The sequence below is a fragment of the Neolamprologus multifasciatus genome, chromosome 15, assembly GCF_963576455.1.
Source record: "Neolamprologus multifasciatus chromosome 15, fNeoMul1.2, whole genome shotgun sequence".
NCBI lineage: Eukaryota > Metazoa > Chordata > Actinopteri > Cichliformes > Cichlidae > Neolamprologus > Neolamprologus multifasciatus.
In genome coordinates this window covers 9,781,199-9,891,744 of record NC_140453.1, presented here as the reverse complement: position 1 = coordinate 9,891,744, position 110,546 = coordinate 9,781,199, and the positions used below count along the sequence as shown (strand labels likewise).

At 40.0% G+C, this 110,546-nt stretch overlaps 2 protein-coding genes across 3 annotated transcripts in view; one reads left to right on the top strand and one right to left on the bottom strand.

Annotated features, from left to right (window-relative positions):
- Positions 1-14,660: 14,660 nt before the first annotated feature.
- LOC146501569 (steroid hormone receptor ERR2-like) lies at positions 14,661-90,301 on the bottom strand. Of its 2 annotated transcripts, XM_085133153.1 has the most exons (8): positions 89,334-90,301; positions 86,120-86,263; positions 46,558-46,973; positions 41,816-41,932; positions 32,533-32,643; positions 32,050-32,211; positions 21,086-21,355; positions 14,661-18,361 (listed from the first exon to the last, which is right to left on the bottom strand). In XM_085133153.1, exons 3-8 carry the CDS (start codon positions 46,958-46,960, stop codon positions 18,117-18,119), a joined length of 1,308 nt encoding a protein of 435 aa, XP_084989279.1. In that variant the 5' UTR covers positions 46,961-46,973; positions 86,120-86,263; positions 89,334-90,301; the 3' UTR covers positions 14,661-18,116. The 2 variants fall into 2 exon arrangements, with proteins under 2 accessions (XP_084989279.1, XP_084989278.1); XM_085133152.1 differs by lacking the exons at positions 86,120-86,263; positions 89,334-90,301 and adding an exon at positions 55,631-57,070.
- A 17,787-nt stretch (positions 90,302-108,088) lies between these two features.
- LOC146501568 (transforming growth factor beta-3 proprotein-like) overlaps positions 108,089-110,546 on the top strand; it is an 11,413-nt gene continuing 8,955 nt past the window's right edge. Inside the window, exon 1 of the mRNA XM_085133420.1 lies at positions 108,089-109,116. Within this exon, the coding sequence (XP_084989546.1) occupies positions 108,771-109,116 (346 nt within the window). The 5' untranslated portion in view covers positions 108,089-108,770. The remainder of the gene's footprint in view (positions 109,117-110,546) is intronic.

The window sequence follows — 110,546 nt, the reverse complement described above, 5'->3', positions numbered from 1 at the left end:
TAATGATTATATATTATCTGTATCAGTGTTGCCCATCAGTAATCAAAAGGTCTTTAGTCAAAGCATCTGTTTTAATTGTTGATATCTACCTAATCAAGCATTTGTACCATAATAGAGAAACAAGTTATTCTTATGGATGCAAAACACTCAATTAAATACATAAATAAATAAATGAAAGGCGTCTGCTTTGTTTCTGATCACTTGCTGAGTTTTCATGCCATCTCGGAACACATACTTTCGTTGCTGTTTGTTCTATTACCACAAGAGGGAGACATTTACAAGCACATTCCAGCGTCGTCGTCGTCTCACCCCTCTCAAAAAACAAACAAACAAACAAAACAAAATAACATACAAAAGTCCAAACAAATTATTATTATTATCATCATTATTATTATTATTACTGGAAAAAATTGAGCACTTAACGATTTTGGACTGAAAGGACACACAATGCAAATTGTAAAAGCCATCACTAATTAGAAATATAAACCAACAAGAAGTATTCACAGAAATGTTTTATTACATTGTACTGAGTAAAAAATTCTATATGAGATGATATGAAAATACTTTTTTTTATTATCAATATTATTCTGCAATGTGAGTTCCATCCATCCATCCATCCATCCATCTACCCGTGTGTGTGTCCACAGACTGTATGTACAGCCTATGAGTGTTTTCATATAGTTCCGTAAGTTTTATCCATTGACTGAGAAACCAACTGTGGGAGTTCAGGCTGTGTTTGAAGTGGGTTTAGCAGCGTACAGGATGAGATCTGTGGTGGGTAAAGGACCAGTGACTTTAGGTTGCCCTTGAGGTCTGATACACATAAGAGTATTTTTTTCTTAAGATCACCAGTAAATCTGTATTAATTTTGACCAGAACCACTTAAAAATAATCGTTAAAGCGGATTAATCAAGCTGGTCCTGTTTAATGTCTCCCGTTAATTAGTTTGTCAGCAGTGTTTTAATATCGCCTAATGACTTCATATTTCACTGATGACATTCAAGGGGTGTTAAAAGAGGGGAAATGGCCCATTCAGGATTCAGTTCTTTCACTTAAGACGCCCTCGATGAATAAGACAAGGTCACGGAGGCCTAGCCTTTAGGGAGAGATACATTATCAGGGGATGGGGGTGGGAGAAATCCCATAGAGGAAGTTCTCTCCCCTCTAAAACAGCATGACGGGCACAATGTGATACAGTTCTGTCTTAGTACAATACACCGCACAGAGGATTCATGATAGAGCTTAGGGCAGCCACACTGTATTGGATGGCAGAATAACCCCACAGTACACAATAATGGTGACACTAGGGACCAATGCTTTTGGATAGGAGAAACGTTTGACGCTTATTGTCATATATATTTTTATGGTGCGTTGAAAGCTGGGTTGAAACTATATCATTTAAATATTTATCGACTCTTAGACATGTAAAGAAAAACACCAGTGAAGAAGTTAGCCCCTTTTCGATCTTCATCAGCAGTTTAGAAAGCTTTCTAAGCAAGAACAAAGAAATCAGAAATCGTAAAGTTGTAGCTCACAGTATTGAGGACACGGCATTTTCTCTGAGATGAAAATCCTATGTTAAACAAAATGCTCAATGGAGGCTAATGGATCCCAAACAAGTCCATGCACTGCTTCCAAAATGCTTTGTTTGACAAATCAATTTTCCCATAACCCGGTGAGGAGAAAAGTGATGTGGATTGATCGCCCCCCCTGACTTTGTTTCCAGAATATTGTTTGATGGCTGGATAGATTAATTGGTATGACATTTGAAAGCCTTCTCTTGACTGTCAGCATCCGAGCCTCGATATGCCGATCGAACCTCTGTCTAATTGTCTCCTCTATAATACCTCAATTCACAAATTAGAGATGTTGCCTCTATAAACTATTCCCCGTGTAAGGCCCAAACAACATCACACTGCTCAATCAAACACTGGTTTGAATAGGAGCGATGCTGTGGACTGATAAGATAGAGTGCATTAAAGGGCATCACCTAAACCGCTGTGCCAGCACATCTTTCCCTCGGCACGGAAGATCCGAAATATACAAGTCAGATCCCAGCAGCAAGTTAACAGACTCTGGACTCAACAGTCTGTCAAAGCTCACACTATCTGAATCTTTATTAATATCCTCATTTAAATTAGGACTATTAAAGGACAGAATAAAAGGGTAAATCATGTACATCACTGACCTTGTAGTGTAAGCATGTAGTTCTCTGATTTGCTTTGTAAGTGCATGGCTATGTTTTTGTGAGGTAAAAGTCAGAATTTTAAGCTTTACAGCTGACCCATGTACATTCATATGACACTAAAGTAATTAAGTAATAAATAAACCAAGGGTGTCAAACTCTTAAGAAGTTTAACTACATGCTGAATCCTTCACATGTCTTAGTAAAAGAAATAATAAGTGCAATTTGAACAGCATCTCTCAGTTTTTCTACATGATAAAGAAATGCTGCTGGACTTAATGGAAGAAATCTGTCAGCACAACTATTTGGGCTTTGAAAATTACAGTCAAATTTTCTGGTAGCTCATTGAGCAGACTGTCCTGTGATTGTTAAAGAAAGTTTTTGCAATTTTTTTATTTGCTTGATTCATTTTGTTTTCTTTTTACAGAGAACTCACTATAAAACTTAAATTGTATTGGAGATAGTTATTTAAATGTTTGTCTATTACTTAGATACTGTGGTGTAGTATGAATGGGCTGTAGAGCTCATGAAAATACAGAAAAAAAATCAAAAGTCTATGCCTTCCTTTACATTTTCCAAAGCAGTACGTGGGTCTTATTAGAGTTTTTTGTGGGCCAATTCTGGGCTCCGGATGAATAGTTTGACAGCCCTGATATAAACAAATAAATGACCAAAAAGTTCCTGCTTTTTCACTATTTACTGTTGAAATCTGTTTTGTTTTGTTTTGTAAAGAATGTTTTCTGTAATTTTACACATTTATTTATTTGCGCTTCCAAATTTCTTTCATTTACAACAGTAGAGATCTTGTAGAAAAACTAAGATGTACCATTGAAATTGTACTTCTTATTCTTATATTACGTTATCTCAGGGAGTTGAATGTCTGTAGAGTGACAGAAAGGGAAGTTTTATTGGTCTGGCCCACTTAAGATCAAATAGGTTGCACGTGGCCCATGATGTAAAGTGAGTTTGACTTTCCTGGTGTAAATAATGAAACTGCGTTTGATGAATTCCAGTTGTCCACTGTCCCATTGTCCCACTGTCATTATGGTATTAATGGTTAGAAGATAGTTGTTTTTCATGTGAAAATGTTAAATTAAACATCAGATAATATGGTTTTTGTGCAATGTTTTGTTGCTTTTACAGTGTGGAAGTAAAGACGAAAATATACACTATATAGTGGTTTTTGGGGGGGGGCTTACACTGACTTTTGGGATGTTATGAAGTGTTTTTGGATTTCACAAAACAGTGTGATTGTCTGTTCAGCTGTGTTGCATACTCTGCTACATGTGCTGCAGGGGCCACTCAGTTGATCCATTTCTTAATGATCCCAAGCAACAAAAAAAAAAAATTTATGCCCAAAATGTTGACGTTAAGTAATTTGATTACATAAGAATGTTATAAGTACAATGGTGTACAATGTAAAATACTGAATCTGGCCAAATGCAGGTTACTTGATTGGCAGTTGTACATGCAGTCTTTACCATTTTCCTGATACATTTTCCTTAATGATTAATTATGTGAATAAGTAAACCTTTAAATGTAAACATTTCAATTGCATTTAATTCAGAAATATTGCTTCATGTTTATCAGTGCCAAGACTATATTTTTTAGTGCATCTGCAGATGCTTATATAGTTGTGATAGGCTAATATCAGCAGATAATAATGTGCTGGCCTGACTTTAGTATACAGTTCATAATAATGGCAATTTTTACAGTAATACTGACTTATACTAATTAACAAGGCATTATAACAGCATCATTTACATTAGTTACCGCATATACAGCAATTAAAGTTAGAAGCACAAAGTCTGAATGAGTTATTTTCCAATCTCTGATACTTTTGTGAGACTGTGCCTCCCCCTCCAGAGCTGCAGCCATCAAAGCTACCGCAGAACAGCGGTCCTCCCAAAAAAAAAAAAAGGAGACAGGCTGGTTTACAGTCCTAAAAGCACCAATAGTCTGTTAGTTCTCTGAAGGAAAGCAACATGTTTCATTAAATCAGATCTGTCATTGGTGGGATGCCTGCCCATGACATTTTATCACCTTTTATTTATCATTCAGAATGACTAATTGTCCGACTTGACTCCAATTTTATGGGCTGGGCTCCTCACAGAGCAAGCTGCTCAGACGCCCTCCTCCCTTCAGCAGCTTGCTCCTCCCTATCACCCCAACACACCCACTTGCCTTTGAAAAAGTGTAATTGAATGAGTTTACGTCGTCAAATTGATTAATCATATTAATTTGTACTTATTAGTGGGATGGTTGAAAGCGATGACAATTAGATTAATGAAATTAGTTAATTCTTCCTACCCACGCCACACTCCCAACTATGAAGAAAGGGGGGAATAAGGCATACAAAGGGAGACTGTTATGACAAAATTGGCAATCAAGATTTGGCTGCTAATTGAATGTCTGGTTTTTTATTAATGATGAGCTTTATAAGAAGACCTTGAGAAGAGAATATTAATTGATTAATCAAAGTCCTCCAAATTATGCGGGGAGTATACAAAGCCGAGGTCTGACGAAGCCCCCACCACCACCATCACCGCCACGTTACATTTAGAAGAATGTCCTGTTAGTTTCACTGGAACATAGACCTGTTTGATAAACTGTTCACTGACGTCTGAATTTCTAGCTGCTGCTTACATTTGTTCATGTAATTTACTTTTAATCTATTTGCTTAAATAATTCAAAGTGATTAAAACCTGATTTTGCATCCATATTAAGCTTATATTTTCCATCATCAGCCCACTGGTTTAAAGACAGAAGTCTTTATTTTTAAATTGCAATACAAGGGAAACCTCCCCACACTTTACTGTAAAGCATTACAGTTGCCTGATCACAGATCATTTGCAGGGAGCCACATGTCCCAGCAGGACCGCAGCCAGACATTCATCATACCTGTTTGCCTGTGCTGGAAAAACAAAATATATGTAAATATAAGTAAATGGAGTGTGAGATCCCTCAAGCCGATAGAGTGCTTTGAATTTCATTAAGCAACAAGCTGTCCGCCTGTTATAAACGATACCGGTGAAAAAGAAGTGATTGTTGGATATGATAAAGGTGAAATGCAATAGTTTATGCCACCATGAATCTGATTGTAACGCTCACACTATTAGAAAAGCTGATAAGAGCATTTATGACTATTTGCTTTGTGTCAAAAAGGGAAGTGGGCTGTTTGATTAATACAAGCAGCTGGCTGCTTCCAGGTCCTGCAAGAATGCGTTGTTGCATATAACTTACAGAGGCAGTAATGGGCTGGTTTATATACTAAAATGTGACCTGCCACACATGTGAGATAAGCAGAATTATGACTAGCACATTGTGCATTTACAAAGTGCTATGCTTGATATGCATTCTGTATAAATGTGGGTGAGTAATGTCTTTGTTTTCACTAAAGAAATATGTGCTTAAATGACAAGATGCTATCTGCTAATGTGGTCTGTATAAAAGCGCAGGAATGGTTGCTTTTTACATTTAAAAAACATATAAATCTTGCTCACACTTATGCAGCCAGAATGGATTGCACCAAGTTTTCAGCCATTCAATCAACATATTGGGGCACTTAGCTTTAGCTTATATCCTCAGCGTGTTCCTTTATATGGAGGGAATACTTGATAGTAAAGGAGGCTGTGTGAATTCATAATTGAATTAATAAAGTTTGTGTAGCTTAGCAGACCCTCACTGGAGGTTTATCGGCTCACATAACACACCCACACACACACACATTATTTCCTAGATACTTAATTACAGTCTGGCTTAAAATTGTACAAAAAGATGAATAGTTCCTTTAAAGGGCTCAGATCTGTTATTAAGTCTAATGTTGTTCAAACAGAAAGACAATAAATCTACATAGCTGAGAATCTGAACCTGAGGACACATCAGCATTTTTATTTGATCCCTTGTTCATCCTCAGTGGTAGCAGGACATAATCTACCAATCGACCACTCAAATATCTGCAGATTTCATGATCCTGATGTCCCACTGAGAAGATCTAAAATCTGTCCTGAAAGTACAGACGACAGCCATCAATGCTAGACTTGATCAAATGCTACTGCACTAGTCAGAGGCCATCAGTGGTCAAGGCACCCTCGTTGGCAGGATCTATTGTCTCTGTTTACACAGTCCATCCTCTTTAAACTGTGTTATCGATCTTGGCCTAGGTCATGGGTTTGGCATCAGGGTAGCGAGGAGGTGGAGAGGTTGGATGGAGGAAGGGTGTACGTGGGAGAGTAAGGACAGAGAAGGGAAGAAGAGAATAAGGACACAGAGGAAGACGCTTCCCCAGGGTGTTTCTTGTGCCAATTTTCTCTTATTTAGCATTTGACCCTGGTCTTGGCTTTACAACTCAATGCAACAGCCTGATGTTCAGCATATAGTCAATGCCTGCCAATACTTTGAATGAAGACTTGCCACTGCTTGCAACAAAACCTTAAAAGTACTTTAAAACAAAAAAATGTTTTTCATCTGAGGCTGGAGGTGTGGGGATGTCTTTTCTTCCCAGGTCAATATTTGAGCGAAGGTGATGAAATTCAGCCATTCTTATTTTTCACAATAAGGCAGGGGTTTTGCATCTACAAATGTGTTATTTAGTCACAAGATTTTATTGGTGAGGTCTGTTGCTGTTTTACTCCACACTCCAGTCCATTAGCAGCATTGCTGCCAGAGCAGGGCCAATAAACCATCTGGCCAGGCTCCTGAAAGAGATAGCAGCATCTTAATGGAGTGAAAAGGTAAAAGCAATTAATGTCACATTAGCACATCACTAATAAGGCCTGACCCTCAGTATGCTGCAGAGGCAATAATTGGTTTGTTCACAGTGGGCCTAACAACAGTGTTGAAGCTGATGCTGAGTCTTGAAAAAGAATTCCACAAACCAATCACTTTCAGCACACTTGATGGACTGGTTCTTATATAGAGCTTTGGTACTTGTTAACACTTTATAATACAACCCATGACTAAGGCTGTGATTCCCCTGTAAAAACATGGAATTCTAATGCATTTTATTTGAAATTACAATGTAATTATATTTACAGACAAATACTTAAAGCTAGGCACACTAGAATATGGGGGTTACAAGTCGGGTTGTTACACGAAACAAATAAATAGTAGTAATACTAATGTTAAGAACTGCATCTGTAATTTTAAGTACTGCATAATTTCCTGGTAAATAAGTGGAAAGACAGATAACATTTCCTCATCTTATACTGTAAGCATGCTTTGCTTTCTGGGGTGAGGGCCATATTATGAAATATTATGAAAATTGTAAAAAGGCAAGCTTAATCCACTCCATAATATAACCCGTTGTCCAAAAAGTACAGTGTACTTACAATGTAGGATGGGGAAATATTGTTTGTTTTTCAACTAAATTACTAGGAAATTTGTTACGCCGTACCTAAAATTACACTCAATATAACTGGTGTCTCCTTTCCTGTAAAATAACTGGAGGTAAGGCTATGGCACACCATAATATGGTGTATTTGTGATGTAAGATTTTAAAATATTGTTTGTTTTTCCAGTAAATTGCCAGGGAAAAATGTAGCTCTTACTTACACATTACTTAAACTTAATTCATAGTATAATTATTTCTTTATTGCCTGGCTTGTTACCCACGTGTTCTAGTGTACCTACCTAATGTATTTGTATATAAATACAATTATGTTGTAAAATCAAATAAAATGTGCCAATATTTCATTTAATTACAGGGGGATTACACCCTTCTTTGGCCATTTTTCAAACTGTTACCTTCTACTCGAGCTTTCAAAGCACGCTATACAACATGCCTCATTCACACCAGGACTTTTTCCTATTTCCAGGTCTTATCTATCTAAAATTCAGAAGCAACTCAGGGTTCAGCATCTTGCCCAAGTTCACTTTGGCATGCAGACTGGAGTACCCAGGGATCAAAACCCCAACCATATGATTAGTAGATGTCGTAGTGGACCTCCCAAGCCACAGCCAACAATGTACTGGCGCTGATATTTACAATATGAACAGCAGAGTTTTTGGTTACGCAATGGCCTGTCTGACTTCTAATGAGTATAAATGTCTCATGGAGTTTTATCTTGGGTTTAACTAAAATAGATGTAGGTCCTGTGGTTGTCTGTTTGTTGTGCCACAACAGTATATCGCCATATAAGTTTCATGCAGAAACAATGTGCAGAAACAAAATTGTGAAATTTACAACAGACACTGGTCTGTCCTCTTTAACAAGCTGTGTATAACAAACTATAATCCACCGCATTGTTGCCATGACCTCCCTCACTTTCAGCTCCTGCCTTTGAACTGTAATTCAGACTTCACGCGGTGGCGGCAGCCGGCCTCATCTCTAGAGCTTTCCCCAAACAAAACATGTCCTTTCTGGCTTGAATGGGATTGGGAGGGTTTAAGATTTGGCTTAATTGTTGTCTTTTCCGGTGTTTAATTATAAAAACACCAAAGCACTGTCATTGCTTACGTCTAATTCCACCATGTTCCGCTAATTATGCTGTGTTAATGTAGGCTTTTCTGTTACAGCGTCACACTCATTAACTTAGCGGTGACACTGCCCTTAATTGGATAAGAGGCCATTTAACTCACTTCTCTTTGATTAAAACGATCGCCTGCTTTGAAACATCAACCCAGAGAGCATGAAACAGCAGCTTCCCTCGTAAAAGACTTTAAAAAGTTTGACATCTGTCAAATCTCTGAATATAACTCCTCATTAGAAAATGCTTTCACTGGAATTGCACATACCTGCAAAGTAAAATGGCCCCGTGCATGGGGTGTCACTTGCTGCAGAGCATGTGATTGTTGCAGATCCAACCACTGCTCACAGGTTTAATAAGGATCAGTCTAGAAAGAGAAGCTCTGCAAACCTCCAAAATGTCAGACACTGCGGTATCATCACTCACAGCAAATGGGCTTCTTCCTCCAATTTCCACCTTTGTTTCTTTTTTGTTGTGATCCCCTGGGATCTTGTGCACAGCAGTAATGCTCTGAACTGTCCTGATGTAGAATATAAGACAAGAGGAGCAACAAGCTGATCTGGATTTCTTCTCTTGGAGCAGTTTTAGAAGCACACCAAATGCATGTAGAATTCAACATACGTTACTTTAACATTAACTGACAACAAGTCAGCTTTCTGCTGCTGGCTGCCATGTTTAAGCAGCTCACAGTTAATATCAAGCAGACCTCCATTTAACTTTAGGCCCGGTAAAGACAAAAAGCAGGATGAGAGCGGCGTTGCTTTCCAATCTTCCGTACCCCTGTTCCCATACCCACACATGCCCTCAATTACCCTATGTGCACCGCATGTGCAACATCATTAATAAGATCCACTAATAATGGTGGCGAGCTCCATTGGCCGTGAGTGAGATTTGACTAATTACTGTAATTGTATTGGAGTCATGCTCATTAAATATGAAAATTGTGTTCTGTGAAATGAATGGGGTTTCATGATCACTCTTGTATGGACAGGCGAGAAATAAATTAGAGAACCGGTTCCCGCTGCACAATTAACCACAGTGCAGACAGCTACCTGCCACACCCCCCGGTCTGGTAATAGAATGTGTATGTGAGACTGTGTGCAATGCGTGGATATTTACCATTACTTGTTGCTAAGATTCTTTTTTATACATGCTATATGCATGACCTGCTTCCTTATGAAACGAGGAGACGTTAATAATTCACAGAGCATATAATTGCAATTATAATGTTTTTCTCAGAGACGTTTCTCAGCTGGATGATAATTTATGTTTTGTTTGTCATTTGATTTGATATTAGCTTTTATCAAGTGCATTCGCTTTTCTGGTATAATTATGCTATATAAATGTTAAACATGACACCTCCACAGAATAATTTGCTGTGTGGGTAAAAAATATTATGCTGTAATTATGCTCTCAACACATGGAGACCATTATCACCAACTAAGCAGGTATTTTGTGTCCATTTTGAAACACATAGACACATATACCTTGAGAAAAGTAAAAATACGCCCCCCCCCCTCCCAAATAAATAAATAAATAACTAATTAAAAAATAAATAAATAAATGAATTCGAAATTCTTATAAGGTGTTCTGGGTGCATAAATACTAAAAAACAAGTCATGTTGCTAAGTGCTTGCCAGGCAAAATTATTGTATCAGAATATATCATGGCTAACTGAGGTTTTGTGGATATAAATTAGATGTTACAGCAGTGACAGAAAATGCTAGGATGCTATTATTAGGTGCTGCAGGGAAATAATGCTAAAAACAGGTCATTTTAGTCAGTTTGTTAGGTGGTTGCTGGCCAACATGGCAAAATCATAGCATCTGCTATAGATAAGAATCTGCAAGGGACTACGATGTAGAAAAGGAAATACAATGTTAAAGTTTGAAAAAGATTTTTCCTTTTGCCTGTCACCTTTTCATATGGAAAGTAGGATGTTGTCGATGCTTGTAATGTAGATGTGTTACATTTATGGAGGCCATGATAGTGTAGCCATAATGTACTTAACATTGCTTGTGTGAATAGCATATTCGTATTAATCTGCCCTGCACTTTGTTCTTTCAGTACAAAAACAAAACAAAGAAACAAAAACACCTTTGCAGCTGAAACATTCTAATCTTTGGATGACAAATGAGATTTTACAGTTTATGAAATAATTACTAATAAACTTCCTTTAATAAGCACATTATATAGAAAATGCAAAGACATTTAAAACAGAATCTGGGTGATTTAGGAGAGCTCCCCACACTCAACATGAGCTGGTACAACAACCATCTCCATGCAAACTGCAGCCACTGCCCCTGCTTCTTAATACCAATCAGGTTATCTTGTGTGACGCATCATTTCATGCATCTAAAATATATCAACAGTGATTAAACACTGATTGAGGATATGCTTAATCGGTGTTGGAGTTATGTGTGGGTGCTCTTTCCTTTCAGTTGTCCCCTAAAAATTAGAGAACCTGAACCAAACTTTTTTTTTTTTTTTTTTAAATCACAGATGTTGTAATATTTATTGGCTGGCCAAGATCAACATGTGCACAAGCATAAACTGCTAAATTCCATCTTACATCAGAAACGTACGACCCATGAGCAATTAGTGAACAACTTCCACTCTGAGCACAACAGCCCTCTCTTCTCCTCACAAAACAGACTGTGCTGGTGACTCTTTACAGTAACTTTATTTCTTTCCACCATCTCTTGGGATTTAAACGGCTGTCAGAACTCCAGATCCTAGATGACGGTACCTGGGAGTGGCTACGTCCCCAGGGAGTGGAGAATTTTTTTCACCCCCCTTGTTTCTGCGCGCTCAAGCTGCTTGAGAAATCTTGCAATGCAAATGTGGTGCTTACCTTTACCGCCCAGTAACAAAACTGTGTTACAGTTAGAGGCTTCTGTGAAAGCCCTGATTTTGTCTGAGGAGATATAGAGGTGAGGAGCGGCAGGTAAACAAAGCATAATGTGGAGGTCAAATGCTAATGAGAGCTCCATTTGTTACATCTGGCTCTCCCCAAAGGCAAAGCAACAACGTCAGAGGCACCAGGACATAATAAATCATCCAAATAAATAATAAACTTCAGAGAAGATTCAGAGAAGACATCATTGTGGCTCATGGAATGAATTCACAGCCAAGTCCTGATTTCTCTCATGTGGCCTTATTTAAATTGTCCCATTTTAAGCTGCATGTACTTGAGACAGCATGATGCTTACAGGTCCATTTTCAGGCCTAACACCCTACCATATAATTTCCATCTGCTCACTGGTTAATAGGGTAAGACCAGCGAGAACCGCATTATGAATTGTAACTCGCTTTAGCAGCGATAGAGGCCGTGAGAATTGAACAGATGCAGTGCCATGCGGGGCTTGCAGCTGTTGCGAGGCCTTAGAAAACCCACAGCTGTCCCCCTCTCTGTCTGAGTCCTTAAGTAAAAGGAGACTGCAAGACAGATGTGACTGATGAGGCGATGAAAAATCCAAAGAACAGGTGGAGTAACACAGGTAGTACAGTGCACTTGTATAATGTGCATCTAATTCTTTCTGTCTACACTCTCGTCTTTCCTTCATGTCAATCAGTTACTGTGGCTACCCATAGATGGCGCTCAACTCATTTTGAAAAGCACCGGCCTTCCTCAGGGCTGTCCATCACAAAGTGCCACAGACTGCATGGTGTTGGGGATGAGCTGCAGAGAAAGGCACCCTTACCTGTCCTTGAGCTAGGCGAGTGAGCGGGGGGTGGATAAAAAAGAGTAGATTCAGCATGTATGTACAATGTAGCCAGGAGCCATAAATCATGACCTTCTTCAATTTACACAGGGAGCATATTGATGGTTTCCTATCTCCTTCACTCACTTTCACCCAGTTACATTGTCTAAGACAACACCGCTCTGAGTAACTGTGACTGACACTTTACAGCCTATTCTCAGTGGACTCTCACCTCAGTCGATGAATAATCTTCATGAGGCAAAGGAAGGAGTCCGGCTGCCCAGCCGTGGAGCTGAAGCATTTGTCGGTGGTACACGGTTGCACTAAGAGTGTGATTAAAGATTTAATAAAAGACCTAAGCAACAAGACTGGTTGATAAACAGACTACAGTGCGATATTGTCAGTGCCCCTTGGTAAGTACAGACCGCCCTAACAACTTGTGGTGACTTAAGGTGAATAAAACAGGGTTTGCAGGATGGAAAGTCACTGTAAGGACCGTGGGCCATGGCCTAATTCCCTTCTATATGATAGGGGAAAAAAAAGAAGATCTGCAAGTTCATAATACACATTTCCTGTAGCTTCTTTTACTTTGCTTGCAGTTTTTTTTATCAGTCAAACGTCGGCGAGGAACACCTTCACATAAAACTTCTACACATAAAAAAGTCTGCTGATATACAGTATAGACCAAGCCTCAAGTTAATACACAGTTATGATTTGCAGCAATAATATGGAGTGGCGAGTGCAGCTTATGCCAGCATAATAAATAAAAAATGAAAAAGTGACAAGCCCATTTATCTGTTTAATTCAGTCTTCTGTTGAGACATCTTTTCGCTGGACATCATAGCTGATTTTGTTTAGAGGAATGCTTTGTGGCAGGCTGATTAAACACAGACTTACCCCCACTCCACTCCACCCCACCCCCACCCCGACTCCCATATTGGCTGAAGTTGAAAGCCCAGTAAATGAAATGACTTCCACAGGATTGCACCACAAAGGAAGAGAGTGCGTCAGATGTGCATTCAGCCGGCGTTGTAGCCAACGCAAGGTCAAAAGGGACGGCGTGCAGACAGTTAACCAACTGACAGTCGGGGGCAGGAGGATGCCGTTACACCCCGAGGCACCGTCTTGCTAAATATCCAAGTGCGCATAGACACATACACACGTGTAGACACTCAACTGGTCTTCCAGGCGCTGCACATAAACTACCAGTTTTATTGCTTTACAACTTGCCTAAGGACTAATCATTTTGTGTGCATCTGTGTGTAAGTTTGATGCGAATTTCATCTTATATCTAGTGCAGGTTAAGCATAGGCTGCAATTATATTGTTAGTAGGTTGTGCAAATAAAAATGTATATACTGTGATAGTGCGACAAAACTCATTGTTGCTCATTTTGTAGATGTGGTTGCATCCTCGCTTTAACAAAGGATGTTACTGTTGCACCCAGAGAGGCAACTTTGTTGCTTTGTTATAGAAGACATATGAAAACTTTATAAAGTGCCGGGTGACAATTTGCAAAAAAAAAAGAAACAAAGAAAGTTATAAACCACGATAAGCTTACATTATCAGTAAAAAACACTGAAGACCAAAACTAAGCATAGCTATCCAATAAAAATCCTGTGCAGCTGTTACATAAACCATGTGATTTTATTGTCACTGTACATTCAGTGCACTGTTTGATTTGACTCACTCCAAAAAAAAAAGAAAAGAAAAAAGGCATATATTTACACATGGATACAGTAGGCATGAACACAACAAACGAAACACAAGAAAATGCCACACAATACTGTCCAGTGAAACCCAGCTGTAGTTGCTTCTAACTTCTAACCAATCTCTTCCCTTTGTCTTCCCAGGACTGTGCGTGCATAGTTAGCCTGTCCTTTCCCAAGCATAAGTGTATAATTAAAATGAACCAAAGCTCCCTTTTATCTTGATTCATATATTACAAATGCTAACATATTGCTTTTGAGAAGGGGAGGGTTAAACCTCTTGGGTAATCACATGTCTGTGGTACATACACCTAGCAGGGTCCTTTATACACCGTGGACCAGAACGGCCAGGGAGGTTCCTCCATGTTTTATGTAAATCTCGTCATCTCAGCGTGCGCGGAGTTAAGGTAAAGTCCGCAAATGGAACAGCGAATAAGCAGCTTTCTCCTCCGAGGAATGTGTTCCCCAACCGCCGTAAGTTCATCTACATTTTTTTAATACCCAGCCAGTGATGTCACTTTATTTCTGTGCCACAGATTCCCAAGAGGAACCCATGGCCCGCTTCCAAACCCAGTGTAATTTTCAAAAAATATGAATTGAGGTATAGGGTCTAGACGACTTTACTCGCTACATGTCCTGCTGTGCCGATAACCAAAATCGATGGTAACGCAGTGTGTGTGTGTGTGTGTGTGTGTGTTTCAGCATTGAGATACACAAAGACACAGAAGAAAAAAAACAGAAAATAAGACAATATCTCACCAAAGACTTACTTAAATAATTACCCATTGACTCAATACAGTGACTTGTATTATACAGGTTTTCAGTGGGCTCTAAATTTTGTTGCTAATCCAACATGAAAAACTCCCTAAATTGGCAAATCAACGGATCATAGTTATAGTAACGAACAGCAGTCGTAGTATAGTGAATTATGCACATAATACATTTGTACAGCATGTCCACAATGTAAACAAAGAACAAATAAATGTCAGTCTGATGCTCCACAACACAAGGAACATAGGGTGGCCATATTTGCCTTGCATAGCCCAGTGATCGCTCTGTTATGAAACTATTACAGAGACTCGTGAAATTGTCTTTGTAAAGGTTTAGACAAACCCTTCCCACCATCAACCAAAGTAAAATGTCTCTCGTCCCCAAGGTAGAGCCAAAGCAGAAATTTAATTGCTCCATTTCTACTGAGAATTTCAGCTTAGGAGACAATTAGAGTTAATTGGATGTAGTCGAACCGTTTTAGAAGTCTGGAAATAAATTAAGCATTTTCTTTTATTTTCTTATATTAATTTGGGAGAAGGGGGGTGGAAGTTGGGAAACAATTAATCTGCTATCAAGTCTTCAAAGAGCATGGAGGAGGTGTGTAAATGAACTCTGATCAGGAGGGAGGGTCAGTTTTCCTGTTTTGGTCGAGCTGGATTGCAGCCATTTTCAGAAACACTCTCCTCAAATTAGTACAAAAAAATAGAAAAAGAAAAAAAAAATCCTTTCACTTTTTAGACTTGTTTTACCTCAGAGTGAGACTTCACAGAACTAATGATCGATCAATGCCTCTATTGAGCGAACAAAAGAAGATAAAAGATTTCCAGCATGTTTTGTTGTTAGGTTTAGAGGATACAGAGCAGAAAGGGTATGCTCACCATTAACATCTGTATTTATGTGGAAACAGCAGTCATGTCTGCCTAATACTGCAGCTTTCATAACGTGTATTAAAAAGACAATGATGCTTTGGCTTGCTACTGTACAGAGGTGATGAATCCCTCATTTCAGCCGGGGACAGAAAAGCTGGTTAACAAGTGAGGAAGTGCATCGTGGGAATTGTATTCTCTAATGTATATGGTTATAATTATCTATGCATTACATTACAGTGAATCAGGAGTGTTCCTGTGGGAATCGTCAATAGTTACTGGCAGCTTGGCTTTATGCTTTATAATTGTTTGGGCAGAAGCTAATGGCACTTGACACTTTAAAGACTACTTTAAGTGTTCACGAGGGACAATATGTGTCTTACTAAAACCCTAAGAGCAGCTGTTTCATTTATTATTAGTATACTGTTTTGATCATATGGTAACATGTTCCATCTAACCTGCTCAGGTCATCAGGACAGGAAATAATATGTTCATAACTCTACCACTTTTATCCTAATTGAGTAATTTGGCAACTGGTTTATCACTGATAGATATTATGCTCCAAAAGACTACCATCACTTTTGGAATATACATATTTATTAACTTAGTCTGTACTCCTTAATGGGAGTATGTTTGTACACAGTGCCTGTCTGAATATTAGCACCTTTATTAAAAATGAGCTAAAGACCAATAAAACTACAAAACATCCGAAAGCTGCATCTGGTGGTCAGTGAGATATATAATTTTCCACTATTGTTGCTAAGAATGAACTCGGAAAGCCTTTCAGGTTGTTCTCAGACAAACAAGTGTCATTATTGTGATTCGGATGAAAAGAGAAATTAAGGCGAAAGAAAAGTGAGGAAAGTAAGGATCATAATGTTTCCTGACACTAGAAAATTTGGGTATAATTTTGCATGTTGCATATAAACCTTCCTTCATCCCATTTGCAATATGATCTTATGCTACAACCACAAATTGCTGTCTACAAAGAGTGTTTTTTTTAAATCAATTATCCTGATAAAAAGTCATGTAAAGCGTCATTTTCTTAGTTTAAAGCTCCTACATTCCTACATCAAAGCACATGATGACACTTCAGTTGGAAAAAAAGACTTCCCAACAAACCAACTGGAACATTATGACAAGCATGTGAACGCACAAATTAGTAATATTAATTGACCGTAGCCTTTATATCGACACAGATTATGTTAAATTAAATAGCAAATAATAAACCCCCCCCCCCCAAGGATGTTAAAAACTGTTCATACTTTACAGACATATTCAGCTATGGGCTATCAATATAATGACACTTGTTGTGTTGAGAACAAACTAAAACAAAGGTGGGCAGAGTTTCACAAGAAAAGGCAAAGCCTGTACAAAATATCACAATCTAGCGCACCATCGTCAACAAAAAGCTTTCGAAACAAACTGAATGATATTGTATAGTTGCTGAGGTCTTCATATTAGGGGTGTCGGTTTGCATTAAAGGGCGTATTACATTGCATTCATTGTGTTTAACTTCATTCTTAAATATAGCTTATCGTTATCACGTGCAGGTTTCACAGTACGTTTAGTTGCCAATAGATGTGCATGAGGACAAAGAGAAGCGAGGGACAAGTTTAGCCTCTAAAAGCAAAAAGGACCGACAGAGTGAGCTGATACAATACTCATTATTACCACATTATTCATAGCTGCTCAGTGCAAACTCTCAGTGAACTCTGATCACCAGCCAACCACCGTCCTTCTGCAAGCACCAAGTTGACCGAACCACTGAGCTGATGAAGCTTCTACGAGGTAAATATAGAATGAAGAAATGGAGAATCTTAGTGTAACAAGTACCACTGTCTTCGATGGTCAATACAAGAATATGTCTAACAGTTCTCCCTCCCCCAACCCCACATGTCCAGTGCAATTTCACACAATATACAGTACACATATTATATGCAGACCAGTTAGAGACTATTGCTTTAACAGCTTGCGATGAGAAAACGTGAGAGAAGGAAATAAAAACATGTGGCTACGTGGCTGTACAGTTCTTGAGGACATTTATATTATCACATTTCCATTTTGAGATGAAAATAAGATAAGAAACAAATTCACAGAACCTTCAGGTGATATAGAGCAACGGGTCTCTGGTTATAACAAGACCTCGGCTGCCTGATTTCTGTACACAACATCTTTATATACATAATCGTGATCCCCTGTCAATCAGACTGATAATTGCCCACCTTTTAAAACTATTTCAAGTCCCTTTTACCTTTAAGTTTAGTTTTGTTTAAAAGTGTTAAAATGACTCCAAGCTTCATCCTTCCACTGTCAGTTGGCACCACCTTTATTTATTGATTTATTTTTTTTAATGGGCTGTCCCTCGCCTCGGATTGGGTGATGCAGCTGCACGTCAAACACCCGGCCCGGGTGTCAAGCCTTGGCTTCCAGCATCTCGAGGAATAGTTTGTGCATGGGGACTTTGCCCTGCATTTTGATGCTGTAGAAGTGCTGAACGGCCTTGGTGGCAGTCTGACGGAGCAGAGGCAGGGTCATGAGCAGCTTGCCTGCCCGCCGGGGGTCCTCTGGGTGCTGGGAACCCTCAAAATCCTGCAGGGCCTCATGTAGAGAATCCTGGAGCCTTTGGACAGCCTCGATATTCTCTATGTGCATGGAGTCTGGAGCGAGAAGAAGAAAGTCGGAATGACAAAAATGCTTAAGACAAATCAGATGTTTCATATCTACATTGACAACAACTGCATGTTTTGCAGCTGCATCATCTGGTTTTAAACTCAGTAGCTTGTATATGCAAACGTGCAATTTTGCTTCTTAGTGCTTAATGACGCTCCTTAAATAAATGACTATGCATGGCTGGGAGTCTCGGGAGACATAGGAAGAGAGGGAAGTACAGTAGGTATATATAAATATACAGCAGGAGAGGGAAAAAAAGATTCATTTCTTTTGGTATCATGGACCACATACATCCCCCCTGCTAATGAATTCAGATGGCTGCATTACTAGGATATCATTCAGCTGAATGATGGTGGCAGATGGGCTTCATTTCCATAAGAAAGAGCAGTTGGCCCCCTTATGTATAGGCTCTAAAATAAAACCAGTTGAGACTTATTAAAAACTGCTCTCTACGTATAAGTCTACATGTTGGAGGAAAAAAAAAGAGAGGAAAGAAAAAAACAGGCTTGTCCTCCGAAGGACGAGCTGACAGCGAGCCTTTTAATGGACAAGCACTGGTTTGCTTTCAGCCAATTTCACTGCACTGACATACTGTGTCAGGTCTAATCTGTGTATGCATCATATCCACAATTCATTAACTCACAGATAAAGCCGTGCACGACGCAAATGCGAATTCAATACAGTATTATAATCAAATCTCACAGACTGAGATAAACTCGTCCTACCCTGGTAGTAATACGGAGTAGCGCTAAAGAGAAGGCAAACACGGCTGCTGATTGAAGTGTAAGTGAATGAGATCAGCTCCGCTATGTGTCATGAAAGTTGTGGCGTGAAGTAAGACCGTGTATGAACATGTAAATGAGGCAGAAAAAAGGGAAAGTACAAGGCTAATTATGTTCCTAACTGACTGATTAAGTCTCTTTTACCAGTCGCCTTCTGTGTAAATTGCATTTCTATCTTGGGAAATTAACTAGGCTATGTGGACCGCACATGTGTTCCAGCACTCTTCATTTGAAACCTTCATGTTAATGCTGATCTGATCCTCATTAGGCTGCACGATCATGTGTGCGCGCGCGCTCAGATGTGAGAAAGATAGTGGAAAATAAGCAATATGTTTTTAAATGGGTGCACGCGTAAAGCATGAGTGTGTGTGCGTGTGTTTGTGTGTGTTTAAGGAGGCTGGGGCTGGGGGAGGAATGCAAAACTAACTTTGAAGAAACAATTTCCATGTAATCCGTCAGCAGCCTGGCGTCAATCCCGTCGATACTTTGCTAATTACAAAATCAATGGCCATGAATTTCCACAGCTGTCACACCCAGAGGACCACTGGAGCCGAAGCTCACCGAGACTGTGTTCAAACGAGCCGAAGTTGCCCCCTCGCCCTTCCAGAGCAACCCCTCTGAACCCTAGCCTTCCTCTCTCTCTCACACGTCTTCCTTATACCTTTACCTCCCTGTCTTTCCATCCCCTCCCCTCCTATTTATCCCCAACTTTCCCATGGAGTGTTTGTCATCAGGAGACTAAAGCTCTGGGCTCAGCATTTTTCATTTTTTTCAGTCAGGCAGGAGAAAAGACTCCTAACAGGCATTGATTAGCGGGGGACAGGCCCAGCCTCATGAAAAGCAAACTGTCAATACGGGCGCAGCATCTTCACACTGGAACAAACGAGGCCCGTCGCTCCCCGACGCTCATTCCACTCCACTTAACACATTTTATTGACAGCCCCTGTTTTTCTAATGAAATGCTAAATATATCTCCCTCGGCTGTGGCGCGCTGGCAGCTACTGTTATGGAGATGGAGAGAATGAGAGCGCAATGTGACAGTCACACACACACACACGTGCACATGTATCTGCACACAAATTAAAATATAGGTACACACACAGACACTGACACAAAGTTAAATTAAAAAAAAAAATCTTGATCTTGACCTTTATGTCCTCTCTTATCGGGGATCTTTCATTGTGGGGGTGATGGTGCCACAAGATACCGATAACCACTCGACATTTTTTATCCCCGTGTTTTATTTCTTTGTTTGTTTAATTAAATGCCAACTGCCAGGCTTTACTTGAGATTTTATATAAAGATGTACCTTCCTGTCTATGTCATTACTGCGGAGAAAATAAAGGCTATTTGGCAAAAGTGACTAATCGGTTTTCGATTACTTGATTACAGTACTTTCATTTACTTTAATTTTATTTCTTTAGCGATAAATCACAGTCGCCTCAAGGTGCTTTATGTCTGAAGGAAAAGAGCCTCCAGAGAAAACCACAACAATCAGATGATCCCTGTAAAGCAGTTGGCGACAGTGGGAAAGAAAAACTCACTTTTAACAGGAAGAAACCTCTGGCAGAGCCAGGCTCGGGGAGGGGCAGCCATCTGCCGTGACAGGGTAGTAGTCAACGCAAGTATGCCACTGAGCCACTACTATCTCTGGGAGTTTTAAATAGATGATTTTTGGAAAACTTAAACTCTCTGGAAGCCAAATACAATAAACAGAACTCGGTTTAGGATGTAATCCCATCATTTTGACTTGCATTCAGCAACACAATCCTGCTCTGCCTACTTATTGATGCACTATAAAGTTTATGAAGATCCAAACCCACTACTCATCCAACGTTTCTATGAATTTGAGCCTACAATATTTGTGCTGTTCACAAATTCATAGATTAGGATTGTGAATTTAAGTCTAACAGGTGAATGGAAGATTACCTGAGTTAGAGAGTGCAATGGCTTTGAGCGTAACAAACTCCTCCTTCTCCATGCGCAGCTTCTTGTAGCGTCGGACCAATGGCAAGATGGCAACATGAAGGTCCAGTAGGCCTGAGATCCTCGCCTGCTCCTCATCTACCACGTAGTCCTCCGCATACATTATCTCATCCTCGCAGGGCAGTGAGCGAAACACAATGCTCAGCACCAGGATCTCCATCCAGGCACTCTGCAATAGACTCATCTGGTCTGCCAGCGAGAGTGTGGAAAAGCCTGCAGGAGTATAAAGAAAAGATATGTCACATTTGAACATTTTCTAGGTACTGCTGAGCCCTCACACAGAACAACCATGTGACATAGTAAGAGGGCAGCCTATTAACCCCCCTGCTCAATTGTTGCCTTTTTCAGTCCTCTGTGTGCTTTATGGGCTATGTACAATTGCTGCACAATCCTCAAAGAAGTCCGACTTGAAACAGAGACCGACTGCTGTATGCAGTGGCTTTCAGGGAGCACTATAAATCAGTCAGGAGCAGAGGCCTTTGAAACATGAGCCAGGGCTGCCTCAGCCATCAACTCAGTCCTTCTGCAACCCACTGCATAAGCACATGAGACCCTGCTTAGTGAGGACAAATCCAGACTTAACACTGATTATATCGTATCATTGTCAGAGTAAGGACGGGTGAATAGACATTCACTTCTTCTTTACAACAACTTCAAAGTTAATTCTGTCATTTAAAACAGACTAAATTAATGTACTGAAATTCCAACTGAGGAAATAGGAAGGAGAAAAAAAGAAGATCATGTGGATTTATAATTAGACTTCACCATTTTATAGTTTTCGCATTTTCTAAGAGACTTTTGTGGGATTCTTCCATCCTTTTCATAAAAGGGTAAAGAAAAACCTTTCAAACAGCATTCAAAACACTTCTGAATCAAAAAAAACCCTTCTGTTTGCATCAAAAAGACCATCTGATAATTTTTTTCTTTTAAAGGAAGCAAGTGAAAGTACCTTTTATCTATAGTATAAGATATAGCCTACAGGTTTATAATACTTATATAAATAAAACATTTACTACAACAAGAAACTCTAATAGTACATGCCCATGTCACGGTACTTTCTGACCCGTTTTTGCTGTTGGCCATTAAATTAAAATGATCAATGCTTTATAAATTGTAGCCCCATAAATGCACAAATTGGGTCATTTCAGCCCACTGCCAGGTGGTTGCTATGCAACATGATGATAATATATCATGTGTAATTCCACTTTTGTGGATATAAAGGAGATGTTAATGTTGGGAATTGAAAACAATAGGAGGATTTCATGAGGTATTGTGGATTGTTGTACATTCAAGGCTAAAAAGGTCATTTTAGTCATTTGTAATATGGTTCTCATGGAACCTGAAGGTATCATAACATATTATACATAACTTAAGTTTTGTGGATGTGTTATTGTTGTATAACTAAAACTATAAAATCCTTTTATAAGTTGCTGCAGCTTCAGAAATGCTAATATCAAGTCATTTTAACCTGTTGTTAGCTGGTTGCTAGGCAATATGATGACATCAGAATATCTGATATAGATAACAACCTTCAGGTGTATCAGATGAGCCTGCGTACCAAGTTTGGTAGCAAAAACATATGGACAGACATACACAGATTTGCGTATCATAGTAAAATGTCTTTTTTCCTGTGCATGCACAATCATTCCCTGTATATGAACATGGTGTCTCACTCTAATCCTGTTCCTGCCTATCACATTGTTCATATTCTTTGTTGGCATCAACTTTCAACTCACCCTTTCTGGCTGTGGACTCTGAACTGGTATTTATTGGTTAGTTCATTCACAGGAATTTTGAGCCATCATGATTAAGAAACTGGATCTGTTCTGTAGCTGTGGTGTAGTTCTCCCAACAACATTTACCATCATGTATCACAAGTGTATTAATGTGCTGATTTTCAGTGTGTGAGAATTTGTTTAGAGTTTTGCAACAGGAGAAATCAGGTCCGTATATATACTGAATAACATAATCACTGGGATTGGGATGGAATTATGAAGGGGAATGCTTTAAATGCAGCAATGTTAAGATCCCAAAAAAAAAGCACACATGCAGGCTTCTTCCTGTGTTGTTCAACCTTTTGAACGTGGTGTGGCAATTCATCCAAATCTCGAGGTCGACCCATCAACTTTCACCTCTAACATTCACACACACACCACATCAAATACTTGAAAGGACCTCAATGGCCACAATACCTTTCACTACTCTATGGTGAATAGGAAGGTGATTGGGGGATATTGACCAGGGCCTTGAACTCACCACGCTGCTTACTTAAATCTTGAAACTTGTATGGATCGGAATCGGACAGGTTGACTTAAAAGGGGTCCTCCCGATGTTTCTTATCAAGCAAATAGAGGAACGGCGGGAAGCGAGAGAATGAAGCAGAGAGAAAAGAGTGCTGGGGGTGTCATTGATTAGTAGATTGTAATCAGTCCACCAAATGCGAAAGGGTATCGATCCAAGCCTCAGATCTGACAAACAGACATTTGATGGAGGACATCCGGTACATGTTTAGTGGGGGGAAGAGAGGACCACAGGATCACTGAATGTAGATATCAATGCTGTGTCAGGAATTCATGAGTTTACTCCAGATTCCCCAAAGACACTTCTGCAAGAGAAATGAAAGGCCTAAATTTGGTGATACTTATTTAGAATAGTGAGGCAGGACAAAATAAGTCTGACAGTTAGAAAAAAGTAGCATAGTTACATACAGAAACAATTGGTTTAAATAACTGTAAAGCAAGAACACTTCAGGCTAAAAATCATGCTTATTAGCTCCATTTAATGTAGCATACCTTTAATATACTGCCTCAACATAAAACCACCAATTGTGCAGAATGCCCTCCCTTTGTGATGCCAAAAGCTTGCTTATCATGGGTATCCTGTAGTGTCAGGTATCAGGACATTGGCAACAAATGCTTTGAGTCTTGAGAGCTGCTGGGAGTGGCCTTCGTGAACCTTGGCTCTTTTTCCATGTGGGACAGATGCTCAACTGGACTTTGTAGTCCAGATAAAGTTTTGAGCTCTTTGTAAAATTCCTCCAGCTGCTCCTGTGCAATTTTGGAACTTGTGACATGTCAAAGTAACATCTGCATGGAGGCCAGGACTAAAGGTTTTCCCAGCAGAACATTGCACTGTGCTTTTCATTTTGTGACTCATTGGTGAAGACATGCATACATTTCTCTTATTTTCCCCCAGCACTCCTGGCCCCCTTTTTCTTTTCTCTGTTTTTAAACACTCAATTTACTGAAGCAATTTAGTGACTTCCTGGTTTCCCTGGGGTTAGCCTGGAGGTGGAAGTGCGTCGCCTGGAGGTGGCTGAGTTAAGTGTCACTGTGGAGGGTGAATCCCCCTGATGAAATATCAATATTTCACCCTAGTGATTTGATGCTGTTTGACCAAACATGACACAATACTGAGCAAACCAGGCGATGTCAGCATCTCTGTGTTTGCAGTCTCTCTGCATGGAGATGAAGAACATGAACAGCGACGCTGTTCTGCTAAACTACAGGGTTTTAGAGTATTTATGGTTTACTTGTTAGCTGAATAAATCAAAATCCTTAACTTTACATCCTATAGGCTTTATCGTTATGCGTCTTCATAGTGTAGTGACATTTGCTTCACAAACAAAAGGTTGCTGGTTCCATTCCAGTTGAGACAGAAATCCCCTTTAGGGTTGCATCAGGAACAAAAAGCTCAATTAAACATGGGGAGCTATCAGCTGTGGTGACCCTTGTGAACAAAGAAGCACCCGAAAGTAAGTTTAGGTAAAATTATTTTAAACTTAAAGTGATTTCTTTAAATGATTTTAAAGAAATCTAGACTATTGGAAAATGCCTAAAAGACACTTTGAATAAAAAAAATTTCAGTGCAAGAGTGCAAATTACTACTTATAGGGCTCAATGAAGCCTAATTTTTGGAGGTTACAGTTCACTTTACTTCAATTCAATTTTATTTATATAGTGGAAAAAAACAACGACCATCATCTCAAGGCGCTTTATGTAGGACGACCCTACAATAATTAATCAAAAACCCAACAATCAGATAAAGTGCTATGAGCAAGCTCTTGGCGACAGTGGGAAAGAAAAAAAAACCCTTTTAACAAGAAGAAACCTCCGACAGATCCAGGGTCAGGGAGAGGCAGCCGTCTGTCATGACTGTTTGGGGGTGAGGGGAGGGCGACACGACAAAAGATATTATTAATCTCTGGCTCTTTTCCAAAGCATAAGTAATAATTAAATGCAGAGTGGTGTATAAACACATAGTAAGTAAAAAAAAAGTGAGTGAAGAAGAAACAGCAGCCTACAGCATAACTATGGGAGGATATAGGGTCACCTGATCCACCTCTAACAAATGCTTTATCAAAAAGGAAAATTATGACACTAATCTATACAATCTAATCTAATCTATAGCATAGAGGGTCGCTGGAAAAAAAACTGTAAAAAAAAAAGTATTTAAGACTGAATACATGTAAATAAATGCCTAAAACTCAGAAGTTACTGCTAACTCTTTTAAGCTAAGTTTTGCTAACGAGGTCTTTTACCTCTTCACTCTGTGCATTATTGCCAAAATTAGGAACACCCTGTCTCAGATACTAGAAGAACTAGTCCAAACATTTTTCATTTCCAGGCTGAACTCCTTGTTACAAAAATGCCACAGCAAGTATACCAACAGGGACTGGAAAGAGACACATTCTCTACTTTTATGACTAAGCTTGACAATTTTCTTTTTGATAATTAAACTGGCTCAGTGACCCTGAAAACGCCGTGCATTTATCTGCCACTACTGCATGCCATTAAATTTGAATCTTCTCTCTCCTCCAGCTTGTGCTTTGTACTCTCTCTTTGCACCTCTCTGCACAAGCTACACATTTATGATCTGTAGTTACGAGCCCAACTAACCTGCTCAGTGTTTATAGTGTGTTATTGCTCTGCACTCATCTCTTCTCTCGCCACTCCCCACAGCTGACTGAGGCAGATGGCTGCCCCTCCCCGTCCCCCTAGTTCTGTCTGAGGTTTCTTCCTGTTAAAAGGGAGCTTTTTTCTTCCCATTGCCAAGTGCGTGGCTACAGGGAATAGTAAGGTTTGTAACACTGCAAAATTTTGATCCAACTATGTAAACTGCTGTTTTTTTTAGTGATCAAATAAATTTTAATGCTAATAGTTACAAAAAGATTTACTAAGCTGACAAAATGTAATCAAAATTAATATTTTTAGCCATAAAGAAAGAGACAGTAAGTTATATAACAAAATGCATTGAGCATTAAAATAAATAGGGACTGTTTTTTTGCTAACTTTAAAATCAAAATCAGAAGTATTTTTGTTACTTCTACATTTATCACACTGTTCACTGTTTTATAACCATGTTGTGCTCTGCAAACTGTGAGGCAGTTTTTGTAGTAATGCATTGACCTGCTGGGGCAGGCTGTTGTTGTGTGTGTGTGTGTGTGTGTGTGTGGAGAGGGGTGTTGCCATTTCACTAAACACATTACAATACTGTAACACTGTAAAAAACCCTTATTTAGCCAATGCAGCATGTTAGTCAGCAATATGTCTATTTCTTTAAAGGTCCCCAGGTCCCCAAAAAAGAACTGTTTGGCAGGGTTCTGGTAATGCAACAAAAAAATACAGGTGCGTGTAAGATAACTGAGGCCCTGCTCAGTACAGTGAGGAGACTGAGTGGTTGGCAGTGAAGCTTGAAGCTGTCATTGAGAGCGAGGTCTAAAACAGACAGCAGTTCACTCTCTATTCATTTAGTATCATTACAGGCCTCCTAAGAGCCCTAATGGGCCTAATAAAAAGACAGAGGTAATAATGAGACTTGAGGGCCCTATATGAGCAGGAGGAGTAGGAGAGGGAGAGCCAGGGGAACAGGAGAACAAGGAAGCCAGAGAGTGTGTGTGAAAGATATTATGGCAGAGGGTGCGCGGGACAGAAACAGAGAAAAAGAAAGGAAAAAGAACGAGCATTAGATAAAGTGAATAGAGGGCGCTGTACGCTGTTGACTTGAATGTAGTCTACGCTTTGTGAGGTGGTCTGTGTGTGTGTGGTTACAAATCAAGGGCCACAATAACATGTCTCCTATCATGTTCTTGAAGCCAAAATGTGTGTTTTTGGTTTTATTTTTAAAAACTTCAATATTTTTAATTGGCTCCTTTGCACACAAAAAACCCTAAACCAAACTAAACTGTGAGGATTAAAAATTCATCCAATTACTTCTTTCCAGCTGTAAAACACAAATATTCAAGCCTTCACAATGAACACATGTACCACAAAACCTAAGGAGTATTACATGTTTCTTCCCAGCTCTCCACATGTGGATGCTGAAGGACTTTCACATTAATGGAGCGATCTGCGCTAATGACTCCTATTACCTCATCGTTAAGGCCATTTGCGCAGTGGGCTATGAGTGTAATGGAGGGAGTGGACTGTTAAACTGTAGGGACCCCTTTTGTCTTAATCGTTACTTGGTGACACTTTGACCCAGTGGCCGCGGGTAAAATGTCTCCAAAGTGTCACGTGCTGCCTTTAATAACTCTGACAGATCTGGATTTAGATCTTCACACCATACAAGATCAATACTTTATATATATACATATATATACACAAATGTAATGAGAAAAAGGCAGTGGAAAAACATTACAGTAAAATTCATTGCAGGCCCCATGGGGCTCATTTGACTGTAGTTACCCTATTTGGCTTTTTTGTGAAAAATACACCTGAATTAGATTTTTTCCCTTGTTCACAAGATGTTGAATGGAAAAGAGGTCAGGAGCAAAAAAAAAAACAAAAAAACAAAATACTGTGCATTTGGGTCAGGGAAGCTCCTTTTGTTCCTGTTAACGCTTGTTTCTCGATGTAAACTCGAGAGTGGTGAGACAGCATGTCTCAAACCCCAGCAACCCTCCATTGGCTAATCGCTTAATCAGGCTTCTCTTTTCCTAAACATTCATCTAAAGTTCAAAGGGCTGGTTTGGGCTCAGCTCATTTTGGCCCACATTAAATTGTGAAGTCCAAACAGATGATGTAAGCTTTCCCCAACAGGTAACTTCCTTCATGTTACTCCACTATGCAATCGATGCTGTTTTCAGATGGTTGCCCACTTGGCTGACTGTGGATGAAGTGGCTAGGTGCCCCACTAGTGGAACACAGCATACATTTGAGAATCACTGGTCTACAGCATATTGACACATAATGTGGAGGAGTTGTCTCCTAATGTCATTCTCCATTCCTGAACTTTTCTTACCGCTAAGGCCTCAATCACACAGGCCTGTCGACCACCATCTGGCAAACACAGGTCATAAGGTTGCCAGGTAAGGTCCCTAGTTAGTTGCCAGGGTTGTCAGTAGTTTGCATGGAAGTTGCCAATTTATCTGCAAATACTTGCAGACATCTCTCTGAGCTTTAGTTAAACTTAAAAAAGTACAACGCAAACCAGAAATAAAAAATATTTACCATTAGAGTAAATTGTCCTGCATCAGCCATTACATTTCAAAAGCGGCAACTTTTACTTTGAAGGCAAACAACAAAATTACATATAAGTGTCATTATTTATTAAACAAAGCCAAAATGCAAAATAAATACGCCCCATGATTCAGTAGTTAGTAGAACCGGCTTTAGTGACAATAACTTGAAGTAACTGTTTTCTGTATGACTTCATCAAATCATTGTAACCTTCGTTACGGCACTGATTTAGCCCATTGAGGTTTGTTTATGTCAAGCTCTCTTAAGGTATTTCAATGAGATTGAGGTCTGGACTTTGACTGGGCTATTGCAACACCTTTTCCCTTTTCCACCCGTGAATAAGCTTTCTCACTGGAGTTCAATTTAAAAAAAACCAACAAAACTTTAACTCTTACCAGACTGATGTGCAAGAACATTGGGCTCAAATTGTGGTCATAAATATTTTGTACTACTGAGTTTTGTAACCTTGTAAACCAAAATATCTAAAAATTTTATGTTTGTGCATTCATAGATGAGAATTTGTGTGTGTGTGTGTGTAAAAAATATTTGTGTTTGTAAAAATATTTACACAAGTTACAGTTTTTTTGTTAAGGTCTGCTTACAGATACAAAACAAAAAACTATGTGTAAAGCTCTGCGCTCAAGCTTCCTGGCTGTGTGCGAGTTTCAACTTACAAGTACGAATTTTGATCCGTTTTTTCGTCCTTTTAGCTGATTGGTCAATGTCATCTCAATCACAAATTTAACAATCCAATCAGAGAACAGATGGGTTTGGCTGTTGGAGTGGCGGTTTCCATATAAAAGTTTCAGATATTTTGGTTTACAAGGTTACAAAACTCACTTCACAACTACGCGTTTGATTTACAAGTACAAAATATTTATGACCACAATTTGAGCCCATACATTCCTGATATCTTTGCTCCTTGGCATTACATTAACACACATCTGAATACCGCAGACCAGCAAACTGCCAAAACCTCAGCTTTCACAGAGGTGCTCACCCTCGCTGATGATCAATTAATTAACTTGATTGATCTTTCTATTTCCTACAGAAGCAGTAAGGATGTACTTTGTTTACACACTTCTACATCTTTTGAGTTTTTGTCAAATAAATAATGACACGGGTTACATGTCATATGCATTTCCTTTGAGGCTTTATTTACTTAATTTTAAACAGATAATTTTTATTATGTCCTGTAAAGCCACAAAATTAAAAGAGGATGTACTTTCTTTTTCCCATGACCGTATTTGCCATCGTCCTATACAGTGTTGGTCAAGTTACTTGAAAAAAGTAATCAGTAACTTTACTGATTACTTTCCCCAAAAAAGTAATCCCATTACTTTACTGATTACTTATTTTCAAAAGTAATTAATTACTTAGTTACCTAGTTACTTAGTTACTTTTTAAAAACACGATTTACAACCTGAATAGGTGATAAAGCGATAGATCTTTCAGCCCAATTCTACTTTTTTATATAATCCATCATACAAAATGTAATCAATGGAAAAGTCCCTTTTTAAAACTTTTTTTATTAGTTTTAACCTTTTAACTTTATGCATCAAGCAAAAATGTAATTATACGCAACATTCTCTGACTGGAAGAAATTTGTTTAATATTTAAACTTATTTTCTGCACATTCCAGCACATAAAATATATATTTTTTGTGTTTACACTCACTCTTTCAAATAGATGCAAGTAAAACACAGCAGAAATTAAATAAAGTCAAAGACTTGCGGTCGTGTTGCTCTATTTTCACCTGTAAAGCAGGCGGAGGTTTACCCTGGTGCAGGTGTGCTGCAGCGGTCAGTGGAAGAATCCGCGAGTTTCTCTGTGAGTTTCCCATTACGTTGTAGTGCACTCGGTGCTTGCTCGGAAGTTTAGGGGGTTTTTTTCGCTGTAAAAAGAAGTTTTCTTCCCACGCACAACAGACACTAATATTTTTGTTACTTTTTATGGAATCAAACTTAAAGTAAGGTCAGTACTTCCACGCTTTAAACGCTGCACGCTCATACTCTCTCCCGCACTCGATATATTATCCATTGTTGATCCGCACACAGCTGTTGCCACAAACGTCGCACTTGCTTACGTCACTGTCATGAGACATTCTCGCAAAAAAAAAAATCACGGTTTTAGTAACGCAGTAACGCAGCGTTCCTACGGGAAAGTAACGGTAATCTAATTACCGTTTTTGCAATAGTAATCCCTTACTTTACTCGTTACTTGAAAAAAGTAATCGGATTACAGTAACGCATTACAAGTAACGTGTTACTGCCCATCTCTGGTCCTATAACTACTCTGGGCCACTGCTCAGCAAACGATTCATAGTCTTGCTTTAAGTGTGGACGACGAGTCAGTGAATGGGACAAATAGGACAGCACTGTGCCAGCCCAAAAGGAGACAGAGAGAAAAAAACTCCATTGTTTTGGCAAAAAAATCATTTTTTATTTACTCTGAATAAATTCATTTTTGTTTTTACGACTAATTAATTCTGTTTAAGCAAGCACGAGACCTTTTTTAGTTCCTTACTCTGACGTAAGGATTTGCTTTTTCTTGTTATCACCTTGAAATAAATGCACAACAAAAGACAACTGAAGATAAAATTTGTGTCTTGACTCCTGCCATATATTTTAATTAATTAGGAACCCCTTTAAGAAATGCATCAGTGAAGAATATTACTAGCTTTAATTGAATAATAATTGAATTGACAACACGTGTGTCTTTTACATGCTTTATGTAACCAGATCAATGGCTTGCATATTCTTTGAAACCAGCCAGTGCTCCTTATGAACACGCGGAGGTCCAAAGTGTCTCCTTCAGCCGATAAAGATGAGAAGAACGGAAGATCTAAGAACATTTGCATAGCAAGTCTTATTTAAGAATTCATCAACAAGGAGAAGGGAAATCCATCAGTATTTCCCTAAATAAATCAATTTCACCACAGGCCCTGTGTAGTCTCCTTAAGTAAGTAAGAGGATTGCTTTCTTTAAGTCTGGGATTGAAATGGAATACATTGACATAGGGGCGGGTCCCCCCCACAGACTCTCCCACCCCAGTCCACCCCACCCCAGTCAAATCAAAGGTTTCAGCTGCTCTTTATTGATTAGATTTTAGAATATGGGACTAGCTTCTCCCTTAGGTGCAGATGAGTAGCAGATGTTAATTATCCTGTGTGTGTGCATGCGTATGAACGGGAGGGGGTGGCGTGTTATGTACAGCAGTCGGTGAAGTACTCCAGTAATCTCACACTGTAACATTTCAGCAAATCAAAGAGCAAATGGGAGCAGTTTCTCCTCCGCTTTACTAACTGCACAAGACCACACGTGAACCTCAACTTAATAGATGGCCTGTATAAAAAGCACCTATGTCTGAAATTTCACATTAAGACAAGTGTTTGGAAAACCAGAGCCCTGATGACAGGTTCAGTCAAGAGCAGTCACATGTTTCTACCTGGGATATGTTTGGCCCAGCCAATGATGACCACCAGCTCGCGGTCAGCCAAGTCACAAAGCGTTGTCAGAGCCTTGATGTCTCCGTCCGGCATGGTGGGGTCAGGCATGGCATAGATCTTCTCTGGCTCCACCACCAGCAGATGAGAGACGATCTTTGTCACTAAGAGGGGGAAGAGACAGAGAGAGAGGTAGAGAGAAGGACGGAGGGCGTGAAGGAATATAAATGTACTGTGGTGTGTGACAGTTTAAGGCAACAGTGTTTGCCTAAAATATGATCATATTGTGCCACATGAATCTCATCTTTGGATGTAGATAACAATGCTCTCGCCATATTCCTCAAGGGGATTCATTTCACAGCTTAATGTCCCATCATATTAACTAATAAAGTTAATGCTTTTTGTAATGCTCAATTAATACACACATTTTTACTGAGGGAGATTTTAAATTAAAAAAAGAAAAAAGCAACAAAAAAGCGACTCACGTGGTTTTTTGGCTGGAGGGGGGAGGGTGAGGCCGAGGTAGGCGCCGTTTTCGGCATCCAACCGCCGCTTGTACTTCTGACGCCCCCCTCTCACTCGATCCAGACGCACACCTGCAAAAAAAATAATTAAAAATATCACGTATGTATAAGATAAACCAAAGCCACTCTGACGAATCCACAAAACTTAATGATTACGTAGCAAAATAAAATAAAAGGGAACTTTTCACTTGTTATGTTTGGAAGTAGGCGTTGCTGCTGACTTTCTCACTTTCTTTTTATATGCTTAATTTTTGAAAGTTACATTCAATTATAACGACCTATTTTATGGCATCGTATTTGCTACCATAACCACAGCTTATTATAAAACTGTAGCCTATTTATTGGGGGGAAACTTGACCTGTTTTGCTGTGTCATCAGACTCTCACAAGCATTTCAGGGTTTTTAATTTTCTACCCTGTATATGACAAATACTATATAACCATTCTTCATATAATATACAGTACAAAAATTAGGGTAACAGCATTTTTCTGTCATTTATCTACATAAACAGTTTCATTCCTTTATTTTTAACCTTACAACCATCAAGCAGGATGTCTGAGTGGAAGTTTAAGCATTCACATGCAGGATTATCTTCAAAGCCATCACAGAGGATGCGGGCTGGATGCACCTTGTCTCCTGAATTGATACGTTTGCATTAAAAGTTGTTTGAGCACTGAGGGAGAGCAAACAGATTTTACATGGTCAAGTGGAATTAAGTCGTGTGAGATTTCCCAGTGACTCATATAAATTCCTTTGATTCCCCTGGAAACAAAAGAATCCGATTAGGATGGTCTTTCAATTTCCTGACACCGACTATCCACTAACCTAATTACCCACCGTGCCCAGAGGGAGCTCATTCTTCCCAGCAAACACAGTGAGATCATTTTATGCCTGGCAGATTGAAGCTAAATCGAGAGCCCCTCTCCTAACACAGCTTTCCATTTGTACGCCTTAAAGTAATCAATAAGGCTTGCAAATAGACTTCTTGTTCTTTGAACACATGTGGATGCGGTTTTAATTAGTCAGTTAGGCAGGCAGGAGCTGGGTTTGCGATAGATGGAGCTTTAGTGGTTGTTTTTAGCATTACTCTTGGTTAAGTTAAATTTAAAATGATAAATTGGGCTTCAGGAAACTGTGTGCATGTACTCCAGATATTAAATCAGTTCAGGAGCCTCTCTCTCTCTATTTAATGGTACACAGAGGCCTAATATAGGGTTATGCAGTTAGTTAAGCCTTTCACAATAATAAGCTTGTTTAATGCATAAATATATTAAGAAGGTACCAAAACCGAATTCATGCAGCATGTTCTTGTCAGGCTAACTGACAGTGAATTGTTGCTGCTTTTGCCCCTAACATTATCAAGACACACACACACTGACACACACACACCAGTTTCCTTGCCGTGGGCTGCTAGGTCGTGTAGCTACGACAAGCGACAAGTGACCAAACAGCCAGAGTTAGAATTCCAAGATCCGCGGGGGCTGTTTGAACTCGAACATCCAACTGGCCCATAATTAATAGACGCTGACAAGAATTAAGAGCTCAGCGCTAACCAGTTTCAGTTTACAGCTTAGCGGCGCTCCAAACAGCAGAGACCCGAGGCAGGAGGGCAGGGACAACGACAAGGGAAAAAAACAAGGGTTAGATAAGGCTGAAGAGTGGGAGGGTTGGAAAATCAAACAGAACAATCTGCTGTGCTTGGGTGAATATATCTGTTTCCTGATGGTTTCTTCTTTCTCAGTTTGTACATCCTCTCTCTGTCGGCCCTGCCTGTCCCAATGACCACCTGATCTCACCAGTGCGGGATTATCTCCTCCCCATGTGATATGGAACAGTACTGAGAATATGACCACAACAAGACAGCTGAATGAGGCCCCTGGAAGAGGGCCGGAGAGGGCGCGAGAGGGGCCATGTGTGTCATCGTCAGCACCGCATTCCTAACCTCAGGCCCAAAACCACATCGGCCTCCGCGCTTCAAGACAATGCGGGTCCAGACGAGAGCCTCTGACATGGGTTGGGGGCAGCGGGGGCCAGGCGGGCCCACAGATCATCTTAAAGGCATCCAGATCCTTTTTTATGGTTGCTGGCCTTTCATAAAGTGTGACAGGCAAAGTATGGATGCATGGGTGAGGTTATGGGGTAAAAGAAATGTGTGTGCTGGATAATATGAATTCACATACTACAGCACGCTCGTAACTTTGTGCTGACTGCGAGAAAGACGGGCTGAGATACTCGGCTGAAAGTCTATTCTTGCTATGTGAGTGTGTTTGTGTGTGTTTGTGTGCGTGCACATGTGTGTGGCAAGACGATGAGGCATATTTACATTGGAGCAATCTTTACAGCCACCTGATCTGTTTTGCTTTCACATACACAACATTTATTGACTTGTTAAAACGTTAAGGCAAATTCCTTATTAAAGTGACAGTGTTTCGCTTCATGCGCTGGCGGCGTGTGCGCCGGGAGTGTGCTGCGGATTATTTTGTTCTGCTATGTGTTTATTATTTGCACATAAAATCGACAGATATCTATTTCACCATAGCAGCTGCCAAAATATTCATTTTAAGCCCACAATGAAAAAAAATGACAAAAAAAATTACACAGTAAGTAAAACGGCCCTTTAAGTCCACCTTAAAACACAAACATCCAGTTAAGTATGTGATTAAATTTTCTGCCTAAACCCCCATCCAAATTGTCTAAATCCACATTCTTCGCAATGAGGTCAAAAACATCGGTCTATATGCTGAAAAACACCCACGTCAGCAGTGTCTTCAGTGTAAAACTGAAGCCAGAAAAACAAAAATACACAAAGGAAGACAGAAGGTTGAGCAAAAACAAAAAAAAAAGTGTCCAAAAAAACCATTCATGATATAAGTGAGATTCATTCTTCTGGTACAAAAAGATGCTCTACAGAGCAGCTGTCATCACTGAAAGGTGCATGTGTCTCATATCGAGACTGTGTGTTACTATGTGAACATGTGCTCGTGTGTACATGCGTATTTAAGCTTCTCACTCTCAACTATTTTCAGCCTTTCACCTGTCAGAGGCGCTTCTTTCGAGAGAATGTGTCAGAATTGGCTGGCTGGCTAACGCTGCCAAAGGGAGATTAGGAGCTCCCTATTTTAGCTGGGAAAAATCAGAGGGATGCGGCGTGCAGCCCCCTCCGACGCGGCCTGCTCACCCTTTGCAAAGCGCAGCCGCTCTGCCCTTCCAGGGCTGCCTCTCAACATCTGATCTGGAAAGTCAGAAAGAGCTACAGTAAAGGCTGTCATCGGGTTTTTTTCTTAAGTCTGGGTGGGCTGAAAATAAGAAGGGAAAGGCGAAGAAAAGACGACACAAAAAGTTGAAGGGAACTGAATTGGGTTGGGTATTAACATGGCGCACCATCTGCTGCAACCCCCTCCCGGTGGCCTGGCAATGCTGGCACTGCTTAACCGTAACTGCCATGACACTTGTATCACTCTTTATCATGTTTTACACTTACATAAATCTGAGCCAGCGTGTCCACAAAGGGGTATTATTTTGTCTCGCAGTGCCGCCCTAACCACAGATGCAGCTCTAATAAAAAACATCTGCAGAGCTCGAGAAGGGCCGAGATCATTCATGAAGTTGAAGCTGGTGTAGTGGACAAAATAAAATGTTTTCAAAAAGCTAGAACGGTGTCAGTGACAAGCACGGGACCTCAAGGAGCGATTCTGAGCCCCTTGTCAGGGGTGATATACATTTTAACATGTGTGTCGGGAAGCGAGTACATGTATAGAAGGGTTGTTATGAGGTCAGCGCTTCGCTAAATCCTCTTCTTCGGAGGAACACGTGTTAGTCTCCGTGTCTGATCTATCACCTGCCAGACAGTGAGGACAGGCCAGTGCAGAGCCTCTGGGTGGGCGCTGACTTTCAGCTGCATTCTGCCAGCTACTCTGACACCCTAAAAAGCAAACAAGCCCCCACACATGTGCTGTTAGATAGACAAGTTTACGGTACAAGAAAAAACAAGTGGCAAGAAGGGAGGGGTCCTTCTCACTTACAGTTTAAATACTTCGAATGGTGCAGACCAACACACGCTAAAAATTTTGGTTCTGAAGATGCCCACAGAGTATAGACTTTGGGTATATCTTTATTATGGTGATGTAATCTTAGCATATAGATTGGTTTCTGATTTAAGCCTATTGATTTGGAAGGGACCTGACAGTCTGTGATATTGGATATGGCTTTACTAATCTTTTGTGTATGTGGCCGGAGGAAAATAAGGCTGTAACATTACCCTGGTAGCCACGTTCGCTCAGGAAAGACTGCTGATCCCTATCTGTGGTTAGGAGAGGGCGAGACAGCGGTGTAGGTTGCCAAAATAGTCTGGCAGCTTGTGTTCACCCACCACATTACAGCGATGTCAGAAAATCCCCGCATGCAAAGAATAAACCACAGAAACACCGAGCTAACATCACCGAACTAGAACCCACCAGTAGAGACTAAAAGACCAAACTGTAAGCGCCTTTTATGCTCAGACCTGCTTCTTCCAGGACAGACACTCAGTGGGTATAAGGCGATATGCTTCTGTTCCAGCGGGACTTGGTTTTTGAACACGATAATTTGTTAACATGATGATCGGACACCTGTTCAAGGACCAACATAGATACCCATGCTTACTGGCACAAAAAGAAAAAAAGAATCCATCTCTCTTCTTCAGCAGGATGTGACTCAAAGCGGAAATTGAAAAATGCACACGTGGTAGATTCTTGCATCATTTAACACCGTACAGTAATGCTATGGGATATTAGCGCCGCTATTAGCTGGGTGCACTGACTCCTGGCAGTTGTGACTGACACCATACCTTCCGTGAGTTGTAATTACGTGAGAGTTTTTCCACTGACCTGTGACCTTTCATCAGTCTCAGCTGGACATTTGAGAGGTCAGTGAATGAGGCCGGCTTCCTCGAACAGCTGCCCTTCGCTGCCGTCCACCCGGCTCATCCAGGTGCTCGGCTGTGACATAGCAGTAAAGCCGAACCAGGAGAGAGGCCTGTCATCTATATTATTTCTTCGATTTTCTTGGAAAAATAATAATCTGTTACATCGTAAACAGACATCTTAGCTCAACATACCCTTAAGCATAATCCATAAATTCCATTTGCATTATGTTGGCACTGGCCACAGCTAGAATACCTGATTTATTTAGACCCCTATCACACCTGAAGCCACCAAACCAAGTTCGAAGAAGTAAAGTCAGCTGATTAGTGGCAGGTGGCGCACAGCAGAAGGGTTTTCCCCACCCACTAATGGGGCTCAAAATCCCTGGCAGCTACCCTTTAAAAGTCAGGATGGCATGACTGGTACGAGGAAGAGAAATACTGGAAACTTCTAGAGCAACTCATCACAATACAATACAAAACTCTCACAGCACCCCGAGGGAGGCGTTTTTTAGGAAGCCACTGCCAACGTGAGGGAAATTTGCAATGGGAACAAATGAATAACTTGGGGAAAAAAGTGAAACTTACAATATCCAGTTTATGTATTTATCAATGTTTACCTGTTAATAGCTGAAGATTATAATAGTTAAAATAGAAACGTATCTGGACACATTTTATTAATTAAAAAGTTAAAATGGTTTCATTTCAAAGGAAAGAAGTAAAAAAAACACATGCCTGCTTAATATTGACAAGGATGAAATTTGCTCAAATGTGTAAACCTTCAACATAAAACCATTTTTCTGTTTGGACACCACAATCATGAGTTTACACCTAAAAAAATCTGTTTTTAAGCTGGAAAAGCTTTCAGTTCATCCACATCAGAGAGTCAGTCAGCTATTTTTTTATGTCAAAGATCAAGGTTTACTGCGATCTCACAAAACATATTTGGGCCAAACTGATTAGGTCTGGCTTAGATATGGATATAAAATACAAGTTAGCTGGTTTCTGGTTTCTCTGTAAGTATTGTATTTAGGTCTGGACTGTGGAGGCATCACTACAGTTGTGGGTGTCTTCAAAATATCCCTTCAGTAGACGCTCAAACATTCGTCTTTGTTGGTTTAAAAGATTTGCGTTTTAAATCTGAGTCTGGATAATTGTGAAGATAATAGAAACCTTCTTTATTAAGCTAAACCTTTAACTCTACACTTCCTTATTCTTTTCAGTGTATCAATCTCCTGTTTGTGGAATGTGCTGTTGTCTTTAAGTCCTCTGGATTCGTTCCACGCTGCATTAGATATTATTAATCTCTGGCTTTCTTCCACAGTGTATCTTTTGTCCTGTCTCCCTCCCCTTAGCTCAAACCAGTTGCAGCAGAGTCCGCAGGTTTCTAACTGTTAAAAGGGAGTTTTTCCTCCCTGTCACCGAGTGCTTGCTCATAGGGAGTCGTCTGATTGTTGGGATTTTATCTGTATTATTGTAGGATCTTTATTTTACAGTGAAGCGCCTTGAGGTGACAGTTGTTGTGGTTTGGTGCTATGTAAATAAAATAGAATAGAACTGAATTGAATCTATGAAATAATCCTTGCTAGTGTTTCCTAGATTTTACCCACAATGTCAATCTGCTGCTCGTAGTTCAGAGTCTGCATTTGTGCCTTCTGTTATTAGTCCTCCGTGTTTGAACCTGTTGATGATATAACTAACCTTGCAGGATAATAGAGTGTTAAACACCATTTAAGTGTTAACATTTTAAGAAATTACACAATGTAATTATTCCTTGTCAGTGACCAGCCCTTGGTCACTTGTTGCAGGGGGATCTCATAGCATAAAGTGAGGCTAGCCGCTGTCCCCTCCCCCCTACTGGTTCACTGATCAAAGTCCCCCTTAAATCTGTAAGAGGCCACGCCACTGCAGTATGCCATGATTAAGTGTCCTTTTTACTCTTAATTGAACACCATCACTTTTAGAAAATCGCCTACTGTGCCACATATTGCGGTGGCTGTGACGCTGCGCCTCGCACACACACTGGCCGGCTTAGCTTGGCTCTCCGCTGACAATACCCCACAGTTTTTCCTTTAAGCATGCACTAATAGTTTCAGCTTTATTTCTGAAGCAAATGTGTTGCTATTTTTTTTTTCTTCTGGCCAAGAGTCAAAGGCTCAGTGTGAGATATTTTGGCCGGGATTAAGACATAAAAAGTGGCTGCATGTATAAATAGTAGCGTTATGCCAAACAGAACGGACGGCCCCTCTGTCTGAGAGGAACAAACGCAGCTACGTCACAGTGAAGCTGGGTCAGTGAAAGTGAACTAAAAGAGAGACACGCAGTCTTGTGTTACTGGGACAAATTGCAGTCAACTTGTGTAGGCTGCTATTACCAGATGTGTACAAAACTATATGGCCATGGTTTTATTTTTAGGAAACAGTTGTTTTTCTCTATGTGGAGCTTATAAATAAATTTATAAATCGTATGTTTCTTTAATTTAGGATTCAGTGTGGACTATGAAACACACACACACACATACACACATTGATGCTATCAGAGCACATATTACGTCCTAATAAAATGTACGATGCGGTCATTCCTCTAATCAGTTACACTTAATCTTAATGTTGGTAGAAATAAAGAAATCCTAATGTGTGAATGAAATATTTTAAAAATTCTTTTGCTTCTTTTTCTCTAAATCTTTATTTTCTTATATGTTTTATGCCATCAACACCTATGGAAAGCCTACACTTCTGCCTTATTTCTGCACATTATTCAATTAATTTACTGTTACTGTCAGTGTGCATTTATTCTCCTATACAGCGTTCGTACCACAGTTGCTCAAAAACTATTCTTTGTTTCAGTATAAGACAAAGAAATGTAATTAAAATAGGCTGTATTTCAGCAATTTGAGATTTTGTTTTTTCTCATGGACATCTGTCCAGAAATGTTCACTGAAGTCCAAGCTCAGCACAAGCCCTCCGCATATAAATAGCATGATTTAGACTTTTCATAGACTTTGCATTGGTGTAGGATAGTTCTTCTCGCTCTGCAAACTGAAAAGATAAAAAAAAAAGCTCTTCCCGAGGAAAGAAAAAAGAAAAAAAGAAAATCTATCGGCTAGATTTTCCCTCTGTACTCCCAGAGGACTCACGCTGGAGGAAAAACAACACGTGCAGGAAGTGAGGTGGGATATTCGGAAAGCATTTAGTGGATCAATACGGCAGGCAGGCAAGAGAGGGGAAGGGAGACAGACAGACAGACAGACAGAGTGGGAGATGGAGAGAGAGACACCCAGAGCCCAGGGGAGAGGGAAGTCTTGGGGGAACAGCCTGTGCTTTTTAAGAGTACTGTTACACATCTCAGTCGGTCTTGGTAAGAATATCCAACTCAGCAGCTTTTTCCACCCGGCTGAGTTAAACACTCAGAGGCTCGGCAGTGTGAGGAGAAGTAAGTAAGGCTTGTGGGTGATGTCACCGGTGTCTCCCTGAGGCCACAGCTGGCTTTGATATCACTGACCATCCTCTAGACTGGAGTGACCATCACAGATCCACAACCATTGAAAAACAGACAGCTTACTCTAACACATAGGCGAACCTCCTGATTTCAGCTTGATCATAAAATCTTTACACCATCTCATGCATTTTAAAATATAGAATCACAAGACAATTTGGTGCCATAGAGGAGAGTCTAAAGTTTATATACTAATAAACAGAGAAAGCTGCCTAAGAAGGAAATGATCTTTAGGATTTTGATGTGACAGTTAATTAATCTAGACAGATGCTATTAGCACCAAGGTGTCAATAGCCAACAATGCTATTTGCACCAGAGGGTGGAAAAGTTAATGTGGCTATTTACACCAGGGAGTATAAAGCATGGCATATACGGCATCACAGAGACAAGCACCGGGGTGTCCATAGCCAAAAGTGTTACTTGAACCCAAGCACTGATTGCCAGAAAGGCGTTCTAACACCTCAACTATAACCTTTTCCTGCACATAAAGAGCTAGTTTTGTTACCCAAGCTTAGCCACAGCGTGACTGAAATTAAGTCTAAAAATTACATGTGTGTGGTTTTATAAGGGACACAGACTCCAGACACAAGTCTTTAAAGCATTCATCCACCGCAGCCCTCATCACTCTGCGAACTGTGAACTCAACTGCGTCACGCTGCTTCCTATGTGATATACAACCATGGATACAACAGTACTTAGATTTTTTTGTAGTGCTGAGGAGCAGCACTGAACAGAGACCCCAAATAATGCAGCTTTGCACAAGGAGCAGAGTAAAAATAAAAGGATAAAGCAAACACACACTCACATATATATATGTTGTGTGAGCTTGTGTGAAAAACCAGTACTCACCCTCCTTTAGCATGCCAACTTTAAGACATTTCATAAAGCGGCAGGCCTGGCAAGACTTTCGTCTCCTTTTGGTGATCTCACACTCATTGGTAGCCGGACAGCTGTACTCGATATTCCCTGGAAAAGGATTGGAAAAAAAGGACTCCATTATTCTGTGTGCTTAAAAGATATACATCAGCAATTAGGAATAATTTGTTTTGGAATTATTGCGCTGGAAAGAAGATCAAATCACACCAGGCGCGGAGTGAGAACACTGCAAAATACACAACACGTGTGTGCACGTGTGTGCCTGTGAACGCACACACACCTGTCCCAAGGTGACCCCGTGTGACACTCCTGAAGGAGAGGAGGGTTTAGTGGCATTTTGATGGGGCATGTAAAAAGCACCTACCCGCCCCGCAGACACACTCCCATTTTGATTCACAGATAAATTAGCTTCATTAATGCAGAGCGTCCTCTCTGCAATGCTCACCGCGACCCTTTCCAGCCCATCCTTCTTCACCTAAAGGATGATGGGAAAACTGCCCTCCCTCAACAGCACAGGGCTAAGAGACGGACGCACAGCTGAGCACTCTGCATAATGTTCTCCAGCAAAGACCAGGAGCTGCTGCTAGACTGGACAATCTAAGACTGCGATATCATGTAGCAAAGCTCGATGTATTATTCAAGTCGTCTTGACGGTTGTTGGCTCACTATGGAAATATTTCCTATGCAATTTAATCACTCAGATCCAAAAACAGCCAGAAAATGCAGACATATTGAATCTGCTGGAATTTAACCGCTGCCCGTCTTTCTCACCTGATTCCGGTTAAGAGTTTTTTTAATTTATTTTTACCCCAAATCATTATGCACACACTTCAAAAGTTGACACGACACCAAGAATCCAGTGACAAATCCTCTTTCCCAAGTATCCGTAACCCCATGATTGACTGTTTGAACAATGTCCCGTAAGTCCAGAGATGTATTAATGGTACCTAAAAACAGCAAACCAGGTGTTGTCTGTTGCAGGTCTGCCAGAGGAGCACACAAACACATGTACACACACACACACACACACACACACACACACACACACACACACACACACACACAACCCCCTGTTGGTCAAGGAGAAGGTGCCAACATTTGTCAGGATCCCTGGCATCGAAAGTGCCAGCAGGGTCACACGCACAGTTAGGGGCCGAGGGCACCACGCCAGCATGTTGGCAGAGGCTGCTGCTGGATTTGGGGTAGGTAAAGTCTGTTAAACTGAGAGGCATTAGCAGAGGGGAAATAAAGTACACTGCAGCGCTCGTATGTAGAGATGCACGCCATGTACCTTACTGCATACTATACTGCAAACTAACTGCATGCAGCAAGAGCGTTATAATATTTGCAGTATTAATATATAGTACTTTCGTTTTATTCTCAGTGCGAATACTAGAGGGTAAATTCTTATGGTAAAAATTACATAATCGAATGAGTACACTTAATACTTTTTAATGCACAGTAATGTCCCAAAATTCACACTAGAGACATTTAAGAATAAATGAATAACTAAAAGAAATATATATATATATATATGTCACTCTCACAGATATACATGTTATATATGATGCATGTTGTATACATAAAGAAAATCTAATTCATGTTAAATCACATAACCACTGCTCTATTTTGCACAAGCACAAAATTATGAAAATTATGTGAATTATGTTTAGGCATTAATAAATCTGTAAGTATGAAATTCTGGTTTTACAAAATGAAACAAAATAGTTTTCATTTTTTTTCTTTCTTCAGCTGCCTCCTTGACATCTGCTGTTTGTTCTATTGTTGTAGAGCACCGAGCAATATGTTATTTTTCACTAACTGAAGACAGTGATTCTGAGCTTTGCCTTAACAAGCAGACAACATTACAGTTTGCTGCATGGCTGAAATGTTCAACTTATTCTCTGTACTACATACATGCAATATTTTATGACCTTCTGAGGTTGATGAACTTGCTTGGATATCAAATTTTCTTCCTTCAAAACCAAACAGTAATCCAAAAATAACAGGATAGGTCAAATATGACTGCATGTGTGTGTTTTTTGTTGGGTGTGGGTGGGTGAGACGGGGGTCCACAATAGACTTAAATTGTCTACCTCTAAAAGCTCACTGTCGGCATACCCTCTTAGTTAATCAGGTCTTGTGTCCACCTTTATTTCTCAAAGGACATTTCAACCACTCTAATATCCTTCCTTAACCTCTCTTATTTTCCCTCTAAATTTTGATATATTATTATGCTATGCTATTATCCACGTGCATCTCCACTCAAGTTGGACCTCTCCTTGTCCTCCTCCTTTACCGAGGCCGGGACCCCCTTCCTGATTACCATTCCATTAAAGCGGCTTCTCCTCTCTGTGAATGACCACCTACCCCGTCCCTCGTCCCACCGCCTTTATTTAGAGGACTCTTCAGCGTCTCCGTCTCGCTGTTCCCTTCCTCTGTTATTGCCACCACAACACGTGCCTCTGCTTCTAATTGGACCCTGTCTCCTTCCCCTTGGGTGAGGGCTAGAGGGGCCTGGGGGCAAGGAACGGATCCACACCTCCCACCCTCCTTTCTTGACTTTCTCCCAATGAAATGCCTGGTTCCTAATTACAGTCACCCAACACTGATTGTTATTGACTGAAACTCCCGTGGCTCAGGACGAATGACGGACAGATTAAGCTCATTACAGGCCTGTCCTCCAAGAAGGAGAGTGAAAAGAAGAAGAAGAAGAAGAAGAAGAAGAAGGCTACAGTGACGAGGAAGAAGATGAGAAGGAGAGAGAGAGATCTCGGTAAGACAATGCAAAGTCACACATCAGCATTACTGGGGCACGAGCAGCCTTTTAACTAACAATGATTGGTCATAAATAGGCATGCAGGATTTGGACAAAAGGCCAAAAACATTCAGTAAAACCCAACAAAGTGTAGCATGTGGACTGAACAACAGATTTTGTGTTGATAACTTGAAAGAAAGTAGGGGTTTCCTACATTTTCTAAGGCTCCCAATCCAAAGATGCTTTAGCCTCTTGTACATGAAAAGTGAAAATACTCCTAAGATCCACAATCCAGCCATTTTCATATAGGCTAATTAAGCCAGGAAAGGCCTTCCTAAAAATGGGCAGCCAAAAAAATTTGTAAATAAATAATAAGTTTTGGAAAATATGTCTTTGCTGTCTCTATTTTTTTGTGTGTGTTTTTCTTTTAGAAATGTCTGATAATTAATAATGAGAAATAGGACATCTAAAATACCCTGGCTACCCCTGACCCTTGTTCAAAAACTTTAGAAAAAAAGACCTCGCTGCCAAAGAAAAAGAAAAATGATATATATCAGGATCAGGCTTGGTATATTTGTCATCATCACGTTAAGAGTTATTAGAAAAAGTCAGAATTTTGTAAACATGTGACGTAATTAGAGAGAGTGCTGAAGAGCTTCAGTCTTAAGACCAAGTGAGGTAACCAGCTCTCACATCAGTCCCACGTTTTCCATCTTTATTCTGACAGTAATGCGCTGTTTTGGATTTTAACAAAAGCCAATAAAATAAAAGGAAAAAACAGTGCTGAAAGATGCTTCATGCTTCAGTAATTTAGAGGGATTTAGGCAGAATACTTTTCAAATTTGCCTGACTTAATGTGCCCTCACTCTGACTCCATGTATCCAGACACAAATGCTGCAAATCAAATTAAAAAAATCTGCATCTCGGTTTGTGGCGCATTATCTCTGTCCAAAAGATTACTCTGGAACGGATCCCACACATGGCAGATTCAGTGCCAGATGTATGATTCGCCATAAAAAATCACAAACTAGAGCAGATTTGCGGTCTGGGCCTAATGCCTGCGGTAGACACCACATCGTATTAGCCCCATGAAAGCACTGAGGAACCTGTGACACGCACGGCCACGTATTCAAGTGAACGTAAAGTATTTAAAATCATTAAAAAGTAGCACTTCTCTATTGTGACAAGAGTGAAAATACACCTTGCTTAAAAGTACTGTTGGAAAGTCAGGAATTTATTGTTTTAAGTATAAATTTATGTTTGATTAAAATTCAGTTTCACTAAAATTACTCATCTCTTTACTTCAATGCTTTCATGTAACAACATTAGCAATAATTTACTTTTTAGAATAAATATTAAGAAATACAAATCATTGTTTTTTTATGGCCACTTCAAGGGAAAAAAAAGATAACAATGTAACATTTTTATCTGGTGCTGTTCGCCTGTCGCTGTTTTGATATCTGTGAGTTGGTAACACCTATCGACAAGTGTTTTTTTTTTTTGCTATTTATTTTGAAAAAAACAAAAAAAAAAAACGGAGGCCATCAATATCGATTGATCTGATAATCCACAGAAAAAAAACAATCAAAAATGTAATGAAAACTGTAACATTTTTAACGTGTGTAGGTTCTTCATTTCTCTTCTATTGATCAGTTCTCCACATCCTCTGATTTATCTGGTTATCTGTGGTGTTGTGAATGAATATTATTCTGTCTAATGTAGTTAAAATAAACCAGTACTTAAACAGCTACAAACGCAAAGATGCAAAAATGCCCCACAGAGCATTTTTCTAAGTATTCATAAGTTATAGTTAATCCAAAAAGCAGACATTTTTACTCATATTTTCTATTGCTATTGTATCAAAAATACAAAGAACCCACCACCTAAAAGACAGTTTTACTGACAGCTCAGGTGAGTCAGTGAAATGTGAAAGGAAATGTGGGAAAGAAAAAAGTACCTTGTATCGTTCTTTTGAAAAAGGCTTTGCAGGCCTCACAGGAGGCCACTCCGTAGTGGTACCCCGAGGCAGTGTCGCCACACACCAGGCACAGCCTCTTGGGAATTCCATTGAGCATGTACTCGCACTTGATTGGCGAGTCATCGGCCATGCCGCCGGAGCACTCCTCGTAGCGGCGTAAGCAGGCGCTGCCGCCTCCCAGCATGCCTGGGTTGAACATTGGGGGGGAGTCCAGGGTGTGTGACCGTCCGCTGCCAACGTTAACGTAGCCGCCGCTGGCGTCAGAGTTGCCACTGGGGCTGTGGTGACTGCCAGTGTCTATGAGCGAGGAGGAAGGACTGGAAGGCTCAGTTTTGACATAAGAACCACAGCTCGAGGATAGGTGCCGGTCCTCGGAGGGCATTCTGGTTAGTAACCTGGAGAAACACAAACAGAGTCGGAACGTCAGTCAGTTTTGAAACTGAATTTACAGGGAATGGTTTTCCAAATTTTTGAAAAGAAATGAATGTTTAATTCAGTTCAACTCAATTTTTATAATGTCACCGCAAAATGCTTTATACTGTACAGTAAAGACACCACAGTATTAGAGCGAAAAACCCAACAATCAGACAACCCCCCTATGAGAAGGCAATTTGCGACAGTGGGAAGGAAAAACTCCCTTTTAAGTGGGAGAAACCTCGAGGAGAAACAAGGTTAGGAGAAGGGCACAGATGGCTGCCCTTCTCCTAACCTTGTTTCCTTCTTTAACCTTCTTTGACTGACTGTGTGTGAGGAAAAAGAGAAAAGAAAAGGAGAGCATGGGGTGATATGTTGGAGTTCAAACCACTTGTTTTAAAGCACATATATAAGTAGGCAGAAAGACACCATGGTTTGTGTTGTTTTTAACTTTCGTTTCCACGAGTTGTTTGGTTGGATTTAGGAAAGAAATTGTGATTTGGAAAAAAACAAAACAAAACACAAAAACTGTCATATTGGCATAGAAACCACATTAGGGGACACTGAGCTTTGGCATATAAATAATATTTTATTACACAAACTAATAAGATAAAAGTAACATATCTCAGTATTAATAATTAGCAAACTTTTTAAAAATATTAACCGTTTTACTGCATTTTCTTCACGCATTTTTAAAACTTTTTCTTTAAATAAAAAGAACGCAAAGGCTCTCAAATACCCCCAAGTGAAAAAAATAGAGGACCGAACAACAGAGCACAAAAGCTTCGCCGTGACTGTACCGAGTCTTGCCTGCTACCATCATCCGCCACTCATTCTGCAAGAAATTCATCAGCCCGTTCACCTGAGTTTGATAGATTGCCTTACACACACAACCATTAATGCGCCGGAATGCCAAGTGATATAGTGCAGTAGCTCATTCCTCTCAGGCAAAATGGTAACTAACGACCATGTCAACAGATGCCCCATACATCTTGCAAACAATGCCCACAATTGGTCGGCTGCCAGAAGTAAATGAATGAATGAAACTTCAGAAGGCTGTTAATGGACAAAGAGAGGTGTTACACTCAGCATATGGAGGATTGTGGGTAATAGATGACCCAATCAATAGTCCCAGTTATTTTGCCAGTGGAGGTGCTGGGTTACAGCTGGCAGAGGAAGTGCCTTATTCCAAGAATTCCATCATAAAGACTACAAAGGTAGGATTAAAGAAAAAAAACGACTACTTAACGACTACCGCTACTGGTGGGTAGTCATTTCTCTTTGAGGCCGCAAAGCCAGTGTATGTTGCGCTCCTTGCTGTAATTCAATAATATTCTCTCAAACGAAGCATGAAATGAGGCCCGGGTTGGTCTTAGAACTGCTGGCTCTGTCTGTCACAGTTGGTGTTGACCTTACAGAACTTCAGCCCTTAAATTCTTATGAGTCATAAATATGCGGTGAGAGTGGCGGAAAGGCGTGATGGGAATGTCTGAAACTAATAGCAAGCTAATGCTGCTTTACAGTCTGAACTTTTTTGGCTTTTTTTACTGCCAGGATCTGTCTCCATTTTTTTTTTAAAATATGGTGTTGTGTTTCAAAATTCATTTTCCTTCTTTTGCCTCCTTTGCACAAGTGTTTATTTAAAGCCAAGAAACCTCTTTTTTTTTTCTTTTTTAACTGCAAACGAGTAGTGAAAAGAAGAGAAAAGGAGGAGGAGATAGCCTCTACCCCTGGGCCCAGATCAGATCTATTGATCCTCGGCTTCCTTCCTGTTCCAGATGAGGCATGAAAAAATAAACCCTCCTCTTACGGGCCCCAGACATTCCTTATGCATTTTTAATCAGTCGAGACTGTTAACATAGTGCGAGATTGAGAGATACAGCATTGTGTTAGCCTTCATTCTAAGGATATTGTGGCTTATAAAAGACTCAGATGACTCATGTTAAATCTTGTTAGCAATCAGCATTCACCTAGAGTCAATTGGACGATATATTTTCTCCAAGCTGAAGTGGAGAGAGACCAGCCTGGTAATAGTTAATACATCATTGCAGCCAGATAGGGGGGGATTCCCTATGGAATAGCACATTGTGGCATACGTAAAAAGTAGTTCATTCCACACTTAGCACACGGCAACGCTGGGGAGATGTTTTTTGTTAGGTTTAATGGAAATTTCTAATGGGCCCTTTCAAATCTGTCGAAATGAAATAATGGCACGAACCACCAATTCGTGCAGACAGAAATAGCTTCATAGTTTCATAATTTGGTCGCCCCCCACCACCCGCCCCAATATAAAGAGACATAGAGTTTTCAAACCACAGCCTGACTCTCCTCAACCTGTCCCACTCCCTTGACAAAAAAAAACCACACACACACGCACTGCAGCTAATACCTAATGGGGTAGTGTTTGCTCCGCTGCGCAGAAAAATTGTACAAACGGAGCAGACAAGCAGGACTCATCAGACAGACGTGAAGGTCACCTGCCTTCTCTGTTCTGAGAGGCCCACACAGTCCCACAATGGACACCACGGAGCAGCAGATGCACGCGTTCCAGTCTCTCCACCACACGTCAAGAGACTACTCTGTACGACAAAATACAGTCGTCCAGAATGTTTAACGCGACAGGACTGTGATGCACCCTCAGATCATGGACCGTTTTTTTGAAGCTAACATGAGATAGGTGCGGAAAATGTCCAGACAGAGCAGCTGAAATCTCAGATGTTTGCATGTGCATGTGTGTATTTTGGCATGCCTCCTCATGCTGGCAGAGCCGCAGATCCCCAGCTTCCCAACATAAATCCCGAATCTATCCACCTCTTCTCCATGAAATATGTTGTCTAGCCTCCTGAATTTCAGCACGATAAATTTACACCGCCACTCAAACACGAAAAAGAAAATGCATATTTAAAACAGTTCTCCGTAAATGACCTCATGCTGTCCTTGTCTTGGGTGAAGGAGCGAATATATACGGCTCTCCAAATTTTTACCGTGCACTTTTCCGCATAAAGGAAATATTATTGTTGAGCTTGGGGTTAAGCTTGTAGCAGGGAACACAGCGTAAATCACGGTGCTGAACACACAGTCGAACATGGAAGCACAGAAGGACAGAGGCAAGGAGCCATGCATGAAATTAGTTCATTAATCTTTCTATGATAGGCTGTCCTTGTTTGGGGCAAACTCTATCAGCTTTAAACGGAGTGCCCCTTCCCGCCTGACACATAGATTACACTGTTAGTCAGTGGCCGCGGTGTCTGGGAAATGAATGGTCATGCGAGTGGGAAAATGGGGGTAGCGTGTGTCTCCAAGTGTTAAGTGGTAACAACAACATGCGGGTGACACAAATGAAGGTCATCAAAAATGTGTGTGTTCTTAAATTTCGCTGCTGCGAATATTGCTTTTTTTTCTCATATATTTATAATGAATACACATTTAAAAGAGCTATCCCTGTAATGTGCTGATTTGATAGAAGCAAACACATGAAACAGGATTTCTAATAATCTAATAATCTAATAATCTTTTGCTACAACCTTGCAGATTCAGTCAAGGAAACGCAAACCTACAGTTAAATGTGACAACAACAAAAAAAAATCTGCCAACTGAACAGAAGTATTTACTGTATTTGCCTCTAAAGGGTGAAGGTTTCTTCTTTTCGGAGCATCTTATTCCTGAAGTTGTTCGGATTTTCTTGCATTGTTGTGTGACTGATTTATCTCTTCCCTCTTTTTCAGATACATTTGAGCTTATGTTTAGTGTACTTGCATGTGTATTTAATGTGTTTATGCTAATGTTCGACTATGTGCATTCCACACACAGATTTGTACATAATACTGAGTGATTCTGGTTTAAAATGGATCAGATTGTATTGTATTCTTTGCAACTGCTTTAAAACCACAGTTTAAAGCTTGATGATAAGTTTGTGGAACCAAGCATATCCTTTACTTGTGCTGCGAAGGTGGAAAGTCATTCTCTAAGTTATTTTGCTCTGACATCATTTGTTTTAATGTCGTTTTATCTCAGGTAGTAAGTCCCAGCACTAGTTTTGCATCACATAGATATACTTTGTTTCTTCTTCTCTATCTCTCACACATACACGCACACACTCACACACATACCATACAGAGAATTTCCAGCATATGGCCTCTTCAATGTCACTGCCACGAGGAGAGACTGCATAGATTTCCCACATGGATGATGTCTCCTTACCTGGAGTATCAACCCCCATCTACATACACATCCAGCACCTCTAGGAAATTGCTCTCTCTGCAAAGTCAAACACACCCCTAACTGCCTTTTAAAAAGAGACAGAAGAAGGAGGTTACGGGGGGGAGAAAGAATAAACGAGCAGAGACTTAAGCCGTCATTGGGAATCAGAGAAGGACTCATGAGGGACAGTTACGATATTGATTTCATAAATAAACAGAGATGGCCATCGATCCTAATGTTATTTTGCATTTCAATTACTGCCCAGAAACATAACCTTCAAACGTCTGCTTCTCCACAGTAATAACATCCACTGATAATCACAAGCGAGTCTTGTTCGGCACAAATTGGCTTTTCTCTCACCCCTCCTACCCCTTCCACCCCCACACCCCCTTTTCTTTCTCCCCCAAATGTGTAAATGACACAACTTTGCATTTGCCTAATGGTATTAGAGCATGGACTGAATTTCAAGTGAGACTCAAGCTGATACAGTAAGCGCTCCGGTCAATTGACACAATGCAAATTAACGTGGTGAAGAGGAATTAAGTTCACAATGTGAGACCTCGTGAAGCTACGATGAGGCCCATTAAATTAAACATGCCGGCTGACCCGCACTCCATGATTAGACGCACACTGCTTCTTTCCTTTTGTGTGTGTGTGTGTGTGTTAATTTCATTTGATCAATAAAACAAACTCCTTCTAAGAAGTCCTCTCACTGCTGCTTACACTCAGCCTGAGCACTTGAAAGGCACATTCATGTTTGATTGAACAGCAGGTGAAGAAAAAAAAGGTGTCCATCTCCAGCCTGATGAATTCAGAGTCTTAACAGGCCACCTAAAGGATATATCTATAACAAGAGGGGCGGTCGTGACATGTGATGAAGCTATTTCTCCCCTCATGCCATCACACAGAACCAACAAAGCTCGGCTCGTAAGGAGTAGCCACTGCTAACAGTGAACGCGACAGTCATGAGAAAACACAGCAGCGACTTCACACGTTCAGAGCTGTTTTTATCTCAGCCAGTTTTTGTCAGCTTTATGAAAACTCAAAGCTGGTGGTGAAGTTGGAAGGAAGCAGATTGTCCCCCCCCCCCCCCCCCTCACCACAGTTTCAACACAATGCAGCACTTTCCCACCACCTGCTCTCTCCATCCGTCAGTGGATTCTTTTGGCTTTCCAGTCAGTTCTGCTGGTCAGATCAGCCAACTATCAAACAAAGTTGGTAGAGATCACAGCCCTCGTGTAAGGTTTGGATCCTTTTCAAGCAGTCTGACACAAACCAAACGGCGACTGGTGAAGTGCGAAAAGGTGGCCGGGAGCTGTGAGTACACATAAAGTGAAATATTCAAACTCCAATTTACTCTTTCGAACCTTGGACAGCACACGAAAGAAGGAATGAGTGCAAGATCGATCACGAATGGATGGAAATAAATGTTGCAAAAAACACTGATTGCAGATAGTGAACTGCACTCACTGCAAATTTGTAATGCTTGAATTCCCCTAAATAACAGGCAACTCCAGGAACTATTTTCCTTATGCTCAGGGTTTTAAATACTCCTTTGCAATCAAATTAATTTTACCTCAAGTATCCGTATGTGACGCCAAGTGTTAAAAAACAAAAACAAATAAAGAATAAATGGCGGGTGCATCTTAATCACAGCAAGACCCGTGTGTTAAGCGTAACAAATTACAGATGCAATGCATGATAAGATGATGTGCTCCTCTTTAACAGACACAGTCAGGTGTTTCTATGTATTGGACGGCTAAAATTAGATCCCAGGTCAGTGTGTGATTCTTTGGTCTACATGTGTGTGCACATGTCTGTCTATCTGTGTCTGCATACATTTGGTCGCTTATGCATTCCTGTTTGTTTACTTGGGGAGGACACCTGTGGGAATAGCAGGTAAAACAAGTGGAAAAAATCTTTGAGCAAGCAGAATATTTCATCTTCATGTGACGCTGTTAATAACAAGTTAATTAATAAGTATTAGAATTTCTATAATTTAAAAAAAGCAGTTATTGTAAAAGAAGAATAAAGCAATAGGTGTAAAAAAAAAAAACATGTCTAACACGACTCTTAATTCAAAACTGCCTCCATTAATTTTAAAGCAGATGGTTCTGACTGACATGAAGTAGTGGAGAGCACCTGTGGAGGCTGATGCAAATAGTAGGTCATATGCAATTATGTACAGCTGCATTTTATTTTGATTTTGGTCCACAACACGCAAACACGATCCCGACGTGCACATTTTCAGAAAGAATAAATCACTAGATGTAACTAATATTTTGGTCTCTTGACAAAGCAGGTATTTGCTTTAGCATCAGAAATGTGGTTTGACAGCTGGACACTAAAATCCTTTGACCTTTCACCTCGGGCCAGTATGATAGTTGTAAGGCGAAAGTCTCCAAGGGTTTGAAAGCAGAGGCAAACCTAACTAATCACAGATATATGTGACACTGAGCACACAGATTTTCAGCGTGCGACTTCTCGATGTGGGAAAATGTAGGACAACATGGTTAATGCAACTTTAACGCTTACAAATACATTTTGAAATAAGAAATTCCAAGTGTAGAATCGTTCATCTCAAGCAGAACCAGTAAAAATATGTAGAGTTGTGATGTTAGTGTAGTGCTGGCCTATCAAATATGACCTAACAAGTATTTAAGGGTGCAGGTATAGCATGCATAACCAGCTACTCACTTGTCAGCACACGCATGCATATTTTTATGTGCATACATAAATGCAGACACACACACACACATAGATGGACACAGACACAGTCTGGGGTCACGATGGGTTAATAGCATCATATTGTAGGATTTGTCATTTTTAATAATTTCTATTTGGCATAGTTTTTTCTTCTTCTTTAAAGATGTAATTAAAACTTCAGAGTTTTCATTTGAAGGTTTTTTGAGTGTAAAAATGAAAGGCTTGCGATTGTGTGTTTTAAAAGCACCACGAAATAACTGTGATATTAAAAGTTAGAGCCTTCAGAGACGATGCTTGAAACAGACGTATTTAATTGAGATCTGTTACTTTTATGTAAAATATCAAAACAACTGACAAAACTGAGGTTGAAGATTCCAGCCTGGAAATGATTTACATCCTTTTTGAAAAGGAATTTTATGTGATTCATTTGATTACAATGAATAAATCAAATTTATGTACATCCTTCAAGGTGTGCATGACACCTTTGACTGAAGTGTTGAAGTGCTTTGAATCATTATCATCATGAGCAGCAGCAGCAGCAGCGTATACATTTTATTTCGTGATCAATAGAACTACATAGACTTAACACCAAAATGAGCTTTTTTTGATGCATGTGCAAAGTGCATTAAAACGACACATATTTCTACTGAGCGAACAGCTTCTAACCAAAGCTGCTTTTTCTGAAAACAAACACGTTTTGTCATTTCACTTGCTCAACCAACACAAACCGATAGGATCTCATTTGTTCTGATTATGTGCAGTGGCAGCTCCGATGCAGTTAGAATAAACACTTGTTTAACACTTCAGGAGATGCTCCCCCTTTTTTTCTTTTGTGGAGCCTTGCAGAGTTGGAAAAATCCTTAATCGCAGTCCTGTAAAAAGTGCTTAGCAGATTAAACCTTTCCAATCCCATCTACAGATTAACATTAAGAGGATCCCAGTGAATGCAGTGAACGGTTTCCCCTGTCCACTCACATTTGGAAATAAGATAACTATTTTTCCAGGTATCCAAGAACTGTAACAATGATAAAGATTGGAGCTCCAAATGAGATTTGAGAGTTTCTTTAACTTCTCATTTGTTAGGGAAAAAAAGCTGCCTTTGTGCTAAGAAAATGCACAATAACCATATGCATGCGCAAGAAAAAAAAAAGTTTTAAAGTGCACATTTTGTTGTTCGTATTAACTGCATTTTACTCACATACTGTGCCACATTTGGAGGTGATCTACCTTACTAAACACTCAGTGTTATTTAATCATAACCACCAATTTTATATAAAAACTATAAATGACAATAAAATGAGATGAGCTGTATCAGTAACACAGACAGACACGTATCTACTTCTTCAGTTACACACTTTTCTGTGTCACGCTTTCAACTAACTTTCCCCGGGACACCGGCTGGTGCTGGAGGACAGTGCACGGGATACCGGCTGCATTAATCTGCCTGAGACTCTCTCCTACGAGCTGAGTTTAAACCCTGGATCCTGATGCAGAAGCTAGAGAGCTGTACAGAGACCAGCTCCCCGGTCTCCCTGCAGGCTACGCCACAGCAGCCACCGCTCAGCTCTGATGTCCTGTACAACTCCCTGTCTTTGGAAATAGTTTAGTTTGCTTTTTAAAAAAACAAATTATAACATTTTTAAACAATTTTTGTCAACTTAAATAGAGACAGAAAAGTTTAGATGAGCTAAGCAAGAAGGGAAAAAAGGGATTTGTATAAAGAAGCACCTACTGGTTGTGGTAGCAGAGAGGGTCAGGGATACACAGTTCGGAAACATCCATCAGTCCTTGTTAAGCATTCCAGATGTTGCAATTTAAAAAAAAATCAAAAACAACAACAGATAAACAGCTGGGGAAAAGCTGAAGCAGGAGATCAGTTCCTAAATCTCCTCATATTCTCAATATATATTGGTCAGGTGGTCCCGGGTGCTGCTTCCCCTCCCTCCTGTGTTCAACCTGCACACTTAAAATTAAAAAAAAAAAGAGAAGAAGAAAAAAAAAGAAAAACCTTCTGCCTCGGCCCAACAAACTCCAGTCTGCACAGGTGCCGCACGCTCGGGCTCAGGAGTACGGCCGGTGAGAAGAAAAGTGGTGGTCCGAGAAAGAGGAGAGAGGAAAAAACAAAACAAGAACCTCAGGAAGAGATGAAGAGAAGAAACGGTGAGCAACGAGAGGAGGTAGAACACAGATGATGGGATTGGTGGACAGAGAAAGAGAGTAAAAGATAAGAGGGATGGATGGAGAGCAGCAGCAGTGAGAGCGCACTCAGGCTGAGTAAGTCGGCGAGGGGGGATTGAGTCTCCATTGAAGACAAGGGGGCTCTTTAAGAACAGGAGGGAGTGGTTTAGGTGCATATGGAGCGACCGCCATTGGCTGGATTCAGGAAGGTTGTCCTGCCAGCAGCCAATGGTGATGAAAGATTACTGAGATGAGACGGGCTAATGGGCCACTAGTCGGCCTCCATTCACAAGGGAGCGCTGCAAAACAGAGAAAGAAAGAAAGAAATGATAGATAGATAGATAGATAGATAGATAGATAGATAGATAGATAGATAGATAGATAGATAGATAGATAGATAGATAGATAGATAGATAGATAGATAGATAGATAGATAGATAGATAGATAGATATTCAAAGTGATGAGGTAAACAAAAGTGGACAGCAGTAACTGACAAGAAACAGAAGTAGAGGCACGTTCGCTGAGGGTGATTTGAACAGGTCTGTTTACGGTGCTTTAAAGGGCTCAGTGCCAGATTATGGAGCTAAACGGTTCCCTTTAGTCTTTTATCCTCTCCACCATGGATCTGGCTTTCCACAGCCTGCCCTCCTTTAAAGTAATGACAGCTGCTTCCCACAGCATTCCACCAGTCACGCTGTGAAGAGAGGGGATCTACCCGTCCTTAGCGAGGCAGGATGTAGGAAAACTGAGAGTGATAATGACCTCGGCAGGAATGATAATAATGATGACGACGACAGAGAAGTTTGAGTGGATCTTTACCACGTACGTGAAATGTGGCAGCCCGTCGGAGGAAACCCAAAGCCCCGCCACCCACCCCTCCAGCCCACTTCATCAACCCACATTTTTCCGATCGATACAAAACCCATCACACGCTCCTATTGATCACAGCGTTGCCGTGTCGCCACAAGCCTCAGGACAGACTCCCGTTTCCCAACCATCTTTTAAATGAAAAGGAATTATACATTTGAACGTTTTCTTTTCATGTCAGTCCATATCAGAGTCACAGGAGCAAAAGGCTGATTGCTTTATTAAAGCAGCTGTGCATTCTCCATTACATTTTTGATCAATATTTTAGCATTTAATGTACTTTCCTGCGATGGAAAATCCGGCTATTCCCGCTGATCCGATTAAGACATCCAGACATAATCAATAGGGGGGATATGTTTATGTTTTTAATGAGACCGAGAAGACGAGAACTGATGTTCAGATGACATGTATAATTTCACATGCAGAAAATAGAGCCAGTGCCAATCAAACCAAAAAAAAAGTGGTCTTTTGGTATTTTTAAGACTGAATAACTTTATGCAAAATGTAAAGTGTATGTCAGACTACCTTAAAATAAAACACATTTTTATTTGGCAATGCTTAATTCAAGGCTAAATTACACATTTTTTGCACTTTCCCGCTCTGCTCTTGGGTTGCCAGCTTTCTGAGGTGGGTACATACTTGCGTCCAGACCTAATTTGTCTCCCTTCCTCTGCGCGGCCTGCTCACACAGAGTAGAGACACAGGGTTTTGTGGCATCTTACAGGAAATCTATTGAGCGCACAGTCTGTGTAATCCCACCATCACGTTATCTTCAGAAGAAGAAACCGTAATCCAATCATTAAATCTGTATTTAAGCAAAAACAGATTTTCGGCTCTATGACCGTGACTGTGTCTCTTTAAGGAGATCAGTGCAGACCAGCCTCGCACCACCCTGCATTGTCAGGCAGCAGTTTAGGCTCTCATTATAGTTTTGCTCTCATTTGCCGTTTTACATTCTGAGCGCTGTAAACTCCCAGCACGGCTGTAATTTAGAGGAGAACAACTGAGTAGGAGAGGGAATCTGGGTTTATTTTTGGAGTGAAATCTGGACTAGTGTAAACAGTGAGTGTTAATGAATGAAAACAAAGACGAGAAGGATTGTGAGAAAAACATTTCTGTAGAGGACCAGAAATTTGCAGATTTCTCCAAAGTGCAAAAAAGACAAAATCGTTACGTGTCAATAAATAGTAATGACATATTGTAGTGGGCTGAGGGACGCGGTCTTCCTGTCACGCTGCTTGTATGTAATTAAATTCCTGATTCACGAGCAAACTGCCTGTTATGGCTGACCTTCTGACCTCGCCATGAAGAAAGTGTATCAGCAGGAGGAAGTTCACTCTGTACGCCTTCCTAAATGTTCTGGGCATTCAATTCAGTCTCCAGAAGCCGGTACAGATGAAACTGTTTCTTGTTGGTTCATTTATGCAGGCAACACAAGACAATACCTTCAGTTCTTGGAGCCGGTGTTTTTAAAGTTTCACTTCACACGCCACTCGATCAGCGGCCACTTTGATGAACTCAGCGCGTTGCCTACAATCATCAGTTGCTTTAATCAAATTACTCACATAATAAGAAATCAGTGACACGGAAAATAATCAAGGTGCATGAAGGTAGAACCAAAAAACTTGTGGTTTTCTTTTAAAATATAGAATTATTATTACATTTATTTTTGCATTACCATTACATTTGAGATTTGTGCATTTTAATGCATTTGATTGTTGTCATCACTTTGTGATTCTTAACAGGAATAGTGCAATATATATACATATGACTTTTTGATCACGTTGCAAAGCTGCTTTATCAGTGTACTAGCATTTCATATAAATCTGATAAAATAAAAATTCAGTGTTGCTTTTAAGTGCATATAATTATTTGACTCACTTTATACTAGTTAAAAGTTTGTTGTATGTTGCTGTCTGAAAACACACATACTGTTATCTCTTTCGTCTACATGCAATAAATCGATACATTTATTTTCATCTATTTAAACCCACGAGGAATTTGTAACTCAATCCAGACAGACATTAAACTGCTGACATTAAACTTCTGCAAGTGCAAAACCTTCAACTCCGCCGCCACAGCAAAACCGAAACGACAAACCCCGTGTCAACATTCGACTTCTTACACAAAGCTCACGAAACAGACACTGAGTCCCACAAATCCATCATTTGCACATTTTCCTTTCGCTGCCGCGTACTTGTTTGGCTCATCTGCCGGAGGAGTGTGGAGAGGGATAATTACTATAGCCACAGGGCTGCATTAATCAGCTGGGTGCATTTGTTGGGCTTTATTATGTTCCACTCCCCTCTCTGGGCTGCGCCGACTGAACCACCAGGACGAGACAGGGCTGGTGGAGGACCGCTGTCGCCCCGCTGCCCGCTCACGCTGGGTTAATAAATGCTATTAGCCTCTATCTCTTGCCTCTTAATTTCTCATTTTACTGAGGGCAGTTAAAATAAAACTACGTGAGCGCTTGTGTAAATGAGAGACTTGTTGCAGGGCTCCGATATCGTTGACTGCGAGAGCCGGACTCCCACAATGTGACTGGATTCCCTTTTCTTCTGCTGGTTCGTGCTGTTAAAAATGTCCATGCAGTCAATTCAAGATTGATCATTTACTATTGTGGGATATTGATGTGACATCACTGATAGTAAGCAACAGGCTGAGTGTGACCAAATGTGAGCATACAGCTTCCCCAAACACATCTTTTAAGGTCCTGCGGGAGTTTATATTGTGAGCAAATGTATTATAAATATGTAAGGCTGAGAGGGATGACACCCAAATTAGCTAAGCAGCCTCCATCAGACCTTTGACTAAGTATTCAGTGCAGAGTCTGCATCATAATTAGAGAAATCCGCTGTTATGAACTCTTAAATCACTGCCTTCTTGGTGCTGTTACGTATTGTGCTCTTTGTTAAATGTTTTCACTCATCAGAAGTCACTTTGGTTAAAGGCAATCACCAAATGGCATATATTAACTTAAGGACATTTCTCCAACCTGCGCTGCATCTTTGAAAGCCGCGATTGTGATTCCAGCGACAGCAAACGGTCTCCGCTGTGTTTAATCACATCACATATAAACAAAATCAATTTTACCCCCCACGCTCTAATTTTAAACGACTCCTTGACACCGCTCGAATCCTCTGCGACTCGCCCATGTCAACTGCATAACACAAGAGGGTCTGGGATGGAGTCACCTTTGAAGCAAAGCCAGGTTGTGTCATTGTCGGATCAATACATTCATCTCAAGTTCATTCCAATATGGAAGCTGGCAAAAAGGGGAGCCTGGTGCCGTCAGCTTTTTAAAGCCTTACGATGCTTGCGCGCATGTCCGTGTCTAGGCCCTGCCGATAAAAACGGCTAGCCCAAAGAGAAGTGGGTAACACAACTGATTGGACAAAAATAAAACACACAGGAATGCATACGAGCATCTAGATCTGCATGATAGCAAGTGTGCACATTAGTCAGCCTCACTGATAGTGTCTGAAAGAAGAAAAATATAGCACGTTCTCAAATTCATGTCACAGAGCTGCCATTTGGGCTCATACCGACTTCAACGTCTCAGAACACCCACAGGGCACTAGTGACTCTTCAATTACGAGCTTCCCTCTGAGGAACGGTTAACTTAAGTGCGAAACTTTCTGTTTTAAATGAGCGCGTTTGATAGGGAAATTATCCTCTTCGTTCGTCCCAAACCCACAAGGAAAGAAGCTCTTTGTGTGAATGAATTACCTCCATGGGTGAAAGAATTATCAAAACAGTTAAGCGGAGATTTGGTGGCGGAGCCCGTAAAAGAAGCTTCTGAATATTAGTTTAGCTGCCGAGAAATCATCAAGTTAAAAAAATAAATAAATAAAAGCAAACATTTATGCAAAGCAGCCTCATTGGCAGCAAATCTCATTTCGGAGAGAGAGGCTTGGTATTCCAGGCTCGGCTCCCCCAAGATCCAGGGATGACTTTCATTTAGTCTCACCTCTCCCTCCAACTGGGGTCACCCCTGTTGGTATAGCAAGCACAGCAGTCACATTGCTCCACCATGCACACAGATTGCTTACTAGACCCGCCTGGAACCTTTCATATTTCCCAGTCAGCATTTTTACAGGATAATTTTGGCAGCCTTTAAGGATATCGCTGCCTTAATAGAGGATAAAAATAAACGGGTGGTGGAAGGGCTATATCAGGCCGGTATAATCTTGTATTCTACACTGTGTGGAGTTAAACGTCTGGCTTTGGCTCCATTCAATGAGATTAAACTTCTCCCCAGCTGATTCCAAAAGACCATTTGTCCTATTTTTAAAACTATAAAGAGCATTTTGAGCCAACTATATCTAAAAAGGCCAGTTAAATTGATTAAAATACTATGGTGTAAATGGCATTATAGAGCAGCTTCTAAGAATGTCTTTGGTCTATATCCCATTGAGCGAGTCTGGTCAGCAGATTTCTACAGATGGTTTGTCAGATTCAGTTTGCATTTGTAGACGTGTGCAATCTTTAATGTGCGCTGTCTGTGCATATACATATACAAACTGTGGCGAGCATGTGTGTGTGTGTGTGCTGTATGTGCCTATAGCTTTGGGCGTTTGTGTAGTTACAGCAGTGACTGGCTGCGGTATAAGAAAGCTAGTCAAAGTGTCTCAAAGAAGGAAATAGCTTAATTCAATCAACGCTACCGCTTTCAAGACCACAGGGGAGCCGGCTAATGGTGTTAGAAACTTGAAAAGTTGGAAAAATAAGCATGAGCAAGTTCTGACTACCTGGGAAAGAAGTCTGTTCCTTGAGGCTTTCCTATGCTGTATGATAGTAAAAGCTCCACTCTTCAGGGCCTTGTTGCTTCTCTGTGAGCTCAAATGCTGGATTTTAGCTTGTGCTCCTCCCATGAGGGGCAAAGCTTTGCAGAAGTTGGAGGAGGGTTATGTGAAGTTCAGTGGAAATGTTTTTCGAGTACTCAGCCAACTTTTTAATAAAAGACAAGAATATGGATCAAGATGTTCTGCACAAGCTTGTTTGGAAGAGAGTGGATAGGGAGTTGGAAAATATAGAGGTTCGGTTGAGTAAAAAAAAAGAAAAAAGAAGTAACCCTTCTTCTAAATAGGCATCCTGTGGGCATTGCCTTATAGAATTATGAGAAAGAGACAAATATTATTGCAGAATCCTGAGAAAACATGACAGCCTGCGTTTCCTGCACTGCTAAGACTGTGCAGCGCAGGAGAAAAGCCGTGGCTCGATAAGGCGCGCACCTGGTTTGTTTTGTGCGCCCTTCCCCCTTCTCCGACATTCACCCGCATTAATTCTGTGATTGTGTCTTCCTCTCATTTTCTCCCTCGTTATGCATTTAATGTTTCCAATTTGCCATCATCACAGAAAAACGCCACAAGAAGCAATAAATTCTTTTCTAATTCAAAATAATTAGGATTACACGGACCAGTGGTTTTCAATCAGTGAGATCATCTCGGTGATAGATGGCAGGATAACTGGTCATTGCCGAGACATAAATATTGTGTCGTTCAATTAATCTGGTCTAATGAGGTGTCAAAGCTGCCACTCATCCATCAAATACAATTAGGAATAAACACATATGCATGGAGATGGGTAATTAATAATTAGCAAAGCAAAGAAAACAGTATTGGTTTCAGCAGCCACATTCGCAGAGCAATTTACCACAGCTCTGTCTTCATCTGATTTTTCAAGTGACTGAGACAACGCCACATCAAAGGAATTTGAATCAGTTTTTTTTTATCCATTTTCGTGTCCCATGTTTGCCCTGTGATTTTGCTAGGACGTATGTCAGTTTGCAAAACAGCGTCAAACCTTTAATGGGCATTAAACGACAGTTTAACCTCAGAAAAATCCACTTACCTTTCAGCCAAATGAGCAACATCCGGCCCTGGAAATAAGAGCATTTTTTCTGTAGGTGTGCTCTGAAAACTCGATGATGGATAGAGGTCTATTTTTTTTTCTGGACCAAAAAAACAGGAAAAACATTTATTCTAGATCTTGGGAATTAGGGGCTGTCATCAACAGTTTGTCTTCATATTTCTCTAAAGCCCACAAGGCTCATTGTCCTAAAAAAGACATTTCATGCAGAGGGCTCATCGTCTTCCATTTTCAAAAGGCAGCCAAGCATCCTGACAGAATTAAAGTGTACTGACGAGTCCTCAAGTATGAAAATAGCGGTTTATTCTGCTCTGTTCAAAACACAGTGTGAAAATTGTTCACCAATATCCGAGGCATAAAAGGCAAAACTATTTGTGACCTGAGCGTGTCACCTCTCAGGGAAAAGGTCCTGCTCATTAAATCTGTCTGTAGCACCAAAAGCTGGCACCTGTCAAACAGGAGCGGTGAGGCAGTGTGCTTCAGACACATCGCAATTATCGGGCTTCACCTCCAGACTTTTACTCATGCTTGTTAAAACCACTGAAAAACATGACAGTTACATGACATGTAAGCTACTGTGAAGCACTGATCTCAAAACACAAATAAAAATTTAGATTTTATCTCCACATTTATTTGCATTTTTTTTTTGCCTAAGATCTTTTATTATCTCAAGAGTTTGAGGTGGAAATCACATTTTATCCTCAGCAGAAATACATGTTTATATTAATTTTTTTAAAAACTTATGTTCTGCATCTGACAAGTGGCAAAGTATTCATACCAAAAAAAAAGCTCAGTCGAGGAATAGCTGGCCAGGAAATCAAATGTACAAATTTCTCTAAAGTTGCCCACGGTGCTATTTATTCATCTAAATTATTTCACCGTGTTGCCTGACTTTTGGAAACAACTGCTATAAAAATATTGGCCTTCTCTATAATATCCTGACACCAAGTAACCATTAACCTAGTACTAAATAAATGATAAATAAATAAATTGGTTTTAAACTATCGGCAGCAATTCTTTCCAAACATCACAACCTCAACAACATCACTTTGTGGTGAATGATTTAATGCCGTTGTTCTGACAAACCATCCTACTTAACCGAAGCTGCAAATTTGATAGTTTTGTGCAAAAAGCAGATGGCATTTCCACTTGAAAATTAACAAACATTCACAATGGCATATTAAAATCAAGTACCCGCGTCAATAAAGTGCTAATACTTAGCTATTTTTTAAATATGAAAAAGGAGTAGCGTTAAATCACAGGCGGATGCTATCAACTTGTGCTTTTGTGTTGTGCACATGTGCAGAAGCAATAACTTGAAACTAGACTTGACCAAAGCTGGAAATTTGATTTCAATAGTTTTCTGCAATAAGCAGATAGCTTTTCACTGTACAATTAACAATCACAGTGGCTTTAAAAATACAGTGTCCATGTCAATTAAGTGCTAATAGTTCAAAATATGAAAACGGAATAGTGTTAAATCACAGCCAGATGCTAGCAACAAGCGTTTTTGTGTTCTGCGCATGCGCACACATATGCAGAAACAAGGGGTAGGATGGTTTGTGGGGTAGGATGTATTCCCAGAACAAACAAAAAAAATTCTTTTTACTAGCCATACGAAATGTGCAGGTCATTAATGTAACAGCTCAGCCAAGCTGATTGGTGGTGCCACAAAGTGACGTTGTCATACTGTCATGAGCCTCTCTTTATGGGTTGAAAGACCCTTAGTTCTGCAAAGTGATAAGACAAGTGTAGCTTGTTATAAAGAAAATAGTTTCTACATAAAACTGTAGGCATCTGTACAGCTGTCAATCTCCAAACTAGATGGCTCAAAAGCACACACACAAAAAAAAAAACCAGAGGAAAAACATACATATGATTTTGAGGTTTTTCTTTAAAAGGATGTTATCAGTTGTTATTACTCTCACTGTTATAGCTAACAGGGTTTCTCTTCTACTGTATACTGGGCTAAGCTTACTGAATGGAGATGGCAGCACAGATCACATACATATGTTTGCTGAAGTAGCAAAAAATGACACCTTAGATGGTGGTGTTGGTGGTGGTATATGTCACCGGATGGAGTTTTTTACTCATAGTTTCTTGTCCAGGTTTTCACAGTTGTTTAGTTTTAGCAAAAAAAAGGAAAAAAAAGAAAAAGTTTAGGGAAAGATCGTACTTTGGGTTCAAGTTGTTGGACAAAACCTCTTTTTCACACCAATACCAGCTCAAAACACAACACAGGGTACTCTAGTGAACCAGTAGGATACTTCAACAAACGCTTTTCCATGATAGTACGGTGGTCAACACTGGACATGTTATGCGCACTTGTGCCCTCCTTATGTGATTGTCAATGACAGAATTAATGATAGACACCTCCTGGCTCAGGCCTCATGCATACAGGCCTAGACACTGGCAACTGACCTCCTAGAAACCAGCTGATGAGTGGTTGGTGTCTGTCTGTGGGTGAAATTGGTCACTGCAAAAACCTAATTGTGAGTGTTTTGGTTGGTAGCACATTGGTGATTGTACTTGTGGCTTGAATGAAAGAGGCTGCAACAATAAAAAAAAAAATACATATATACTATTTATACACTATTTACATGAAATAACAGAACAACAACCTATCCTCCAACCACAGTCCTGGAGATTAGCTGCTTAAAGACAGTGACAGTTGACCTTTGTCTGAGGTCACTTGGGAGATTGTTGCAGAGTGCATCGTGCAAACCCCTTTTGAAATAAGCTTCCCAATCGCTCTTCACTATTACAGGATCTTTAAGAGATATTGGGGACCTTGTTGTTCTTAAGAGAGTCTATGGACGCAGCATGTAGGTATGTAACGTGTAGGTGCAAGAACATTTAAGCCTCTAAACACTAACAGTGCCACTTTATACTAGATTCTGTGATGCACAGGGACTCAGTGCAAGGCTGCCAACACTGGAGCAATATGATCTCTCTTCTTTTGATCCAGTCAGTAATCTGGCCAAAGGACTTTGGACTAATTTCAAATAAGTAAGAGATGATTGATTAAGTCCAGTGTACAGTGCATTACAGTAGTCCAGTCTATGTAATAAAAGTATGCATTGTGCTTTCCAAATTTAAAGGTTTTGAAAAAGATATTAGTCTAGAAATCTCAATTATTCTGGCCTCGCTGATGCATGATTATGGGAGCAAAAGCAACAGTTATTTACTGGGCTGATCGCACTCAAAAGAGGTGGCAAAGCAGGTTTCCATCCACAAGTTATTCATTTTATAGAAATGAATAAAAGTTGCACTGATGAAAGAAATATCTTGGCCAATAAATCAAAATATAGAAAAACATTATTTTATTTCACCTCTTCATATTTGCTGATAGTGGATGAAAAAGTGCAATAATTGTATATTTAAAAAAAATATACAAAATATACATGCTAAAATTTGTATCAGAATTGGACTGAAAATAGAGGCGATATTCAGAAAACACTTAAAAAATAGGACCAAAATAACAAAGAAATCTAAAGATGTTTCTGATCTGAAAGTAAGGAAAAAAGAGATGATTGAAGAAGCGTCCTGGGACTGTAAGATCTACTTCCAGTCAGTCAAACTGTGCAGGAAACGTAAGTGTGTTGGATAAATATGGAAATAAAATCAAAAAGAAAACAACTCAATGTTAGAACGTGATTTGATCTACTTTGTCATCTATACGACAGATTCAACCCCCTTCATTATTTAGCGAAGCAATAGTTAGTAAAAGTTTCATGCAGCATGGTTAAAAATAAAATAATAATTAATAACTAAAACTATTCAAATAAAAACATATAAACTGGCTCCTAATGGATTGATATTATACCAACAAACAATTTTGAGGTTTCATCTTTTAAATGTATTGTTTTATAAATAACAACATTTTTATTCCATTTATAGAACCTGAAATGTTTCCTAATGTTTAAGTTAAAGACTGCAATGGTCCAGCTGATGGTGGTGGAGACACGTAAGCAACGTGAAGTCGTCGGGGTTGTCTTCCACGAGTCTACATAACAGGCCAGAGACACCGAGACATCCTGATGGTTCAGTTCAGCTGTAGCAGCAGCAAAGAGGCAATTACCCAGAGTCATCGAAGCGAAAGACAGGAGGAAAATCAATACATAATTTCAGCATTTCAGAGGGTGTTTCCTTCAACTGAATCAATGTCTCAATTCACCACTCTGACTTAGTTGTTTTGTGAGTTAAGCTCTTTTTGTTTCTTATTGCACAATGGAAATAGTTGATAATAAATAATGATTTACCTCTACTTCCTGTTGTGGGTTATATAAAGTCACCTTAAAGCTGCTGGATGCAAATAGAGTTTGAATTTGAATCTGCTAAATGTGAGGTCTAGCATTACTAAGAACTGACAGCACACTGCCGTGAATTTTTAGTCTAAAGTCACAAAAAAAGGTTAAACAGACACCTCTGTGCATCCTCTAAGTGGCCCAGCCGAGAGAAATTCACTTTACCCGACCCGGGGTTAAGCGTCCGAGAGGAGTTTCATCCAGTCCTAATGGCGCAGGAGCATGGTGTAAGTTCACGCAAAGTTTACGGCATCCACGCTGTACCATTTTATTACACTGTCACACTGTATTATGGAGGGTGGGCAGATGGGCAACCCCTTCTTACACCGCACCAAGATGCCATGGTTAAGTGACAGCAGCCAGACACAAAAATGAAACAAATCAATAGTGGCGTCTCTCATGGAGAAGACCAAACCATGGCACAACATGATAATGACCACAAAGCCACTGAAGCGTTGAGGCTACCCTCAGAGAGGCACTTGTTTAAATGAATCTAGGTTAGTATGATTGACTAATCGCCGAGTAAATTAGAAAAGACAATATCATACAGCTCTGTGCTGCATATCAGAGCTTTGTTCTGCTCTTAGCACCCATGGCCCACGATGGTTGTCTAACATAATGGTACACCTTCCTCCATAACCTGGCAATTATGCTGCTTGCAAAAACTTCAGGCATTATCTCCTTACAAAATAGTAAAAGACCCATTTTTAGGATTAGATATGGCTAACTTTTATGTTGTGAATTTGAATATGAAAAGGAGACTGGTGGGGCGCACAGGGAGCCCATGGGACCCAAACACAGACTTCCTCTAAAATGTTAATCGTTTAGCTAATTGAAGGTATGTTCTTTGTCGGCGCTGCGTTTTGGAGGGTCCCTTCTATGGACCGAGCGAGCACAAGGTAGCAGCGCTTTTAGATGTTATTGTATTTGACTGCTGCTGCACCAGGGTGCCAGTGGATTTAGGTGCTTTTAAGATAAGTTACGGGAAAAACGCACCCATACCCACAGATGTGAATGAAGACACACAAAAACCTGTACGTATACCCACCCACACACCCACCCGTGCAGCGACACAGGCACACACACACACTCGCACATGCCATAATTTGCATTTCAAAAGAGCATAATTGCCCAGGGCGGTGACAGGGGGAGTGTGGCCTCAGGATTCCCCGAGAGCGCCTGTGAAGTTAACGAATCATAAGTCGAGATTCAGCCGAAGCTCCTCTTTCATACAAGCACATTCACACCAGCGTCCTCCGGAGTAATAGGCTGGTAGAGCAGCCGTATACCGTTATCCAGGCAACACATTTAGTGCCTTTTGCAGTTCAGGTAAAAACCTTGAAGTGATCCTTTTTTTGTAAAAAAAAATATATATATAAAAATCTTTTTTTAAACATAATTTTAAGTTGTCTAAAATGTGGAGCCCAGTTTATATTTGAGCTGACCAGCACAATAAATACATGTAAAATGAGACATGCATTAAATTACTGCATTTTCTTTCTGTTAAACGCGATATTTTTTTAAAACGAGGCTCATTTTTAAAGGTTGTAATAACATGACAAATTTACTTGCAAAATTTTATAACCAGTCTTTTGTTCGGCTTTAGAAACATGCTGCATTCATTTCAGTTTACATCAGATGTGAATTGCTCTGGATACAGCTCTGAGTAATGATCTTCCATTTCATCCCTCAGCACTGCTGTCAGCGAGGCATTTTCTGTGCGGTTCCCATGGTTTATTGTATACGCCTCTGCACACATTCATTTTAATGCTTCCGTACAAGGTAAAATGTGTAGTAGAGCCAGTCTTGAGCCAAAGTTTGTTCATCTTATGTTATGTTCAGCACGATGAGACCGCCAGAGTTATGACACAAGAAATATATACACTAGTTTTAATGATTTTATTATAATTTTAGTCACATGCAACCCAACTGTGCGTAAAACTGTCAATTTTAGTGAGTTTTTATCCAGTGTGGAGAATCAAATGTGAGACTGCTCCCGAACAAAAGGAAGAAATTGCACATTTTTAAGTTGTAGAAGTTTAAGGAAGGCCACGGAAAAGTGGCCTTAGGTGAGAAAGAAGGTCCTATCTATGGTATGCGCTCTTCGTCCTTGCAAACCTAAAGCGACAATTCTAAATGAAATGCAACTGAAATATATAAAATCGAAGTTGTTGCATTTGTTTTTTATTCAAAGAATTAATCCATCCATCCATCTTCTTCCGCTTATCTGGGGCCGGGTAGCAGGGGCAGCAGCCTAAACAGAGAAGCCCAGACCCCCTCTCCCCAGCCATCTCCTCCAGCTTGTCGGGGTCAACACCAAGGCGTTCCCAGGCCAACCGAGAGATATAATCTCTCCAGCGTGTCCTGTATCTGCCCGGGAGCCTCCTCCCATTGGGACATACCTGGAACACCTCACCCAGGAGGTGCCCAGGAGCATCCTTGTCAGATGTCCAAACCACCTAGTGATGGGAATTCCGGCTCTTTTTGGAGAACAGGCTCTTTCGGCTCGCACCACTAAAAAGAGCCGGGTCTTTCAGCTCCCAACCGGCTCTTCAGGTTGTTTTGTTGCTTTAATTAATTGATTATCAACAACAATATAAAATTATGCACAAAAGAAATTACTAATGTAAAAAAAAAAGTGGATTTATTTATATGTTTGCATATAAATATATACGGTGGCCCCTAGAGTCAAAGCACGTACAAACTCCAAAACACGTACAAACTCCAAAAAGCACGTACAAACTCCAAAACACATTGCTAGCGTTAACTGACCTTCCAAAACAGAGCTACCTAGATCACTTAAATTACACAATTGAAAGCATGTGTGTATTGTTTGTGTATTTATACACAAGCACTCATATATATTCAAATAATTAAAAAAAAAAAAAGTTCATTTACCTGTTACTACCACACACCAAATCCGGTCGCTGGTACTTCTTGGCTTGTGTAGCCATTAGGTAACAAAAGCTCAACACTGCCCCTAGCATCCTGGAGCACTTCCGTTGTGTTTTGTACGTGTTTTGGAGTTTGTACGTGTTTTGTCTCTAGGGGCCACCGTAAATATACTTTTATTTATTCACTCCACATACAATGTAATAAATAAATCATATAATACAAAAAACAACTATTTACATTTCAACTTTTAACTGTTTAAATTTTCATCTTTTTCCATTCAAACAAATTTAAAGTGAAACAACACAAAACACTCCAAACCACAACACGATTAAATATAAATTAAAATATGCAAAACACAAAGAAGATGCACATTCTCTGTCATATGGGCCTGCATGAATAAACTTTCTGAATCCTTTATCATCCGCAACTGAAAATAGTTGTGGATGATTACTATACCTTTCTAATGTGATGTTGTTGTCCCTGGCTCTCTTTCTCTCTCTTTCCCTCCCGCTCTGTTCCTGTGCTACCCCCCTCTGCCCAGCGCAAGCACAAGGCTCACGTGTGGAGTGAAGCGCAAAAAAAGTGCGAGAGAGAAGGTGGGAGAAAGAAAAACAAAACAAAACGGCTTGCGTTGTTCACTTCAAATAGCCGGCTCTAAGAGCCATTTCGTTCGCGACCGACACATCACTAGAACCACCTCAACTGGCTCCATGTGAAGGAGCAGCGGCTCTACTCTGAGCTCCTCCCAGATAGCCAAACGTCTCACCTTATCTCTAAGAGATATCTGTGAGAAGACCATCGAGGGAACAGTTCACCCTGCCCGGGATAGGGTTACTGGGGCCCTGCCCTGGAGCCAGGCCTGGGGAGGGTGCCTGAGGGCAAGCGTCTGGTGGCTGGGCCTTAGTCCGTGGGGCCCGGCCAGGCACAGCCCGAAAAAGGGACATGCAGGTCCAACACCTGCAGGAGGCGCCATAGGGGTCGAGTGCATTGTGAGTCAGACGGTGGCCAGGAGCAGAGGTCCTGGCGGATCGATCCCCTGCTACCAAAGAATGAATCATCAAAGAAAATATTTTTGGTCAGGCTACTTGATTGCCTTCTGACAAGTTTCTGTGGGGAGAGCTCAGCCAATTTATCAAGCCAATATTATCACCTACCCATTCATCCTCTTATCCTACTCAAGCTGGTGGGGCTTAAACCCAGCTACCATAGAACAGGAGGCAGGGTACAGGTCTACAGTCTGTTTCAGGCTAACACGGGAAGACACACAACCATTTGCACTCACATTCACACCTGTAGCTAACCCCTCACTGCATGGTTTTTAGAACTGTGAGTGAAAGCTGGAGAGAACCCATGCTGGCCCCGACAGTGCTAACCACAGTGCTCCTGTGCTGCCCCAGTATTACCTATTAGTCAGTATATCAGCATTGGTATTTCTAATGGCTAGTACATAAAAAACAAAAGAAATGAAAAAAGAAAGAGATGAAAGAAACACCATTCAAACATCTGAATATCGGCTTTTTAAATATCAGTATTGGTTTTACAAACCTTGTGACCAACAGAAAATACACTGTTTGAGTAATAAATCATAATATGAACATTTATATTATTGAGCTTATTGATTACCATAAACTAAAAAGCATTTTATCATAGTTCTTGCTTTAAAAGACTTCTATTTATCTTGTTTTATGTTGCTGATTAAATGTTATTACAGTCATTGTAGTGAAAATCAACAGACAAAAAACATAGATGTCTTGATTCAGCCCTGCGCATTTAGGCAGAGCACGGAGGACAAGTCAGTGAACAAGAAGCTGAGGTGATGCTGAGTCTGATACTATATGGACTTTAGTCAAGTGAAAGGTAAGCTGCCTTGTTGTTGGAAAGAGTGATGGCCTGGCAGAAGTGTTATTTGTCTTGTATTGCTGGGTGAGCCCTCATGTCCACTCAGGAAGAGATGAAAAAGGGATGGACGTTCTGTCTGGGAGAAGTGCTAGCAATGTGGTGGAGGACAATCTGTCATCAGCAGTCATCACTTAACTCAACCCAGAGCTCAACCACTCACTCAATGAAAATCTCACCAGACTAAAATGGGAATGCTGGGCAGAGCCAGAGAGAGATATGATTAAAAACCCACATGAAATGAAATGCAAATCCTTTTACTTTAGTGCTGGCCTCAGAAATCTGAGCGTAAGCCACATTTAGACAAATCTAGAAAACATTTTCAAAAAACAAGAAGAAATATTTAACTTGATGAGCTGCTTCGGAAACGTATCCTACGTTTTCACAAATGGTCAAGTCTGCCATCCATGTTGACACCTGATTGCTTAAACACAAACACAGTGTAGTGCCTAACAGAGGTTGGCATTGCACATGGAAATGAAGGACATGCGGAGTGGTTGCCCTGTCTCATGACACAATAAATGACTATGATACAGATTCCCGCAAAAACAAGGACTGCTTTTCAATTCCACCTTTTTTACGCCGATGAAAGATGAACCCTGGGTAAAGTGTGCAGAGCTGTGGTATTAATATACATCACAGGGCAGAGCGCCACACTAAATCAGAAGCCCCGGTGCATTTGTTATTCTAATGACAAGCAATGGCTGCTCAAAGTTGGGAAATCTGAAGTTGACAAGAAGATGAAAATTTTAAAACAGACTAAAGGGCTTAATAAAAATGCAGAACCTTGTGACATTAGCCAGGTGTTGTTATTGCCACATAAATTTCAGCAGCTTTTTACTTAACTAGTAACTAAAAATTGGAAATTAAATGAGTCCAATGTTACATTCATCTGTTTAAACCACATACAAAAGGAATGTATTAAATTCTTAATAAGCAATTTCAAACAAGGGAAGCCACTTTTTAAAAATCCCATTCGGGCCTCGTTACTTCATATCACTTTTATGCATGTCCAAGGTGTTTTAACCAGCAGCTGCTCATCTGACCCGAAAGATCATAAATCAGCTCTCAGAGGAAGATTGAGTGAAAAGGGGAGGAGAAGATAGATGACTCTGCTGAACTCTCGGGATTGAATAATCAATACTGACAAAAATAAATGGCTTAACTATTTATTAAAGTCTGTGGTTAGCGCCGCAGCCCAATTCCTGTAATGTATATTTCATATACTTTTATACCCATTGATTAGCTGCCTTGTAGTTTGTAAATTACGTGTATATTGATTTGCTCATGATGCACTTGTGACTTTTACTGTCGCCCATTTGTGCCACTGATAGAGAGATCAAGATCGAACTCTGTAATATAAATATTTAACCGTTTTCTTCTTGGTAAAGTAGGAATTTATGTGGCATTAAAATATTCTATATGTCTAGAGATTAGAATTACTATCAACAGCACATCATTATTTGATTACTTACGGAAATGCATGTGTATGATTATTGTGAAAAGCCTTTAAAGAGGAGGTAGTAAAGTTTTTTCATGAAAAGAATATATTATTACATATATATATATATATATATATATTGTTACAAAGACTTAAAAACTGTATAAATATATTTTTTAAAAATGAAGTCAACTGGAGTTGTTATCAGGTACCTGATGTGTTACCTGATAACAAAGACATTAAACAAAAGAGCACTGCCAATTTCTCCCACTATCAGAGCTTACGTGCATATTCCAGGGAGGGATATTAGAGTCAAAAGATGTCCCCCTGAATCTGAACAGATTACAAAAAGAAAGAGTGGAATTGTAGAAGGACAGAGGCTAGGCTAGGTTGGGATCAATGGCGCCAGATCAATTATCAATAGGCCGCTCACACCAATACACTTCCTGCTGACGCTCAGAGCTCTGGTTACACAGATGAAAACGGGTGGGCAGGTCAAGAGTGTGATGATGATTTATGTTAGCGGGGCAGATGTGTTATTTTGTGGAGAGAGCGTCTGATAGAGATGCCTGAATGTCACCGCATGGACTTTGGGAGAGTGAGTGAGTGTTTCATACCAATGGACTGTTGCTGGCATGCTGGAGATACTTCAAAAGTCCACAAAGTGGTAGAAACTCACAGGGATGTAAAAAACACTTTTTAGCAGGTTTGGAATATTTTTTTTTCATCGTTAGCCAAGAACTAAGAAGGGAAAAACACTCCAAAGACTTCTGAATTATTTTTTAATTATTTTAAAATTATTTTTAATGTTATATATCAACACTCGTCTCGGTACAGTTTATGCTAGTTTACTGTTAATCATCCTGAAACATCAGGTTTAAAATCAAACAAGAGGCACATTTTAAAAACAAAGCTGAGCCTGACTGCGTACCAATAATGACATCATTTTTTATATTTGTATAAAATAGTGCAAGTGCAAAAAATAAAATCAGTTTTATCAGTGCTGTCTTTAGATGATCGATAAATGCCGTCTGAAGTCCAAAACCAAACGGCTGTTTATAATAGTTTAATCTCATTGTATGATCATATTTATATTTATGACTTGGTATGCTGGAAAAGCTGCACACTCACTTCAAAAAAATATAAAATAAAATAAAAACATGGTAACCCTGTATTGTGGTAGTAGCTGCACTGGTAAATTTTTATCAGACGATTAAATGTAAAATAGTGTCTCTTAAAAAAAGGTTTTTGAGGCTGCAGAGGCAAAATTCAAAATGTGATTACTCATCCTTTCATCACACCACCACGACAAACACGAACGTTGAGGTGAACAGGTACCACATGTGCACACACTCCCAGACACGCAAATGAGATCCTGGTTTCGACCTGTCAGTCACCCATGCCACTCGCAGCCAAGGTCTAGTGACAACTGTTAAATCAGAGCATGCCTTAATCCCTGCCATGGATAATGCTGTTAAGCGTAGAGGAGCATCTTGTCTAGCACACCCTGGGCAACTCTAATTACCCCCGAATGAGTCCAGCTCCTCCTTCTACCCACATGGTGCCCGACTCCACATCCTGGTGGAGAGAACAGACCAAAAGAAACCACTTAGCATCACTGAAGAGTCTCTTTTTTTTTCTCATTTCTTTCGCAAAGCAAAGAGCTAAACTCGCCTCCTGAGCTCCCTAACCTCTGAGCTACTGTAATTGGGGTAGAGCTCAATAAAGATGCGACCTCCAACCCCCTCCTCTTCCTCCTCCTCCCTACCCCACCTCAACTTACCCCTTGCAACTGTGTCCACCCGGCTCTCAGCCGTGGTAAATTGGGTTAACGCACACTAAGTGTCCCATCGTTAGCGTTGTTAATTGACTACTGCGTGTGATAATTAACAGGGAGCGGACTGCCTACCTCGCTAATCTTATTTAGGTCATTTGCATTTAAAATGGTTTTGGTCTCTCTGGCAAGTTAAAAAAAAACTTGCGCCTGCAAATCATATTTGATGGGTGAGCCTGACTGTGCAGGCACTTAACATAAAGTGCTGTCAAACTAGGACTTGTGCTTTTTTCCAAATGGTACATCTAAGTTTGAAAACTTTCAGATGACTGCACCGAAATAACACACACAAAAACCCCCCCAAAACTGTGCACCAAAGGCATGATGTCCCGTAAAAGTTCATCCCATCCCACTTCTCTTTCTAGTTGGAGTTGTGAACTCTTAATGTATTTAGGTTGATTTTGTTGCCACACTGCGATACCTCCAGATGAATGTTTCCTTTGTTGAAGCACCTTCTGTCCTATTTTGGCAATGACACGAGCGCTCGGTAGCTACGGGGGAGACACACGACTGAGCACTCCTCCTGATTCACACAAGCATTAACACAGCACATTAGCTCAGCGGAGTTGTGGGAATGAAGGATGGGCGAACACCGCTGCCCCAGGCAAAGTGAAGACGTACACTAAAGCCAGCTGCCATCTATTATGGATAGCCAGCGCCGACCCCTGCTGTTAGTGTTACAGGGGTGACAGTACTGTCCTTGCTGAGGCGGTGACCTTCGTTGGTGGGGAGAGGGTGCTGGGCAGATTAAAAGTGGACTGGCTCACCGTGCAGTCCAGGCGTACCCCTGATGTTCTGCCCAGATGGCAACCACGCACACTCACATGAGCACACGCACACACAGACGAGTAAACGCACACTCTGCTGCATCCTGGGAGGGCAGATGTGGGGTACGAACATAGCCGCTCCTCAGGGTGCTCAGCCTTCAGAGTCTATACGCTACATCTACATTTTTTCCCTTTGCACACACACACACACACACACACACACACACACACACACACACACACACATTTACAGAGCAACACACACACCCAGCATGTAGTCCTCAGAGGTCTAACCAACCCTCACCTCCTCCACTCTGCGTCTGAGTGTTTCTCCATCACTTAATTCTGGCTGTATGTATGTGAATCATCCATCACTCACTCAATCAGTCCATTGAATTTCATTTAGTGCGGTGTTACACAGGGCATGTGATTGATTCACTGGTACCTTTTCACTGAAGCTTGAATGACACACAATGCTAGTTTGTGTAGAGGTTCACACACACACAAGCACACACGCACGCACACACATATGTACATATCGCTTGCTTATATGCTACTGCACTGGGTTTCCTCTGCCAGGGGGGGAGAGTTGGTGCCCATGCTGCCAACGAAGACCCCTTTGAGATTTCCTCAAGGTCGCCATGTCCAGCTGGCTGTGCCAACATCTGTTCAGAATGGCCTCAAGACTGGCATGAGAGAGGCCTGTCTACGCTGCTTGACCTTGGCTCGGCGGCCGCGGTTTTGGGAAAAAACTGACTGTTACAGCAGGCAGACTACAGCGTGGATGATGCATACATGTGGTGTAGTGCACCTTCTTAAATGTAAATGTGTCATCAGACTGTAACCCAGATACGCTCTCTATACTAATTAAATGCATAGGCTAACATTGAAAGCGACTTCACGCAGTATGCCATCTACGTGCTTCGCTGTAATCAACAAAAGCAGCAACATCACCATCGCGGTGATAAAAATAGATCATAGCAAGGCTAAAAAACGTGTTCACATTGTCGCAGCTACACAAGTTTATGCACAATCCCAGTTAGGGTTTGTGTTTGTTACTCACAGTGTTAATGTGGACATCTATTTTGTTTTAGTTTTAGTCGAATAAATATCCCTCACACTCTGTCAGCTGCAGATAACCTTATGACACAAGGAGATTACTTTTGATTGGATCACTTCCAAACTCATCCCACCTTTCTCCACAACTTCATTCGTTCTGATTGGATCTCGTCTCTCCAAAACATTTTCATCCCCTTTTTATTCACTGACTAGAAGTTCAATACATTTTAGCAAAGTTTTGGTCCTCTTATTGTCTTGTTTTCATTAAAAAAAAACCCTAACAATCAGCAAGAAAAACAAAACAAAACAAAAAAACAGTAAAAATGAAATTAAAACTGGTTACTCAGTAGGTTGTTAAAACCCCATAAGAGAACAAATTTTGGCGAATATATATACACACACGTGTGAACTACCCAATGCGTCCAGGGCAGGACGGTTTCATGGGTCCTCGGCAATAATCCCTCTAGCTCAGACTGGAAAAACTAAGAAAAGAAACCAAAAGGCAGATACAGACACACACACATTTACACACACACACACACACACACACAGTCCTTAAAAAAATTGATAAAAGTCCAAACTTAAGGTTGCTGATTTCATGTGACTGATGTGCAGTTTATATTAAAGCTACTTTCAGCTGCTCACTCCTTCACACAGAGGTCACCACAGAATGCAGCTCCAAATGTTTGAATTGGCAGATTTTTGTGTCAAATGCACGTCCCGATACAACATGAAAGGGATTTGCATCTCCTGCTGGCATCTTGCATTCGTTCGGCAAACATACAAACCACTACACTATGGAGCCACTATGTGTAAAACAACACTGACAACCTAATTAATAGCAGAGTGAAGCCAAATTGGACAAAATATCTTGAACGATATTAGCTTAGTTATTTCTATTATTATATTTTTTAATGCCTGCTTTTAAAAAATATATTATTAGTCTAGATTTTTTTTTGCACCTCTGTTTGCCCAGTGTGCTATTTAAAAAAATACTTTAGTCGGTACTGGTGTATTATGTGTTCACTAATATGTGACAAAAAGTTGTGAGATATATTGATGACACAGTTTACACACCAAGCATCTGCAAAAAGACTTAACACTGTAAAATATCTGACTCATCTTAAACTGTTTTCACCCATGAATCAGGTCAGAGACATTTTTCACAGTTGTCCTTTTTGCAGATGTGTAGAGAAGGCAGCACATAAACCCACTCAGCAGCAGTAAATGCACTGCATTTCTGTAAACCAGGATAACATATGGCTATAATGCCTGATCCAAATGACCTGATATATATATTTTCACATGCACCTCTGCTGGCTAAGAGTCCTAGAAAAGTTGCAGTGTTGCAGTGCATGCTTGAACATGGCTTGGACACAGATGTAATCTAATGAATGTGAATGAAACTGTTTTCCCCTGGGTGCACAAATCTGGTCTAAAAAGTCCAATGTCAATCAAACTACAAATCATGTAGCATGTTACTATAAATGTAAAAAGTGCAGCTCCAACTACGGGAAAATATAAAAGATCAAAATAAGTAAACTGCACAAAAAGAACAAGAACACAAAAAACAGAATGAATGAAAACTAAACAAAAAAACAACAACTAATGCTTACATAAAACTTTAATACTAAGCTGAAACCTATAAAGAGCATCAGCAGGGGTCAGCAGTCACAAAAATACTGCTCTTTATAGCAACGTTGATCAGTTTTTTTTATAACAAAGAACTGGAAAAAAACTGTGCAAATGTACACCCAACTCAGCCGCTCCCTTTGTAACTCCCTTTCAGCCCCTTGTTTACCTGTTCCATCTACATATTTAATTTCTTGGCTATTTTGGTAAATGGCCTTTATTTGTATAGCGCTTTTCTAGTCCCTAAGGACCCCAAAGCGCTTTACACATCCAGTCATCCACCCAGTCACACACACATTCACACACTGGTGATGGCAAGCTACATTGTAGCCACAGCCACCCTGGGGCGCACTGACAGAGGCGAGGTTGCCAGACACTGGCGCCACCGGGCCCTCTGACCACCACCAGTAGGCAACGGGTGAAGACCGAGACTGTCCAAGCTGGGGCTCGAACCAGCAACCTTCCGATTACAAGGCGAACTCCCAACTCCCGCCACAATCGCTTTCATCGCTTTCATGTTGAAATTTCTGGAAACAGAAGTACCATAAAATCAGTGAACATCTGAAGGCAAAATAGCCTCACCTTTACTTCTGAATTTGGTAGAGACCAAAAAATATCAAATAAATAGAAAGAAATTTGAATTAACATATTTCTTAATGATGGCTGAATGAGTAAACAAGCAAATGTTTACTAATAGGTTGTAACTGTTCTGGGATTTATAGCTCTGAAACTCATTACTGGTCCATGCAGCCATAAAAGTGGTTAATTTTTCAAATAGTTTAGTGCATGTAAGATTCAGACCACTGACTGACCTCAAAATTTTTTACCAATACCCAGTTGGATGTCTTCTATGAAAGGCGAGTCTTTTTTTTGTTTGTTTTTTTTAGCACTGAAACTGGCAACCAAGTAAAATCTGGCATTAGTTCAAAAAATAAGATTTCAATATCTGGTAGCCTTCCTAGTTGACGCATTTGTGACTCAACTACAGCACAACAAAGTCCACTTCTTGATCAAATATGAATCTGAGGTTAAAAAGGAATTGACTTTCCCATCCAAGAAGAGCTATCCAATTTTTTGTTTTTCATGAGACTATTACTAAAATCAGTTCAATACAAATATATTTTATTTATATATGAGCATTTACAACAACAGGTGGCTTTGATTTTAAAGCAAAGACCCTGAAATATTAGAGAGAAAAACCCCAGCAAACACAGGACCCCGTTTAAACACTTGGCAAAACTGGGAGGGGAAAACTCCCTTTTAACAGGAAGAAAACCTCCAACAGAGCCAGGCTCAGAGAGGGGCAGCCATCTACTGTGACCAGCTGGGGGTGAAGGGAGAACAGAAGAGAAAAAAAGGCGAGTATACAGGACAAAGATAAATTATGGAGAAGAGAAGACCTAATGCAATCACATGCAGTAGTGGAATCTAAACACATGTGGGGTGTAAAGATGGAAGTGAGAAGAAGTGTTCAGTGTGTCCTGGGACTTCCCTGTGCAGCCTGAGCCTAAAGCAGCATAACTAAGCGATGGCTGAGGGTCACCTGATCCAGCTCTCAGTATAAGCTTTATCAAAACCGTCATTTTTAAACCTAACCTTTAAAGTAGAAAGGGTGTCTGTCTCTTGAATCAAAACTGGGAGGTTGGGAGCCCTGACAGCCAAAGGCTCTGCCTCCCATTCTACTTTCAGAAACTCAAGGTCTCTAAGATATTATGCTCATCCTGATTATTAAATACTTTGTATGTGAGGGCAAGAATTTTAAATTCACTTATAGATTTAACAGGAAGCCATTGAAGAGAAGCCAAAATAGTTGAAATATGATCTCTCTGTCTAGTCCCTGTCAGTACTCTCACTGCAGTGTTTTGGATCAAATGAAGATTTTTTTTCAGGGAGCACAATTTTATAATAGTGAATTGTAATAGTCCAGCTTAGAAGCCTGTTTTTCAGCATCACTCTGAGAAAAGTGCAGAAAACAGGGATGAATATATTTGCATGGAGTTAACATGGTTTGATGACAATTCATAGCTTTGAATTAAGATCGCAGCCATTATGAAGCCATTCTGTCTTAACCTAAGAAAATACACAGTGCTCTTCTGGAATCAACCATATATTTCAGAAAAATATTGCAGAGAAACGACTCACCACTACCAACACTTTTCTTCTTTAATTCTTCATGGAGGTTGTTCTCTGCCAGTAAGCCTATCGATTTTTCTATCAAATACAAAAACAGGCATAGAGGAGAGGCCACAGAGGTCAGTGTGAATTAGAGCAGAGGTGTGTGTGTGTGTGTGTGTGTTCGTGCGTGGATGTGTGTGTATGAGGGCGTCCCCTCCTCTTCCCCCTACATCCCCGTTGTCACTCCCCAAAGGCCTCTCTGTTAAATTGGCTGACAGATAATAAGATCATACAGGAGAGTACAGACACAGAGAATTTGTCCCACAGTCCAAGAGTCCTGCTTCTGGTAAAGCTCTTGGTCTGGTTCACAAACCCTGAGCAGAAGTATTTGTGGTGATGGGTGAACCTGTTCCACAAATATTTAATGCTAATGGACTCCAGTCCACCCATTGCTTCATTTTTCATGACCTTTCCACATCATTTGACCTTGTGCATATTTATGGGATCATAACATTGACTCAACAAATCACTCTAAAAGTAATTGATGAGGAATCCCTGCTTTACACACAGCATACATGCACTGGATACTTTGTTAGGTACACCATCCTGGTGCCAGGCTTGACCCCCTTTTAATTAAAAAGGCGCTGCAAACATTTCTCAGAGAAATCCCCAACAATACTATGACCCCTTATGACCAAGCGCTTTGTTGACTGTTTGGTGACAGTGGGAAGGAAAAACTCCCTTTCAACAGGAAGAAACCTGCAGCAGAGCCAGGCTCAGGGAGGAACGACCATCTGCTGCGACCGGTTGGGGGGTGAGTATTTCCACTGTCACCATCTTGGTTTAAAGAAAACCAGATGTGACAAAGAGGAGCAGGTCTAACTGTGAAACTACATCCTCAATGGCTACCAACCAATCAATTACAAGTTATTAGCCAATGAGCATACCACAGATAAACTTTCATCTTTTAAAATTTCATCCATCCATTTGCTTCCGCTTATCCTTTTCAGGGTCGCGGGGGGCGCTGGAGCCTATCCCAGCTGTCATAGGGCGAGAGGCGGGGTACACCCTGGACAGGTCGCCAGTCTGTCGCAGGGCCAACACACAGGGACAGACAACCATTCGCACTCACATTCATTCGCACATTCACACCTAGTGATAATTTGGATTATCCAATTAACCTATCCCCACAAGCTGCATGTCTTTGGATGGTGGGAGGAAGCCGGAGTACCCGGAGGGAACCCACGCAAACACGGGGAGAACATGCAAACTCCACACAGAAAGACCCCGGCCTGATGGTGGAATTGAACTCAGGACCTTCTTGCTGTGCGGCAACAGTGCTTAAAATTTCAAGCATATTAAATTTAACGATTTAAAATTAGACTTTGGTATGATCCGAAATTAGTGACTGAGCCCATATACTCAGCAGGAAAGTATTTACAAAAGGTCAAGGCAGCAGGACAGAAAGCCTTTTCCCCATAGACTTTAAGTCTTCTTTCAACCATGACTATCGCCATCTGGTGGCTTTCAGATCAAATGCAGGTTTACAGCGCTTCAACATTAGTTTAATTTTTGCAGCCCAGAAACTATGACCATGCTTTATACTGTCTATGCCTGTCGCATTTAAAGAATCTTCTACTGTTAATAACAGGCCCAAAGTATGCAAAAAAAAATCTGCAACACAAACATACCAACACCACCAGCAGCCTTAACTGTTGATACACGGCAGGATGAATCCATGCTTTCAAGATGTTACACCAAATTTGAACCCTAAGAGATGAATGCTGCAGCAGACCAACTTATTTTCAATATTCTATTGTCTAAATTTGTTGAGCCTGTGTGAACTGTAGCCTCAGTTTCCTGTTCTTAGTTGATGGGTTTAGAACCTAGTGTGGTCTTCAGCTGCTGTAGCCCACGTGCTTCAATATGTTGTGCATTCAGAGATGCTCTTCTGCATACTTTGGTTGTTGTCATTCTCCTCTGACCTCTGAGACACTTTCACCCAAAGAACTGCAACTCACTGGATATTTCTTTACTGGACCATTCTGTGTAAACCCTAGAGATGGTAGTGTGTGAAAATGTCATCATGAAATACTATCACCAGCACCTCTGGCAACAACAAACCTCCCACATTCAAAGTCACTTAAATCACCCTTCCTACCAATTTTGATGCTTTGTCTGAACATCAGCAGGTTGTCCTGTCTGATGCTGGCATGTAGTTGGCCGATTAGATATTTGTGTTAACAAGTCCATGAGCAGGTATACCTAATAAAGTTACCAGTAATGTTTTCTCATAAGCAGCCTGGTTTCTTTCTCAGAAACACCGTTCATTCACACATTCAGGGACAATAATAGGCATACTATAACTTTGCCAGCTGCTGAGATCAGAAGGCTTAGAAGCACCATTTATTTTTCTCAGTCTGTGGATCGTGTGTTAAAATGCCATTTTCTAAAAAAGCCAACTGACTATAAATTGCCTTTTCAAAAGCTCCAATATTATAGCTCTTCTTGCACATCTGCTTGTGGTCTAACTATTTATACTGCAGTACCTTTTTCCCCCATTATCTCTTAATCTCTTTGCTAAAATCCCAAATGGGCCAATTCTATTCAACAACTATCTGCTTTACATTTATCTATAGTCATCATATTGAGATATTCAGCTCTCCTTTTTTTCCCACAACACCCCTCAATACATCCCCACAGCGTGTCCTCGGGCCTTCTGCCCCAAGGGCTCATGGGATACGAATATTCCCTGGGGCTGCTGTTTTCACAGCCTGTGAGAGAAGCACTCGAGAGAGAACAGGAGAGAGGCGGCAGCAGCGTTTCTCTGTTTGCTTGATGTCACTATAATGGAAATATGCATAAGTGAGAAAAAGCATAGTGGGCCTTTGGGGCCCAAAAAGTACAAATATTTTAATAACAAACACTTTCACTGTTTGCCTCCTGTAACGGCACCTGGGTACTATTTCACATTGAATGCAGTCAGTCGCTGCTGGATTGTGTATGCATAAAGATATAGATGTTTTCTTCTTCTTCTTTTTTACTGGAAGTGATTTTCATGCTGTGGAAAGTTTTTGCTGGTGAGATGTCCTTTGGAGAACTGTCATTAATCAAAAGTCAAAGTCACCTCAGATCTCACATTAGAAAAGACCAGTTTAGCTACAGCTGAAATTGCAGCTGACCCCTCTTGCCCTGAGCACTTATTCAAAATCAGCAACACGGCCATAGGGGGCTAAAACAACTAAATTGAGTGAGGTTGCAAGAAGCTAGTAAGAGTACTGAGGGAAAATACCCAATAAAGCACTGCCAACTGGCACTCTCGGGGGTTTCTTTGAGCTTTCTAGTGTCCTCATGGGTGACTTATAGCTTTTTATATGATTTAAATGTAAATGACAAGGGGGTTATACAGCAATGAACAATGCAAAAAAAAAAGAAAAGAAAAGAATGTTCCTGCCAAAACAATAACCTCTGTCCAGCTCAAACACCTGCTCGTGTGATTAAAAACAGACATGGAAAGTATTGAACATACAGAAGGTGGAAACCTTCAAAAGCTGGGTGAGGTGAGGTTGATAAAAGTGGACCAATTAACCAAAAACAGCAACCAGTCCTGAAATCTGGTTGCTTGCCACCGATGAGTGTAAAAAAACAACGCTAAACTATTTGTGTTTTATTAAACAAGACTTTCAGGTTTTGCTTAAATTTGACTAGAATTTCTGTTTTTCCTCCTTCTCAGACGCCAAAAAAAGAACATTTCCAGATAACTAAAAGCACTCATATTAGTGCACATTTGTGTCTGCGTTTTGTGCATTTCAAACGGGGAAAAAGACAAGAAAACACAGTAAAAAGGAGTGGCTGAACAAGTTAGGTTCCCTCCTTGGATTTTCATAATGAGCTGTCAGTCATTTCTCACTGCCCAACAACTTTCATCTGCCCTGATTCTTTCCAACCTCCCTCATTTATCAATCCTTTCTCTCTTCTGCGACGCTCTCCTCCGACGCCCAGTGTCGTTTATCACGTCCGGTGGAATAGAGTTTCTCCAGCTGTCAATTTAGGAAATGGAGTGACGAGTGAGACCCCAGGGACCCCTCACTAATCTCGGGCTGCAATGTTACACAAAATGATATACAGTACGTCTCCAGCAGCCGGTTACCCTTGCATCCACTGAAAAACACCCAGACATCAATAACCCGTGCTCGCCGAAAATTCATCCCGTTAGAAAACAAGCGCCTAATCAAATATTGTGTCAATGAGGTCACGTGTAGCTGCGTTGTTACAGCTGGTATTTATTCTGAAGCTTAACCCAAAGGCTGCCCTGCTTTAGTCGACTGCTCTTTCACCTTGATGGCATTTAATAAAATGCTTCGTGTGCCATGGTTTTAGCGGTCAGTGCTGCTGTTGCTGTCAGAGCCGGTGAGGGATGCCGGTGCTACACTGTTACGCGTCTCATGGGGAACGGGTATCACAGTCTGCCACATGACAGACGTGGTGGATGAGCGGTGAGCGAGACCTCTGCTCGTCACTCTGCTGACCGCTTAAGACGGCAGCTGGGAGTTTGCTACGTGTGCTACCTCGCCTGCAAACACATAAACACCTCAAATCCACTGACTCCAGCAACCTAGTCTTGTTATTTTGGAAGATTTGAGGTGATGAACTGTATCTTTAGGGCCAGTTACTGTTACTGCACATCAAAGACCAGAGTTTGTCTTCATGTTTTACATTTTCCAGTCTGAAATAAATGCATAACCACTGCATAAAGCAGTAGCAGTTGGACAGCAGGGTGAGGTTTGAGTGCAAGAGAATGGTAACAGTATAGCACTTACTCCACTGGCTGACCACTTGTAATCACCCTTGTGGTTTAAAAGGTCGAGAGGTCAGAGGTTATGAGAGATAAGGACCCCGAGGGAGCGTCATAAAACACTTGCGACACTTCAGCCCTCGTTTGTCATGCTAGAGCTCGATACTGCTCATTCATCTTGTTTAGGAAAGTCTTTTCCTTCAATAGACGTCTTACATCATAATCCTGCAACGCGCCCACAGTCTACACTCTCTAAGGCCAGTTTTCATTTTATTTTTAGTATTATGGCTAAATTTAAATGTACAGAAGATTTATTTCGAATAGTTCTTCCTCTGCGTCTCTTGCAGTGAGATACGCTTGGTTGGTTTCAAGCGAACACACTTCCTTAGATTGGGCAGTAACAGCGACTGCTCCCCCTTGTTCACATCTGCATTGTGTTTTTTTTTTTCTTTTTAAAGTTTACCAGCGGAGAAAGGCACAATCAAACGTCGCACACAAACCAAATGTGATTCCCTTACATTAGGCAACTATGTAATCACATTTCCCATGTTGTCCCTTACCTTGAACGCTACATCCTGTTGAAACTGGAGCCAGGATGCAGACGCTGCATCAGGAGGGTCACAGTGCAGCCCGGTGCAGGCCTCCCTCTGTTAGCTCTGCATACAGAGACGCTCGCTCCCGCTGAGACATCTCATTTAGTGCATCTGCAAACAACATTACAGGTGGAAACACTTTAGGAGATGTCTTGCAAACATTAATCCAATTTGTGTCCAAACCCATTTCGAATGTGTGTTCGGCTGCACTCATGAAATGAGAGGGATGCAGCCACGATCAGATGGATGCAACACAAACATTTCCAAGGACTTCAGTGGACACACAAAGGATATGTCATCACTATGAGGCTCTGCATTCAGCGAAAGGGAAGGAAACTGATGGTTTAAATTGCTGAGAGGCTGGGCTAATAATTTGTATACGTGGAAGCTAAATGTGGGGTCAAATTTAAAAGCCTCTAGTAAGATTTCAACAAAAGAAGACAAAAAATTATGTTTATTAACTTAAAAAGTCTCTTTTATGTTCTACAAGATCGTAATAGAGGAAGAAACCGGAATAGTACAAAGCGTGTAAACACAGCATGAGCAGAAATCTTAAAATTAAAAATTTACAGCAGCAGGTAGTGACAGTTGGGAGTCATATCACGCCTTTTAAAAATATTGGGATGCTTGCTCCTGATTAAGTAGTTCCACATGGCTTCCAAGTGATTTTGAAACAGCAGTGATCTGCTTTAAAGTAGCAACCAGGTCATATTTGTTTCCATTTAAGTTCACGTAAGATGGATATTAAAAATATCAATATTTAGTGATACAAGCAGACAGAGGTTTCATAAATACATGATTAAGAATTTTTAACAAAAGAAGAAATATTCAGTGCTTTGTGAGAATAATAAGCTTTTAAGTGTGTCAATGATTGTGGGAGAAAAAGGTAAAGAACTTTACCAAACTCCAAAAACAGACACGCATGCAGTAGACAGTGCACATAGTTTAGAATTCAGAAATAGATATTAAATACTGCCTGTAGTTAAATACTACCCTCTAGTGGGCGTTACAGCATTGCAGAGTGTCTAGTTATGATCCAGTTCAAGGAGAGCAAAGTCTCCATTTCATTACCAAATGATGTTGTTGTTCTAATCTCACATTCAGAGCAAAACACTGAAACGTGATCTTCATAAAGGCGTGTGAGTAATCCGAACATGAGAATATCAGACGTAAGCTAACGGTCCTCAGTATTTTAAAATGCTCAAAGTCAAATATTAAACATGAGAAGCAGCTTTTTTTAACAAGTGAGGCATAACGTTAAAGTTCATCTGTTCATACAGAACTAAAGAGATCGTGCAGGACGAGAGCTAAACATGGAAACAGTCATTTACAGTAGTAAGTTTAATATTTACTGTGGCCTTTACAAATTGTGAATGCAGGTTTATTTATTTAATTATTATTTACTTATTTTAATATTCGATACACTAAATGTGTTATATATAAATTAGAAAAAAAACTGAGCAGACAGGTGAATATTATTATAGTATTACAGCTCTATGGTCTTCTTTTTTCCCACCTTTCGCTTCACTCTTACACTTCCATGCTGCGAGCTAAGCTACTGCCAGCATGAATGACATACGGCACCCTAGTCTCCATCTCTGCCTGCTCTTAGCATTCCCCTTCTTGGTCACGTTCAATTAGCTATCCCCTAAACACTCTTTCTCATTAGTCTACCCATAATCCACTCATCGTGCCTTGATTTGGCAAATAAATCACACTCTGAGTTTTTTCAGACTCTTCCTGTCTTCCTGTCTGTCTCTCCCTCGTTAACCCTGTCCAGAGTTTCTACGGTGACAGTCTCCGCCAGGCCTCCTCATTGGACATGGCAGCCGGCAATTTGCATGCCAGACTATTTCTCTTCATCATTGGGCCTCTTTCTCGAGCTCTCTCATTCTCCCTCTCTCTCTCTCTTTTTCTATGCTAGAAGAATAGAGAATAACTCAGCAACTGACGGCAGACGGCATGCACGTCCTTGTCCTACAAGGTTACGAATCCATTTCATCTGTGCAAGAGGGGAGTGAATTAAAATAAATGATGGCCGGACATTTATTGCATTCCGGGGTGAAGGAGGGATTGGGGAGGAGAGGCACAAGTTGCGGAGTGAGACTCGCGTCTCATACTGAGCCAGACTGGCAGACAGTTTGATATCGACTGGCATACAGCGTTGGCACAAAGAATGAAGACAATGCGAGGACAATAAAATTATCCGCCACGGAGCAGAGTTTGAATCTGTTTGTCTCCGGGCAGATTAGGCTTCAGGCTGAGCTTTACGTAGCACAGCAACTCATATGTTACCAGTCAAAAACGGGACAAGTCTCACACCAGACCAGTGCTACAAGCTCAAACACACTGGCCATGAGATGCACATGTGTGTGTGTGTGGGAAGGGGGGGGGCAACAAAAGTTACAGGTGTCGTTACATATCTTCTTTATATATATATATATATATATGTATATATATATATATATATATATATATATATATATATATATATATATATATACTCACCCTCAACTGGTCGCTACAGACCCTCCCTGAGCCTGGTTCTGCTGAAGGTTTCTTCCTGTTAAAAGGGAGTTTTTCCTTCCCACTGTTGCTAAGGCGCTTGCTCTTAGGGTCTAAGTCATATGATTGTTAGGGTTTCCTCTGTTTTCTTTGTACTATTGTAGGGTCTTTACCTTACAATAAAGTAAGTAATAAAGTGCCTTAAGGCAACTGTTATTGTGATTTGGTGCTAAATAAATAAAACTGAATTGGAATAATTCAAATATAACATGCAACAACAAGTTTCATTACAACTTTACATTCATGACGCTATTGTGGTGACAAAGTCTGTCCACAGAGAGACATAAACACCTACCAAAACACTCAAAACCACACACACACACACACACACACACACACACACACACACACACACACACACACACACACACTGTGTAAGCAGATTTAGATCCCCGTTATATGAGTAACAGCCATGGTTTTTCCCACAGATTTTCTGTGCACCTTAAGGTGGTTTTATTTAGTAAGAGGTAAAAGCAGACTCACCAGCATTGTGACAAATATTTTTTAAACAAATTTAAGTTTAAATAATTGTTGTTTTAATGACTCAGTTGCAACAAGTTTATCATATTGATCAAATGTTCTGCAATTACAGGAATGTGCACACGTTATTCATCACCTTTCCAGAAAGTGGACTGGTCATGCTTGCGTTTGTGGTAGCCCCAAAAGGCCCATTTGGATTGAAGGAAAACTCAAGTGTCTTGACCAGACCACACACGCACCTACAGACACACATGAGCAAAAGAAAGCAAAGGAAAAATCCCATTTTTAGACAGTTTAACTAAACTTTTAGAAGTTGGTTGCTCTAAGGTAAAAAGTCCAGTTTAACTGTATAATAAGAGAAATAAAGGCAGCATTTATTTCACTTTGAGCACTTTTTAAAATCAACCTTAAATATAAATGCCACTGAATTAATGATGTTTTTTTACTTCTGTGAGTTGTATTCTCTGTTAACCTGAGGTCTAAGATCTGGTTGTACAGATTCGCTTATTGTAACACTGTGGCAGTAGGGTCAATCAGTGATTAAACCTCCTCTGTTCTGTTTCTTCTGTGTGAAACTTGTTGAATGAGGTATGTAGAAACTATATTTCCTTGAAGCATTTGATAGCCAGTATAAGTTCAAATCTAAAATAACAGAACAGTAAATTATCCAGTCATTTTCTTCCACTTATCTGAAGTTGCTGGTCGCGAAGGCAGTAGTCTAAGCAAGGAAGCCAAGACCTCCTTCTCACCAGCCACCTCCTCTAGTTTATCCTGGAAAAAATAGAGACGTTCACAGGTCAGCCAATAGCTATAATGTCTGCAGCGTGTCCTGGATCGACCTTGGGGCCTTCTCCCTGTAGGATTGGAACACCTTACCCAGTAGGTGGGCTGGCTCCTTTTGATGTGGAGCGGTAACAGCTCTACTCTGAGCCTCTTTTGAATGACTGAAAGCCTTACCCTTTGCTAACGGAAAGCCCATTCACTCCTCAGAGAAAGCTCATGGTAACGTGTAAATATTTCACACAACTACAACAGGGGAAAAGACCCACGGAAACCGAGTTAACGATAAAAACCCTGAAAACCATGAATTTCACACCCAAGCCTCAACTCTCGCAGCCCGGTGTTGTGCCAAAGTAGGTATCCCCGACAGAATTTGTTTCCCCTGTGCTGGGAGCACGCAATAAGTACTGATGTTTTCATTTTGTGAAAAATTAGTATCGTTACATTACCATTCAGTTTGAGGGTTACAACAGAAAATTATATATTTATTGCTCACGGGTGTCAGGTGGGATTATTTTAATAAACCATTAACATTTTGGCTGATAACTATTTTTATTCTCCTGTAACTTTACTATATAAAGAGCTAAATCCTCCAAAGTTTCAGGAGTAATGCGTCATAATAAGAAGTGTTTGTGATCGAAAACTCAGCAATGTGGGATACTGTTTGTCCGTGATTTACACAGGGGGAACAAATTGTGGCAGGATCAGCCTGATATTATTTGTATCCCACTATAACTTCGTTGTATAAAGAGCTAACATCTCAAAAATGTCAGGAGTAGTTAGTCATTATAAGAAGTGTTTGTAAACTAAAAATCAACAATGTGGGATACTGTTTGTCCGTGATTTGGACAGTCCAGCGTGTGCTCCCGACGCAGGGGAAACAAATTCTGTCGGGGATACCTAGTTTGGCACGACACCGGTACTAAACGACTGGTCCGTGGCCAGTTGGGGACCGCTGGTCTAGTAAACAGTGTAATTTAAATTATGCTGTCGGAGGTCTTTAAGAATGTACTTTTTAAAATTTTGAAGGTTTTCTTGCACTAGAATAAGTTCTTTATCCTGGAGTTCGCCTCACACTTCTTCCAGAAGCCAACTGTGAATGGTCGAATAAATATTCGGCGAAGAAGAGGAAAAATTGTAGATGACAATAACACGTAGTGGGATTGCTGCTTTGTAACAATCCAACCAATTATTCAAGCAACACTGAGCATCACATTATCATTTAGTTGATCCAACACGCTCAAACATGCAAGGAATATGACACATGGGCAGGTCAGAAAGTGTTTAGAGTTGCGTTGCCCCCAAAATATGTCTCTGTGACTCTGTTAGTACCTGTGTTAATCAGCTAAATAAACTTGCTATTACTGATCGCTACAGTGTGCACCAGCTTTGAAGTGTTTTCTACCCACAATACCACACAAACCCCACAGCTTCAATTACGTGATATAAGTAAAATTAGAGTATTACTTTACAGCGAAAAAAAAGAAGCTTAAAATTAGTTTTATTTGTCTCTTACCAAGTGGTGTAGGCGAGGGAGAAGTGTTGCTGCTGGGCGGAAATCGAGCTAGAGGCTAAAATCAAAGGTTAGCCTGTTTGCTCAATTTAAATCCGCTTATTAAGTGATGACATGCTTCCGGATCAAATAGCGCTATTGGATTTGCTCTGCTAATGTTGTTATATTATTATTCTAACCATAGCTCAGTAGGTAGCCACCAGGTAGCACACCATTATATGCCAGCTAGCATAATTTTAATAACCCTACAAACATTTCTACTGTTTAACAGTGTTGATCAAGTTACTCGAAAAAAAAATAAGCAGTAACTAATTACTGATTACTTCCCCCCAAAAGTAGTCCCGTTACTTTCAAAAGTAATTAGTTACTTAGTTACTTTTTAAAAACACGATTTACAACCTGAATAGGTGATAAAGTGATAGATCTTTCAGCCCAATTCTACTTTTTCTGCATAATCTATCATACAAAATGTAATCAAATGGAAAAGTCTCTTTTTAAAACTTCAACTTGTTTTTATTAGTTTTAATCTTTTAACTTTATGCATCAAGCAAAAAATTTAATTATATGCAACATTCTCTGACTGGAAGAAATTTGTTTAACATTTAAACCTATTTTCTTCACATTCCAGCACATAAAATATGTTTTTGTGTTTACACTCACTCTTTCAAATAGATGCAAGTAAAACACAGCAGAAAATAAATAAAATCAATAATAATCAATAGAGAATAAATTTCTCTGTGAATTTCCCATTATGTGGTGGCGCACTTGGTGCTTGCTTGAAAGTTTAGGGGGTTTTTTTGCTGTAGAAAGAAGTTTTCTTCCCACGCACAACAGACACTAATGTTTTTGTCACTTTTTATGGAATCAAACTTAAAGTAAGGTCACCTTTAAATTGAAACTAGCAAGTTAACTTCTAACTCTGTTAAACCTCGCAAATCCTCTTGCATGAACTGAAGACCAAGGTCCATACTAGAAGACCATCAAATCTGGAGGAGCTTGAGAGATTCACCAAAGAACAATAAGCTGGGATTGCTAAGGAAACGTGGGTGAGAGTTGTTACAGGATAAAGGCTGTTATCCAGCAAAAATGAGACCCAACTGACAAATTTTTAACCTTGCATTTTTAAAATTTATTTCTTCAAATAATTTTGTTTCTGTGCACAAAGTAAAATAATTTAAGCACCCAAAGTAAAATTAGGATGTTTGGAAAAGCTGTTTTAAAAATTCCTTGCTCTGTTTAACAGGACTTTGGAAATACCTCAAAAGAATGAAATGTTCATAGGAGGGCCTAATAGTCCTCATCTGAATATTATAATTCATCATATAAAATACATATTAAAGTGTCAAAGACCAAAATGCTGGCAGTTGACAGAGGACTGTAGATAGCTATTTGGTTTAATTCACTGTTATCACATGCCAGCACTTCTATTTCTTTATTTATTCCTTTTGTTTATTAGTCAGATGGCATCTGCACCCACTTACTGACTAGCTGAAAACTTAAGTATGCATCTATAGATGACTATTAAGTAATTACTGTTGACATTGAGATATATCTTGAATCTTTGTTTTATCTAACATGGTAAAAAACACTTTACATCTTGGATTCTATCATTAAAGCTTCAACGCTCTGATGGGAGAATTACTTTAAATAAGCTCTTGGCTTCAGTCTTAATGTTCCAGAAATACATCCTCTGACCCAAAGGATCTCTACGTGAAGTGGGTTCTTTTTTTTTCTCCTGCTGACCACAAAGCTATCGATATGCCTGCACTTTCTTGACACTGCCATGTCTCTCTCTGGACTTTGAATGCTGACTGCTGCTCGCTCCACAACCCGCCTGGACCTTTTCCAGGATACTCAATTGTAATACGGTTATTTTTAGACAAGCTGACGCAAATACATATTTATAGTTGTTTGCAGGTCAGGTGTCTCAATGAACCACAGCATGGATGGAGTGTATGAAACTGTGTAAGCACGAATATGGCATCAATAACTAATGGGTTCTGAAGTGAGATATTTAAGGCTTGGCGATTCCTCTTACTTTAAAATGGAAAAAAATACGCACATAAAAATTGTGATCTATGGGGCAAAATTAAGGTTGAGTCCATATCTATCAATTCTAATTCTGGTTAACTTCACAATAACCTAAGTGGAGAGTTTCCCAGTGCCTTATGAGGTTATTCATTGCAATGTTAGATTTTTGCTCACACTTTCCCCAAATGCAGCTTTCTCTTTTTCCTTGACATGTGAATGCCTGATGATAGCTCTGGCTCTGATCACTTTTACATTAAGCCTCGGTCTCAATGGAGATGTGTGTCATTGGAAATTATTACACTTGTCATTTCAATCCACTTCCTATCAAATTTATAATTTACAGAGGATATTTCTATGCAAAGAGAGTGGAATGACCTAGACAAAGCCTTGGCCTGGCTGATGAAGGAGTAGCACAGGAGGGGAAAATTTAAGGCTCAAGGAAATGTGGAAATGCTGAAGAAGCCAAAATGGTGATTGAATGGTAACATTTTCTTGTGGTCTCCCCTCCAACCAGAATTTGGACTGAAAACAGGGGGAATATTGTGTTTCTGTCATTGTTCGTCTAGCATAACTTTCAGTCTAAATATAGGTTATGTAAGAAAGCCTCGGGCTACACACATGCACAGCAACACACGCACAAACAACAGAGTAAGTAATTATTGTGAGCTTTTACTGTTAAAAGATGCTTATACATATCTTTTTGAATGTTATAATTAGTAGAGTTACATCTTTATTAAATTAGTAATTGTCTTCATTTTTAACATGGACATCATAAAACTATATGAAGAAAGTTCTTATCGGCAATATCAATCAATACAATCAAAGAACTGTATATAAAAGATGTAGCCACTGTGATGTCACCAACACTAGGGCTGTGCCATATCAGGCCATCCACAATACTACATGTGATTTTCATGTGATTAAAAAAATGTCATCTCATAATATCCATAATATAGCCCCACGGTGTGTTTAACATTTTCTAGCACAAATACATAACTCTGGTTCTCTGAGAGCAAGAGACAAAGTTATTATAGTCTTGTATTTTTAAAATGTTTCAGTGTTAGTTTGAGACTTTTTAAGTACCGCAATAAACTTGGTACAGTTACAGTTGACAATTTAAGAATATAGATTTTTAATAACTAAAAATTTGGAAACAATAGGAAGCATTAGAAGCAAGTAACTTAAACACAAAGGTGGCGGGCCCATCCTGTATGTGGTGTGGCTCTTATCATGAACTACTTACAATGATTGTTCTACATATCTTTTCTGTTACTTCAAAACGTTGATCTACCACAAATGGCTGAATTACTGCTAAATTATTATTAAAGATGACTTGGAGCAGCATTTAAAACTACACATTTATACTGTCAGTAAATGAGGAAAGGGTACAGCTTTCAATATTTTGCAACAGGTCAGAAATTTAAATTTAATTAATGATTAATTCATATTAATCCATTATTTAATTTTAATTGTGAACACAGAAATTGAGACTGAAGTGACTGAAAAGGGAAGTCAATACCTTACCTCAAAGGAATGACCAGCCACACACACTGTTCATGGCAAATCCTTGCAGACTTTTATGGTGATCATGGTTCTTTGTATGTAACATGCAAATGTCTAGAAAGTTTCCCTCTCTCTGCCATCTGCTGTAGCCGTCTTTCAACCTAAGTTAATGGTCTAGAACAGCGGTCCCCAACCCCCGGGCTGGGCGAGATGAGGCTCGGGTGTGACATTTATGGTTTTCAGGGTTTTTATCGGTTTTTATCGTTATTTTTTTTTTTAATTATTTTTTATCGTTAACTGTTTCCCTGGGTCTTTTCCCGTGTGTTATGAATAAATCTCCTTCTTTTAGGTACCGACACTGGTTTTATTTATCCGCAACACCTTAAAGGCTGGTTCATGAAAATATTGTCGGACATAAACCGTCCGTGGCGCAAAAAAGGTTCGGGACCGCTGGTCTAGAATCATAAAGCATGCCAGATAGGAAATTAAAACTGCAAATTCGTAAAACTTGAACTCAATAATGACCGTTAAAACGCAAGTGTAATGTGCGCATGAACGTGCAAACATTACGTTCAATTTATATTTGTAAAAATGGCGTGCGTTCACAAACTAGCCTCAGTCACATAGTATATGTACAAACAAAAGACACAGGAACAGCACTTTCTATTTGAAATAACAGTGGTGGATCTACTGTGGTGGCAAAATAATAAAATAATCTCTTGCCACCCCTAGTGCCACCATTGCATATGACAATGCTGTTCATTAAAATAAGCTAGCATTAACACGTTAAGCCTATTAGTAATTAATATCGAATGCAAATTCTTAAAATGAATATACCCCATAATGGCCCCACAATTAAAAAATGGTTCACCCATAGCTTCCTTATTTCTTGTTATCAGTAGCAACTAAAACTTATGTTAGACTTGTATTTCTAACTGAACCACCTTATGTTGTGTAGCTTTCTAGATTTAGTACTTATTCGGCTACATGCTTATATTTTATACAAAAAAATTCAAATTCAATTTTTTTATGTAACTGAAATGTATAATTACTTGGGCTAAAGCTATTAAGAATGTTACAGACAATGTTTAAATGAAACGTGTATACTTTCTGCATTTTATGTATTTTAACCACATATAGTACATATTCCATGCCACCCTAGTAAAATTTCTCTAGATCCAAAAATGCAAACCATTCGTGCTAAAGCTTGAACACCACTGTCAACAAATTCTGCTGGAAGCAAAAACACACTATTGAATACAGCCAGCTTACGAAGGCCAGTCAAATGAAGATACAATCAGCTGGTGATGTTCACTCCAAAAGTAAAAACAAATGCCTAAACTGAGTAGTTGCACTCCACATAATTGGAAGAGCAAAAAGCGGATGGAAAATACTGATGTAGTTACATGTGTTTTGGCCAAGGATATGCTGCCAATCCAACTGGAGGAAAAGAAGGACTTTAACTAACTGGTTGAAAAAGTTAGACCCAAACACTTCAACATGCTTCTGCTACTTCTGTGCTTAAATATATTTTATCCTGTGTCAGTACTATTGCGCTATACCTTCTACCACCAACATTTTGTGTCATCAATGACAGTAGCTCATTGGACAAGGAGAATGGAAACTGCCTTTGTTTTTTTTGCAGTAGTAAAACAAAACTACAATTACTAATAAAATGTTCCTATTATATTGATTGTAATGTATGCTAACTCTCCTGAAAGCGTAAGTCAATGAATCAATGTGGATGAAACTTACTATATAAACTGTGTTGGATATCTGGATTATCAAAATCTATGTACCGTTTGGGATTTATTTTATAATGGTCAAATACTTTCAGATTACATTACATTACATAATATATATATATATATATATATATATATATATATATATATATATATATATATATATATTACAGTAGCTGATCTCAAAACGAATAGCAGCCTTCATTTACGTTACTTTACGTATACGTTATTGTTTGTAAATGCATTTTGTTAAACTGTTTTTAGAGCAGCAGCACTAAAAAGAATTACTTTAGTCTTCAATGAATACGTAGCTTGCAAAGAACAAGAACAACCCATATGGAAAAGATATATATAAATCTTATAAAGTTTGTATCTGTCTTGTGTGAAACTTGTATGAAAAGCATACACGAGTGAAAACAGATATAAGATCCATTGAAAAATTATATAAATGAAACTTGTATGTTTTGGATACTTACTAAAACAATATATGAAAGTAATGAAAATGTGGCCACTTTCATGAGTAAATCATATAAGCCTTATATGACTCACTATATGAAGCAAGCCAAATCTTATGCAAGTCTTTTATAAGTTTTTTCTATTTATTTTCCATATGGGAATAAATACATGCATTTATTATTGATTTGTTTTGAGTTTGTGAACAGCTGTTTATGCCAGCAGTCTCACTATATACAGTAATATAAGGAAGATGAAAAAAATAATATGATAAATCAATTTACATATCTGTGTTTTGATGCATGAGCAAAGTGAAGAAGCATTAAAGGCCTACCAAAAACTGTTTTTTGCTAGTAATCATAAATATCATTATTACTAATTTTCTTAAAATATGGTGATATAACTTTAAGACTGTAAATGTCCACCCCTAGTGGAGTAAGTTTTTAGCTTAATTGATTTTTGACCAAAATATCTTGACTTGTCATCTATTTTACTCTAAATAAGACCATAATTTACAAAAATAAAAACCATTAGGAATTAGGGAAGACTTTAAACTTGTGATTTAGAACATAAACTATTTACTGAGGTCACACATCGGAGGAGCCCAGGATGTTTTCTCATAGACTAATTTACAATCAGCAACCCTCTGATTTACTCCTCTTTGAATCCACACCAATGTGGATTAATGATTAATAAACTTACATACCCTTACAATCTTTACAGAGAATAGATGACTCTAAATGGAATGGGGTAAATGAAGAAAAAGTCTAACCTGAACACTGAACCAATTGATACACGTAGATCTTCTGCAAAAAAAAGTCCAAACACAGAGTTTGATCTGGTTTTGTCTCCATTATTCATCATACAAGAGATCGCCGTCAGATTGTGCAGGCAGTCAGACAATACAGAGAATACAAAGGAGTCGATTTTAATTTCTGAAAGTAATGGTGTAAACCTCCGTCTCTGAGACCACGTGCACCCATAATGGATCATATTTGTCCTTTGCCTCTCGCAAATTCAGTAAAGAAGAAAATAATATGGTCGACTGTCCAATCAGCTTTTCAAAATTTGACATGAAACATCTCACAACTATTAAAAGTCTGTAGTTCAACAGCCCAAACTGTGGCACATTTTGACCTTCCAAACCCACCAACCCAGCAGGCGTCTGCTAGTCAAGGCTGCACAAACAGTGCTACTCAAACACTTGTCATCATCCCTCATCAGCATCTTGATTGTTGAGGAGTACAGATCAGAGGGAATGTCCACATTCATCCAACGGCCTCTGATATGACAGCAAGAGTTTATGGGATAGCAACGTACGAGCTCTGCCCGCTTCACCTTGACCCCGCCACCCTGTTTCCACCACCGCCACTCTTCTCGTCTCAGCCTTTTTAGTCTGACCTCGTCATCCCAGGGCCTCTGGCCTCGCCTCTGACAGCTGAGTTATTACCATAATTACCCAGGAGGCATTGCAGGGATTGGCCACATGGCAGAGGCCACCCATGTTTAACAGAATATTTGGGTGTTTTATCGGCTTTATTTCAGCCCCCGGGGCAGGTGATAGGAGACCTGGATGATAAGAAAACCACTCATGTGGGAAATGAAGAGGACCATTTCGTAGACAGAACCAAGAAGGGGATGAAATATACTGTTAATGCAGCAGTCAGCAGTGCACATTTGTCATATATTCTCTAAGACAAGGTGCAAATATACTCATATATTAAATTTTCAACAGGAAAAACTTGTTGGCAATAAGTACAGTATCACTTAAAGCTTTAGAGAGATGTATATTAATATATACTCATCAGCTACGTTGTGAACTGCATCTGTTCAACTGCTCATTAACAAATATCTAAAAACAAACAATCACATGTGGACGTGGTCAAGACAACCTGCTAAAGTTCAAGCTGAGCATCACATTGAGGAAGAACGGTGATTTATGTGGTTTTGAACATGTATGGCTGTTCCGGCCAGATGGACTGATTTGAATATTTCAGAAACTGCTGATCTACTGGGTTTTTCCCAACAACCATCTCAAGCGTTCATAGAGAATAGTCTGATATTCAGTGAGAGGCAGTTATCTGGATGAAAATTACTTGTTAATGTCAGAGGTGAATGGTCAGATTGTTTTGAGCTAATAGGAAGGCAAGAGTAACTGATATGCAGTAGAGCATTTCTAAATTGACAACTGTGACGCATATAGGCTACAGCAGCATTGAATAAGCAAAAAACTGGAAACCGAGAGTGGATGAAAATTGAAAGAAGATTAGAAATATGTTTTTGTGGTCTGATGAGTCTCAATTTATGCTGTGGTAGTTGGATCATAGGTCCAGAATTTGGTATAAACAACAAGAATGCAGTCAAATGGCCTATTATTCATCCATCCAACCATCCACCTTTGGGTAATAGACTTTGTTTTGTTTTGTTTTTCAGTTTATTGTGCTTACAGCCTACTGAGATGGCACTGAATTCCCAATATCTAGATATCGGTCACAGATATTCCAGATATGCTTACCTCCACGCTACCATGCTGCCCATGGGAGGGAAGGATGGTGAGCAATTAGTTTCAAAAAGGTTTGGACAGGAACAATAAAAGTAGTGATAAATGTTCTGTAAGCCAAAACAAGCAGTCAAAAAAGTAACACATCTCTTTATGGTCTTTACCTTACACTATAAAGCAACCTGAGGTAACCGTTGTTTTGATTTGGCGCTGATTTGATTTTGTTCAATTATGCAAAAAGCCCAGAAATGTTGACTTTTGAGAGGTGGGCAAAAATTCAAACATCTAAAAAGTTTTAACTGTTTCTCAACAATATATTGCATAGGAGTTGAAGGTTTAGCCATGTACAGTGTATGTTAAATGAGTCTGTACACAAAGAAACTAATGCAGAACTGTCAAGAACTTTAGGCCAAAGAGGAACACAAACATGATTCTGAAGTGGAAATAACTGCATGGGCGGAGACATTTTTTTTCAAACATTTGTTAGTGGAAACAGATTGTCCACAAATGCACGTCGAAAAAGCACCAAAAAGACAAAAACATATACAAACAAAGGGAAAATGTCTTTTTTGGGCCTGTACTCGTTTAAAATGCACTGGGGTGAACAGGATAATTGTCCTGTGGTTGGACAAGTCAAAATTTGAAAGTCTCTTTGGAAATAAACACAGCGGTTTCCAACATAAAAGGCTGGAGAGGGGGCGGGGGGTTATACAGCTTATTATCAGCACATAGTCCAAAAGCCAGAATCAGTGATGGGATGGGTGTGTATTAGTACACATCAGACAGGTGACTAAATGTTTTGCTTTTAAAACTACAGCAACTGGTCTTGTGAGTTCCCAGTGATGTAAAGTTTAAAATTTTAGGGGAGTTATGGCGATTGGGACAATTTTTGAAATGGCCTCAAGTGGTTATCACAGGAGCTGCCACTTCTAGTAATCTACCTCCATCCTAATGTTACTGAAACGTGTTGCTGGCATCAAATTTAAAATAAGTAGACTGTTAAAAGAATGTATTAGATCGCCTGTAATAAAAACATAAAAACAAGAAAACTTTATTTTAGAAACCTGTCAACAATCTGTTTAAAACTAAGAATTATGGTGTTATTTATTAGACTAATTTGTCATCTATTTATTTACTATTTTTCTAGTCAGGAATGCAAGTATATGACTGTAATTTGGATTCTTTTTTTGTAAAAGCGTAAAGTTGAAAACTCATGGATATCAGCAGTAATTATATTTGAGCATTAAAAATAAAATTCTAGTTAAAGAGCTTGAGAATATTGGTAGATTCACTATTACAGAAACATAAAAAAATAATTTTAGCAATTACCAATATTTTTACGTCAGCTTATTGGTGTGATCCTCCACAACAGTCCCAGTTTCTAATGTCAAAAAAGTAATTGCTTGGCTAAAATAATTGCAAATTATATTTTTTATCAGCATTTATATTCTATATTTATATTCCAGTCTTTCTAAAATTCAGTTTTTAGCAGATTTGATATTAATATTATAATATTGTTTTCCTTGTTACTTACCTGGCACCAGAGCAACTTCTTAGTATTATCTTTGTGTACACAGTTTTTTTTTACTTTTGTAGTGTTTATTAAACCTTATGACATTTTTAAAAATACATTTTTAAAATGTCATAAGGAACGGAAAAGAAAGAAATATTAATTCACATACATGACATTTAAATTTGTAGCATGTTTGCTATATCTTTTTAAATTTATTGATTAAAAATGTATTGTGCCATTTATTTTGTTTTTTTAGGAAGAAAGAAAATCACATTGCTGTAGAAGTCTAAAAAAATCACAAATACTCATGTTTCATATGTGACACAGGGTTAAAAACAGCAGCTCGGGTTAAACTGAACAAGTGTCATAAAAAGGTATTAAATAAAAACAGTAAAATTCCCTCTAAGGCAAAAAACCCAAACAAAGAAAGGAAATCTTTGACAATGGATAATAGCATGACAATATAAACACATTTTGAAATCCAGGTAAATATAAAACTATTTAAAGGTGAAGCTATATGCAATATTATTTAAAAAGCTCTTTTCCAAGCCATGTCTACACTGCCATTTCTAATGAGCCAGGAGGCTATGCATATTCATACTGACAGAGTGAAAAGTACAGCACATCCTGCCATAGAGGGGGCACAGAGGTCACTGGCCTCAGGCCAATAACACACAGAGAGACAAAGATTATTACAGTAGGCGGACTTCTACTGGTGTCTGTATTTACGCTTAAGAGATCAGTCAAACTCACAGAGTGAACTATAGAAATGTGCACATTCACACAAGACTTCACCTGCTCAGGAAGGTCAACACATTAGCAATTCAGTGCGTACAGTATTTAAAATTTTCTAGTCCGATATAGCTACCCATCAAACATGTCCGAGATGGCACTTAGCCGTGTGTGCCCGTGTCTTATTATGCAGACCCATCTGTGTGGGTTCAAAGGTCATGGCCAGGCCTGGCAGGGGCTACAGGTGAGCAGATGAGAACAGCAGGGGCTCGGTTTAATTTAGCTAAGCACTACAGGATGCAGTGCGCCCCTGTACCTGAGAAGGACGAGTTGAACTTTTCACACTGAGCCTCAGACTCATCATTTCGAGGAAAAACGAGTAATCGAGCCGAAAAAAGCTTCTGACATGGAATCTGTGTTTCTCCGTTGGCTGAGTTGTTTTGTATTTTGTGTGCGACTGATTCAGTGACAGACAAGCATATAAACACACAAAATCTGTGTACACACAGGGCTCTGTCACCAAATTGCCGTCCCTTTTACCTCCCTTTCTTTCCTACTTTCTTTCTCCCTGTCTGACACACACGGAACCACAAAATACACACAGATGTATTGAAAGACGTGTGTGTGTGGGTGTGTGTTATGGTGGTGTAAGGGTGTGAGGGAGAAAATCCCTAATCTGGCATGGACCAGCTTCCTGTCTAGACTCTGCATGAGGAGGCCAGCACTAACCTGGCCCATGCTGTGTGTGTCTATGTGCGTGTGTTACCATTGTGCTTGTGTGCAAGTGTGAGCACAAACCTACATTAGCTCTGTGTCTTAGAGAGAGTATTTGCCCACTATCATTGCTTTTGTCCAAACAGGGAACAGTCGTTAACCTTTGGCCTCCCATATCTACTGTCCAATGTCTGTTTTTAATTGGCCTGTTTCCAGTAAAGCTCCTTTTTGTTTTCGCTATTATTTTGACACTTTCTTTACCATGTATGCCAAAACTGCTACAATTCCAAGAGCCAATTTCCTCATTATCCAGCTTGCAGCATTTACGGGAATACAGAGGTGGGGGAGTGGAGGGCTAAAGTTGGAGGGCAGTAGGGGGGGAAAAAAAGCCATATGCGGTTTTCTCTGAAATTCCATGAAAATAGCAAGGATAAGATGGTAAAGGACTGGAGAATTCCCTTTCTTTCCTTATTCTTTGGCCTTCCTAATATAGCTCATCAGCTTAAGAACGGTAAATGTGGTAACTTTTGTCCTAACTGCACAAAAATTAGGCTGAAACATAAGAAAAGTTAAGTCACTGAAAAAGAATCCCTTGTGGTTTTGGTAACACAATTAAACTGAGCTGAATCATAACTGGAATCGCTAAGAGCTTCTGCCATCAATCATTCGCACAACCCCTGCCATTAGTAATCACAACAAACATCACTGAGCACAGCAACTTTGTGCCATCTTACTCTCACAGAGTGCTAATCCAGAAATGCTAAGTGTGTTCGGCCTTAACCGTGACAGTATTTGTCTGGAGTGTGAATCAACATGCTGGGCGCTGCTATTTCATATTCATGCAGTGGCCCAATGACACCTTGTCCTTTGTTTTGCAAAAAGGCCTTAACTCAGCAGATCGTTTCCCCCTTTAGACCCAGATGTAAAGTGAACAGTCTTCACCTCTGTGACATCAGACCACCACAATATGCCATCTTATGGGAGCAAGCCGTCACAAAACCCTGCCAAAAAACAAAAAAGTGACTACAAGAAGGGATAAATAATGATAAAGTTCATTTATATAAGCAACAGAGAGACAGTTAAACTGAATAACTTGACGTGATGAGTGTTATTAGAGCAGTTTCTTAAAAAACAAGCATTTTTTTGATTGTTTTTTGTTTTATAGATGCCAACTTTTTTTTGGTTCTTGCTTATTCTTCAGGTTTTTACCAAATAAGATTAGAGAAAGCACTGTTTGTACAACACAGTTCAAACTGGAACAGGTTTATCAGGTGGAGGTGCCACGCTTCAGTAGTGGGCAAAAGGTGAACAAACAAAAACGAATAAACAAAAGCAATAAAAGGACTTACATTCACAAGGATGTGGGAGGCTGAATCAGATCTGTGTCCTTCAGCAGATCAAAACCTTTTGGCTAACACTTTGGTCACATCAACAAAGCCATGGCAGTTAGCAGATTTGACATCCTCTGCCCCTTAGTGAAGAAAAAAATAAATTAAAACATGGATGGTTACTATAAAAACAGAATGAGAAATGATTTAGTAAAAAATTTATTTAACTAAATAGCTTCTTGTTCAGAAGTGTTTTCAATAACTGCATTTGGTCCCTAAAGGAACAAAAGAAAGATGTCTCCAAAACATTATGTCATAAAATCATTATAAAGTCGACAAAGTGGCTTTGTAATGTTCTTTATAGACCTAAGCCTAGCAAAATTTATTCTGGAAACCTCCAGGGGAAGCCACCAGAGTTTTAGGACTTCCTGTGCAGCCACTAGAAATCCTCACCAAGACAGAAAGCAGTGAACTGAAAAAAGGAAGTGAAAAGGGAAATCATTTTTCCTGAATGGTTTCCTTTTGGTCAGCTTGTTCCTGTATTTTTCTTCCCGAGTGGACTGTTTACCTGCCCGCAGCGAAAGTGTGCTCCAACACGACTGCTTCCCACAGATTGCTGCATGTTCACATCCAGAAGTGTGTGTTTATAAAGATCAGGCAGACGTTAGTTTACATTAGCTAGGATTTAACCAGCCGTGCTCGTATTGAAGCAGCAAAACTCCTCGGTGCCATAAAATGCATGGCGGTGTGTTTAGTGTTCTTTCTAAATAAAATAAGTGTGTTATTTATTTTTAATTCGATAATTTCCCACCACTTGGAGATGTCAGTAATTAAGGCTGCCTGAAACCTCAAACATAACACAGACGTAAGCCTTTAACTTACGTGTTTTAAGTGCTGTACGCCATAAAAAAATAAACCTCAGACACATCAGTGACAAAATGACAGACAAACGTCTGCTGCTTCCACGTGATCTCACTTTAAGTCATCGTCTAGCTGCCATGTTTTTCCCTTTCTATGGACGTGTAGTAAGACGGCTGATGACTAACACAGATGGTGGACAGATTAAATGATTCATTTGACTCGTATGGCTGTGACATATACACATCATTGTCTCTACTGGTGCGAGTTTTAGGGGTCTCCTGTAGCATTCCTACACAACTGACTCTCTATGTATGACTCATAGACTTGTAACCTCCAGACGAAGCAGACTTTACTGTGCTGGCTGGCTTGTCTGCATGCTGTTGTAGGGAAATCTGGCAGGATGCTGCTTAGTATTTGGGGTTTGCCTGACTGTCTAGCCAGTCTGTGTGCACGTGGTCAGATCAGTCTGTCTACAGAAGCATAATGAATCGCCACTTCACTCACAGAAGAGGTTACAAAGTTACGTTCACCACTCTGACAGCTATACTCAGCAGGAATCCCACCTACATGACAGCAGAAAACCCCCCACAAAAAAACAGGGCATACTTCTCTGTGTGGCTAAGAGCATGTGTTTTTATTTTCATCCTCGGATCTGTAGCTGCATTCCTTTTCCGTGTGTTGTGCGAGACGGAGAGATTGCCTGAGAGTGACTCACTTAAACCTGACCCAGCAGTGAGGTAATCACTGGAGGACGCTTTGAGTAAAAGTGAACTTTGATGATGGTGTCTGGGATTGTGTCTAAGAGTCCCCCCCACCCCCACCCCCCGTCCAGACAGTTAAAATACTACAACGTGGGTGTATGTATCCACATGTGTGTGTTTGGAGGGCTTTAAGGTGATGCTTTTTGCCTCCTTAGGGAGTCCTCTCTTCACTTTGTTGTTCTCCATGTTCATGACCCTCTGATATAGACCCCATATACTCTCCACAAAGACTTAAGGAGTATTTCAGTAGGTGGGGTGCACCTGGGTCACTTCAAGGGGGCCAGAGAGACTGAAAACCATACCAACAGGCAATTAAGAATCACCTGAAAGAACATATCTTGCATGTCTTTGGATTACGGGAGAAAGCAGCATCTGGCAAATCCATCCAGGCACTGAGAGAGCATGCAAAGTGCACACACAGAAGCCCCAGGCAGATTGAACCTACTGCACCTATCATCTCAACCCATTGTTATTGGTTTTGCTCTTGTTTGAGGTTCCATCAGGTTTTTGTGATACATTTACCAAACATCTAAATAAATCCTTATGCGAGAGCACAGTTTAGAGCACAGGTCTGCCTGTTGTTACATCTGCACTTAAAAATGAGTCCACTATAATTTAGATTTAGCTCTGGGGCTGTGTAAGATGCTTTCTTTCCTCCACTCTTGTGTTTGGATTCAGACACTAACAGCAGATATTGTTTGTTATGCAGCATCACCTGCTGGCTTAATGGAGAATTGCCAAAGGATGAATAAGACAGCAGTGGGAGAGTTGCACAGCAGAGAGCTCCTTCAAAGCCATCAAAACAGGGAAAATGCTGAGATTCACCAGAGCATTGCGGACAACAGCAAAGTGCAAAAACAAAGTCAAAAAAATGCCTTTTTGTTTTGTCACAAATATCTCACATTCTCCCCCAAAAACGTTTTCAAAAGTTCTTCTGATAAACTTGAGTCTTGTGCATTAAAGTATGCATAGAGCACTGTGGGTAAGCGGCTGAGAGAAACCAGAGACCTGGGTGTCTGCCTGAAAATACTCTGACAATAGCTATAGAAAAACTCTGCTCTTTTTGGGATCATACAAAAAAACCCAAACTCCCTCGTTTAAGTTAATTTTGGGTTTGGATTGCTTACGTATCGCTCCTGACGTCAAGTTATAGATGAAGGCGTTTCAGCTGGAGTTTGGAGAGACTTTAGTTTGGAAAAGATTCAAGTAGACACAAAAATACATATATTTCTGTGACTAAAGTATCAAAAGCAGCAAAGACAGAGCATCTTGGTTATTAATGGATAAACAAAAAATCTTCACCACAGTTAAAAGAGTTAAACAATAACTGCGATTCAGGGATACTTGGCATTCCTAACAAGTCAAAGAGTAAATGGAAGTCAGAGTTATTACATAAAGAGTATGAGCCATGTTTTTCTGAGGAGACATCTGGCTGTAAAAAATAAAACAGACAATAAGTGGGGTGGATTCATATCATAATTATGTTTTAACTATAATCTGCATATATATCCAATAATGCTTCCCTGCAAAGTCAACCAATAAATGTGTATATGATACACTTACTCACCTGAGCTTACTCTTAATGCCAAATATTTACCAAGTTTGGCAATTGTATGAAATTATTCTTGCTATGCAAACTGGTGGACAAAATAAACACTGCGAAATGCCATGTTTGGGTACGGGGCCTCCAGTGTCTGACTGAGCTTCGACTTAAAATAGGTCTGAGAAATGTGAATATGCTCTATGAAAAGAGATAAAACAAGCTGGGTGAGGGGTGGAGGTGGGGGGGCTGTAAATATATAATAACTTACAGGCTTCCAAGGCCTTCAGACATAAGCACAAAAAAAAAAATCTGTGTGGATGGCGGTTTGCAGAGGGCATGGGAAAATCTGCGCTGACAGTGAGGAAACTTTGGTTCTTTTCAACAGTAATGTAATCACGTTGCCTGAAAGTGACGTTTCAAAAGGATCTATGTAATCTGAGTGCAACCTTGGAAAACAACCGCTGCCCTGTTTGGTGCTGGTCTTTGTGGGAAGACTCCAACATCAGACAACAGAGCAAAACAAACACATACAAAAATACCCAACAGTGAATTATCACTTGTTATCTTTATGGATTTTTTTATGTGTAAACTTTGTGACCTCTGTTTATTGCCATTGTTAAAGCTGCTACCACAACTTTCCTCCGGGGCTGTTTAGAGGGAAAGACAACACCAAACTTTTGTATCTGGACAATAAACACCACACAGTATTACATCCTTTTCAAGTGTAAGGCTCTTTGAGCAATTTGATGGGGAAACAAAATTGGCAACTGCAAGTGGTACAACTTGCCACTAGGGGGCATACGACAGCAGACAATCAGAAGATGCACCAACTGAGATTTCAACACGGTTATAATTTACAGCGACGTACGACTATAAAGACACACGCGAACTCACACTCACACAAACGGGGACCACAAGACCAGACCTGAACACCACTTCAAATACCTTCATAAATAAACAAATGTGGGCTGGAGCTTAAATTGTCCCTGCTGTTTGATGGGCCTGCCCGTGAAACTTGCTTATTATGTCAGAGTTGATGACTGGAGCGTTGCATTCACTGCCCGCTTACGTTTTGGGCGCTCCCGGGGACCCTCCTCCATCAAAACGTCAGAAACGACCGCTATAAAACTCATGTGAGGCCATACCGACCGCTCAGAGTCGCATATACCTCGTTAACGGGACAACCTGCGGTCTGCCTCCTCTGAGACAATAAGGCGGCTCTACATTTAAGTGATACAGACTTAGAGGAGAAGTGTGCCAGGCCACCGGATAAATCTGCTGGAGTGAGTACAAGTATGCAAAAGACCAGATTGCTTGTTTCTACGGATCAATTTCATATATGTGGGAGAGCGTCTTTTTCGGGACATTGAATTGAGTTGTGTCTAATGGGCGAACACAAAATTGGATTTCCGCAGGCGAAGGGGACAAGAAAACGAATCAAGCGAGGAGTTTTTAAGCATTAGTTTCCAAGGGAAGTTTAGAGAAGCACAAGAAGAACCATAGGTCACAGGACTGTGATTTTGACGGATAGTTGACACGGACCCTGGTAGTCCACCGCACATTTCAACCATCGAGCGAACAAATGCAGAGAGAAAGATGCATTTGGGTAAGGCTTTACTGTTTGTCATCCTCCTCAACTGCGCAACTTTGAGCTCATCCCTGTCAACTTGTGCCACTGTGGATATTGACCATGTGAAAAGGAAGAGGGTCGAGGCGATACGAGGTCAAATTTTGAGCAAACTTCGGCTGACTAGTCCTCCACAATCCCTTGGACCGAGTAAAATCCCCTATCAAATCCAAGCGTTGTATAACAGCACCAAGGAGCTACTGGAGGAGTTGGGGAGGGATCGGCAGCAGAGTTGCGGTCAAGACAACACAGAGACAGAGTACTATGCCAAAGAGATATACAAATTCAACATGGACAACGGACCGCCGGAGAACAGTAAGTATCGCACTTTTTCAGACAGCCAAGCTGTCTTTGTCCAACTTATGCCAGCCACCAACGTGTCCATAGTGCGTAATTACGCATCAAACGAAGAGTGTACGCCTAAACCCAGCGGCACAAGACTCAAAACAGCAATTATGTAATTCCGTTTCATTGACAGTTTTAGATTGATAAAATTTCTAGCTGGCAAAATACTCTTTCAATTTTATTATATTATTTATATATATATATATATATATATATATATATATATATATATATATATATATATATATATATATATATTCCACGTTTAACCCCAGTCAAGCCTCTTTTTAGTGTTTGTGCTGGAAATTGGTTAGTGTCACATAATCATCCCAAACATAAAAAAACAAATCCCCCTTTGGCAGATTAATGTTTAATTGTATAAAACTCTTCTCTGAATTTTTGTAAAACTAAAAGGCGAACAGAAAGCAGTGCCCTTGTGAATGATGTGCTTTATTTCTTTTGTGCTCGCCAACCTGTTTTATGTCTGAACCTGTGTTCCAGGAAGGCCACTCTCCTCCCACTCCTGACTCCGCTCTTATTCGCCTTGTTTTTTTCCCCTCTCTATGGTTCATGTCTCCCATCCCAGATGTTCCCATTTCCTTTCCAGTCAGGTTCAAATGAGAGGGACATCTGCACAGGCAGATGGGGATGCCTATAGAAGAAGGAGTTGGAAAAGTTATCAGAAATGAGCAGGAAAAGCTAGACAGCAGGACCTCCCCATTAGCTGGGATAGAAGGACTCTTTTCTGCTTTAGAGTTTCTCTGCATGGGAGGAGTTGGCTCTTCTGTAGCCCTCATGCTGGTGTCACCCACTTGCCGATTGAGATGGCAGTGACCCCACTGGCCGTCTTGGCTAGTTAATTATGCTCGCGGGTGGCCCACGAGAATGAGATCACATACAGGACAGCTCAGGTTTAACTTTACTAAACCGTGTGTGAGGCTGAGCCCTAAACCCAATTAAGTCTAAAGACTATGCCAGCATCTCATATTGCCAGCAGGTATAGGTAACAAGTCATTACTTGGCTTAAAATGAGTTTAAATTTATATGTGAAATATTTGTTAAAATAACACATAAAGACTGCTTAGGCTCACATTATTTCCTCTACATGTGTTAAACCCATATTTGGCTTTCTCCTCTATAGAATAAAAAGCTACGAACTGTAATTGGAAAACCTGTGCTGGAGGGACATGTGTCAGCACTTGAAGGAAATTCAAGTGGCATGTGGTCCCACTGAGTCTGGATTACCGAAAAAGCAGAATAGGATAACTGCTGTGCGTGTGCGAGAGGCGAAGCGGGCCTCATGGTCTAGAGCAAAGCCAAGACCATTGCATCACAGTCCCTTTGAAATCAACAGGTGTTTCTCAAAAGACCTACTTTCCCTCAGCAATGTTCTGTTTCAA

Excerpts from the sequence above, each read along its gene's own strand:
- LOC146501569 (XM_085133152.1), bottom strand. The coding sequence starts at position 55,680 with ATGGATGTTTCCGAACTGTGTATCCCTGACCCTCTCTGCTACCACAAC. Across the intron at positions 46,974-55,630 it reads CCTCTCTGCTACCACAACCA|GTTACTAACCAGAATGCCCT; the intron begins GTAGGTGCTTCT and ends GTGTTTCTCCAG. Across the intron at positions 32,644-41,815 it reads AGTTGGCATGCTAAAGGAGG|GTGTGCGTCTGGATCGAGTG; the intron begins GTGAGTACTGGT and ends TTTTTTTTGCAG.